This window comes from Heterodontus francisci, chromosome 16 (genome assembly GCF_036365525.1).
Source record: "Heterodontus francisci isolate sHetFra1 chromosome 16, sHetFra1.hap1, whole genome shotgun sequence".
Lineage (NCBI taxonomy): Eukaryota > Metazoa > Chordata > Chondrichthyes > Heterodontiformes > Heterodontidae > Heterodontus > Heterodontus francisci.
In genome coordinates this window covers 78563130-78707308 of record NC_090386.1, presented here as the reverse complement: position 1 = coordinate 78707308, position 144179 = coordinate 78563130, and the positions used below count along the sequence as shown (strand labels likewise).

Sequence of the window (144179 nt, the reverse complement as noted above, 5' to 3'; positions counted from 1 at the left end):
CAATCTGACCCACAAAATCATTGAGAGCACCCTAATACTAATTGAAGAGTAAAGCATAAAATTGACTGGTTTTAACTTTGAAACTAACAAGCTGAAGATAACTAGATATAAATTTTTGTATCAGAAACATTAAAATACTATTAACAACTTATATTTATATAGCACTCTTAACATAATAAAATGCCCCAAGGCACTTCACAGGAACATGAAGAAACAAAATATGACAGTGACCCACAAAAGGAGATATTAGGGTCAGATGACCAAAAGCTTGGTCAAAGAGGTAGGTTTTAAGGAGTGTCTTAAAGGAGGGAAGCGAGGTAGAGAGGTGGTGAGGTTTAGGGTGGGAATTCCAGAGCTTAAAGTCTAGACAACTGAAGTCGCAGCCACCAATGGTGGAGCGATTAAAATTGGGGTTGTTCAAGAGATTCAATGTTAGATGAGCACAAATATCTCGGAGGGTTGTGGGGCTGGAGGAGATTATAGAGATAGGGAGGGACGTGGCTGCTGAGGGATTTGAAAACAAAGATGATATCAAGATGTTGCTAGACCAGGAGCCAATACAGGTCAACGAGCACATTAAGGCTGGGATTTAATGCGGAGGCGGTGGCTTCTCCCACTGGCTGGAAAGTGAGGGTGAGCCCATTTCTGCCGGCCCGGGAAGCCATGATGCAATTTTGCATGGCGCAGGCAATCAATGTGCTCATGGCTTCTGCCCCATGAGGCTGGATGTCCCACCTCCAAGAGCTGCCAGCTAATCAGAGGGCCGGCATCTCTTCAATCCCAGCAGTGACCACCAGGAATGGTCTGAGAGCAGAAGTATTAGCTTTGTAATAACTAGGATTTTTAAAAAAACTATATATTTATCACTCAAGTTGCAGAAAGAAAGAAATAGTTCTATCATGTTTGGCCTTCAAATGTAAATTTGCCAAAATAGGTCGCTCACCTTAAGCTAAGAGAGTTTTGTGGAAGAGGAGATAAAACAAATACTCCACTTGCATATTAATTAAGGAAGGTAGCCCCTGAAACTTAATTACTGCTGTAGACACTACTACTGGTGATATTGCCACAATTAAGAGATTAATTAATCCTGGAAGATATACAACCACATAACATTATTTATAAAGGTATCTGATAATGAGGGTGAAAGAGTGAATATTTTAATAGGAATAATTAGGTCAGGTGAGACAACTTAAATATCTGGGTAATATAATGATCGAAGGTGGCAGATGTACCAAGGATGTGAGAGCTAGAATTACAATGGGGATAGTTGTATTTAATAGAAGGAGTAGGATATTATTGACTGTACAATTGAATAGAGTATTGAAGAAAAGATTAGCAAGAGTTTGCTATGGAGTTTGGTGCTGAAACATGGACTTGAGGAAGCAAGAGTTAAGACAGCTTAGAGATGTAGCTTTGGAAATGCATGGAGAAAGTAAAACGGATAGACAAGTAAGGATGAGATGTTGGCAATGGTACAAGAAGAACATACTTTGATGTTATCAGGACAAGGCAAATTAATTGAATTGAGCACATGCTGAGAGGGACTGGGATGTAGGAAGAATTCGAAGAGCAGAGGGAAGGAAAAAGACTAACAAGGAGGAAAAGAAGGATGCTTCTGGACTACCTGAAGAGTGGGAGATTGCAAGGACAGTTGAAGAGAGAAGCACAAGACAGAGTGGTTTGGAGAAGGGCAAACTGAGCCAGAACCAGCTTGAGGCAGAAGACTGATGATGATAATAAGTTCAGTGTCAGTACAACATAGTTGTAGCTTTGCACCAATGCTAAACTTGTGCAGTGTAAATCTGGTGTTATGGCTCTGTCTGACTCCGGAGTGACACCTAGTGAGAATCTCTACTCTGAGAAGTCTTACTTTGCTTTGTTCAATGTTGAATTAGAACCCCAGGTAGCTGGTAATATCCAGGGATCCCACTCTGAATTCAGTAGAAACTGGCCAGAGCTTGCACCACACATTTTTCCAGCTCTACAGCTGCCTAACCAGTAGTACTCAAAGGGATTGCTGGAGGCCACCACAAAAAGGTAGGTGACCTTTCTATACTTTTGCATCTGCACTGTCAGGAGGATCAGGAGAGCCCCCAGTGCCTGTAGCACCATTCCCATCACCACCACCCCTCGCGCCGATCCTTTTATATTCCTCCTTTTCAAATGCTTATCCCAGTGCCTTTAAATAATTTTCTAATCTCTGCCTCAGTAGCCACTTCTGGTGAAACATTCCATGTTCTGAAAGCCATCAGTTCTAAAACCTTGATTCTCTCTTCCTCTTTGATTCTTCCAGCCAGAATCCCCAGTCTCCATCCTCTTACTCCCCATTCACTCACCAGTAGAAACAATCTTTCATTATTTACCCACTGTAAGATCCTTAGGTTTCATTGAACCCTTTAAAAGCTGCTTCTTCCTTGGTGGAGCTCCCACTTACCATGTTACCGCTGCTGCTCCCAACTCTGCAGGAAACGCTGGTCCGCACAGTCTGTCTCCACCCCATCCCATCCCCAATATTCCCCCCAGGTTCCAGTTCCCATTCTTTCACTTTCCCACTATCTATGCCCTAATTTCCTCACAGCCCCCATACATAACTTGGAGCAAAGACATAAGCTGCTTTATATCATTTAGGATAACGAATTCAGCTAGGGTTTACTTACAGAAGAAAAGAATAAGGAAAACTACAACTATCTGAGGAAAGGCACTGGGAGTTAAAGCTGCTAACTGGGTTTTTACACAAAGATTAGTCACTTGGGCAAGATGAGAGTGTAGGTTTTCTTCTAATTGTTGAAAGTGTCAAGCAGATAATCTCAGTTACATGTGTTTTGGTAACAACCATAAATGATTGACTAATTGAAATCCATTAGACTGAATTTTGTTCTATTGTCAGAGGCAGGTTCATTGTGGGGGGGCTGGGGAATTGCTGCGGAGCTGTCTGCCACAGAACTGGGCACCGTAGCACTGTTTACTGGTTTTGTCGGAGGCAGGGAAGTACTGTGGCGGCATTGACCCCCGAGGTGACGGCATCATCATTTAAATGTTATAGATATTGCTTTAAATAAATTTGAATCTCATTCCCCACGATCCAACAAAGGGTTCTCAATTTTGTGCATGACATGTGGGACTCATGTGCCTTCAGTTTCTTGAGTTCAAAAGCTGGCACAACCAAGGTGAGAGTCCTTGGTGCTGCGAAAGAGAAGGTAACCTCACCAGAGTTTTTTAGGGGAAGTGGTCCTTGCATTGGCCGCACCCACTAATCTGTGTCTGCAAGGGGCTTGTGTGTGAATGGAGGAGAGTTCTGCAAGGGGCTTACTCATGAATGGGGGAGAGAGGCCACCCTTGCTCTGACTTCTGACATGATCAGAATGATGCTCAGAGAGTTGCTTGCTGAGTGACAAATTTATTGCAAATTACAGAGGTGTTCATTTAATCAGCTGCTGCTCAATGCTGGGAGATACTAAATGCAGGGCTGGCAGCCTCTAAATGATGGTGCCAGCACCTGCTCCAACATCAGGTGACGCCGTGAATGGCATCTCCATTGCTGCCCCGCCATGTGACTGGGAAGGATGGCGCCTCCATTATGCAAAATGGCCGCCCACTCCGTAATCATGGCTGTGAGGCCACTGATGTCACAGGCGGGTCTGTGCCAATTTGACACCCGTCGCTGCTCCCAGTGGTGGGATCATAAAATCCAGCCCATTGTATGTAAAAGGTACACCTGAACACTACTTCACTAGTTAATATTATAATTCTTTCTAGCTGAATTTAAGTAAGCTCAATAAAATAGGAAAGAATTGGACCTTGCTGGCTTCAATTCTGGTTAGCGAGTCTCAAATAAGGTGGAAAATACCCAGTCATCTGTAGTGGATTGAGTTACCTGTTAATGGATAGTCACTCTATATTGGAAAGTTTGGTTCATCTTTTGGAGATACTGGAGTTTTTCAGAATGTTCATCGGGTTTGGCAAAAGATATTTGCATGATAACATCAGCTCAAATCCTATCTTTAAAATTCAATAGAATATTGTTTTGAAAGATCAATCAATGATCCTTGAAGGAGGCTGATGCACCAGAATATTTTTGCTTAGTAATTTCATTTGTATTTATGAGAATATTGTTGAAGCTGTCTGTCATGATAAACAAGATATTGAAACTGGGGAACACAAAATGAAATAGTATTTTAAAAAGAGCCAAGTTTATTACAGTTAAATTTTTGAATTTTGCATTCATAACATGCATCAGAGTTGAGCAGCCAAACTAGATGTTAAATTTATGCTGAAAACATCACCCATAGAAGCGAAAAATGGATTAATTAAAAAGCTTTATTTACTTGGTGATAACTGTTTTCTAAACCACAACTAAATTGATTTTTTAATTGTACATTATGTTCCAAGTTTGCATGAGAGAATCCATATAAGAAAATATAGAAAACATAGAAAATAGGAGCAGGAGTAGCCCATTCGGCCCTTTGAGCCTGCTCCGCCATTCAAAAAAGATCATGGCTGATCGTCTAATTCAGTACCCTGTTCACGCTTTCTCCACATATCCCTTGATCCCTTTGGCATGAAGAAATATATCTATCTCCTTCTTAAATATATTTAATGACTTGGCCTCCACTGCCTTCTGTGGTAGAGAATTCTAAAGGTTCACCGCCCTCTGAGTGAAGAAATTTTTCCTCATCTCAGTTCTAAATGGCATACCCCATATCCTGAGACTGTGACCCCTGGTTCTAAACTCCCCAGCCATCGGGAACATCCTTCCTGCATCTAGCCTGTCTAGTCCTGTTAGAATTTTATAGGTTTCTATGAGAACCCCTCTCATTCTTCTAAACTCTATTGAATATAGGCCTAGTCGACCCAATCTCTTCTCATACGTCAATCCTGCCATCCCAGGAATCAGCCTAGTAAATCTTCTTTGCACTCCTTCCATGACAAGAACATCCTTCCTCAGATAAGGAGAACAAAACTGCACACAATACTCCAGATGTGGTCTGACCAAGGCCCTGTATAACAGCAGTAAGTCATTCTTGCTCCTGTACTCAAATCCTCTGCAATGAAGGCCAACTTCCCATTCGCCTTCCTAACTGCTTGCTGCACCTGAATGCTTGCTTTCAGCAACTGGTGTATAAGGACACTCAGGTCTTGTTGCACCTCCCCCTTTCCCAATCTATCACCATTCAGATAATAATCTGCCTTTCTGCTTTTACAACCAAAGTGGATAAACTCACATTTATCCACATTATACTGCATCTGCCATGCATTTGCCCACTCACCCAACGTGTCCAAATCACATTGGAGCCTCTTTGCATCCTCCTCACAGCTCACAGTACCCACTCCCCCCACCCCCACCCCCACCCCCACCCCCACCACCAACACCCCGACCAGTTTTGTGTTGTGTGCAAACTTGGAAATGTTACATTTAGTTCCCTTACCCAAGTCATTAATATATATTCTGAATAGCTGGGGCCCAAGCACTGATCCCTGAGGTACCCCACTAGTCACTGCCTGCAACCTGGAAAAAGACCCGTTTATACCTACTCTCTGTTTCCTGTCTGTCAACCAATTCTCAATTTATGCCAGTATATTACCCCCAATCCCACGTGCTTTAATTTTGCTCACTAACCTTTTATGTGGGACTTTATCAAAAGCCTTCTGAAAATCCAAATACACCACATCAACTGGTTCTCCCTTATCTATACTACTAGTTACATCCTCAAAAAACTTCAGTAGATTTGTTAAACATGCTTTTCCTTTCGTAAACCCATGTTGTCCAATATAAAAACAAAAAATGCTGGAAATACTCTGCAGGTCTGGCAGCATCTGTGGAGAGAGAAGCAAAGTTAACATTTCCGGTCAATGACCCTTCATCGGAACTGGCAGAGCCAGAAATGCAATAGGTTTTAAGCAAGTAAGGTGGGGGTGGGGCAAGAGATAACAAAAGAGAAGGTGTTGATAGGACAAGTTCATAGAACATAACTGACCAGAAGGTCATGGAGCAAAGGTAAACGGTATGCTAATGGTGTGGCGAAAGACTAAACATTAGTACAGAGAAGGTGTTAATTGACCGAAAACTGGACAGCCTGGCCCCAAGCACACACATGTAAAAAACAGTGGGTAGGCACAGTAGAAACAAACTAAACAAACTAAAATAAAATAAACACATAAAAAATAAAAAATAAAAATGAAAAAATAACTAAAAATAAAATGGGGGGCCCGTCATGCTCTGAAATTATTGAATTCAATGTTTAGTCCGGCAGGCTGTAGTGTGCCTAATCGGTAAATGAGATGCTGTTCCTTGAGCTTGTGTTTATGTTCACTGGAACACTGCAGCAATCCCAGGACAGAGATGTGAGCATGGCAGCAGGGGGAGTGTTGAAATGACCAGCAACCGGAAGCTAGGGGTCATGCTTTCAGACTGAGCGGAGGTGTTCCGCAAAGCGGTCACCCAGTCTGCGTTTGGTCTCAAATGTAGAGGAGACCACATTATGAGCAGTGAATACAGTATGCTAAATTGAAAGAAGTACAAGTAAATTGCTGCTTCACCTGAAAGGAGTGCTTGGGGCCTTGGATAGTGAGGAAAGAGGAGGTAAATGGGCAGGTATTACACCTCCTGCGATTGCAGGGGAAGGTGCCGTGGGAAGGGGATGAGGTGGTGGGAGTAATGGAGCAGTGGACCAGGGTGTTGCGGAGGGAACGATCCCTTTGGAATGCTGACAGGGGAGGGGAAGATGCGTTTGGTAGTGGCACCACACTGGAAGTAGCGGAAATGGCGCAGGATGATCCTTTGGATGTGGAGGCTGGTGGGGCGGAAAGGGAGGACAAGGGGAACCCTGTCGCAGTTCTGGGAGGGAGGGGAAGGGGTGAGGGTAGAGGTGTGGGAAATGGGCCGGACACGGTTGAGGGCCCTGTCAATCAAAGTGGGGGGGAATCCTGGTTGAGGAAAAAGGAAGACATATCAGAAGCGCTGTCATGGAAGGTTGCATCATCAGAGCAGATGCATCGGAGACGGAGAAACAGGGAGAATGCTTTGACTTTGTCCAATCCCGTTTATGCTTTCCAGGTGTTCTGCTATCATATCCTTTATAATAGACTCTAGCATTTTCCCCACTACTGATGTAAGGCTAACTGGTCTGTAATTCCCTGTTTTTTCTCTCCCTCCTTTTTTAAATAGTGGGGTTACATTTGCCACCCTCCAATCTGTAGGAACTGCTCCAGAGTCTATAGAATTTGGAAGATGACCACCAATGCATCCATTAATTCCAGGGCCACTTCCTTTAGTACTCTGGGATGTAGATTATCAGGCCCTGGGGATTTGTCAGCCTTTAACCCCATTAATTTCCCTAGCATTATTTTTTTACTAATACTGATTTCCTTCAGTTCCTTCCTCTCATTAGACCCTTGGTTCCCTAACATTTCTGGGAGGTTATTTGTATCCTCCTTTGTGAAGACAGGATCAAAGTATCTGTTTAATTGGTCTGCCATTTCTTTGTTCCCCATTATAATTTCCCCCGTTTCTGACTGTAAGGGACCTACATTTGTCTTCACTAATCTTTTTCTCTTCACATATTTATCGAAGCTTTTACAGTCAGTTTTTATGTTCCCTGCAAGTTTACTCTCATACTCTATTTTCCCCCGCTTAATGAACCTCTTTGTCCTCCTTTGCTGAATTCTAAACGGCTCCCAATCCTCAGACCCGCTGCTTTTTCTGGCAATTTTACATGCCTCCTCCGTGGATCTAATACTATCCCTAATTTCTTTTGTAAGCCATGGTTGAGCCACCTTTCTGGTTTTTTTGCGCCAGACAGGAATGAATAATTGTTGTAATTCATGTACACGTTCTTTAAATATTATCCATTGCCTATCCACCATCAACTCTTTTAGTAAAGTCCCCTAATCTACCATAGCCAACCCGTGCCTCATAACTTCGTAGTTTCCTTTATTTAGATTCAGGACCCTAGTTTCGGATTCAACTACTTCACGCTCCATCTTAATGAAGAATTCTATCATGTTATGGTCACTCCTCCCCAAGGGACCCCCCACAACAAGATTGCTAATTAATCTTTTCTCGTTGCACAATACCCAGTCTAGGATAACCTGTTCTCTACTTGGTTCCTCAACGTATTGGTCTAAAAAACTGTCACGTACACATTCCAGGAAATCCTCCTCCACAGTATTATTGCTAATTTGGTTTGACCAATCTATATGTAAGACATTCATGATTACATTATTGTATGTGTCTCTAATTTCCCGTTTAATGCCATCCCTTACATCTCCACTACTGTTTGGGAGCCTAAAGACAACCTCCACCAACATTTTCTGCCCCTTGGTGTTTTTTAGCTCCACCCATACAGATTCCACTTCATGATTTTCTGAGCCAATATCCTTCCTCACTATTACATTGATTTCCTCTTTTACTAACAACACTACGCCACCTCCTTTCCCTTTTTGCCTGTCCTTTCTAAATATTGAATACCCCTGGATGTTCAGTTCCCATCCTTGGTCGCCCTGCACCCATTTGTTTCTCGCCCTTGTTTTCTCTACCTTCCACTTTTGCTTCTTACCTTTCTGTCTTTCATTTTAATCCTTGTTTCCCCCTCCTTTGTCTCCCTGTTCAGATTCCCATCCCCCTGCCATTCTAGTTTAAACCCTCCCCGACAGCACTAGCAAACACCCCCATGAGTAAATTGGTTCTGGTCCTGCCCAGATGCAACCCATCCAGCTTGTGCTGGTCCCACCTCCCCCAGAACCGGTCCCAATGTCACAGGACTCTGAATCCCTCCCCCCTACACCATTTCTCCAGCCACATATTAATTTGATATATCCTGCTATTTCTGCTCTCGCTAGCTGATGGCACTGGTACTAATCCTGAGATTACTACCTTTGAGGTCCTACTTTTTAATTTATATCCTAACTCCCTATATTCAGCTTGTAGGACCTCATCCCTTTTTTTACCTATGTCGTTGGTACCGATATGTACCACACAACTGGCTGCTCACCCTCCCCCCCTCAGAATGCCCTGCAGCCGCTCAGAGACATCCTGAACCCTAGCACCAGGGAGGCAACATACCGTCCTGGAGTCTCTTTTGCGGCCGCAGAAATGCCTCTCTGTTCCCCTTACGATTGAATCCCCTATCACTATAACCTTGCCACTCTTCTTCCTTTCCTCCTGTGCAGCAGAGCCACCCATGGTGCCATGAACTTGGTTCTTGCTGCTTTCCCTTGAGCCATCTCCCCCAAAAATATCCAAAGCAGTATATCTGTTAGAGAGGGGGATGGCCACAGGGTACTCCTGCACTACCTGCCTTCCTCTACTCTGCCTGGTGGTCACCCATTCCCTTTCTGCCTTTGCAGCATTTGCCTGTAGTGTGACCACCTTGCTAAACATGCTATCCATGATGATCTCAGCTTCGTGGATGCTCCACAGTGAATCTTGGCTATTTTAAAGAATGATCTGCTACACGATTTTTCTTTTTTCTTCCTCAGACTTTTTTCTTTTTCTTTGATAACACAAGGGAAAGCTATAAGTTAAAATTATAATATTAATCCTGGCGTCCACAAAATACTCCAGTCCTTGCGATGCTCACTGGTCGTGGAAGGCCTCAATTGTACTGGTGAGCAACACATGCTCCTTCTACAAGGGCAGCCGGGTACTGAGACGACTGCAGAAGTGAGACAGTAAGCCAGAGCAATCAGTACTTCTCCCACCAGCCCCACCACCACCCTCTCTCTGGGCCACATCTATTCTCGTACATCTTGATTGTTCTTATTCCTTGGGTGAAACACCTTATTTAATGCCTCAGCAATACAATTTTAATTTTGTTTAACCATCCTAAAGATAAATACTGGGTTGATTTTCCACGGCTTGTTCAAGTGGTAAAGAGCCTCAGAGAGAGCGAAATGAGGTGAAACACCAGTTTAGTCCATGTTTAGCGCAAGACATGATCTTGGTAAAAGAGTTTAAGCTTGTGCTAGGAATGGACGCCCGGAGGCTCATTAAGGGCCTGATTGACACTTAAATTGCGCTCATTAAAGCAGTTGCTCAGCATTTTGGTGGCAAGTGCTTGCCTTAACATCCAATCTTAACATCAACTAGCTGTTAGGCAGTAAACAAGTTATTGCAGAGGATTTCGAATGCGACTTAAATGTATATGACCTTTCTTTCACTGTTCACATGCTGGTGGAGCCTTGATCAGGACTTCTGAAACTGATTGGGTGACTTTCTGCAATAATTTGTTAAATCCTCCCTAACACTCTGTCAACATTTATTCCTGAAATTCTCTGAAGACTTCACCTAAGTGCTGTGCTGCACTACTCAACCTTATTGAACTCCAGATAAGAGTCACCAGGAGAAAGGGAGTTCTTGCTCATGGGTATCTTGCTGGTGTTCTCCCTTGGTCTGCAGATGGAACATGAGAAGGACATGAGGCCAGGCAGAGCAGCATCAGCTGCTGGAGGAGAGAGTGGCAGGAGCGTGAAGTGGATTCCCTCTCCCTTTCTCCAGGTTCCAGGATATCCCTCCTCTTCTGGATCTCCTCTACTAAGACCTCCAGTGCCATATCCCAGCAACTATGCACCCTCTTCCTCAGTCCCTGAGCCATCGTGAAACCTGCTGTGTCAATCTGCCCACTCCACATCTTCAGTGGAAGTGGGTGCACGGAGCCTACATATACCACTCCAGGAAATTGCATCGAATCAGCACTCGCTTGCCAAACCTGCAGGTGGTACCTACATAGCACCAACAGGCAAGTTCAAATTGTGGCAATCAGCAATTAGGACCAAAATTGCTAAATCCAGACTGCCAAACAGGCGTGACTTATTAACACAACACATATTTAGTGCCTGATTTCACCTGTTGGCCAAAATAACCCCCACTATCTTTTAAAAGGTGATCTATTGTATTTCATCATCAAATTCTTGTACCAACTGAAATATTGTGGTCAAGACTGGAAAGCAATACAGTAAACAGCAGCATCCACTGCACTTGCAGATAAAATTCAGTTGAGCCAAACGTCTGCAGAAATTTACATTCTGTGCTTTCAAATAGAGGTCTGAGGCACTTTTAAATAAACTTCACCATTGAATACTAGCATGGTTATTTATCACATTTTTTATCTCAAGGAGCAAGTCAAGTAAGAGGAATGTGTTGTTCTGATGTTATATCATTGTTTGGTTTCCTAATAATCTTTCAAAATTTAAAGAAAAATATGCCAATCCTTTTAAATAAAAGCAGAAAATGCTGGGAACTCTCAGATGAAGAGACAGCATTCAGAGAGAGAACAGATAAATCAATAGATTTCAAGTGTGCAGACCCTTTGCGAAAACTGAAAGATATTGCTGACATTTAACAAGGAATGGAACAAGGGGACGGGGAGGGAAAAACACATAACAAGCATAAAAAGAATCCAGTTTTCATGCTTTCCTTTCCACCTTTCTATCTACCACCTCTTTAAAATATTCAGACACCCTGGGTGTGAAATTAGTCTCTGGTGGTTAGCAGATAGCAAATCGGCAGCCTACTTTACATTGCCTTATTTATCATTATGTTTAGTGCTACCACCGAAAACTAATATCACCATCTTAATCTTGTAGATGTCTTTTATATGTCTTTTATTCCCTCATTATGTCTCCTATTGTCTCGTGCTTATGACACTCCAGTCATTTAACTACCTCCTGTTCTCTAAAGCACTTTACAAGTAATTCTATTTCTTGTGTGTATGTGTGTGTATTTTGCCTGTCTTTCGCCCTTGTTCTGCTTCTTTTCCAGCAGGTTGTTACTTAGTTGAACATTAATAGTTAAAAGGAATATATATGAGTGCTCATACACAAACCACACCAAACTGAAATGACACTGTGCAAAATTAAAAAACGTTCATACATACTATGGGTTAGTAATTAGGTTTCATACTGTCAGTATTGATTCTTTCATGCCAGCAAGCCATCCAGATTCTTGCTAGCATAAGTGCACGAATATTCTCATCAAAAAGCACTGGAACGTTCCACTTTAAATCACATCTGTTAGAAACATCTGCATCTGTTAAAATACAACACAATATAAGTAAACAATATTTGCAGTGGAGAATAATCCAAGTACCAATTTAGTCAGATGATCTACTTCTATTTGCTTGGTGAAACCCTTGCCTTTTCTATCATTTCAATAATAAAGAGTGTAAACTCAGAATCAGTGCTGCTCAGCCTAAGGGGGAAGGTGGAAGAGATAGCTCTGTTGTAGGGCTAACACTCATGTGCACAAGGGTTCAATGGCCTCCTTCAGTACTGAATATTCAATGATTTCTATTTTTTAGGTAAACTATTGTAAAAGAATGACAAAACCCCCAGCTTACCAAGCCTTTCTTCAGATTTGTATTTCCTCACACCAGACACCATCCCAGACACGATGGGCTGAAGTGCCTGTTTCTGTGCTGTATAACTCCATGACTCTACGACAATCTGCATTAAATCCCCTCTGAAACCTCAATATCCTTCCTATGATGTGGAGCCTAATTGCGCACAAAGCACTGTAACTAACGTCTTATTAATGTTCTATATAGGCTCATCATTACCTCTTGTCTTTTATATTCTATATCTCTTGAGATAAAACATAGAATTAGTTTTTTTTGTGCAGCCTTATCAGCCTGAGGTGCTGCCTTTAATGTTCTTTGAAGCTAGAACCCCAAGTCCCCCTGCTCTTCCACAGCACTAAGCCTACTTACATTCAAAGCATAATTACTGATGTTATTTCTTTAATGAAAATTCGTCACCTCACATTTATTGAATTCCATCAGCCACTTTTTAGACCATTTCCTCATCTTATCAATATGCTCTTACAATTTTCTTTAGTCTTCTAAAGAATAACCTCAGTGACTACACTTCAAAAATACTCCATTGCCTGTTAAGAGCTTTGGGATGTCCTGAGGTTGCGAAGACGCTTTATAAATGCAAGATTTTTTGTCTTTTAACAGTACATTCTGTTTGGTATCAGATGTTATCACACTCTTGCCCACCCTGCTCTTCCTGCACTTCTTGTTGCCTGGGTGATGTTAAGGGCTGGTCGCTAATTATCATGTAGCACATAACCACAAATTTAGAAACATATCTGGGCTGTACTGCAGAGCTCCTCCTAAATGAATTGGATATCAGAAACACACTGATGGTCCACTCGATGACATTTCTGCTGGTATTGTGGTTCTCATTGTGGGCCAGTTCTGGATCTCTGCTTGGGTTCCTGACAGGAGTCATGAGCCAATTCTGAGGGGGCTAGCCCTTGTTGCCAAGTAGCCAGCCTCAAAGTCCTCCAGCCCCGAAGGCAGGCATACCAGATCATCCACGTCTACAACAAAATTTATTTGAAGGCAGATGAAAGTAATCCAGTGTCAGAAAAATGTTGTTAGCAGAAATCACAAATTAGTTGCAGGAATCAGTTAAAAAAACACCCAGAAGTTAGCCATTAGCCTAAAAAGACAAAGGAGCAACTGATCTGTAAGGATAAACCCTTTAAATAGCACTGCTATTCCTGTCTGTTTTGCTTTTTTCCACATTTATGAAGGAAACTTTCTATCTAAACTTGTCACATTTCAATTATATCCTCAACCCAATGGGAATTTTACTGTACCAGTATTGTTAAGTGGATGTAATTACATAATGGCAAGTTTACATGGATAGTTTCCTTTATAAATGCAGGCATAGGAATTTACTATGAAAATATAAAAATAAATGCAGAATATATGACTTTAAATGGGGATTGAATTACATCTGTATGCCCCGGTCCACTTATCCCTGCCCTTTCACACAACTACACCTGAGGACTACCTGTGTTTATGTGCATCGCCATGGGAACTCAACTAGTGTAATTTTTTACAAAAGTTTGTAAGTAGACTATTACTGTAACTATTTAAAAACTTTTTCTGTGATTATTTTCTTGGAGATTCTACTCCCCTTGTGAATAGCGGATAGACAACTTGTCTGATTTTGACATTGTACAGCATCATCTGCCATTTGTTTGCAACTTTAACTGTAAACAGCTCCTCACCATAGCCTAATTGGCATGCCAGGCACCTTAGACATGTGATGTTTTAATATCTGTAAAGTTTCCAGTGTACAGGAGATATTTTTTTGTTATTCCTAATAGTAAAACTATCAAAAATCTATGTGTTCATCATGTCAAAATTTGATCTCTTTGTTAAAACAAATGCAGTGTTTTAACACCAAGAAAGATAGTATGCGAAGCTATCATTCATCATTGTGTTTTTGCTCTGATTTTTGTTTAATATTATATAGTCAGAAACTGTCTCAATCAGGAAATTCAATAATTCATTGCTGCCTGCTGCTCTATTGATTTTGCTTGTGCTCACTGCTCCATGACTTTATTGATTCAATGATGTCCACTACTCCATTCATTTATTGAGGTATCCACTGGTCCATTTATTTATTTATGCTATCCGCTTCTACATTAAATTAATTGGTTCCTGCTCCTATATTTTTTATTAATGGACTTGTACCCATTGCTGTCTTAAATTTTCCTTAGTTCTAGTTTTCACAAAGTTCTGTCTGATGTACAGATGCAGGGGTTTATATTTTTGGCAGGTTGAGATTGATTTTTAGTTTATTGAAGAATTAAACCATTGACTGGGAAATGGTTGTGTCAAGGTTAAAAAACATAGAAAATCTTGGCACTGTCACACAGTTGAAGAGCTTTGTCAAGCCCTAAGATGTACAGCTGTCATGCCTATGAAACAGTGTGTTAAGATTTATATGGTAACATCCATTTTTTAAAGCTCATATATTTTGAAAATAACAATTGATCATTATTTTTCACTCTCAAATGCGAATGTGTTAAGTAATAGTGATAGACCTCATAATTAATCCTTGTATGCACTGCACGCAAATTGTAGGCCCTTTATGTTCATGAAACTAATTCAGTTAGTGTGCAGTATCATCTAAATTAAATGACCACTGCATCCAAAGATTAATGAAGGCACCAAATGAAGTGTAACTTGGCTATCCAGATCAGTGAGTTGGTAAATTATATTCTCAATGCTGGAACAAGCAAAGCAAGAAAACCGCTCTTTGAATTTCTTTTGCTTTATACTCTGAAGATGATACAATGCGAACAAGCACCTCTGATTAAAATGTTTTCTGAAGTCCGATTTTCCATTAATTAGGACTTGACTTTTTCTATTGATCTTTTACTTCACCAATTCTACACTGTGCAGGTGGAAGGCTTTGAAGGAAAGAAGAAAGAAAGAACTTGCATTTATATAGTGCCTTTCATGGTTTCAGTACATCCCTTTGCATCCAATGAACTGCTTTCAATATGAAGTCACTGTTGTAAAGTAAGAAGGTTGTTGTAAGCACAGAGGGTGACAGGGTCATTGTTCTCAGTTGTTTTTTTGTAAAAAGGTCACAAAATAACTTTAGCATTTTCTGGAATTATTACTACCAAATGCAAAGTTTTCTTTGTCATTTTTACCATTCTGATCTCTTGGCTATAGCAGTTGTAAAAAGGCAGTGCAGTGTAGTTAATAGAATACCACATTTTGTTCATATCATGCCAACAGAATAAAATAACATTTGAGTCTTTTTAAGAACACAGAAAGACCAATAAGCCATTTTTCGTAGATCAACTCTCCCTAACCAAATATGGAAACCAAACATCTAATTTTACCTATAATGAGCCTAGATGGAGTGGGAAGGAAGGACCTATTTCCTTTAACAGAGGATACAATGGACCTGATGGCCTCCTTCTGTGCTGTAAATTTATAGTATTTGTGGGGGGATGGATTTTATGTGGGCGATGAGGGTCTCAGCCACCGGCTGAAGTGACGGCGAGAGCCCTGCATTGCCTGCTCTGGGGAAGGGCCACTGCATTATGTAACAATTAGGCACTTAAGTGGACAGCAGCTGGCCTTCCCAGGGATTAAGGACCCTGATGACGGAAATTGCGCCTGCTGAGAGTTGCTGGCCAATCAGAGGCCAGGAGCTCTTCAACTGAGCAGCGCCACTGCAGAGGCAGTGGCTGCTGCCGGTAATGGACCCATGTGTGGCGGGTGACCCAGGCCATCAGTGAGATAGGGCAGGAATGATTTTGTGGGGTGGGGGTCATGGGGATGGGGATGTTGGGGGTTGGGCAGCAAGGGTAGGACGGTGGGTCACAGTGGGGTCCCCTTCCCGATGGCGGGTACTTCAATCATGCAATAAGTGCCTTTACACAAGGGACCCTACCCCCCCACCCCCCACACCCCCAGAGCTGATAAGCAACCCACATGGGTTTGCTTGGTGTGGTTGCCGTGTGGCGACAGGTCTGCTGGCCGTTGGATTAATACCAGTGACGGCAGGATGAGGCTCTTAATTGGGCATTAATTACCCACTTAGGGCCTCAATTGGCAATTGGGGCGCCATGGACGACATTGGGGTGGAGGCGGGAAGGTGGTGGGGATCCCACCACCCCCTCGCCACCATCCCCCCCCCCCCCCCCCCCACCCCGCAATTAAATGCTCTCCTCACCTCCAAACGCGCCGCGGGAGAGAGCATAAAATTTCCCTCTATGATTCTATATATTGACAAATGTCAAAATTCCAGATAATTTGCACATTAAGGGAGCGGTGACAGGCATAAGAAATGGCGGCCAGCACGCAAGTGCCGCATGTTGCCCCGCCACCGTGATCATGAGCCCGGCAGCTCATTATAAAATGCAGGGCAGCTGCCCCCTCAATACCGTGGCGGGGGTGGCCTCGGCGATGCCGTGAACGGCATCAACTGTCTCTGCGCAGGCGCTGGTGCCATTTTTAAAGGGCTGCCAGCCTTGCTCAGAGAATGCAGAGTTGCCCTCATTCCCCCAACCAATACGCTGAAAATAAATGTTAGCCCCGTCCCCCACCACTACACTAAAATTGCAGAGTTGACCCCTTTCCCCCCCAACAACTGCACAATGCGTAGAGTTCACCCCGTCCCGTTCCCCCTACAGTAAAATTGCAGAGTTCACCCTGTTCCCCCTACCCCCGCTCTCTATTGTACAGATGCTGGGTTCCCCCCTTCCCCACCTCGGTGGCACCAGCTTCCCTTGGACGGCAAAGTAAAGGCACATGAGTGCCGCCTGTCCACTGAAGATTCCGATCCAATGGTAAGATCGTGGCGAATTAAATTTAAATGAATGCAGAGAGTTAATTTAAATATTTAAACCAGGGTCCTGTTGCAGAGCAGCGGAAGGTTCCGCCATGGAGCCTCCCCCTGGCCAGGAGGATCAGGCCCGGCAATCCCGGTGTTGGGTTCCATGGTGGGCCGCTGCCACTCTGATCTTCCAGCCCCCCCACGCCGCCAACCAGCCCGCCAAGGAGCCCGACATCAGGAGCAGAACAAAATTCAGCCCAAAGGTTATAAAATACTACATGCCTTTTGTTGTTAGAATAGAACTAGCCAAAGAAGCAAGCGTTATCAAATTTATGTAAATGTAATTATTGAAGCAGACCAACTATCTAAAGTAAAAAAGGAAACAGCTCTTTGACGTTATGTATGTGCCTGGGCATGTACCCAATGCATCTTTCTGAGAAATCGTTCAATAAAAGTTCCCATCTTAAAAAGGCAAGTGGCAGCATTTTCCTTGATTTGTATAACCTGTACTGCTTACAACAATATTATCTGTGTTATTTTATTATTATTGACATTTTACTTTAATACATTTTAGTAATAAATCTTTCAAGGTATTCACATAGGACTCATTTTTTATAATGCTTGGAATGGCTGTCAACACTGATAATGGTACATTGTATTTGCATGGACAAACTCAATGGATCAGCTGGTCTTTCCAGTCCATCATTTTCATTTGTAAATCAGGGCAGAATTAAAATAATCTAAGTACTACAACCGTCAATATTTCAAGATTATTGACTATTTGACTAAGGAGGAATTTCAGGTAAATTAGAGTAAAATGTTGCTTTGAGTAAAATTTAGTTCACCAGGGATCACATTCACAAATAACCGCTTCTGGCAATGCAATTTAGAATTCAGTTGAAATGTCTGTGTGAAGTGTACTGTTCACATACAGCACCAGTTTTAGACAATGGAGATTCATTACCGATATCCTATGAATACTGACACATAGGCTGGGATTTTACGGGCCCCTGAGGTGGGATCGGATGCGGTGTGGGGTGGGGTGGGGTGGGGAGTGCGCATGGAGTATCGCGACGGGTGGCAAGAGGGCGGCGGGGTGGAGGGCCGTCATCGCCCTGTTGCCCAGTGATCCTCCCGGGGGCGGGAAAGGCCAACGATGGGCTTCCCTCCGAGATGCCTTTTGAGGCCTTTAAGTGGCCTATTAACAAAATCTTACAGGGGTGGGGGTGGCCTCCGCTGTGCCTGGAGGACACCTAGTAAAATGAGGTGCCCTCCCTGCGGGCTTGAGGGGGGCTCCCTCATCCGTGTGCAATTTGTGGCCCACAGAGGACCAGCACCTGGAACAACCTTTCCCTCTGGGACTCCGCACCCCCTGGACTGAACGACCGCCACTGCCGCCACACCCACCACCCCCCCCACCACCCCGCCTTGCCAGGGTCTCCCACCTCACCTACCTCTGTTTTGGGATTCCACCTCTAGGCCTGGGTCAGAGGCCTCTGCAGTACCGGCCGGCAGCTCTTGGAGGTGGAATCCCTGTCCCTTTAAAACCTTTAAAGGGACGGGGATCCCGCCTCCTGAAACTTTGGATCAAAAAGACCAGATGATCGTTCCGGGGAGGGGGGAGGAGGGCACGAAAAGGCAAAGGCAGGGTTTCCCCCAGTGCCAGGAGTCCTGCCACCAGCACAAAATCTAGCCCTAATACGGTGGAAAGATTTTATTCATACGGACTCAGTGGGAGGGGTGGATGCCCTGAGTACATACCTAGCGTGGGCGGTAGCTGGTTTAATTGACAGCTTAACTTGCCAATCATTAAGCATGGCCAGCTGGGAGAGATGGGTCAAATCTTTGGCTTCCTGTTCATCTAGGAGTGGAGAGAGGGCTTTGCATAGATCTGGTGAAAAATCCCATCTTTAAGTGTAGTGCCAACTAGATCTAGAGAAATCATTAGTCATGAAAGTATATTTGGTTTACTAACAGGAGTAATGTGCAATGTGTTATTATTTTCTATGATATGCAGGGCATAGGAACTTGGGGACAGGAAAATGCTTACTTTTTGCCATTAACTCATTTTTAGCTGTATTAATCCAACTGCACCAAGTTACTCCTGTTAAATATATCAAAGAATATATTTAGCCCCTCGAGCCAGTTGGTTCTGCCATTCAATTAGATCATTGCTGATCTGCAACCTAACTCCATACCTTTGCACCATATCCCTTAATACCTTTGGTTAACAAATATCTATCATTATCAGTATATTATGAAATAAATTGAAAGTCACAGTTAATTTTATTGTTTGTTTAGACATTTTATGTAAAAAAAAAATCAGCTTGTTGCTTTATAGTTAGCCCTGTCTTGTTAAAGTATTTATCAGCCCACTTTCTGTAAAATAGGAGAAATGTATGTGGAGGCACTGGCAAGATTATGATATCCAATTCATGTGACATAGGATTTCCTTATAATTTCCCTCGGCCACACTTCTGTATGCCTAAATAATCAGCAATAAAGATCAGCACCTGCGGGTAGAGCTTTTGTTTGGTTGTGCTGGATTTTTTGGTACAATTCTCCAAAACCAGTTTAACCTTGCAAAAGACTGTGGAATTTTGAGCATCAATTATATCTAGCGTAAGTTTCCGTGACGTTTTGCACTAGTCTATAAAGCATCGCATGAGAAGCTGTCCTACGCACAATACTGGTCATGTCCCAGGGTGAATTAATCGCTCATTTGCAGGCCTTTGAGGAGGCTCTAAAAATTAAGCTGGTTCTTTTGGGTGCAAGGACATGATTAGGCATGTTTGAACGCTTTTAAATGTGATTTTTTTTTTAATTATTAAGGAACTGACTGTACCCCATTCTAACTAGAAAATAGTTCCATACATTTTAAAAAATTATTTTCGCTTATGTAAAATCGGGTTACTCACAGACGAAGGATTGAACGTGTGATTAAAAATGCTTTTTTGTGATAAACCCATTTTTAGCTGTAGTAATCAGACTTCACCAAGTTACTTAAATATACAAAGGAACATTTTTAAAGCAAAATATATTTTCCAAAAAATTATATTTTAAAATGCTGCCCGATTGTTCTTGTCCACAGTAGATTTTGCGTTTGACGATGTGCAAATGAGTTTGAACAGTAACTCAAGAAAAAAAAAATTCTCAAAGCGAGTGCAATTTTGGGTGCCATTTGCTCTCAGATCACCATCTTGTGTAGTACTGTATACTTGAAATTAGACCCTATTCTTTCTAAATAAGCTGTGTCAATCCCTTTTTCCTTTCTCCTGCTAAACTGCATCATGAGTTATACTTTAGAACTGGGATATAATCTACAAACATAGGAACAAGAGTAGGCCATTCAGCCCCTTTAACCTGTTTCACCATTCAATTAGATCATGGCTGATCTGTTTCTTAACTCCATCTATCTGGCTTTAGTCTGTAAATTTTAATATCCTTGTCTAGCAAAAATCTATCCATCTCAGTTTTGAAATTTTGAATTGACTGAGTCTCATCAGCTTTTTTGGGTGGGGGTGGGGGTTAGATTTCCAGGTTTCCACTATCCTTTATGTGAAGAAGTGCTTTTTGACATCATCATTGCCTAACTCTAATTTTAATTTTATGCACTCTTTTTAGAGACTGTACCACTCGAGGAAATAGTTTTCCTGGGCTGAGTTTTACAGACCTCCCGACCTCAGGGGTCATGGTCAGTGGAACAGAAAATGCCTCCGGGAAAGCCCACCACAGACCCCAACGTTGGGAAGGCCCGGCCCAATATTGCCCGAATTTTTATTAAATTTTTCTTTGAATATGAAATTGAAAGTTAGGTCTCGAAGCCCTTTAAAAATGGTGTCAGCGCCTGCGCACAGGCAGCTGGCGCCATTGCCGGGGATGGACAGCCCACCCCCTCCACATCATTGGGGGGCAGGGGCTGTCTGCCTCGGATATTTAAATGAGCTGCCATTGCTTGCACCCGCCTCCGATCTATAAATTTCAGCCCTTTCTATCTATTCTAACAAATCCTTTAATCTAATTCTAATGCTTCATCTAATTCTTCTCTAGCAAAACTATGGAATGAATTGCTGCAAACAAAGTGACACTGCAGTGATAATCTAAAATGTTATTTCAGAATGATTATCTTATTGATTTTTGGAATTGTACATTATGCATGGGAAGCCTTGCACACTGGATTCTCATATTGAAAATCACACTAATAGTTTTAGCAAATGAATCCTTTCGGATACAAACACAAAAATTCAATCTTCATAGCAGTACAGATGAAAGAGATAGGATAGACAACCCCCATTGTCATAAAGCAATTAGGAAACTATTTGAAACTTCTCACCTTCATCTTTAAGTTTTCCCTTTCAGGTACAAGTGGGTTGTTTCCCTAATAGGGTACTCTTAACATAAAGTGATTTACAGCATTGAAGAACCTTTGAAGTGTAGGTACTGCTGTAATGTAGGAAGTGTGGCAGCCAATTTACACTTAGCAAAATCCCATGAATAGCAATGAGATCTTCTTCTTTGGCCTCCTTGTCTCGGGAGACAATGGGTCAGCGCCTGGAGTGGTCAGTGGTTTGTGGAGCAGCACCTGGAGTGGCTATGAAGGCCAATTCTAGAGTGACAGACTCTTCCACAGGTGCTGCAGATAAAATTGGTTGTCAGGGCTGTTTCGCAGTTGGCTCTCCCCTTGCACATCTGTCTTTTTTCCTGCCAACTACTAAGTCTCTTTGACTCGCCACATTTTAGCCCCGCCTTTATGGCTGCCTGCCAGCTCTGGCAATCGCTGGCAACTGACTCCCACGACTTGTGATCAATGTCACAGGACTTCATGTCGCGTTTGCAGACGTCTTTAAAGCGGAGACATGGACGGCCGGTGGGTCTGATACCAGTGGCGAGCTCGCTGTACAATGTGTCCTTGGGGATCCTGCCATCTTCCATGCGGCTCACATGGCCAAGCCATCTCAAGTGCCGCTGACTCAGTAGGGTGTATAAGCTGGGGATGTTGGCCGCCTCAAGGACTTCTGTGTTGGAAATACGGTCCTGCCACCTGATGCCAAGGATCCTCTGGAGGCAGCGAAGATGGAATGAATTGAGACGTCGCTCTTGGCTCCTGGCAATGAGATAATGGCTAAATATTCTGTTTTTTGTGTTAGTTGAGGGATAAATATTGGCGAGTCACATACTCTGTCCAAAATCTAAAATATTGAATACTGGAGCTCCTATTTTATTGACACTGTTGTACAGAAGAAATTTATTATTCAGAAATAAAAATATAGATCTTGGTAATATACCACTGGATAATTGTATTTATTGTAATAATAGCTGTCAATCATCCAACATTTTGAATATTTCCTTGATGAAGTAGTAGAAAGGATTGATGATGGTAGCATGATTGATGTTGTGCACGTTGACTTTCAGAATGTGCTTGATAAAGTGCCACATAATAGACGTGTAGCAAAATTGAGGACCATGGCATTGTGGGATCACTTTAAAAGATTGAAGGCTAAGTGAAGGTCAGTGGAGGAAGTGATGGCATGTCACACATAACCAGGGAGTTGTGGGTGACAGAGTGAGATGTGTGTTGGTGTGTTCCTGTAGTAGCTGCGTATATTCTAGTTTAAGTTATAATAAAAGCCCATGTATTCTCTGGATATTACTTGGAGTCCTGTGAATCTTATTTAGTTCACATTCTAAAGGAACAAGTAATGTTATATGATGGCAGCACTGGGATATACTTTTCTGAGGACCACCAAATATTACATTAATTATTTTTTTCTGAAGAACATACTAAGAGAGAAAAAGGAACAGTCGATTTCCTACCTGGAGTAGCAGAAGATCCTGCAGGAGTGCAGCTGGCAGGAGACCCCACAACAGTGCAGTGAGCTAGGACTCCAGACAGGACCGGGAGATGTTAAAACTCTATGAGTACAGTAGGAAAGTTGTCAGGAGATCAGACCTTTCAACTAATCTGGCAGTATGTTGAAAGATTTGAAAAGATGTAGCTAGAGCCATAACTGCTTTAGTTTGCCCAGGTTTTTGCTTTATGCATGGGGCCTAAGCCAGAACGAGCAGAAAGAGCTCAACAGCACCACTGGAGGTCCAGCACAAGGTAAAAGGCTGATTATGGCAGCAGCCAGCACTGCAAGCTGCAGCTCTCTGCAGGGAGAAAAATACTGCTCTCTCAGCTTAAAAAAACAGCCTGTGTAAGCAAAGAAAGCTGATGTTTCACAGTTAAAAAACAATGAGCTGTGTAAACAAAAAAAAATAGTTGTCATCTCTCACTCCTAAAGGGGCGGGCCTGCAGGAAATGAATCTGCCTATTGTCATGATAGACCCCACCTGCCAGGAATGAGACACATCAATTTTGTCATGAACATTGATTTTTAATTACTGTTGGAGCAAGGAAATGACTTGTTAAACAGATCAGCTATGGCTGGAAAAGAACATTTACATACTAACAGACATCGTAGGTGAGGAAGTGCATTCCAGGGCCTGCTAAGGAGGATAGAATCCACAAGGGCCAGGACTGGTTAGGCCAGCTGGTCACATGACAATCCAGCTGTTCCAGGGGTTTCTTTTGAACTGGCCACAAAGAGTTTGAACTGAGAGAGAGAGTGTCTGTTTGCACTTGGACTGAGAAGATCTCTCCTGTCTGCTCCAATCCCTTTCTTACAAGCCTCTGAATCCACTGAAGGCACATGAACCCCAAAAGAGAAAAGTCTCCTACAGTGAACAAGGTTTAAGAAGAATACTGGGCCCCAATGAAAAGCAAGATCTACCTACAATCAAGGACTCTACAGTGAGCTCGCAGAACTATAACAACTATAATATCTTCAGATATTGCTTCAAACTTCTCCACTTTATTTTTCTTCTGTTCTTTTCTGTCTCTATTTGCATGTGTGTATCGCATATGCCTGCTAGCGTGGGCGCATCGTGAATCCGTAGGCGTTAACCGAATTAGCGTTCAAGTTTAATAATTTTCAACTTTTCTTCTTTAAACCTAAGAAAGCCTGTTTGTGTTGGTTTCTTTGCCTTATAATTGGAAAGTGGTGAACAAGGATTCACCTAGCGGCAGCTAAAAACATGGTGTGTTTAAAATTAAGCCATGTTACGCTAAGACCAGGTGAAGGCTGAGAGGGATCCCCTAGACACCTTTCTCACTTGGTCATAACACTATCTAAGAAAAAAAACTGTGCCTGTAAAGCAGAGAGCCCATAAAAGGAGTGTGCCTGTGAAAAAGAAAACCTGTGAAAAACCCTATGTTTATCGAGAAGCAGGATCATTAAGAAAATGGCATTCAAGTATCCAACTAGGATTGGAAGGTGTCAGCCATTACATCTAAATTTAAACTGTTTCGACAGTTTCCTGGACCAAGAAGTGAGCAACCCAGAGAAACAAGTTGTAGAAAGTAAGATCGCACTGGGCAATGAGGGCCTGAAATGGATCAACAAATCAGGATTGTCAGCTGAGGATCAGAAGGATCCTAGCAAGATATGGACATTCCTGGAGGTGCAATTCAAGGTAAAGATCAATTTCCGAGTACATAGGCTTGAGCTTAAGATACACTGGCAAAGGCAAGATGAGTCTATTGACCAGTTTGTTGCAAGGTGCCGAGACAAACCTCAAGAATGCGACTTCAGAGATACTGAATTGTCAGAACGGGTTATAGAACTAGTAATTGTGTCTATCCAATAGAGACCTTTCAAAAGCCCTGCTAAAAAAGAAGAGAGGGCACACCATAGATGCACTACTTAATGATGGAAGGAAATTTGAAACCATCATGGCTGGGCACCAACAGTTATAAGTGTTGGGGGTGGCTCCGACAATTGGTGTGGTAACCAAGGCTCAGAAGTCCACTAAGCCTTGTGGCAAATGTGGCCTGACTCACCCAATTCACAGTTGTCTGCCATACCAGGACCAGTGCAAAGCTTGTGGCATGTGAGGACATTGGACAAGGCAGTGCAGAAGGCCGAGCTCAGATACCGCACACAGAAATGGTGGCAGATCACATGCAGAGAAAACGACTGCAAGGCAGGATGGCAAACACAATAAGAGGTACGCCAACATACAACAAAAGCAGAGAGACAGGTTACCAGGAGGACACAAATGAAGAATGCACTTATGTAAACAGCATGCAAGCATCAACGTGTCAATGCTATCATGCAATCTGAGGCATTCACTATGATCGAGATTATATGTCTGTAGAAGAGTGGCAAACATAAGCTCAGAGTGAAAATCAACACTGGAGCAAGTGCAAGTATTCTGCCCATTGTTATGACTGAGGCGGGAGGAGTGCACTGTTAATTCAGTCCCACTTCTCCACAGGTCACAGCATATTATTTAAAATGTTTCTACTTATCGATATGGTTAATCATATACTCTATTTTTCCCAGAAATAGTGCACACTAGCTAGGTTTCTTTACTGAACAACAAAATTATCAGTTTATTATAAAACAAGTCTTAACTACTAAAGAAGTAAAACATAAATACACAGATCGATTTTTTAAAATTCTAACATTAATTTTTTTAAAGTCCCATCTTTACCTTAACCAAATTTTTTAAAGTCCATTTTTACATTAGTCCCTTCACACTCACAGACACACATTTATACCAGTTAACCGAAAAAGGGGATTTTTTGGATCAGAGCTCTGGTACAGACAAAAAGCATTTGGGTTAACTACTTGCTCATTTTGAAGGAAACAGCAGATGTGATTTGGTGTTCCAAACTGACATACAGTCTAACTTCCGGGTACATGTAGACAGGTCACTAGAATCTTCCAGAACAGTTCTTTTCAGGCGACATTGAAAATTATTTTTAGCAGGCTTTCTTCAAATACAGGAAACAAGATGAATCAACACAGTGGACTTCACAGGATCCTTCAGAGATATTGGAAAACGAAGCTGGGTTGTGGTCTTCTCTTCTTTCTTGACTTCTTCTTCAGACCTGACTTCATCTCCTTCCAGAAGGTAAAATACACACACCAAAAAGCTTGTCAGTTATCTCTGTCCTTCCAGGTGCTCTGCTACTACTGGGCTTGTCCAATCAAAGGAGCACTTGTCACTTTTCTGCCATTACCAGGATTTCTTCTCCAAGCCTAACCCGAGCCGTGTGACAACCAGCAACATTGTTGCCAATCCAGCTCCCTCAGTGCCCTTGATGGCTCTGTTTTTTAAAAAAAGTAGCAAAAAAACAATCACTTCATAACATATACTGAAGGGCATGTACTTAAAGAAATGGGAATCTATGGTATGACCACCATGACTAGCTGACTGCTTACAATGGTTCTCCAATCAGGTGCATTGGAACGATAACATTAATACAGCTATGGGAGCTCCGAATAGCTACCACAAATGTTTTGTATTGCAGACACAACACAACCAGCCATTGCAGGATCTTGAATATGCTGAGGTTTACAAATTGTCACAATACATGAAGTCAGACACGCATTGAAGGTAGTACAAAATATCCAGATCAAGTGTATCGGGTCGGTTCATGTAAAGGACGACACAAAGGCAGGGAGTTTTGACACGAAGAGACGATAGGACCAGAAGTATCTCCTTGGGCTTCAGTTTGCTGCAGCAAGTACCTGAAGGCCAGAGGGATTGCTGGTGATAGGTGATGTTGCCAGTCATCATTTTTCTAAGCTTTCCAAACAAATGAAGATGAAGACATCATATGACAGGCAAGCGGGACCAGAATTAGCACGATTGCAAGTAGGACAAAAGATCAGACTCCTCAATCATGCGTCGGGAACTTGGTATCCTGCAGAGGTTGCTAGGATATGTGACCATCCCAGATTGTACAAGGTTCAGACACCCAATGGTGCAATTCTCAGACGGAACAGAAGTCAGAGAGCTGTACGACACATTCAAAGAGAAAGTCTGTAGATGAACGTACACAGGCTATGAGCACAGAGGAAGAACATGCTAACCATAGTTTTGAGTTACCAGAGTCTCAGAGAAGTTGTCAAGACAAGCTCAGCTCTGTAACACGTAAACTGTTACGAGGATTCAGACTTGAATAGAATAAAGAATGACACTGGCAAAGGTATAGGATTACAAAATTCTAGAACTAATTTTATTGAACTATGCTTCAAAATCACAAGGGTATGAATAGCAGACTGACAGCTAATGAACAGGCAGATAACACCATCCAGGACCTAGCAATGGAAAACAAAACTCACAAACTGACCTCTTTCAATGCAGTTGTGTCTTCATTTGATAAATATCCCACAGAGGCTGAATCTTCCCAATCCACAGGACAACTGGTCTGCCTTACTGTAAACTATGAGATCAAAGGTTTACATATCCAGTTATCTGGATGACATCCATAAAGCTAGTCCAAAATTACTCATGGGATTAAAGTGGCAGTGACAGTGTGGATACAAAATTTGCTAAGGGACAGAAAGCAGAGAGAGGTGGTGAAGGGAGGAGGGAGGGGGGATAAGCAGGGATCTAACTCTGCATTCTTAAAGGGAGGGGGGATACACAGGGGTCTAACTCTGCATTCTGGAAGAGAGGAGGGAAGGGGGATATACAGGGGTCTAACTCTGTATTCTTATATGGAGGAGGGAGGGGGGATGCTCAGGGGTCGCACTCTGCATTCTGAAAGGGAGGGGGTCTGGCATTACTGGAGGGAAAACTGTGCTGGCATGAAGGGAAGTACCATGTACCATCCCTCCATTAACAGTGTACGCTCAGTGTTTGTAAGGGGGCAATGGCACACTAGACACCCTGTGTGTGGGGAGGGTGCCAGAAAGGGCAGGAGCATTAAGGTGTTATAGATGGTGGGGGCAATCAATTCAGCTGGTAGGATCTTGATGTGGTCATGTTGTGACACTCTGAGTGTTGGCCAAGATGGGCAATGCCATGGCATGCCACTTAGTTGATCCAGGCATGCAGCTGCATGCCAATCCCTGCCCTGTTAGGAATCTTCGAATACTTGCAGGGTTCAACTTTATTTATCACATGGAAATAGGTATGGCTCATCCTACATTGTGAGATCCTCTGCACGTGAGGATCCGTATGCACCAGAGGCAATATCAACAGGCAGGTACGATCCACATAGAGGCCCCCAGTCTTTAGCAGCAGCCCCCAAGGGGAGCCCACCATTATGGTTGCCGTGTATCTACAGGCCCCACATGACATGCCATCGGATGTCAGAGCACCAGTGTCAGAGGAGATTGCACATGTAGAGAGGGTGGTGACACGTCTCTGTGCCCTGCTCAAGGATGATCTGCAGCCCATGGGCTCCGGTGAACATTTCATGCCTTTGTTCCTCACAGTGGCAGCGGTTCTCAAGCCTGATGCCTCTGCAGCCTTTTAGGGGCCCACCAGAGACCTTTGTGGGGTCACACAGTCAACAGTGCACCGCTGCATCAGGGAGGTCACCAATGCCCCGCACCGGAGGGCCAGTGAGGATGTCCACTTCAGGACGGACTCTCACAGCCAGGCCCAGAGGGCCATTGGTTCTGGCACCATTGCCGGAGAACCATAGGTTGTAATATTCATAGACTGCACTCATGTGGCCATCAGGCCTCCTGCCAGGCTACCACCTGCAGACGTCACCATTAAAGGAGCCCTCTCAATCTAGGTGAAGCTGGTATGTGAACACCACAGATACTTGCAGCAAATGTATGACCACTTCTCAGGCAGCTGCCATGACAGCTGGGTCTTGCACCAAGCCCGGCTGCCACCGCTGTTCACTGAACTGGCTCAGATGGAGGGGTCGTTTCTTGGAGATAAGGGCTATCTTTTGCAGTCACGGCTCCCAACACCAGTGAGAGACTCCACCACTGCTGCAGAGGAGAGATACAATGCCAGCCACTGAGCTACATGAGCCACCATTGAGCAGGAGATCAGCATGCTGAAAGAGCGCCTCCAATGTCTGGATGGATAGGGTGATGCCCTGTACTATGGGCTGAAAAGGCCAGCTCCTTTCTTTGCTGCTCTGCACAACTACACACCCAATAGGCCTGGCATGATGAGGAGAGATGTCAACAGGATTCCTCCTCGGACTATGAGGACTTGAGGACCTACAACATGAAAGATGCACGGGAGGGCAGATGGCACCCAGGCTCTGCACGCAGGGCTAGCAGTGAGCTAGGGACGTCCGGAAGTGGTTTATCAGACAAAGGCTGTCTGCTCCATAGGAACCGATATGAGTTCTGCAAGCCATACATCACCCTTGCTCAACTGCTGTGTACCAATCTGCATCTGCAGCATCCCTGTGTAAACCATCAGAGGCAGCAGCTGAATGAGCCAATGTCCATGCCACTGCATCCGTGGAGACGCTCATGAGTAATTGTGGCATGGTAATGATGTTATTGCATATGTTGGCTCTCCTGAAGGGCCAACGGTGCAAAGGGATGAAACATTGGCGCTACATGCTGGCACACATCATTCGCACAGAGAAATGGACACACATGTTGGTGGGGAACATTTAGTGAAAGATGTATTTACATTGTTGTGACACCCATGTATTCCCATTGGTGTCAGTGTGTTCTCTGTAAACCTCTATAATACCTTTTATGGTCTATTTAAGTCTCATGCCCTGGAATGTGCAAAATTAAGATTATTCATCCCAGGTGCAGCACGCCTACAAGAAGGAATGTTACACTTGAATGGGAGAAGAGGATCGCAACTTCACAGGACACTGGGACACAGCAGGGTAAGTATGTGGCAGAAAAGCGGAAAGTGCTGGGGTCACTCAGCAGGACAGGCAGCATTTGTGGAGAAAGAAGCAGAGTTAACTTTCAGGTCTGTGAACTTGGACAAATTAACTCTGCTTCTCTCTCCACAGATGCTGCCTGACCAGCTGGATTTCTGCAGTACTTTCTGTTTTGCTGCCAGATTGACAGCACCCCCAGTCTTCAGCAGTTAGGTAAGTATTCTTTGACAGCTGTCAGGAAGCAGTAGCTGGAACGCTTAAAATAGGGCCCCAGCACCTGCTGCGCAGCTATCAAACTCTCTCACTGCGCCAAATGTCCTGCCTCTACCCACATAATATGGGGAGGGCGGCTCAGCGCCGTGATTCTAATGAGCCCCTGTGATTAATATCGCGGGGGCTCGGTGGTGGCCGGCGAATGCGGGCGTGCCACTGAGTTCAAAGGGCCAATAAAATTCAGCCCACCGTGTTTTTAGCTCCCCTTTGATGAATCCTTGTTCACTGCTTTGCAACTATGAGGCAAAGAAATCAGCCAAAAAGGATTTCTTAGGTTTAAAGAAGAAAGGTTGAAATTTATTAAACTTAAACTCTAATTCGGTTAACGCCTACGGGTACACAACGCACCGACGCTAGAATGCACACGCGATACACACATGCAGATAGAGACAGAAAAGAGCAGAAGAAATAAAGTGGAAAAGATTGAGGCAACATCTGAAGAGTTTTTGTTACGGTTCTTCGAGCTCACTGTAGAGTCCTTGCTTTTTGTTGGGGCCCAGTATTCTTCTTAAACTTGTTCGATGTAGGAGACTTTCCTCTCTTGAGGTTCACGTGTCTTCAGTGGATCCAGAGGCCTGTGTGAAAGACATGGGAGCAGACAGGAGAGGTCCTTTCAGTCCAGAAGCAAACAGTCTCTCTCAGTTCAAAAACTGTCTATACAATTCAAAACTCCCCAAGTTGGCCAGCAGGTTAGTCATGTGACCAACTGGTGTAATCACTTCTGTGTTTGTGGATTCTCTTGCCCTAGCAGACCCTGGAATGTCTCTTCTTACACACAATACCTGGTGGTCAAAGTCTATTCTAGGATAAGTGGATAAGGGAAGTAACCTCCCTTGTCCCTATTGGTAGGCAAATATCCTCCACCTAAGTGTCTGGCAGCCCTTGTAACAGGCCTTCTTTTCTTTCCAGCAACAATCTAAAATTTACTGTCCATCTGGCGAAATTTATATGCCTCATTCTTGGCAGGTGGGGGCCCAGCATGACAAGAGGAGTGAGACTAATAGGATAACCAAGTGGCCTACTCTTGCTTGTCATTCAGACACAATATAGGCCTAATGGCCTCCTTTTGAGCAGTATCGTTCAATGATTCTATGAAGTGCAAGATTTATTGCACAGAATGGAGATGATCAGGTACTCATGTCATTTGGTTTTAAACATCTATTAATCCCTTGACCATGATTTAAAATGTTAATCTAACTCACTTCCAGATCATTTAAACCAGTCTAGTCTACATTTTGAAATTTAGTAAACAAAAACAGCTTCAATTTTAACTCTAGCAATTTCAAAATTGCATGAAATAAAATATCAAACTCCTATTTTGTCAATCGATTTGAAATGGTTAACCTTCAAAGTACGAGAGTGCTTAATATAAATTAATAAAGCATAGAAGTTGTGGGGCTTGTCTATGTTATATAGAGGCAGATCAAAGAACAATTATTAATTATAAATAACATACTTGGAGTTTGCAGTTCAGCGGTATTTTGAAAAGACTGACAAAAATCAGATGCAACATTTACAGAAGCCATATTTTTAATAGCATCATTGATTTATTCTTAAAGGAAATCAAATGAAACCAATTTTTTTTGGTACCTCACCTTGCATCCTGAATGTTCTCTGTTCCCACATATGAATATTCTACACATGTTCATGTTGATAAGATATGAAATACATTATAAAATTGAAAAGAGGTAAATGACAATATACCCAAAACACTTGAATGCTTTTAAGTGATCATTGAGTTTGTTCTATAAAAGTGAATATACTGCAACAGAGTGGCTCTTCAACCAAACAGATTGAATAATCCTCACTGAGAAATGCGGAGTCTAAACTAAGAAGTATAAACCAGGAAGGATAAATTAGATTAAAATCACATATAGGAAATAAAATCAAGAGAGAGAAAGAAAGATGGGATTAAGAAAGTGATAAAGGAGACAGAAAGAATAATTAAAAACAATTGTTTTTTAAATCTCCAACACTTATTACATTCTAAAGGAATGCAACTCCACACATGGAAAATTAAATTTTCAGGGCTAGAGAGGTTGTTTGACAGTAATTGTTACTGTTGCACAGTTAAAATTTCACTGACACCTGAATGCACCAGCCTTAACTTTTTCTGCCATGTATAGTGAATAACTAGCAGGCAAGTACAGCAAATTCATGCATTTCCTTGCCAAGTCTATCAGTGAGATACTGTTATAGCGCAGCCTGGAAGAGCAGGGAAAATCGGACAGCAACTTCGGGAGTTCCACATCTAGCTGTGCATATGTTGTCCTAGCTTACAGGAAACTTGGAAGTTGGGGTTTACCTGCATACTGTGGGATTTTAAATCCACATTGTGCATGTGATGTCACTGACAAGTTTACTGCTCAGATGTCAGCCTGATTGACAAGCTTGACTTCCAGTCAGGCAGGGAATGCTGGAGAGAGGCTGCAGGCATATGGTGATTGGTTGGGGGTGGGGTCCAATTCTAGGGGAGTCTGATCACTGAACCAGGTTGGGGTGTCCAATCACAGGGAGTTGGCAAGGTAAGGACACTTCCTTTAGCTGTCAAGTTTCCCAAGACCCAGAAACCAGGCTGACCAAAGTTAAATTTGAGATGGTGGATAAATATGAAGCATGCAGCCTAATTATAATGTTTAAATTGCAACCTGCCTCCTGTGAGCTTGTTGATTGTCCATCACCCATCCCACCTCCCTTAAAACCAATAGTGCTTGTGTTGGAGGCAGGTTAGTGTTGGGATTCTGATTTTTAACACTTTAAGCTCCCACCTGACCCAAAGCTATCCATTTTTTGGATTATAATTCCACACCCCCCGCCCCCCCACCCCCCACCTTGGCTCTACAATTTACCAACCAATGCTCCCTGTGAGCACTAGGTATGTTCAATCAGGGCATCAGTCCTAATGGAAATTCAATTACATCACAGGACAGCATTACCAGAATAAACTCTACTAACCTTTTTTTTGTCTTGTTCACTCATTGCATCGAATACAATTATACAATTTATATGAAGTTGATAAATTACCAGAATAAAATTTCACCACATCAAAAACTTTACTCTGTCAGAGTCTAACGATGGAATGTTAGTGCTGTAACGTGAAGGAGTTCTAGTAAACAGACATGCCTCTCAGAATTTATTACATTTCCCTCACAGATTCAAAGGGCTGAATTTTGTTGAGGTCCCGATGCCGGGCTCCCTGGCGGTGGGGGTGGGGGTGGGAGCTGTTGGGGGTGCTGCTGGAAATTCATACTGGCAGCAGTCTGCCATGGAGCCCAATACCGGGAGTGCTGGGCCCAATCTTCCAGGTGGCAGCCAGGCTCTGTGGTGGCCCCGACTGCTGCTGAGCAACGGGACCCGACTAAAAGTATTTAAATAAAGTAAATGAATGCATTTAAATAAAATTGACAGTGATCTTACCAGCTGCCCGGGATCTTACGTGTGGCAGCTGGCACTCATTCCCATCCAGGGAAAGCTGGTGCCACCAAGGTGGAGAAGGGGGGATCTTAGGATTTTTAGTGTAGTGGTGGTGGGGAGAGGGAACGGGGTCAAATCAGCATGTATAGTGGGGGGGAGGGAGGAAGGGGTGACCTCTGCACTTTGAACAGTTGGGGGTGGGATGGTCAAAACTTCCATGTCAGTGTTTTTGGGGGGGCAGGGGGAAAGGGCAACTATTATATGTAAGTGTTATTGGTGGGAGGAAAGGGGTGATTTGTTTTGCGGTGTACTTGGGTGGGTACGGGTTTAAATATTGAAATTTAGCAGCAGGTCTGGCTGCCCTTTTAAAATGGTGCCAGTGCCAGCGCCTGCGCAGAGGAAGTTGACGCTGTGATTGGGGTGGGGGCCCGACCAGCATATTATCTTGATCCACCGCGTGATGCCGGCATTTCCAGCCCAAAGTGTCTCTAAGCTCAAAGTCTCTCATGTCTTCAGTCTGTGATTGAAATGACACTGTCTGCTTATTTTGCAAATATGGTGGTTATTCATAGGGGGCCAGTTGCTTAGCTGGCTAGCTCACTAGAGTGGTGCAGAGTAATACCAACAGTGTGGGTTTAATCCCTCCACCAGCTGGGGCCTCACCTTGCCCCATAGTGATATCACGGCCTCGGCCTTGATTAGCAACCCTTGGTTGATGAGGAGACGACATGGAGAGAGATGGTTATTCAGCAATTTTTTTTCCTGTAGGTGAATTTACTGGTTTTAAAAATTACAATCCAGAAGAATCAATCAGTGCCCAGAGATACATGCTCTATAACTGGAAGCACAAGCTTCTATTGAGCTAGGAGCTCTACTTCACTGCTCTCTGTGGCATTAATAATATATAGACATTCCATTCACTATAACAGGACTCAACTGACTTGCACACCAATCAATTGAATACTTTTGAAAAGGTTTTCTTATAAATGGGGTTCTAATATGATGCACATTTTTTGCTTTTGCATAGAGACAACTAATAGTTAGCCAACTCACAAACTGACTTTTCAATTTCTGATACGACAAAAATGACTTGGATAAATTAAATTTCTTTGATAAATTATGCTGGGGTGCTAAATAGAAAGTCAAAAATATGCAACTACTCTAGCTTAGGAAATGATGACATTCTGTGCATTTCAAGGTCTATTCTTAAGTGTCCCAGGCAACGTGCAGATGTGTGTAATGTTAGCAAAGTAGACTTTATGGACTGATAAAGAATGTTAAGTTATAGAAGCTCCGGTCATCCTGTCATGAGTGTGGAAGCCTGACTTTAGTACCAGAAACATTTCTGGTTATGCTATAAAAGCATTTGTTTGTTCTATTGGGCGAAGGCTACAAAAGTGGAATAAACAGAACTTGAAGACAGTAGACAATTGAATACGGCCAGGTGAGGAGGGGGTCTCGGGCTCTTTCTCGCCCTTCCTCTTATTTGACTGCAACAGGGTTTATTCCTTTTTTAAACAGTGGTTGTGCTTATCACCTCAGTGAGCGTTTTACCTTTTACCTTTAATGTGATCGTGAAAGAACCAATCAGACAGGTTTTCTTGAGTTTAAGCAAGAAAGAAGTGAGTTGATTATTCTTAACAATCTGAACCTGATCTAAAAATAAATGCTAATGAATATGCTACACATTCATGCACACATTCATAAAAGAATCACACACACACAAATAGATTACAGAGTGAAAGTAAATTTTGTGGTTGGATTAGATTCCAGAATTCTTCTTCTTCTTCTTCTTTGGCCTCCTTGTCTCGAGAGACAATGGGTAAGCACCTGGAGGTGGTCAGTGGTTTGTGGAGCAGCACCTGGAGTGGCTATGAAGGCCAATTCTAGAGTGACAGACTCTTCCACAGGTGCTGCAGATAAAATTGGTTGTCAGGGCTGTTACACAGTTGGCTCTCCCCTTGGGCTTCTGTCTTTTTTTCTGCCAACTGCTAAGTCTCTTCGACTCGCCACACTTTAGCCCCGCCTTTATGGCTGCCCGCCAGCTCTGGCGATCGCTGGCAAATGACTCCCACGACTTGTGATCAATGTCACAGGACTTCATGTCGCGTTTGCAGACGTCTTTAAAGCAGAGACATGGACGGCTGGTGGGTCTGATACCAGTGGTGAGCTCGCTGTACAATGTGTCTTTGGGGATCTAGCCATCTTCCATGCGGCTCACATGGCCAAGCCATCTCAAGCGCCGCTGGCTCAGTGGGGTTTATAAGCTGGGGATGTTGGCCGCCTCAAGGACTTCTGTGTTGGAGATACGGTCCTGCCACCTGATGCCAAGGATTCTCTGAAGGCAGCGAAGAACGAATAAATTGAGACGTCGCTCTTGGCTGACATACGTTGTCCAGGCCTCGCTGCCGTAGAACAAGGTACTGAGGACACAGGCTTGATACACTCGGACTTTTGTGTTCCGTGTCAGTGCGCCATTTTCCCATACTCTCTTGGCCAGTCTGGACATAGCAGTGGAAGCCTTTCCCATGCGCTTGTTGATTTCTTCATCGAGACACAGGTTACTGGTGATAGTTGAGCCTAGGTAGGTGAACTCTTGATTCCAGAATAAATTAAAATTAAATACATAGTCTGTGAGGTTGGATGATTCGGTTTTTCGGCTAAAGGTATATTCTTGAAGTCTTTGGCTGGCCAAAGTGCACTTTGTGGCTGATCCGCTTGGCTCAGGATTTTCTTGAAGGCAGACTTGTAGGTGGCTCTCTTCACCTGGTCACTGTAGCAATCTGTAGGGTTGGAAGGTCCACAGTTGCAGACGGTTTTCAGACTTTTCGTGTTATCTGGAGAGAGATAAAGAGAGAGAGAGAGAAAGAGTGAGGGAGCCACACAGCCTTCCTGCTTGTTCACAGTCTGAGTTATTGGCTTGACCATTTGTTCAAGTAAACTCCCAGCTTTCACAGAGATGGACAGATGGTCACATGACTGCCTCAGTGTATTCTCTGGAACCTCTGAGATTCAAGGTTCCCCAGGCCCCAGGATGCCAATATTTACAATTGGAGGGTTTGCTTTTTCAAAGTCAAAGTGTTAGGATTGCCTTAAATGCCATGCTAATGAAGAAATCTTAGGTAATTCAATCATTCAAAGCAAGCCATTGTTCTGAGTCCATGCTCCTCAGACCCCTGTCCCCAGTTGGAGCCTTGGAATATGAAAAGGTGCTTCAGTTGTAAATTATGGTAGCCATCTTGGCTGCTAGTTTTTTAAAAAGTTTACTGCAGGATTTTTTTCTTTAAAAGTTTGATTTAAGTTTCCAACTGATGAATTAATATTCTTTATTTGGCATATCTTCTACCTTTTAAATCTGACCGTCCCCCCACCACCAACTGCACAAAATTTAAAGCTCCCCCTTCCCATCATCCCCTACACCCAATACGTTTATTTGACCTCATTCCCCCCTGCATTGAAAATCTTACCTCCTCACCCACTCCTCACCAGTGTCACGCCAGCTTTCCTCAGCCGGAGTGCCAGCCACCCATACTGAAGATCAAATCCGGCCTGGCAGATTGAAAGTAAGTTAATTTAAATTTATGCATGCCATTAATTTAAATATTGAAATCCAGGTCTCATCGTCCAGTTACGGGGGTGGAGGGGTGGTGCCACCACTGAGTCTCGCTGTCTCCGGTGGATCAGGCCGGGTCCTTCTGCGTCGGCCTCCAGGGCGGAACACTGCTGGCCCCATCTTTTGGCTCCCTCCACTATGGAGCCTGATGTCGAGGGCTTGATAAAATCCAGGCCATCATGACGTCTGGACTAGTCCTGGGGAAGGCATATTGAAAGGCTAATCAGCCCATTCATGCTAAATGGCTCCTATCACCAATAATTAGGTTGACAAAGGCCCTCGCAGACAGAGAGACTCTGGATTCAAAGCCAAAATAATAGGTGGGACGTAACATCATTTTATCAAGATAAGCCACATTCAAACCCCATTGTGTAACAATGGCCACATGTTCAAAGACATTTTATGAACACACCATGGGACAGCATCTATGGTCACCTGACAGAAACCAAGCCTGATAAGGTTTTTTCTTTAAAAAGAGCTCTCTGAAGGACAGAAACAGAAAGGCAACCAACCAGAAAGCTGTGAGATTCACTCCAGCCAAGAAGAAGAGCCTGCCTGTAACATCTTTAAACCACAGAGGCAGAAGTAGTGAAAGGTGACCTTGGAAACTCCTGACCTGAGAAATCGTAACAGGATTCTTGCCACTGACTTTGACTGAATCTTAACCAACTGACTCTGCAATACTTCAGTGAACCAAAAAAAGGAACACCATGCCTGCACCACAGTTAAAAAAAAATCCTCCTGGGAAACCAAGAAGATTTCAAAGTGAACTCTTTTTTTTTACAACAATCAGACTTAAATGCATGCTATCCTCTAATTGCTATCTCTTCTTGTGTATGTGCATGTGTGAGTGGGTGTGGTAATGAATATTTTTGGGTCTTTTTTAATAAATAATTTACCTTTATTTTACTCGTACAATAAAACCTGTTGTTTGTCTGTTTATCTGACCACTAAACACTCATGGACTAAAACAATTTATTTTTACTGTCTACGGTCAGTTGAGAGGTGAAAAGTGGAATTCATCCATACCATCTCCCCCCTGTCTGTAACAGTATCTACATTGCAACTATAGCATGGGTGTGAAGTTGTTTTGCTTTGTACTGGTGCTACAGCTATGGTGAGAGAGGTGGAAAGGCTGAGAGGTTTTGATAAGGAAATCTAGAGCTTAGGCTGAAGGCAGGGTCACCATCAGTGGGGTGAGAGGACTGAGGGATACACAAGAGGCCAGAGGTAGAGGAGCACAGAATTCTTGAAGGGTTGTAGGGCTAGAGGAGGTTGCAGGGAGGGATCTGAACATGAGGATGGAAATGTTAAAATTAATGGGAGCTAATGTAGGTCAGTGAGCTCAGGGGTAATGAGTAAACAGGTACGAGATAAGGAAATAAACTCCAGTACTTCCATTGAAGAGCCAATCTACTATGATCATTTTTCTCAATGTCTTTTTGACAATTTAAAAACACAGTTTGTTGAAAGAAACAATCTTCCACCAAGTCAACAGTTAGTTACAAAGATTAACACAAATCTCAGATTAATCCCTTGCAGTCCAAGGAACAGTTATTTTGTTCTTAGTTATGCTTCAATGTCCAACTACCTTTCAAACTACAGCAAAAATAGGATTGATTAAATTAATTAATAATAACTCAAAGTTATTACTGAAATGCAATGCTACAAAAATCTGACAGAATTGAACACCTTTGTATGGAAATTATAACACAGGTGCTGGACTGTTAATATGTGGTTACAGCACATCATGAGAATGATTTTTTTTTAATTGGATAACTCACAGACAGAATTTGGCTAATTTGATTTTCTTCAATGAAAATATTTTGAAGATGGGGTCTTTGTAATATTACTTCTTCCTTTGGTATGTGAACTATTGTAAGATTCACAGGACTCCAAACAATATCCAAAGAAAACATGGGTTTTTATTATAACTTAAATAGAAAATATATATACCTACAGCTACTGCAGAATCACACCAATACATTTCTCCCCCTGTTGGGCTACACCTACAACTCCCTGGTCATGTGTGATGCAACATCACTTCCTCCGGTGACCTTCACTTTCAGCTTCTTAAGGTGGTCCTCTTAAGGTCGTCTCTAAACTGTCTTCACAGTTTTCAGAACCATCTCATTATCTACTAGATATGCCAACCAAAATGACAGTTTCAAATTGTAGGTTACATTAATGGAGTCCTTTAAATACAGAGAAGGGCAGAAATGGGAATTAAAAGTGAAATAGGTCGATAATGCATGACAAGCCCACATGATTTGAATAACATTTCTCATTCTATTTAAATTTTTGTTCTGATTCTTCCCCTGCCAATTTTTTTCCCTAGGAACTTCTTGCCTGGGTACAGTTCTGTAAGACTAGTTGCCCTCTGGTACCTTACCTGTGCAGTCATTTTTCATGCAGGAATCAAGACCATAAGAGTTAAAAGCCTTCTTAACGCATGAAATCAGCCTGATCCTGAACTCATCTGATGTCCAACCATTGCATACTGATGTACAGGAGAAAGCCCAAATAATGTTCCCCTCATTATACCACAGCAATGTTAGCATCCTAACTGCTGCCATAAGCTAACTCAACACAAATTAGGAGTCAAACCTAGGACCATGGCCATATGTATATCATCTAAAACATTTGGGAGGCATTAAAAATGTCTGGTTATGAGCTATTATAAGTCTATTTAGGTAATTTCCACTATTACAATATGAGAGCAAAGAACATTTTTCACAGTATTCAAACTCTGCTCTTCCAGGTTGCTCATTCCATTCCAATACTCATAGCTGGATGCTTCCGGCTATGTTATCAGTCCAAAATTTGCAGGCTTTTACATCTGGTGCTTCAGGTTTCTTAGCAACAATATTGAAGGACTCCCTATCGGATACTCCTGGCTACCTACACAATAAACATTTCCTTCAGTGGATATTGTGGTTTGCCTGAATTACTAAAGTAAATGAGAATGTCACGGAGATAATCTCAAGAAATCTGGGGGAAAAAATTGCATGAATTTCTTTCCCATTTTAGAACCAAGCTTCTAAATACAAATAACGCTGGCCAATTCTTGCCAAACCGCACAAATTCAATATTTTTTCCCCATCTTCAGCTTCATCCAAAATAAATGGATTAACACAGAATCAGATGGTCGAATTTATATTTTCATTTTGGGTTGTAATGTGAGTTTTGCTCTTCCTCTCATGAAATAAAAATTTAAATTACATTGACTTTCAGTTCTATTTAATCTGGAGGTTTTAGTCAATGCTTGCACCTTAAACAAAGCCTAGGGCTGAATTTTAAGACTCCGCCGTCGAAGTAGGCAGCTGACATTTAAAAAATGCAACCCATGCACCTAGGCACCACGTTAGGGGGCCACCACAATTTCAAACGTGGTGGCTCATTTGCATTGCCGCGGCACACGCTCCCTGCGATGACGTGGAGGGGGCAGGCGAGCCTTCACTGGCAACTACATCCGGTGCCAATGAGCAGGCGCCGATGCCATTTTTAAAAGGTTGACAGCCTTGAATGAACATTTAAAATTTAATTGGCCAGTTAAGTGACAGTTTTGCTCAAATCAATGCAATGACCTTTCCAGGCGTTCTCCCACCCCGCCCCTCCCGAACGCGGATTCTAAGGCATGGCATTGCCAGCGGCAAGAATGAAGATGGCAACGTGATGGCAGAATCGCTGCGGGCTGCATGGTAAGTAGCATATGGCATTTCCATATCTTAATGTGGGTCCCATCGCCAAGCAGCGGGGCGGCCGCAACGAGGCCTCACCACCACCGCCAAGATCGGTGCAGGGCCTGCCGCCACCTGGGTCGGTGGCAGGCCTCCTCTGTACCGATCTTCATTGCACCCTCGCCAATGGTAGAGGGGCTTTAAAATCCAGCCCCTTAATTGCTAACTTGACAGAGAAACAAAATATCAATCTTCAGATGGATAGTTAAGATTTATCTTCTATTATTATATATATTCCTAATTTCTGTATCTATATAAATGTAACTAGTTGTATAAACATGAGACAGATCAATCTTTTTACCATTCACCAAATATGTCCCATTTTATATAGCATAAATACATATAAATATAAGTTGTTATTTTTGTCAATATTTTTGACGTCACCATGTAATGGCGCTGGTATAATTCCATTCCAAAGAATTCCAAGTAACAATTTGAAGAAGTTATTTTGGTATTTGTTTAAACAGATCAATTAATTGGTACTCAAACTTGCATAATGAGAAAATCGACTGGTGAAAATGCATTTTCAGCAACTCAGCCCATTTTGTGGTCCAGTAAGAACTGTGCAGATAGTTGCTCCTATCTGGGGCTGTATTAAATAAATTCATAACTTCCTGAGAAAACGTTGTAATCAAGTAGTTTGATAAAGTCTTTTTCAAACCTACTTTATAATATTTAGTGTTTGACATTTTCTAAAAGAACAATTAGCCTGATAAAGAATAACTGTGAAACATGGATATAAATAAATGTAATACAAAACAAGGAATTATTTCAATTGTGGTTTAATTTATTTTTTTAATCTCGAAGAAATAACTTTAGGTCATTTGACTAGAAATGGCTTGTTGTTTTGGAAATCTGTTATAAAATGTGAATCAATAGAATATATGTCCAAGAAAAAAGAAAATCATACCACAAGTAGTTCAGTGTATTATTTAATAAGGAAAGCAGACCAATGCTTTTGCAATAAACTGAGGCAGTTTCTATTGTATGCTAAATGAAGACTGACAGACATTTTTATTGACAATCTAAACAGGCTATATTAAAATGTCATGGTGTAAATAAATTATCTATAGCAGAAAAATAAACTGTATCACTGAAAATAGAAACTTTACAACAAAACAAAATCCACGATTTTGCACTGCTCTTCCATCAAAGGCTCAAATTGGGTATGAGTTCAAGGACACCAACAATACTTGACATGCAGAGGGATCTGGGCGTACCAGTGCATAAATCGCAAAAGGTTAGTCTGCAGGTACAGCAAGTAATTAGGAAAGCTAATAGAATGTTATCATTTATTGCGAGGGGAATTGAATACAAAAGTAGGGCGGCTATGCTTCAGCTATACAGGGCACTGGTGAGACCACATCTAGGATGTAAATGCGTTAGAAGCAGTTCAGAGAAGGTTTACTGGACTAATACTTGGAATGGGTGGGTTGTCTTATGAGGAAAGGTTGAACAGGCTAGGCTTGTATCCGCTGGAGTTTAGAAGAGTAAGAGACTACTTGATTGAAACATATATGATTCTGAGGGGTCTTGACAGGGTGGATGTGGAAAGGATGTTTCCAATTGTGGGAGAATCTACCGTTTAAAAATAAGCGCTCACCCATTTAAGACAGAGAAAAGGAGAAATTTTTCTCTCAGGATCGTGAGTCTTTGGAATGCTCTTCCTCAAAAGGTGGTCAAAGCAGAGTCTTTGAATATTTTTAAGGCAGAGGTAAATAGATTCTTGATAAGCAAGGGAGTGAAAGGTTATCAGGGGTAGGCGAGAATGTGGAGTTGAGGTTACAATCAGATCAGCCATGATCTTATTGAATGGCAGAGCAGGCTTGAGGGGCCGAGTGGCCTACTCCTGCTCCTAATTTTAATGCTCGTATGTAATATTTCACCAAATAACTATTCATCCTCTGTGAGACTAGAGAATAAGTGTTGGAAACCTATTTGACCTTAGAAGGGTCTTACAGCCATTTTCAATCCAGCCCACACCCAGGGATGAATTTTATGCCGCCCCAGCGGGTTGGATGGTGGCGTGGGGGCAGATGGGGGTGGCGTAAAATTGAGCGGGAGGCTCCAGGAGGCCTTACCGCCCCACTCCTGCCTCCGCCCAACTTTACGCCTGTCGGGCAGCGGGGAGGGGGTGGAAATGGCCTGCCCGACCAAGGCCAGTCCAGGCCCTTAAGTGGCCACTTAAGAGCCCTCACCTGTCTCCACAAGTATTTTACTCATGGCAAGTGGGCGTGCTGAGCACGTGAAAGGCTGCCCAGTGATAGCTGCCGGCCTTTCCGCGCGCCGGGGGAGTGCCATGGTAGTTGGGCACAGGGTGCCCAATTGAGGGCCGCCCCTGCCTCCCAACCCATCCCCAGGACCCAAGACACCCTCCCCTCCCCCCAAACACCCACCTTAGCCTCACCAGGGCACAACTGATACCCCTGGTGAGGCATGCCCAACTTACCTTCACTCCTGGCTCCATGTCGTCAGCTGGGCTGTGGCCCCAGCAGTGGCCACTGTTCCTGGTGGTGCTGCTGGGACTAAGAGAGCTGCTGGCCCGCTGATTGGCCGGCAGCTCACTGAGGTGGAACCTTCTCCCTCAAGGGTGTGGAAGTCCTACCTCGGGAGAATTAAAGCCCGGGGACCTGTAAAATACGGGACGGATCCCTGGGCTAGGTGAAAGCAGGTCCGCCACCGACTTTTACATCGGTGACGAATTCCCGTCCACCTAAGGTAAAGTCCAGTACCCAATGTTCACATGTTCATACTTTCAAACATGACTTGTTGAATAGTGATCAGCTGTGGGAACCCAAGCTGATTTTCTTCTCCTTTTGAAAGCAGTGGTATTGAAATCAACCGCAGTGTCCATATTTCAGGGCTGCATTCAAACATAGAGAATTGAGCAGACACATCCTGTGATACATTGTGGTCCTTCCCCCAGCATCCCCCAATGAATGCATTATCCTACCTTTCCTGTGATTAGCTAACCCAGCTCAGACCACCGATTCAAGGTGGGATCTTCATGAACTGTGTGGCTCAATTCCACACCAGGTGGTGCTTTGGCCCACTGACCATTTGGAGGAGCTGGAAATGGGCATAGGGAAGAAAAACATTCATAGCCTGGAAATCAAATAGATTAACTGCTTGATTACATAGGTTAGTACATTGAATTTTACAACACAGAGATAGGCCATTTGGCCCAATAGGTCTATTTCGGAGTTTATGCTCCACACCAACCTCCTCTCACCTTACTTCATCTCACCCTATCAACACATCCTTCTATTCCTTTCACCCACTTGTACTTAGCTCACTTTCCTTAAAGGCACCTATGCTATTTGCCTCAACCACTCCATGTGTCTGTGACTTCTACCTTCTCACCATTCTTAGTAAAAAAAAGCTTCTCCTGAATTTCTTATTGGATTTATTAGTGATTATCTTGTATTAATGGTCCTTAGTTTTAGATTACCCCATAAATAGAAACAGCTTAACTATGTATATACCATCCAGCAGCTTTATAATTTTAAAGATCCCTGTCAGGTCACCCCGCAGTTATTTTTCTGATGAAAAGAGCCCCACACTGTTTAGTCTTTCCTGGTAATTATAATCTCTCAGTTTTGACATCATCCTCAGTAAAACAGACGGCATGTGTGTAAAGTGTTCATATGATATTTGATAACTTCGTTATTTTCCAGCCCTATTTGCTTCCAAAAAGATTGGTTTAATTAAAATTGTATCTTGAAAACTGCCGTGCTTGGATTAATATTTCCAGCAAAATAACATTCCTTGTGAAAAATCGAGTTTATTGTTCGGGAGAGGTGGCCAATTTACAACATTCGCTGAAGATCTGGTTAAATCCATCACAACGGGGACCATAATAAAGGAAAAAGGCAGCCACCGACCTCTTGCAACAATTCAAAACTTCAACTATCTTTACATTTTCTTTTGTTAAAACGTGCAGCAATTATTGAATTAAGTGACCTCGTACGACGCTACTTCCCATTTAACACATTTAGAATTGAATAGTCTCAGAACATTGGGTTCGTTCTAAATTCAACAGATCGTAGAATAATCCAAAAATTTAGCTTAAGTAAGAAAATAAAAAATGCTCTTTGATTCCATTCTGGTCGATGGAAATTTGAAAACGTTGCTTGTTAATTCATTGCCCTTTAGGCCAAATGACAGCCCCCCCCCCCCCCCCCCCCACCAAACAAAAAGTAAAAAAAAATGTTTTGCTTTCTTGGATAACACTAGCTACATTCAGGGAGATTAAATCATTACATTTGGTCCAAACTATGACATGTGCCCATGTTCAAACAAATATAAATCTGTGGTTTGATCTGTGGAATTATATGTTTCAAAATTTGTGATGCAAACACATTACATCACAAGATCGGTCCCTAAGTATTTTAAGGCAGTAAAGTCGTTCAATACCAAAGAAACACAGAGTGTATAGGTATCGCAGCCTTCAATTCCAGATGCCATTTATTTTCAAACTGCTGTGCACTTTGTTACATCTTCTTGGTTGATCACAAGCAGAATACAGTTCGGAGACAAGTACTGGCGGGACGAGTCTCACTGCGTAAAATCTATCTCCCGTTGGCTGGTTTCACAACCATACTGGCAGAAGCCAGGAGAGAGTCTGCTGGGCAAAAATTACACCCCAGATCAGAAGATGTAAGTGATGTTTGTCCGATTGCAAGGATTATTTACTGGTTTCTTACCCACGCTTACAGAGCGAGAAATAAAATCTGAGGGCGGATCATTTATTTTGTTGGGGCTGAATAGGTTACCTGAAGCAGTCAAGTGCAGAACAACACTCAAAAAGACATTCCCGGCACATCCATGCGAAACAGTTTCAAAATACAGTAACTGATTGGCACTTAGGAACGATTGCATTAATCGCCTATCGTTGGACAGAGGGCTGGATCAAGGGGGCGGCGGTTGCTTTTTTCTGAAAGGTGATGCAGATGTCATTAGATTTTATCGGGTCTCAGTGTAAGGAAAGCTGGCTACACCTCCCAAATAATAAACTTGACGTTTCAGCATGTATACATTTCACAAGAACCTCATCTGAAAGTCAGACCCGATAGTATCCAGCAGCATCTGACCTCTCAGTTGGATTCCAAAACGTGCAACAAGTGAATTAACGGAGATGAAGACTGGTCCATCCGAGTCCACACTGGGAAGTTTAGGGTGCAATTTCTGAAGTTGTCAGAACCTCCATACATAATCCATAACGCCATTCATTCTGGTAAAATGGCAAAAACAATGCATATTAAGATCTCCCCCGATGTCTTTCCGGCCAGGCAGTGAATTCTCTTTCAAAATACAGCGAATGCTGGAAATTTGAAAGAAAAACAGAAAATGCTGGAAATGCTCAACGGGTCTGGCAGCATCTGTGCAGAAACAGAGTTACCGTTTCAGGTCGATGACCTTTCTCTTACATTGTCTAATGCTGCCAAATGAACGGAAAGTGATGCCTGGACACACACTGAGGATCCTCTCGCCCGGGTTTAGGAGCTGCTGACTGAAGCTGTCTTACTAAGAAAGCCCAGAGCTAGATCATGATCTCTTCACGCCGGGTAAAGCAAAGTCTAAATGGTTAATCGCTAAAATAAAAGCAAAATACTGCGGATGCTGGAAATCTGAAATAAAAACAAGAAATGCTGGAACCACTCAGCAGGTCTGGCAGCATCCGTGGAGAGAGAAGCAGAGTTAACGTTTCGGGTCAGCGACCCTTCTTCGGTTCCAAAGAAGGGTCACTGACCCGAAACGTTTACTCTGCTTCTCTTTCCACAGATGCTGCCATAAATGGTTAATCGCCCTTAGGTAAAACGAATAATGACAGATTTCCCTTACAGAACGTGTCTTGTAGTTGCGAGTCTTTCTCCCATCGAATTGTGTTATCGTGTGCAACCAATATGAATTTCAGTATCTTGATGGTTTGAAAAAAAGGTAAATCTTTATCAATCTGCCCATTTATTCTGGTCCAGCCCTCCCCGCTCACTGCGTCCAGGGAAAAGGTACTTTGGGGGCGGGGGTGGGTGTAATTCAGATATAAACAGCGCTGTTGCATTTGACAGCAGCCAGTGCATCCCAGCGACTGGGGCCGCACTGAACGCTCAGTCTTGCCCAAGATTTCTCCCCGAGCCATCGGAAAGTAAATCACACACAGACACACACATAGGAAAATGAGCCTTATCTTGAACTCCAGTTTGGAGAGGCGCGATGCTTTGAATGGGCTGTTTGGTGACAATCTACAATCGGATGAATCTCCAGCCAACAGTAGCACGGATGTGGTCCCAGAAACCGATCAAAGTGATCTGGATGTGAACACCGATGTTTATTCCAAAGTGATTGTCACTCTGATCTACATCGTCCTCTTTCTGCTCGGCTCCCTGGGGAACTTCATCACCATGCACACCCTGGTGAAGAAGAAGACTTTGCAGAACTTGCAGAGCACTGTGCATTACCACCTGGCCAGCCTGGCTTTCTCCGACCTGCTGATCCTCCTCCTGTGCATGCCGATCGAGCTGTATAACTTCATTTGGGTGCACCACCCCTGGGCGTTCGGGGACACCGTGTGCCGGGGCTACTATTTCCTCCGAGACGCCTGCACCTACGCCACGGCTCTGAACATCGCCAGCCTGAGCATCGAGCGCTACATGGCCATCTGCCATCCCTTCAAAGCCAAGAGTTTAATGTCAACCAGTCGCACCAAGAAGCTCATCTCCTTCATCTGGATCCTGTCATTCCTGCTGGCCATTCCAATGATATTTACCATGGGAGAAACCTATGCCAATACTGTCCCTCATCCGGATGATTTGATCTGCACCACTATAGTCGAGGAATCGACTGTCAAAACAGTCATCCAGGTCAGTAACTCACTATATCCATGTCTGTGCTGGAGGCCAGGAAGGGTTCGAGCTCTCCAGTTTAACTTGTGTCCAAACCAGGAATAGAGGTTCAGGGAATTCTCGATGTGATCTTTCTCAACTTCTCGGTTTTGTCCCCTGACCATTTGTCTAGAGTTAGTTTCCGAATTGTTTCTTTTTTGATGTCGTGGCTTTCTTACAGACACACTCATGGAAAGCAGAAGTAAACGACAGCTTTCAAAGTAGCACCTGGGCCCTCCCCGAGCATGCAGAGTTACATTGTGGGGGTTGAGGTGAGGTGGGCGCGTTGGGACATGGGACTCGGGGGGTCGGGATGGGGCCGAGGAAGGAGGATACCGAGCGGGCAGAGAAGGATTTGGAATGGAAGAAAGGAGACTCGGTACCAAAAAAAAGTAGGAGAACAAAGGCATAACTGGATGCATAAAGGTGGATCTGGGGAAAATGAGAATCAGAGGCACTGAGGAATGCATTAGATGACATTGGACGCATGAATATCATGGGAAGTGCAGAGTGAGGGAGAGGAAAGTGGACGCAGAAATACCGAAAGGAAGGAATCGGTGGCGGGGAGTGACCTGGGACGATGTGGAGTATGAACACCACAGCTCCTGCAACAGGATGTCATCCTTGCCTCCTGGGCTCTAATTGAATATTTTTAAAAAACGATATATGTTGAAGGCGACCTGAGAGATAATTGGCACAAAGAAATGAAAACGCTTGACTACTTTTGGTGCCAGTATCAGCCTCAAGTACCCCGAGTCCGGTAAAAACCCTCAGCTCGAGACAATCTCCACCAATTCTGAACAATATACTTTCGCCCCCATTCCGCAACAGTATTCTGTTGTGACATGCCCGTTATTCACATGGCTGACCCTTATGATTTCTATGAATGGGAGGTAATTTCGTACAAATATGTGCCAAATTTTCGTTAGTTTTATACTTTCAAATTTTCTAAATAAATTAGTGAAATTATGAACAAGTTACTTAAAAATTGTAAGTAAAGTTTGAAAATTCTCCAAATGGTTCACCCTCAGGCTTCAAATGTAAGAAAAGCAGACTCTTGCAAGTTCTTAAACGCTGGAAATGTCACTAACATTCAGACTGGAATGAAGGCTTTGCATGAGTTTAAGTGCACACACACAGAACTGTTATATCTGAGCAGAGTAAGGCCAGAAGGACAGAATCAGGTTGATTGGAGCTAAGAAACACTAGAGGTAGCATTACACTACTGGATGTATTCTATAGGCCATCAACTAGTGAGAAACATTTAGGGAACAAATTTGCACAGAAATTTCAGAGAGATGCAAAAACCATCATGTAGTTATAATGATGGACTTTAATTGTCCTAATATAAATTGGGATAGTGTAAAGGGCAGAGGGGAGAAGAATTTCTGAAGTGTATTCAGGAGAATTTTCTAGATCAGTATGTTTCTGGTCCAAGGAGGAAGGAGGCATTGCTGCATCTGGTTTTGGGGAAATGAAGTAAACATAAGAACATACAAAATAGAAGCAGGAGTAGACCATTTAGCCCCTTGAGCCTGCTCCACCATTCAATACAGATATGGCTGATCTTCTACCTCACCCCCACTTTCCTGCCCACTTCCCATATCCCTTCATTCCCTGAGAGAGCAAAAATCTATCTCATTATTGAATATAGTCAACAATGGAGGATTCATAACCCTCTGGGGTAGTTAATTCCAAAGATTCACAATCATTTGAGTGAAGAAATGGCTCCTCATCTCAGTCCTAAATGATAGACCGCTTATCCTGAGGCTGTGCCCGTGTTCTGGATTTCCCAGCAAGGGGAAACAACCTCTCAGTGTTTATGTTGTCATACCCCTTCAGAATCTGTTCTGATGAACCAGTTCTGGTGAAAGGTCACTGACCTGAAACGTTAATTCTGCTTCTCTCTCCACAGATGCTGCCAGACCTGCTGAGTATTTCCAGCATTTCTTGTTTTTATCCCTTCAGAATCTTGTATGTTTCACAAGGTGGATCTGGTGGATCAAATGTCAGTAGGAGAACATTTAGCAGACAGTGATCCAAATATCATAAGGTTTAGGTTAGCTATGGAAAAGAACAAGGAGCCATCCAGTGTTATGATCAGGTGAGGAGGGGTCGAAAGGCTCCCCTCTTGTCCCTCTCCTCCTCTGACCACAACAGGGTTTATTTCTTTTAAACAGTGGATGTGCTTACTAATTCAGTGAGTGTTTAACCCTTGATATGCTATGTTCATAAAATAACCAATTGGACAGGTTTTCTTGAGGTTAACTAAGAGGTTAGTTTATTGTGCTTAAAATCAAACCCAACCTAAGTAAAAATAATAAACTACACTCCAACTTTCACAGACACACACACACACACGCACACACGAGAATCACACACACACAAATAGGTTACAGAGTGATGAAGAATAGATTGGTTGGATTAGAGTCCAGAACAAATAAAATGATATGCAGTCTGTGGAGTCTGGTAATTCAGTTGTCTTCCAGATGAATTCATGGTCCTGAAAGCTCCTGGCTGGTAGAAGTGACCAACTGGTTCAGCGTTTTCTTGGAGACAGTGATGTGGATGGCTTTCTCCCCAGAACCTCTGTCTACAGCAATGAATAAACTTGGATGTTTTGCAGTCCACAGACAGGGTTCGAAACTTGCAGTATTATCCAGAGAGAAAGAGAGAGAGAGATAACCCCCATTGGGGTCCTACACTGATTAGCACTCAAACTTGTCTCCTGTGTCCCAAAGAAGCTCCAAGTTTTCACAGATATGGGCAAACTGTCACGTGATTGTCTCAGTATTTTCTCCTTTTCAGTTTAATGATATCCAAGTCGAAGAATTTCAATCTCTCTCAAGTCTTCTTGTTTCAATTATTACCAGGAGGTTCATCTCCACTAGGGTGATGTTCCAAGATGGCTTTTGACTTGCGAATGTGGGAAATACTAGATATTTCATTCCACTGCTCATGCCATTACTCTGGATGAGGGCTTGTTCTGACATGTGTCTCCACCTCAATCCCTTGGAATGTGAGGTATTACAATGCAAATTGCTGTGGTCATCTCAGCTGCTGTCTTTCTAAAAGTTGAATTTCAGCTTTCCTTTTTAAAAGTTTAATGTAGATTTCCAGCTGATGAATTAAAAATCATCATTCAGCCTTGCACCATGACACCAGAGTAAAATAATCATTTGGGGGTGGGCCAATTGCATTGGGGTGAGAAGGGATCTGTCCCAGGTAATTCTGAATCAAAGAATGGCAAGCAAAATTATAACAATGGGCTGCCTTTAAAGAGGAGATGATTCGGGTACCGTCACGGTACATTCCAATGAGAGACAAGGTAGGACAAACAAAGCCAGAGCTCCCTGGATGACAAAAGAGATAGAGTTTAAGATGAAGCAGAAAAAGTAGTACATGCGGCAGATGTCAAGTTGATAATACAAGTGAGAACCAGGCGGAATATAAAAAGTTCAGAGGGGAAATGAGAAAAGTAATAGGAGAAACAAAGAGACAGTATGAGAAAAGACTGGCAGTCAGCATAAAAAAGAAACCAAAAGTCTTCTGTAGACAAAAAGGTAGTAAAAGTAAGAGTGGCACTGATTAGGAGCCAAAAAGGGGATTTATGCATGGAGGACGAGGGCTTGGCTGAGGTAATATCTGAGCACTTTGCGTCTGTTTTTACCAAGGAAAAAGGTGCTGCCAAAGTCATAGTGAAAGAGAAGGTAGTTGAGACACAAGGTGGGCTCAAAATTGATAATGAGGAGGTATTATAAAGGCTGGTTGTTCTTAAAGTTGATAAGTCACCAGGACTGGCTGAGATGTATTCAAGGATATTGATGGAAGTAAAGGTGGAAATTGCAAAGGCACTGGCATGATCTTCCAATCCTCCTTAGATACAGGGTGGTGTCAGAGGACTGAAGAATTGCAACTGTTAAACCCTGTTCAAAAAAGAGTGTAAGGATAAGTCCAGCAACTAGAGGCCAATCAGTTTAACCTCGGTGGTGGGCAAGCTTTTAGAAACAATAATCCGGGATAAAGTTAATACCCACTTGGAGAAATGTGAATTAATTAAGGAAAGCCAGCATGGACTAGTTAAAGACAAATCGTGGTTAACTAATTAATTCAGTATTTGATGAGGTAACAGAGAGAGTTGATGAGGGTAATGCAGTTGAAGTGATGTACATAGACTTCCAAAAGGCATCTGATAAAGTGTCACATAATAGGCTTGGCAACAAATTTAAAGCCCATGGAATAAAAGGGACAATGGCAGCATGGATACAAAATTGACTGAGTGACAGGAAACAGAGTAATGGTGAACAATTGTTTTTCGGACTGGTGGAAGATATACAGTGGGGTTCCCCAGGGGTCGGTACTAAGACCACTGATCCATATGATGACCTAGATTTGGGTGTGCAGGGCAAAATTTCAAGATTTGCAGATGACAGAAAACTTGGAAGTATTGTGAGCTGTAAGGAGGATGGTAATCGACTTCAAGAGGACATGGACAGGTTGGTGGAATGAGCAACCATAGCAGATGAAATTTAATGCAGAGAAGTGTGGAGCGATACATTTTGATAGGAAGAACTAGGAGAGACAATATAAAATAAAGGATACAGTTCTAAAAGCGGCTCAGGAGCAGAGGGACCTGGGGAGATAAGTGCATAAATTGTTGAAGGTGGCCGGGCAGGTTGAGAAAGTGATTAATAAAGCAGACGGGATCCTGGGCGTTCTAAATAGAGGCATAGGGTACATGAGCAAGGAAGTTATGGTAAACCTTTATAGAACCCTGGTTCACCCTCAACTGGAGTATTGTGTCCAATTTAAGGGAACCTACTTTAGGAAGGATGCGAAGGCATTAGAGAGGATGCAGAAAAAATTTACGTGAATGGTTCCAGGGATGAGGGACTTCAGTAATGTGGTTAGATTGGAGAAACGGGGCTGTTCTTCTTAGAGGAGACATTGAGAGGACATTTGATAGAGGTGTTCAAAATCATGAGGGGTCTGGACAGAGTAGATAGAGAGAAACTGTTCCTATTGGCTGAAGGGTCAAAGGCAAAAGAACCAAAGGGTATATGAGGAAAATCTTTTTACGCAACGTGTGGTTAGGATCTGGAATGCACTGCTTGACAGGCAGATTCAGTTGTGACTTTCAAAAGAGATTGGATTATTATCTGAAGAGAAAAAAAATTGTCGGGCTATGGGGAAAGGGCAGAGGAGTGGTGCAAGTGGACTTGCTCTTGCAGAAAGCTGGCATGGAAACCAACTGCCAAATGGCCTCCTTCTCTGCTGCAACCATTCCATGATTCTAAGTAAAATTCGTTGCTTTCTGTCCACATGGCTTTCAAAGCATGTTCTTGTCTCAATCATTTTTAAATGCCAACTACTTATAACAATTCAGTCATTTTGTGCCAAAAATGGAATTGTCCAATAATTTGAATTAAGAAACATAAAAACCTTAGCAAGGTGGGAATTTGGTGCTGAAAATTTGAATTATTAGATAATTTGAATTAAGCAACTTCAAAATGAGAGGATCTGATTTGGAGTGTGACCCGGTTAAGGTTTATCCCTGATTGTGTTGTGTTCTGTTTGTCATGCATATCGGAATTCGATGATACAACATCCATGGACTAACTCTGAAGAGTTATAAAAAAATGAACTTTATCTTTAAAAAAATGAACTGGTACCTTTAAAAAAGTGAACAATGGTCCAAAATGGCCACTGGAAAAATGGAGATTAGCCTTTTGTGTTTTCAAACTATCTGAGAAAGACAAAGGACAAATCTTCAAAGACAAAGGCGCTAAAAAACATTCCAAAATTGAATGTCTTCTTATAAAACAAAGGAGATGTGAAGCAGCCATGTCTTGGGCCATTGTGTGATCACCATGGATAAGAAACCAGAGTGTCTCCCAACAAGAGGTGAGAAGTGACAGTTCAATCTTTAAAAATAGACAGTCAGAAGAGACACAGAGAGAGAGAGAGACACTGTCCCAGAAGGTGAAGCTACTTGTAACAGCTGGCATTTCAACAAGCCGGAAAGTACATGCCCTGCTGAAAAAATCCAACATCTACATTATACAGCAGAGAGAGCTAGAAGTCACCCACCATCTTCAACAGAACCGTCAATCAAGAGAGAAATCTACAATCCTCTCAGGCCTGCAACTATCTAGAATTTGAATTTTAAGAGAATTCAACAGATTTATTGTAACGCTTCTCCTCCACGAAAACCCACCCACCTTCTCTATTTCTTTTTGTGTGTGTTAGTGTGAGCAGATGCCTGAGTGGATGAGGTTATGACAATTGCGGAATAAGGCACATTGATCAATAAACAATTGACTTTCTGTTTTTAAAACCTACCAGAAAACGTGTCGCTGTCTGTTTATTTGAAAAACAAAACCCCAAGCGGCTAAACTGTTAATACAAATAACCTTGCTGTGGTCAGGTGGGGAGTTAAATAGTAGGGAACCACCCATGTCACACCACGTGGCTGTATCATGTTTAAAATGAATTTGAGCTTCCTTCACACACTCAGCAACAGGAATAAATCATATTATTTCATAATATAATGTGTCTGTGAGGAGTTGGCATCAAAATACGTCCTTTTATTTCTACCAAAGAATCTTTCATAAAATGTACTCATAAATTATGCTGTTCTGTAGTGATTACTTCAAGTTTTCTTTCCTCTATTGAAATTGAATGTTTAATTAATAGAACTTGCTGAATCCTCAATATCTCTTTAGCAATATAATCTGCACAGCAAATTATGAAGATTGGTGAGGAACATGAATAACTGAAGAGTTTTCTCCATTATACCTTTATAGTGTGTTGGTCTTTGATGCTTAAACATGAAATGGAATGAAAAGCAGGCAGGTTCTATAAAGGGCAGGCAATCCACGCCACCAGGTGAACCAATGTGAACCTCAAAACCCTCCATTTGATTTTGTGTAGGTCCTTCATTCTGGAGAAAAAAGGCAAATACAGTAGATTCTATAATTTCATTTTACTTGGTGTCAAAGGAAATTCTACAATTACATAACTGGTGTTTTTAACAAGTATCCATCAAGCTGCCAGTGCAGTGCAACCTGGGTCTCAGGAGAGTGGGATAACTGATTAACCTTTCAGCGTATAGTTACGGAAGGTACCAGCTGGTTGTCTTGTAAGGATTGCACTGGGGAGCTGGACATTCCATGCGTGTGTGGGTTGGCCATGCCATTTGGCCAGTGCTCATGATGTCATTATGGAGATAGCTGAGATGTTCATGCCTGATGTCATGATGCCCTCACCAAAACATGGAGAGGGCAGAAATGGACTCAGTAGTGCCTGCTGTTTGGGCACTTTGAGGCCCTTTAAGGTTCCAAAACGCCATCTGCAGCAAGTGTGTACACATCTGACGCAAAGTGCACCTAAAGTCCACCAGAAATAAGCAGAAGCCACACTCCAGCCTGCGCTCTCTCTAGACCCTCTACAGCTAACGTGTTCAACGGCATGAAGGACCAACTCTGCCCCCTCAACCCCCCCTCCCCCCCCCTCACACCACAACCGGCTTTATTTAAATGGATTATCAACTATATACAGGTTAGTTGCTAGATTTTGGCTGTTACTGCAATCCTACCTGCTTTGGGTGCTTTTCCATTGTTAAAAGTTTCAATAGTCGACAAGGAGAGGTCTGAAATACGTTTTTGGTAACTTAAAGGTTTGTACACAGTTAGTTGCTTCCAGATATCAGTGGCCTAGTAGGCTTTCCCCCTGGAGTTGAGCATGACTGGGAGAACGAACAGAGGTCACACAGAGCAGGACAAGCTGCTTGAAGAGGGAGGAGGAGGAGGGAAAGAAGGGCTCACAGAAGGATGCCATATCCACCCAGGGTGTTCAGGGCACGATTTTCCTACCTGAACTTCAGGGACATCCAATGTTTGAGATGTCTGCACTTCAATTAAGGAGGTCATCACTGAAATATGCCAACTGTTCAAAGCTCAAAGAAGGGCAAGGACCGGACTTCTAGTGGCTGTAAAGGTGACCATGGCTAAGAAATTTCATGTGTCTGCCTCTTTCCAGGCTGCTGCTGGAGATATTAGCAACGTCTCACAGTTTTCAGTGCACTACGGTTTAAGGGAGGTCACAGAGGCTCTCTATGCGAAGAGAAATAACTTCACATCATTCCCTCTTGTCAGAGAGAAGCAAGCGGAGCAAGCATAAGAGTTTGCTTCCGCATGGTGTAGGATGCCATTGGCTGCAAGCACATTGCTTTGCATATGCCTCATGTCAACTCTGCCATGTTTCTGAACCAATAGGGGATTCCATTCCCTCAACATTCAGCTTGGTCAATGCCCTGGATCTTGGCAGCAGTCAGGAGGCATTCATCAGAACATAAGAACTGGGAGCAGGAGTAGGCAATTCAGTCCCTCGAGCCTGCTCCTCCATTCAATACAATCATGGCTGATCTCAGCTCGCCCTCAACTGCACGTCCCTGCCCATTCTCCATAACCTTTCAACCCATTACTAATTAAAAATCTGTCTATCTCCTCCTTAAATTTACTTAATGTCCTGGCATCCACCACACTCTGGGGTAGTGAATTCTACAGACTCATGACCCTTTGAGAGAAGTAATTTCGCCTCATCTCTGTTTTAAATCTGCTAACCCTTAGCCTAAAACTGTGACCTCTTGTTCTAGAATGCCCCACCAGAGGAAACATCCTCGCTACGTCTACTTTGTCAATCCCCTTAATCATCTTATATACCTCAATTAGATCTCTCATTCTTCTAAATTCTAGACAAACCCCTCATCTCTGGAATCAATCAAGTGAACCTCCTCTGACCTGCCTCCAATGCAACTACATCCCTCAAGTAAGGGAACCAAAACTGTATGCAATATTCCAGGTGCGGTCTCACTAATGCTTTGTACAGTTGCAGCAACACTTCCCTACTTTTATACTCTATTCCTTTAGCAACAAATGCCAAAATTCCATTTGCCTTCCATATTACCTGCTGCACCTGCATACTAGTTTTCTGCGATTCATGCACGAGGACACCCAGATCCCTTTGCACTGAAGCACTCAAGTTTCTCTCCATTTAGATAATAATTTGCCTTTCTATTCTTCCGAATAGAACCTCACACTTATCCACGTTAAACTCCATCTGCCAAATTTTGGCCCATTCACCTAACCGATCCATATCCATTTGTAAATTTCTTATTTCTTTATTGCAACTTACTATCCCACCTATTTTAGTGTCATCTGCAAATTTGCCTACAGTACCTTCTATCCTTGCATCCAAGTCATTAATATAGATTGTAAATAGTTGGGGCCCGAGGACAGAACCCTGTAGCACCCCACTAATTACATCTTGCCAACCAGAAAAAGACCCATTTATCCTGACTTTCTGTTTTCTGTTGATTAGCCATTCCTCTATCCAAGCTAATAAATGGCCCCTAAACCCATGTGATCTTACCTTGTGTATTAACCTTTTGTGTGGCACCTTATCAAATGCCTTCTGGAAGTCCAGATACACTACATCTACAGGATCCCCATTATCCACTTTACTTGTTACATCTTTGAAGAACTCTAGCAAATTAGTCAAACACGATTTACCCTTCATAAAACCATGCTAACTCTGATGGATTGCGTTTTGACTTTCTAAATATCCTGTTATTACTTCCTTAATACTGGATTCTAACAGTTTCCCAATGACAGATGTTAAACTAACTGGTCTATAGTTTCCTACTTTCTGCCTCCCTCCTTTTTTGAATAAGGGCGTTATATTTGCATTTTTCTAATCCACTGGAACCTTTCCCGCATCCAGGGAATTTTGGAATATTATAACCAATGGATCCACTATCTCCGCTGCCACTTCCTTTAAGACCCTAGGATGTAGGCCATTTGGCCCTGGAGACTTGTCTGCCTTAAAACGTAAATAGTTTGCTCAGCACTTTTTCCCTATTGATGATGATTGTTCTAAGTTTCTCCCTTTCTATAACCTCTGCATTACTTGTTACTATTGGGATGGTTCTAGTGTCCTCTAGTGAGGTAAAAGACTGGTTTAGTGTCTCCGCCATTTCTGTGTTCCCTTCTATTAACTCCCCCGCCTCATCCTCCAAGGGACCAACATTCACTTTAGCTGCTCTCTTCCCTTTTATATACTATAGAAGCTTTTGCTATCCGTTTTTATATTTTGTAATTTACCTTTGCTCTTTTTATTACTTTTTTAGTAACCTTTTGTTGATCTTTAATAGTTTCCCAATCTTCCAGCCTGCCACTAGCCTTTACAATATGGTATGCCTTTATTCTTGTCCTTATGTTATCCTTAACTTCCTTGCTTAGGCAGTCCTCTGTGCCTGCTGCATTTCAACTGCTATGGAGTCATAGCATCATTACAGCACAGAAGGAGGTCTTTCGGCTCATCAATTCCATGCTGGCTTTCTGTAGAGTAATCCAGTCTGCCCCATTCCCTCCTCTTTCCTCGTAGCCCTGCAAGTTTATTTCCCTTAAGTGCCTATCCAATTATCTTTTGAAATCATCTCTGCTTCCACCACCCTCATAGGTAGCTAGTTCCGGGTCATTACCACTCGCTGCGTAAAAATTCTCTTCCTCACATGCCCATTGTATCTCTTTCCATAATCCTTAAATCTGTGTCCCCGACTCCTTGTACCATCATCTAATGGGAACAGGTTTTCTTTGTCTACCTTCTCTAAACCTGTCATAATCTTGTACACCTCTTTCAAATCTCCCCTCAATCTCCTTTGCTCCAAGGAGAACAACCCCAGCTTCTCCAACCTAACCTTGTAGCTGAAATCTTTCATCCCTGGAAGCATTCTGGTAAATCTCCTCTGCACCCTCTCAAGGACTCTCACATCCTTCCTAAAGTGTGGTGATCAGAAATGGATGCCTAACCAGAGCTTTATAAATGTTCAGTATAACTTTCCTGCTTTTTGTACTTAATACCTCTATTTATGAAGCCCAAGTTCCCATATGCTTCACCAACTCTCTCAATATGTCCTGCCACCTTCAAAGATTAATACAGATGAACCCAAATGTTCCTCTGTTCCTCCACACGCTTTAGAACTGTGCCATAAATCTATATTGCTTCTCCCTATCCCTTCTGCCAAAATGCATCACTGCACACTTCTCTGCGTTAAATTCCATTTGCCACTTACCACTTGTCTTCCCATTCTGCTAGCCTATCTATGTCCTGTTGCAGTCGATTTGTATCATCATCACTGTTTGCCACACCTCTAAGGTTGGTATCATTGGAAAATTTTGAGATTCTACTCTGGGGTCGGAGTTTTTTGCATGGCGGATGGGAGCCATCTACCAACTGAAAAGTCGGTGGCAATCCCGCCTCTGCCGGGCCCAGGGATCCAGCCTGAAGTTTACGGTCTTCAGGCCCTTTATTGGTCTTAGGCGCGATTTCCACCTCATTGAGGCAGGACGTCCCGCCTAATGGAGCTGCCAGGCTGGCAGCTCTTAGTCCCAGCAGTGCCACCTGGAGCGGTGGCCACTGCTGGGGCTGCAACTCCGCTGCCACATGAAGAGGAAGCACAGCCCTGGAAAAAGGCAGGTGTTTGAGTGATCGGTTGGGCCCTGGCAAGGTAAGGAGGGTCGATTGTGGTGGGGGGGGGGGGGGGGGGGGGCGGCAGGAGGCTTTTTGAGCATTGAGGGTGGTTGGTGCATCAGGAGCAACCCTCCATCAGGCACAGGGTGCCCGATCAGGAGGGCCCTTCCAGGCCATCAGAAAGCAGCCTACTTTTGTCATGTGGCTTTTCTCAGGCCTGCGCCACCTGCCTGCCAACGGTAAAATCCCCATGGCAGCAGGCAGAGGCCCTTAAGTGGCCATTAATTGGCCACAAGGGCCTTGTTTGGCCTGGGGTGGGCGGGCCGTTTCCCGCCCCTGCCGTCCCGCGTAAAACGGCGGTGGAGGTGGGAGCAGGGCGAAAGGGCCCCCCGAGCCTCCCACTCCATTTTACACCCACCCACCCCCACCCCCCACGTCCTCCAACCAGCCCGTCCTTTGGGGGGGCATAAAATTCCAGCCCATACTCCAATATCCAAGTCATTTATATATATCAAAAAAGCAGTGGTCCTAGCATTGAACCTTGGGGAACACTAATGTCTACCATAATCCAGTTACCATAACTCACTGTTTTCTATATTTAAGCCAATTTTTTATTCAAACAGATACTGACCCTCCTGTTCATGAGCCTCAATGTTGTTAACCAGCCTTTTCTGTGGCACTTTTTCAAATGCTTTCTTAAAATCCATATAGACAATATCCATTGCATTCCCTTCATCTACCTTCTCTGATACTTCATCAAAAAATTCAATTAGATTAGTTAAGCACGATCTGCCTTTTGCAATCTGTGGTGGCTCTCCTTAATTAACTCAAACCTCTCCAAGAGTCTGTCAACTGCTTTACCCTCATCAACACATCTAGTCACCTCTTTGAAAAATTCAATCAAGTTTGTTAGACATGATCTCCCCCTGATAAAGCCATGCTAACTATCCCTGATTAATCTCTACCTCTCCAAGTGGAGATTAATCGTGTCCCTTAGAATTTTTTCCAATAGTTTCCCTACCACTGATGTTAGACTCATTGGCCTGTAATTACCTGGTTTATCCCTGCTACCCTTCTTGAATAATGGTATCACATTCACTATCCTCCAGTCCTCTGGTACCTCTCCTGTGGCCAGAGAGGATTTGAAAATTTGTGTCAGAGCTCCTTGCCTCACATAACAGCCTGGGATACATCTCATCTGGGCCTGGGGATTTATCCACTTTTAAGCCCGCTAAAACAGCTAATCCTTCCTCCCTTTCAATGTTAATTTGTTCAAGTATATCACAATCCCCCTCCCTGTTCTCTAAACCTACATCATCTTTCTCCAGAGTGAACACAGATGAAAAAAAGTAATCATTTAAAACCTCACCTATGTCCTCCAGCTCCACACACAGATTGCCACTTTGATCCCTAATGGGCCCTAATCTTTCCCTGGTTATCCTCTTGCCCTTAACATACTTATAAAATGCCTTGGGATTTTCGTTTATCTTGCCCGCCATTGTTTTTTCATATCCCCTCTTTGCTCTCCTAATTATTTTTTTAGGTACCCACCTACGCTTTCTATAGTCCTGTAGGGCCTCCACTGTTTTCAGTGCTCTGAATCTGCCATAAGCCTCCTTTTTTTTTTCCTGATCCAATCCTCTATATCCCTTGACATCCAGGGTTCCCTGGACTTGTTGGCCCTACCCTTCACCTTTACGGGAACATGTTGGCTCTGAACTCTCACTATTTCCTTTTTGAATGACTCCCACTGGTCTGATGTAGACTTTCCTACAAGTAGCTGCTCCCAGTCCATTTTGGCCAAATCCTGTTGAAATCGGCCTTCCCCCAATTCAGTACCTTTATTTCCAGTCCATTTTTGTCCTTTTCCATAACTACCTTAAATCTTACAGAGTTATGATCACTATCCCTGAAATGCTCCCCCACTGATACTTCTACTACCTGTCCGGCTTCATTCCCTAGGATTAGGTCCAGTACCGCCCCTTCTCTTGAAGGACTTTTACATGCTAGCTCAAAAAGCTGTCCTGTGTGCACTTTAAGAATTCCACCCCCTTTAAGCTTTTTGCACTAAGACTATCCCATTTTATATTCGGGAAGTTGAAATCTCCTACTATTACTACCCTATTATTTTTACACCTCTCTGAGATTTGCTTACGTATCTGCTCCTCTATCTCTCCCTGACTGTTTGGAAGCCTGTAGTACATTCCCAGCCAAGTGATTGCCCCCTTTTTGTTTTTAAGTTCTACTCATATGGCCTCATTGGAGGAATCTCTGTGATTTCCCTACAGATTTGCTCCTAAAGCTCTCTCTCACTATTTGGTGGCCTATAGAATACTCAACTCTCACCAAATGGATTCTGTCCTTGCCTACTCAAGAATATCCTCTCTTTCAACATTACAATGTCTTCCCTAATCAATACTGCCACCCCCACATCCCATTTTCCATTCTTATCTTTTCTAAACACTTTGTATCCCTGAATATTATGTGCCCGGTCCTCACCATTTTTAAGACATGTTTCCATTATTGCCAGTAGATCATTTTCCCACAAGGCTATTTGTGGTTGTAGCTCACCAACCTTATTCACCACACTTTGTGCATTTAGATATATGCATTCCAAAACTGACGTGTACCACAACTTCTGGTTCACTCCCTTCCCCTGCAGAATATTATGCACCCTCTCTGTGATGTTCTTTACCCTGGCACCAGGGAAGCACCATACCATGTGGGACTCACAATGACAGCAACAGAAACACCTGTCTGTCACCTTAACTATGGAATTTCCTATAACGACTGTATTCTTTGTAGTCCTTTTTAATCTGCTTCTATCTAATATGGTACTACTCCCTTCTCGAGTACTAACACTCTTACTTCTTTATGCATCTTAGTCCTCATTTCTACTGCTACAAGTTGGTGATCATCTCTCTGCTAATTTAGTTTAAACCCTCCCCAATCATACGAGTGAACCTCTGTGCAAAGACATTGGTCCCATACCTGTTGAAGTGCAACCTGTCCCTTTTGAATAGGTGCCTCCTACCCAGAACTGGTCCCAATGCCCCAAGATCGTGGAGCCCTCCCTTCTGCACCATTTTTCAAGCCACGCATCTTCCTATTTCTAGTCTCACTAGCACATGGCCCTGGGAATAATTCAGAGATTATTATCTTCGTGGTCCTACCTTTTTACTTCCTCCCAGCTCCTGAAAGTCTGATCCAGGAGCTCAATGCCTGCCCTCTCTATTTCATTGCTGACGTGTACCACAACTTCTGGTTCACTCCCTTCCCCTGCAGAATATTATGCACCCTCTCTGTGATGTTCTTTACCCTGGCACCAGGGAAGCACCATACCATGTGGGACTCACAATGACAGTAACAGAAACACCTGTCTGTCATCTTAACTATGGAATTTCCTATAACGACTGCATTTTGTGTGCAATCCCTTGCCCATTGTGTCATGGTCTGGACTGCAGTCCTTCAAGGTGTCGTCACTCCCAGCAGTCTCCAGTACTGAGTATGGGTTTGAGAGTGGCACACACCTTGAAGACTCGTATACTTCCTGCCTCTTCCTACTCTTCCAGATGGCCACCCATCTACTATCCTGAATTCTCACTGCCTGTGGGGTGACCACCTCCTGGAACATACAATCCAAGAAACTCTCATCCTCCCTGATGCTCTACAGTGACTCCAGCTGCCCCTCAAGCTTGGAAATCTTGAACTCGAGCTCAAGGAACTGGAGACACTTGCTACACATGTGGTCCCCCAAGAGACATGGGGATAAATTTTATTCAGGCGCCGCGCTGTGTGGCGGCGCCCTTTAAACTCAGCGGGGTGCCCGCATTCAATGGCCGCCGAGAAGCCCCCATGATATTTTGCACGGGGGCTCATTTAAATAGCGGAGGCGGAGTGGCCACCCCGATTACGTCATTGGGGGCGGCCACCGCGTCCCTGGCAATGATGTTCGGCGCCACTATGCAGGCGCCGGTGCCATTTTTAAAGGGCTTTAAGCCCTGAGCAGCAATTTCAATTTTTAAAGGGACCAGAAATGTAATTTTTAATAAAAACAGTAAATTACATATGTCATGGTCCTGTAGTTTTTTTTCTCCGGAGAATATGCAGTTTGCCTTTAAGGCTGGCAAAGGATCAGTACTGCTTTAAGAACCAGCAAGCCTGAGGAGTTAGAGAAAATGCATTTTTGGTTGCCGTTGGATATAACCATTCAGAGACTGCCATTCAAAGGGTGCATTCTCGTTACCATGAATATAGCCACTGGGACTGAGCATCGAGCGATACTTTTGTTTCAATTCAATTTTGAACTGGCTTTTTAGTTGAAGACAGTCTGTTCTAACAGAACACAGACAGACAGCTGGTGTTAGCACCTGAAAAAGAGCTCTCAGCCATTTAAACTAAAGGAAGAAAATTTAGTCGGTTTAATTATTATCTCTCAAAATTCTAAAAAAAATCAAGCCAAAATAAAGATCTCTGGTAATTTAAAGTGAAGGAAGAGAAGTTAGACTGTGACAATCTTTTATCCCTTAAAAAAAACTTTAAAGTCAGATTGATTTTATTGAAAGGGTTTTCAAATTGTTAATTGCTGAAAAGGAGAAGGAAAGCATCACATACTGCTGGACTTAGACTACAGACTGTTCTACTGTTGAAGAACCTTTTATTTCCCATCGGATGGCTATGAGGACTTCAAGCAACAATGGACTGTAAATTTGCAAGGACTGTAATTTTTTCTATTTTAAATGTTGTTTATATCTTCATAGTGTTTAAGAATTTAGTTTTGTTTTAATTAAACAGTTAATTTGTTGACTTAAAGACACCTGGTTTGGTTAGCCTTATTCAGGGGTTAATAGATAGTATAATTTGGCTGGGTCTTTCTTTAATTTAGAAAATTTAAAATGATATGTTAGGCGATCTGTGGAGGAACGGGATTGAATTATCAGTGCGCTTCTCGCAACACAATAAGAATCGTATATTTTGATTGAGGGCTTTGACTGGAGCGGTTGGTCATAACACATATAAAAGCCCCACTTCCACCCCCCAATGATCACACAATAGATTTATTTCCCTCTCCCCGCCAAAAACCATTATTGACAGTCCTGAACCTTAAACCCCAAACTTTGCACTCTTTGCCCTTCAACCCCTTGCAACCATCCCCACAGCCAATGAAAATTGTTATCCCCGCTCCTCCACCCCTCCTGCCCTGAAATTATCATCACTCCTCCCTCCCCACCAGATTCTTGCCTTGGAACTCATGTGGAGTTCCGAAGGCGCGCGACAGCCAAACGGAGGCCGTAAAATCAGCATGGGACAGCCGTCGCCTGTAGGTAAGTTAATTTACATTTCATTCAGGTTCATTTTAATATGGAGATGAAGGGTCCGCTGCCTGGCAGCGGAGGCGCCGCACCGAGGTCCCCCTGCCACCGGCAATATGCGGCGAGCCCTTCTCGACGTCGCGGGTCGAGGCAGGCCTCTCCCTGTATAATTTTACCGGGCCCTGTGCCATGACTCGTGGCATCCAGGAGCAGGTAAAATTCAGCACCTGAAGTGTCCTGAAGCTGCCTCATGGCACAGGAATTGCAAGCAATAGATCGCAGCTGTCCATCCATGACTTAAGAAAAATAAATCTGTATTCCCTCTTTTAGAATCTGGCAGTTCCTTGTATAAATATCAGTTTTAATTAATGCCTCGAGACATGCTCTGTGCTAATTGTCATTAATTCACTTACTGTTACACTTATCCGGATTGAAATTTTTAATTTCCCAGCTCCTAGTTTAAATGAATGACCTAGTTTAGAGAGAAGAAGTGAAATACTCATTAACCAATCACTTACCTGCTGTTCTGTGACTTCACAGTTTGATTTTTTTTCCTTTTTTCAACCGCACTCTCTCTCTCTGACATCCCGCTATCGCTTTTAACTCTCGTACTGTTCTCGTAACGTCTCGCACTGTTCTCTCTCAGGCTCACTCTCTTACTCTGACTCCTGCTGACACCATGGCAAATGAAAGGTATTGGGCAACAATGATTCTCCTCTGTCAACATGGTTCATGACTTCTGACAACACCCCATACATGCAGGCTTTCTGCAGGCTTCCCACTACACCAAGCATTTTGGTGTGTGCACCCATTGGTCTTTTTCTGTAGCTTGGCCCATCAAAATCCACATCTGAGTCTTCTGCAGCAGAATTCGTGTATGACCTTGCCCTCCAGTGAGCTAGCACCTGCACTCCACTAACCCCCCTCCCCCCCCACTCTGGCTGCAGCACACATGTGCCTAGTGTCTTACCACATGCAGATCCCGCCCTGTATGCTATCCTCTAAATTACCCACAGTGTCAGTATCTTGAGCTGGTGGCTGAGAATGTGAAGACAGTGTGTCTTCATCTTTATTGTCTCCCTGCTCTTCCACCACTGCCTGTGCAGGTTGCAGTTCATGGGTATCTGAAGTGAAAAAGAGATAAGATGGGTTGTGGTGAGGGAAGAAGAGAAAGCAAGAAGTGCATACTTACACTATCTGCTTGGTAGAGGCATTGCCATGGAGAATGCACCAGTTTACAGTGACTGACAGTTAACTGCCAAACTTTGTTTGAAATTTAAACCAGGCACCTTGACTCTGATTGCCAGTGTGATGCTAGGTATATAGGCTGTACGTTCCAAAGACTGGCAGATTGTATCAAACAACAGGTCCCTTCCACTGTTCACAATGGGCGAGGTACAGGCCATACCCAACCAGCCCGTGCTTGCAAAACTCAAAACACAGTGCCCAACATTAGATGTGATTCTGCGATTGGACAATATTTGCTAAATAATCCACAGTGTGCTAAGAATTACGCTGACAACCAATTTAAGATTGTCAGTAGGGCTCGCAGTGTAGTACATTTGCGGGTACTGGTAGCTACATATATTAGTACACAGGGCCCTGTTCTTTGCAGACAGAAAGAATATGTACAAACATTGCGCCTGTTTCAGCTAAACAAAATAAGTGACAACCATTCGCTGGTTCATTCCTCAGACCAATCAGAACTCGTGCAAATATCCTCGCAGTCCGAATCCTGAAGGATATGTACTGTTGGAAATTAATGATACAATCGACAACTCCAGAGTTAACTGCATACAATGGGTTACCCATTCCTTGCAGTGGCACACTAACAATGCAATGTAGCTATGACAAGTCGGCATGGAAACCATAAATATTTTACCTGGAAGACACAAGTAGATCAGCAATGGCAGGACTAGCAGCGTGTAAGGACCTCAACATTGTGACTATCCACGAGATTACCAAGGTACCCATTACAGCAGAAGACACAAAGGGTACCCGCATTGAGTCATCCATGACCAACAACAAATGTACCCAGACTGGCTCGACGCCATAGGAGATTTCAAAGGTGATGCCATAATGCACCTCAGAGCGGATACAATTCCGTTAATCGATCCTCCCAGAAAGTGTAGCGTGCCCACACAAGAAAAGCTTAAGCGAAGGTTGGATGACATGGAATGCAATGGCATTATTCATAGTGTGCATCATCACACAGGCTGGTGCAGCTCAATTACGTGTGTACTGAAGAAGGATGGAGCAATCGGGATATGTCTAGATCTGAGGCGTCATCTAAATCTCTTCTGAAAGAGATGCCCCACAAGGTTCCAACACTAGAGGAATTGAATCTCAAGTTCACAGGAGCCAAATTCTTCTCCAAGTTGGATGCTAAACATGGATATTGGTCGGTACACCTTGCTAAGGAATCTCAGGAAGTCACCACCTTCAGAACACCATTTGGAAGATATTGCTTCCAGAGACTACCCTTCGGTTTATCTGTCAGTCAAGATCTGTTTCAGCAGCATATGGACAGAATTATAGAAAACATGCCTGAATGAATATGCATTGCTGACGATATTGCGATAATGGGCAAAACCAAAGAAGAGCATGATTGAAATCTTCATCCACTGACGGCACTAGCTCATTGTGAAAGGCTCGTTTTTAACAGCAAGTGCCAGGTTAATGTAAGTCAGATCAATTTCTTTGGCTCCACCTAGTCGGGTTGTGGAATCCGTCCTGACCCAGGCAAAGTTGAAGATGTAAGGCATATGCCTACTCCACAAGACAAGGAAGATCTACAGAGATGTCTTGGATTTTTCAACTTATTGGCATCATACATTCCAAACTTTTCGGACAAAGCATCATCATTGAGAGAGCTGTTAAAGAAAGGCATACCATATGTATGGCAGGAAGTCCATTAGTATGTGTTTGAGTCTCTCAAACAAGAATTCTCAGCAGAAACTTATACCCTGCAGTATAATGATCTAAGGAAGAAGACAATCTTGGAAGTCAATACCTCACAGAAAGGGCTAGGAGCATGCATCCTGCAACATGGCAAACGAATTGCATTTGGATCCAAATGTTTATCCTCAACACAATCTAATTACTCAAACATAGAACGTGAAACACTTGCTCTGGTGTTTGGGATCACAAGATTCCACACCTACCTGTTCAGTAAGCAGTTTACTGTGGAAACTGACCACAAACCACTGGAGGTGATTTGGCGCAAACCATTGACAGGCACACCACCTCGACTACAGCGACTCTTCATGAAAGTACAAGGATACAACTTCGACATCTGCTACAAACTGGGTGCGAAAATGGTCACCTCGGAAATGCTGAGCAGATTGCCAAACATTAACAAGAATGAAGAAGTTCCACTGGATCTACAAGTAGACAACATGGACACCAAGGTGGAAGATGTGCTCAAAATCGATTTATTGCATTTTGGTCAGCATAAATGTGACCAATTGCAACCAGAAACAGCCAATGACCCACTACTGAAGGCATTGTGGAGAGTCATCATAGAAGGATGGCCTGATATGGTAAAAGAGGTGCCAGAAACCCTCAGATGCTTTTGGTCCTATGGAGATGAACTTGGAATCTTGAGAAGCGTCAACTTCAAAGGAAAACGAGTGATTGTGCCCAAAGCTCTCCGACAGGACATCTTGTCACAACTTCACCAAGTCATATGGGCATAGAGTGAACAAGACGACTGGCATTAGAAACTGTTTATTGGCTAGGGATCAACAATAACATTGAAAAGTTAATGAGGATGCGCGAGGCATATCAGAGCCACCAGCCGCAACAACATAAAGAACCTCTACACCCTCACGAGATTCCGTCAGTCCCTTGGTCCAAAATCTCCATTGATCTACTTACTGTGAAGGGAGACAACTTTATCTTAGTCACTGATTATTTCTCCAAATTTCCAATTGTCAGACAGGTCAAAGACACTTCAAGCATGGTCGTTGCAGTCACATTAAGTGCCATATTCAGTCTGTTCGGTGCACCTGAAGAAATTATTTCTGACAATGGGCCACAGTATACGGGCAGACCTTTCAGGAATATATGTGCCAAATGGGGCATAAACCATGTGACATCCTCACCACATTACCCGAGATCTAATGGTCTTACCAAGCGAATGGTTCGCACAGTTAAATCACTTACCCTGAAATGTAGGACAACAAAACAAAATTTTCATGTTGCCATGTTACACCTCAGAGCTACACCTATGGATATGAGCTTACTGTCACCAGCAGAAATAATTTTTTGCAGATGAGTGAGAACGATTTTTCCAAGCCATTATCTGTCCAAATTCTTTGAGATGCAGGAGATACTGCTTGAAAAAAAAGGGAGAATGAAGATGGTGCATGACCGACATGGAGGGGCGGAACTACCTTAGCTACACATAGGACAATGAGAACATGGTTACATGCAGAGGTATCCAAACTATGCAGTGAGCCTAGGTCCTCCGAGGTTACAACATCTAGCGGAGCAGTGTTGAGGAGGAATCAAAGCCAATTAAGAGAAGTGTGCAATGCTCCCATTGTGCATAACGGGCTTGAAAGAACACACAGCTAAATCCCCGGAAGGTTATACCACAACAAGATCCGGAAGAGTTGTCAAACCACTGAAACGATGTATGGACTCTTAAGCTTCTGCACTTCTAAATTTCACAATCCCTATCTTTATATTTGTAAATTTTGTAATCTCTATCCCATGTAATTAATTTTGATATTATCCAACTTTATGTGTTTTTACTTGTAGCATATGAGACTTAATTTCAGAAAGAAAGAGAATGTTGTATGATCACTTTAAGAGTGATGTCCCTTTAAGAACTCAGTATGCTAATGAGCTAAGTACCAGGATGTAGTCATGTGACTAGATGCCATTGTCACTCTGCAACTGTAACACCCTACACAAAGGTTGTGTATATAGTTTGCTCTGTATTATATATACTAGTTTAACTGGTGGGCGGCACAGTGGCGCAGTGGTTAGCACCACAGCCTCACAGCTCCAGTGATCGGGTTCAGTTCTGGGTACTGCCTGTGCGGAGTTTGCAAGTTCTCCCTGTGTCTGCGTGGGTTTCTGCCGGGTGCTCCGGTTTCCTCTCACAGCCAAAAGACTTGCAGGTTGATAGATAAATTGGCCATTAGCAATTGCCCCTAGTATAGGTAGGTGGTAGGAGAATGGTGGGAATATGGTAGAGAATATGAGGTTAATGTAGGATTAGTATAAATGGGTGGTTGTTGGTCGGCACAGACTCGGTGGGCCGAAGGGCCTGTTTCAGTGCTGTATCTCCAAATAAATAAATAAATAACTGTTAATAAACCTGCTAGAGATCGTCAACAAACTGGAATCCACGTACCACATTGTGTTGCTTAAGATAACTCAAAGAACTCATGACAGTTCCTATCGGTGCCAGTTGTAACACTGGGTGGACGATGTGTAGGGTGCACCTTTCAGCCACACGTTGCTGCTGCCATGAGCCAGGAGGCATTTTGTTGTTGCCCCTTAGCTGTGATCCTAGGATGGTACTGATGTTTATGTTGGGGAGCATCTGAGCAATAGTAATCATTAAGTCTTTGTGTTTCCGTTGGTTCAGCAAATTTCTGATACAGTTAATTTAGTGTACTGGATTTCAGGTGGATTCTGTTTAGTAGGATGAGGGAATATTTAGGAAAGATAGATTGGGATGTGCTGCTAAGTAGAAACAACAGATACAGAAGAAAAAGTGAGTTTATTTAAAATTTATTATATGTTCCTCTGCTATACTTGAAGACATTGTTAAATGGCTCAGCAGGGAGTTTGTTAGGAAAATTCATCGAAGAAATATAGATTTACTAGTATAAGAAATGGCTGGGCATAATCAAAGCCCCTATCATATATACTAAAACGGCATTAGATAGGCAGTTACCTTAGAGTGCAGAATAAAATGGGAAATAGAAGGTGTATTATGCAAATTATGGGCTGAATTTTTTTCTTCCCGCTGACTGGAGCGGCGGTGGGCATAGAAAATGGTGGCCTGCATGCACGGGCCGTGTGCCTCCACGCCCCTGCAATCTAGTGCTCGGCGGCTCAGTTAGATATGCAGGACAGGCCTCCCCCAACCCCGCCCCCACCTCGCAATGACGTGGCGGTGTCAGGCTCTGCGACCTCGTAAATGGACTCAGCTACATATGCACAGGCACTGGTGCCATTTTTAAAGGCTTTCCAGACCTGCGCAGTTGAACACCGTACACTCCCACGCACTCACTGTAAATAAGGTTAAGACCCGTACCCCCCCAGTACAGTGAAAATAAAAGGTCACCCCGTACCCCCCCTCAAAAAACACTTACATTGAACATTTGAGCTCTCCCCCACCCCCCCCACAACTGCACAAAGTCACCCCATCTCCCCCCACCTACACTAGAAATGCAGAGTTGACCCCCTACCCCCACTTCACTAAATATCCTAAGTTCCTCCCTTCCCTGCCTCGGTGGTGCCAGCTTTGCCTGGACGGGGAAGTGAAGGACCGTGAGTGCTGCCCATCACAGGGAAGATCCCAGACAGCCAGCAAGATCGCAGGCAATTGTAGGTAAACGTATTCATGAGGTTTATTTAAGTATTTAAAGTCAGGTCCTGTCACCGACTGGCGGGGCAGCCAGCACGGAGCCTTGTTGCTGCCGGGAAGATCGGGCCCAACAATCCCAGCGTGGGCTCCGTGGCAGGCGGCTGCCGCTGTGATCTTCCGGCCCTTTCCCTGCCACGGAGCCTGACATCGGAAGCTCAACAAAATTCAGCCCGATATATTCAGGAGCTCTTTGAGGCTTATAATACTTGGACTGGATGGAGGCTCATCTGGTCCAATGTTAAAGAATCTGAAGTAATCTGGCACACGTTACATTCACTTGGGACACAAGCTCGGTGACGTGTTGAAAGTTGCTGGACCTTTACTTCGAGATGTGTGTCGCAATTCCGCTGCTATCCAGTTGGAATCGCATTGTTCCAAAACTTGTATTGAGGGGGAAACAAGCAAGAAAATCCAAGGAATCTCCAGAAGTCAGCGCTGTATGTTCCACATGAATACAAGAGTATGGTGAAATGGGGCTGAGTGATATCGACAAGAACAGGATGCTGCTGACCCAGCAAGCGCCGTTGCCATTTTTAAAGGGGTAACAGCCCTCAATGTACATGTAAAATTTAAAGCGCAAATTAAATTAAAATTCTGCAAAAATCAATAAAATTACCTTTCAATGCACTCTCCCACCCCCAATGGCATATCACAACATTCCTGCCCTTCACCCCCCCAAATTTCAGAACCTTTGTTCTTTGCCCCTTCCCATCAACCCCCTGACCAATCCACAGCATTGTAACCCCGCCCCCCCCCCCCTCACCCCGCACAGAGGAAATCACCTCCTCCTCCCTACCCACATGTTTCCCCGAACGGGAATTCAAAGGCACGGCATTGCCAGCTGTCAGAATAAAGATTGCAATGTGGTGGCTCAATTGCTGTGGCCTGCATGGTAAGTAGGCATTAACATACTTTGCCAGGAGGCCTCGCCGCTGCCGCCGAAATCGGTATGGAGCCTGCCGCAGTCAGGGTCGGTGGCGGGCCTCCACCGTACCAATCTTCATTGCCCCTCCGCCCCTGTTCCCGGTGGTGGAGGGGCTTTAAAGTCCAGCCCGATGTAACAGATAGCTTTAATAAACCTCAATCTATGATGAACTGTCAATGATTCCTTAACAAAATCCATGCTGCATTTACAGTTTTAGAAACTGTCAGGGAAGACAAGGTAAAAAGTTCATTATGATTCAATGACCATGTTGGAAACAGTTATTGAAGGATTTTTCTCTTTTGCTGCTGATTGAATTAAAGGACAAGTTTTACAGGTACGTCAAAGATCAGTAACTGTAATATGCGTCATTTACTATCTGGTTTGAGTGGCCAATCTCATTATTTGTAATTGTGTTTATCTAATTTTGTCACTGGCTTTGGTGAGTAAATGACATTTTGTCCATGAGAAATGCTGTTGTCTCTGTATCTTAGAATCCAGGACCTAGTTTAATAGCCTGTCAAGATGAATAAACTAGTCTGGCTACCTACCATTAATCTTTCTGTCCTTTCCTGTCCCACTCTACTTTTCTGTTTTACATGACTCTACTGAAGTACTATCTGCTCCATCCTATAAGATTCTCCTGATTTGGAGATCACTGCCCTTTTGTTGGCTTCCCTGTCTTCAGACACATATGACAAGCAGGTGGAGAAGTTACACAAACAGAGACCATCGTGGGTTAAATTGTCTTGTGACAACAGCAGTGTGAGAAATGATCCGTCTTCCTATTGCTGATTTTTCTACTGCCTCACCTCAGTAACCACAATAACAATCCTCTTCTTGGGTTTCATGGTTGATTGGATGAATTTGCAGTCCTGACACAGTGTGAATCCACAAAGGTCATCTGATAAGGTCCATCTATTACCCTGTGATATGGTGTAGCTAGCTCTATTCTGTCAACAAAAGTAATTCACAGTGGCATTGCATACTATTTTGCTTGCTAGATAGCTAATACAGTTGTTCTGCTCTCCATTGATGTTTGCATGCTTAGCTACTCTATTTAAAGGGAGAAATGTGTTTTAAATTGGATTGTGTTTATATTCAGATTAATTGCCCCATGACCGTGGCTTAGTCAATAATTTTGTCAAATGTTTGTGGTGCAACATGTTGGTGCCTATCCCTGCTCCCTTCCACTAGCCCACCTGGCCAAACTTTGTCTAATGCTCCCCCGCCCTGGCCCTGAACTGGCATCATTCTCTAGTTTCTCTTCTATCTCCCCTCATGCCCATTCTGAGCTCATCTTGTCGATGAGACCCATCCCCTGTTTCCTCATTCCTATTCCCACTAAACAGCTGACCACACAATCTTCCTTCCTGGTCCTCATGTTAGCCGATATTGTAAATGGTTCTCTCTCTTCAGGTGCTGTCCCTCCCTCCTTTAAATCTGTCATCATCACCCCTCTCTTCAAATAAAGCCCTTGACCCCACCGTCCTTGCAAACTACCATCCTATCTCCAACCTCCTTTATATCTCCAAAGTAATTGAATGTCTCCCAAATCCATTCCCATCTTTCCCAGAACTCCATGTTTGTATCTCTCTAATCAGGTTTCTGCCCCTGCCACAGTACCGAAACAGCTCTTAGTCAAAGTCACAAATAACATCCTCTCTGACTGTGCCCAAGATAAACTTTCCCTCCTCATCATTCTTGACCTGTTTACAGCCTTTGACAAGGTTGACCACACCATCCTCCTCCAATACCTCTCCACTGTCATCCAGCTGGCTGGGACTGCTTTCACCTGGTTCCATTCTTATCTATCTAATTGTAGCCAGTCACTTGCAATGGCTTCTCTTACTGCTCCCACACCATTGCTTCCAGTGTCTCCCAAGGATCTATCCTTGGCCCCCTTCTATTTCTCATCTGCATGCTGTCCCTCACTGACATCATCCTGGGCACAGTGTTAGTTTTCACATGTACGCTGATGACACCCAGCTCTACCTCACCACCAGCTGTTTCAATTCCTCTACTGTTGCTAAACTATCAGATTGTTTACCTGGCATCCAGTACTGGATGAGCAGAAATTTCCTCTAAATAAATATTGGGAAGATGGAAGCCATCGTTTTCAGTCCTCGCTCCAAACTCCGTTCCCTAGCTACTGACTCCATTCCTCTCTTTGGAAACAGGCAGAGATTAAGGCAGTCTGTTTGCAATCTTGGTATCACATTGGACCCCGAAATGAGCTTCTGAGCTCATATCCACGCCATGACGAAGACTGCTTATTTCCACCTCCGTAACATCACCTGAGTTCACCCGTGTCTCAGCTCATCTGCTGCAGAAACCCTCATTCATGCCTTTGTTACCACTAGACCTGACACTCCTGGCTGGTCTCCTACACTCTACCCTCTTGGTCAAACTTGAGTTCATCCAAAACTCTGCTGCCCATGTCTTAGCTCACACCAAGTCCAGTTCACCTATCACCCCTGAGCTCACTGACCTACATTGGCTCCCGTTCAAGCAATGTCTTGATTTTAAACTTCACATTCTTGTTTTCAAGTCCCTCCATGGCCTCACCCCTCCCTATTTCTGTAATCTCTTCTAGCTCCACAACTATACAAGGAAAGTATAGGTGGTCTGATTAGCAAGTTTGCAGATGACACTAAGATTGGTGGAGTAGCAGATAGTGAAGGGGACTGTCAGAGAATACAGCAGAATATAGATAGATTGGAGAGTTGGGCAGAGAAATGGCAGATGGAGTTCAATAAGGGCAAATGCGACGTGATGCATTTTGGAAGATCCAATTCAAGAGTGAACTATACAATAAATGGAAAGGTCCCGGGGAAAATTGATGTACAGAGAGATTTGGGTGTTCAGGTCCATTGTTCCCTGAAGGTGGCAATGCAGGTCAATAGAGTGGTCAAAAAGGCATACGGCATGCTTTCCTTCATCGGACAGGCTATTGAGTACAAGGGTTGGCAGGTCATGTTACAGTTGTATGAGACTTTGGTTCGGCCACATTTGGAATACTGCGTGCAGTTCTGGTCGCCACATTACCAAAAGGATGTAGATGCTTTGGAGAGGGTGCAGAGGAGGTTCACCAGGATGTTGCCTGGTATGGAGGACGCTAGCTATGAAGAGAGGTTGAGTAGATTAGGATTATTTTCATTAGAAAGATGGAGGTTGAGGGGGGACCTGATTGAGGTGTACAAAATCATGAGAGGTATAGACAGGGTGGATAGCAAGAAGCTTTTTCCCAGAGTGGGGGATTCAATTACTAGGGGTCACGAGTTCAAAGTGAGAGGGGAAAAGTTTAGGGGGGATATGCGTGGAAAGTTCTTTACGCAGAGGGTGGTGGGTGCCTGGAACGCGTTGCCAGCGGAGGTGATAGACGCGGGCACGATAGCGTCTTTTAAGATGTATCTAGACAGATACATGAATGGGCAGGAAGCAAAGAGATACAGACCCTTAGAAAATAGGCGACATGTTTAGACAGAGGATCTGGATCGGCGCAGGCTTGGAGGGCCGAAGGGCCTGTTCCTGTGCTGTAATTTTCTTTGTTCTTTGTTCTAACCCTCCAAGATATCTCCGTTCCTCTAATTCTGGCCTCTCAATTTTAATCACTCCATCATTGGTACCTGTGCCTTCAGTTGCCTAGGCCCTATGTTCGGGAATACCCTCCCATCACCTCTCTGCCTCTCTACCTTGCTTTCTTCCTGTAATACACTCCTTAAAACCTGCCTCCAAGCTTTTAATATCCTAATATCGCCTTATGTGGCTCCGTGTCATCCGTTGTTTAATAACGCTCCTGTGAAGCCCCTTGGGACATTTTATTACATTAAAGGTGATATATAAATATAAGTTGCTGTTGTTGTTGTAAGGAGCTAGCTGTTAGGGGCAGATCACAAATGAAGTTCCACATCATTGTTGTTCATCACTTTCATTAATGAATTGGATGAGACATTGGAATCATTCACAAGTTTGCAGATAATTGCAAAAATGTACACAAGTCTTGTGATATGGACCAAATCAATGGATTGTTTAGGGGATTTGGCCTATTTGTGTTTGACATCCTTCAATGTAGACAATTACACTGTAATGCATTTACATTTATGAAATTCCAGGCATAATTATACCATGTAAGATTAACTGCTGAAACTTTGCATCATTTTGATATCCTCTCCGATATTTTTTCCAGGGCTTGCTCTTCATGGGAACCACAGATCAAAAGAGGGAGCTGGGTCATAATTAGGAAACCATTAAAAGTCCACAAGCATTTTGACAAGGCCATTGAGAAGGCCTATAAGATATTTATGGAACAATATAATATAGATCTAAAAATATTATACTTAGGCTGCACAAAGGGTTAGCACAGCTGCACTTCAATATTGTGTTCAGTTTAGTCTCCACACATGGCAGGGATTATTGAGGCCCTGGAGAATATGCAAAGGTAAGCAACCAAAATGATCAGTGTAATCTCCAGAAGTTTGGATGAGAAAATCAGGAATAAAGGGGATATGAATGAGATTTTTAAAATAAAGAAGGATTAGATTCTTTCCAATTGCAAATGTTATTTGAGACGGAGTAAGACGACAGGGCACGAGAGTAAAATCATGAGGTTAAGACCTAGGTTAGATGCGAGGAAGCATTTCTTTTAGAGTCATCATCCTTTGGAACAAACTATCAGTACGACATCAGTATGGTTCTATGCAGTCTGTTAAATGAGAGCTAGACAGGGTCTTGAGGGGTAAGACAATTCCAATTGTCGACAGTAATTTGCAGATTGACTGGTCTTAGAAGAAATTATGGATTTGTCACAGCATCCTGGAAATTTGCTTGAATATCTTAGGAAGTTGAAGAGGAATTTCCAAGAGTTTTCCCTAATTTGGCTCTTTTTGTTCCTCTCCCAGTGAGTATAATATTAAAGAAATGACGTACAAGTCTGTACCATGACCGGATGGGGCAGGCTTGATGGATGAGATGGTCCTTTCCCCTCCTTCATTTCCTATCTCTGTATAACTAGCAGTTGTGGGTAATTTCAGAGTCCCTGGATTGATATTTGTTTTTAAGTTTCCAACTTTTCATACTGTGATGTTGAATCAAACTTAATATTTTGTTTGCGGTTAACACAGAAATATTGGCACAAGTCTTGAGGGTGGCATTATGAGTGACTGTTGCATTTCACTGAAAGGGATTTGTTTGTCCAAAGCCTTCCATAATGTCACAGAGACCTTACACTTTGGCTTATAGGAAAACCAAAATCTGTAAGTGCATTAAATTGTGAAATACTGAGGTTATTTGTTAACTAGCAAACCAAAAGAAGGTTTGGCCTGAACACTTCAGCCCTGCACAATACCAACTCTATCATCTTTACAGTACATCGCCTGGCTGTTTTTTAAATGATTCCAATATCATGACCTCAACAAGTCTTCCAGGCAACATCACCCTCTGTGTAAAGAAATACTTTCTGATTTCCACTGTAAAATTGGCCTTAACAATCCCTGCCCCCTCTTCCTGTTGCCTTGGGTCTGATTCTGAAAATATTGTTCTCAGTTTACCTTACCTATTCTGTACATTATATACATATTAACTATTTCATATATCTCTCTAAGGTCTTTCCTGAAACATCTAATTTTAAAGCAAAAGAGCTCCATCTTGTTATTATTCCTCATATCTCAAGGCCCCACCACAAGAGATCAACCTTATTGCTCTTCTCTCCACTACCTTTAAAGTATGGGTGTCCCCCTGACGTCATGGCAAACAGAACTGTTTGAAATACTTCGGGAGCAGCTCTGTACACCGTCAGCATCATGTTTGGGGATTTGAACTCAATTGCACTTGCCTGAATAGATGCTGTACCTATAAGCCGTTTAGCTGCTTGTTAATGACTGGAAGAATTAGTAATTGTGCTAAAGTGAATGTATTGAAACTTCAATTAAAAGCAAGAATTTTGGGGAAAGTCAATTTGCTGATGTGACGTGGTTGAATATATAATGGTACTTTATTGAGCATATCATGCTTTGCAAATATGACTGGAATAAGTGTTCAGTGAAACAATTTCTTGGAAATGATTAATTATGTCCCTAGTTAATTAACATTATTACTTGAACAAATTTAGTATGATTATTATTTATGCCCAATAACAACAAGTACAGGACAATGGCTTGGAGTTTGCGGCCAACAGTGAAATGACAGCGCTCGCTGCTGACCTTGAAGAAAGTTGCCGACAAAGATCTAGTGATTTCTGTGGTATGAATTTCACCTTTCTTAACGTTAATTTGATTCTGGCGCCAACAATAGGGGAATCTCCACCGTCCGGCAAGAGAAATGTCATCAGCAGGCTAAGTAACCAATCACATAAAAGATTTCTCACGGACAGTATACCAGGAAGTAAAATGTACTGATTATCCTTCACATTTTAATCATTTTACAGAGAGCAAAATAAAGATTGGGGCATAAACATAGGATTAAGATAGAAGCTGAAATATCATAAACAAATTCTAAGAAAATAATATTTATTATATTAAAAAGCTATGGAATTTTTACCATAACGGAAAATTTTGACAATCCACAAATACAAATCAGCTTTTCAGGTACAGAGAGGTTGTTCAGCCATAATTATGACTCAGTACACTATTAAAAACCCAGTCACACTTTGATCAATAAGGCCGAAATTTTTTGGTGAAGTTTTGTAGCAGGGTTAGAGTGTACAAAGTGGAAGAATATGTTAATTCAAGTGATTGCTAAAGATTTCCATCTGCAGGGACCTCAAAAGCATACCCTGTGGATGAGCAGGGAATTAATGACAGCAATTTCTGGATTTTCCCATTTAGCTGTTTGTGTGCGGACAACAGAAGTTGCTATCAGTTTCACAGTTATAATGATAGCGAAAGTTAACAATTTCACCATCCTAACAACTGCAAAATCCAGGCCATTATTTGGTGTCTACTTGGTTATTTGGTTGCTGACTGTGAAGTTGAAATAGCATACATGTTTTTGTACTGACACTAGTTAAATTTATTGGTTTAATTTCTAAGCCCTTTCACTACGAGTCCTTGACACACAGCTTTGAATAAATCACCAAAATGGTGGATGAGGGAAGCCCAGTAGACACTGTCTCTACTTCCAAAAAGCCTTTGATAAGTTACCTCTACAAGATTGAAGCCTCTGGTATTAATGGTAATTGGTTGACCTATAGTGGACTTCTGGAACAGGCTGCCATCTTGTGAGGTGGACACCAATTCACTGAGTTCCTTCAAGCGAGAGCTGGGCCTGTTTCTGGCTGGGGATTGCAAGAAATTCAGGGCCAGAGTGATCTCTTGGGCTAGTTTTGATCACCGAGATGGGTCTGAGAGGAATTTCCCAGATTTTTTCCCCCAACATTGGCTTGCATTTTTATTTGTTCTGTCGGTTCTCCCAGGAATTCACATGGCTTCGGGTGGGGCGGAGAATATATATAATATATAAGGTATTACAATTGTGTGGGACAGGCTGGATGGTGCAGAGGGTCATTATCTGTCCATCATTGTTCATATATGTAACTTTAAATATTCTGTTTGTGATGCTGTACAGCATAACTACTTGCTTCTAGGTGAATGGAATATTTAATATATAATGAAAGCTATCCTAGCAGTAAAAGCAATCGAGCATTTGATGTGTGTTGCACCTTATCTTGCTGCAATAAATCCCTGTGTACTTTAAAAGCCATTCACCCGAGCATATAGAATAATATTTGGGTTTGCGAGTATCACAACGCTGTAATGAAATTTGAGATGGAGTGTGTTACAAGATTATCACTCTATATGACAGATTGGGTAATATCATAAAGCATGGCAATAGCACTTGAGTGGGTTGTGGACATAATTTGAATCTTGCAGTAATTGTTGCTGTAATGTTTCTAACTTATTCCAATCTGAGTATTTTACATAGTGCTCAGGTTCTTTTTATACATAGGCATTGTTTGATCAGTGACTCCTGACAACACAGAGCATGCGCAGAATGATCGCGTACATCATCAATGTGTTCAAACATTTGCCAGCCTGCCAATATGAATGCGTACATGACGTCACCACGCAATGACATCACCACCCCTCAAAAGCTGTCTCCATTCATCCGGATCCAATCTCCCAAACAGTACCCCCTCCCCCCAACCACTTCCCCCCCCCAAACTACTCGCTGCCGCCCCACTAGCCACTCTACCCCTCAGCCACTCACTCCAGACCTCCACGCTTCCCGCTTCCCCCCTCTCAGCCAATCGCTCCCCCCTCCTCCCCACCGGCCGCTTCCCCCACCTTAGCCAGACCTCACCACTCTCCCCGACCCCCACTCCCCCCCCCCACTCCTCTGGGCCAACCGTTCCCTGCTCCTCGCACCCTCCCCCACCCCGCTCTCCAATCACTCGCTTCCCCGCCCCTTCCACGCCCTCCAGCTGCTAGCTCCAGGCCGCGCTGCTTCCCTCCTCTCAACCACTCGCTCCTACATCGCCCTGTCACCCCTCATGGCCCGCCTTGCTTCTTCAGGCTGCGTGGCGGAAAACAATCGAATGTGGGAGTGAGTGGCTGAGAGGAGGGAAGTAACGCAGCCTGGAGTTAGCAGCTGGGGTGGAGAGGGGGTGGGAAGCAGGGAGCGAGCGAGAGGGCGGAGGGCGGGGTGGGGGGAAGCGAGGAGCGGAGTAGGATTGGCTGAGGGGAGGGGTTTGAGCAGTGGCGAGGTCTGGAGCGAGCGGCTGAAGGAAGTGCAGGAAGTGGGGAGTGAGTGGCCGGAGATCGGGGTGGGGAAAGCATGGAGCGAGTGGCTAAGGGAAGGCAGCGGGGAGTGAGTGGCGAGAAGATGGGTGCAGGAGGGAGTGACAAAGAGGAGCACAATGGCATGAGGGAGTGGGGGACTGTTGGGGGTGGGATGGAGGCAGCAATGGCAGCCATCGAGGGGATTTTCGGGTTGAATTTGTTTTTGTGATAAGTTGAGCAGTGCCATCTTTAATCCTGGCAGCTGCCTAAAACATCGCAGACAGTGATATTTCAGTGGAAGAGGCTGTATTTGCGTATGTGCTAGGACTGCGCCACCTAGCGGTTGCATTGTCAGCAAACGCAGCCTTATTTGCTATAGCAGTGATTTTTGTACTTATATGTTTGCTTTGCAATATTGCTTGTTGTAGCATTGCAGACGGATACTTGAAGGTTAAATAGCAAAATACTGCATATGCTGGAAATCTGAAATAGAAACAGAATGTGCTGGAAATACACAGCAGGTCTGTGGAGAGAGAAACAGAGTTAACGTTTCAGGTCTGTGACCTTTCATCAGAACTAGAAAAAGTTAGAGATGTAACAGGTTTTGAGCAAGTACAGAGGCAGGGAAAGGGGGAGGCTAGGAAAGAACAAAAGGGAAGGTCTGTAATAGGGTGGAAGGCAATAGAGATTAAATGATAAAAGGGATCATCATGCAAGGCAAAAGGAGATGGTAATGGGACAATCAATGGGTCTCGTGGAGGTGTAAATGGAACTTCGACATAAAATGTATACCTGAAGGTTCATTTGTTTTTTTAAATTCTGATTAACAAAACAACAGTTTTCATACGTGGAATTCAGTTCTCAATTTGGGCAAATTCCTTTATCAAGCCATCTGCTCTGTTTACTACCTTCATCATACACTTTAGACGTAGCTATTTTAATCAATTTCCAATTGGCCTCTTTTTAGCTTTATAGCATTCCAGAGGCAGACCAATAAACGGAATTAAATAAAATCCATTAAACTAAAAGGCTGAGTTTAGTGGTCTATTAGGTTTCCACTAGAATGGGTACAGATACCAATAACAACAGTACTTTATTCCAACTGAGGTTTCGACCTAATCTCCAAGCCTTTTCTAGCCCAGTATGTTTTTTTCATGATTGGTATATACTGATTCCTATTCTATCTACACTGACTCAGTGCTCCTCTTCCCAAACTTTTGGTTCATTACGTATCACAGACTTATAAGACTGCTGCTGCAATGTGTCTTAGTTGTACATTAGCACAGGGCACAGAATTCAGGTTACAATATTATAAACTGTGAGCAATGTTATGAATGTTTAATAAGCTCATGCAAAATTCCTGTCACCAACATTTTAATGGAGTCATTAGTTCATTTAAAATAATTAGATTAACACTGCTGTTAAAATAACGGGGACAGGAATTTGTTATCAATATGTGTTTCTACGATAAAATTACTCAAGCTAATTTCTGGCTGTTTAGACTCAATCAGTGTGCAGGCTGAGCAGGAATCCATAGTGAGCTGTTCTTATATCTCATTTTGAATTTAGAACTCTGTCATAAATATGCAAATAATACCTTTAATTCATTCCAGCAGCAGAGTAATTGATGACAACAGTACTGAGTAGATTTGTGATCACATCCTTACCACCAGATGGCATTATTTAAAATGACATAGCTTACGACTTGATTAATACAAGCAAAATACTGCGGATGCTGGAAATCTGAAATAAAAACAAGAAATGCTGGAATCACTCAGCAGGTCTGGCAGCATCTGTGGAAAGAGAAGCAGAGTTAACGTTTCGGGTCAGTGACCCTTCTTCGGAACTGACAAATATTAGAAAAGTCACAGATTATAAGCAAGTGAGGTGGAGGTGGGGCAAGAGATAACAAAGGAGAAGGTGTAGATTGGACCAGGCCACATAGCTGACCAAAAGGTCACGGAGCAAAGGCAAACAATATGTTAATGGTGTGTTGAAAGACAAAGCATTAGTACAGATTAGGTGTACATACATTGAATATTGAACAGCAGCAAGTGCAAACCTGAAAAAAAACCTGAAAAAAACAGTGGATAAGCAAACTGAACAAACTAAGATGAAATGAAATAAATGCAAAAAAAAGATTGTAAAAAATGTAAAAAAGAATGTAAAAACAAGGAAGAAAAAATAACTAAAAATGAAAGTAAAATAGGGGGCTGTCATGCTCTGAAATTATTGAACTCAATGTTCAGTCCGGCAGGCTGTAGTGTGCCTAATCGGTAGATGAGATGCTGTTCCTCGAGCTTGCGTTGATGTTCACTGGAACACTGCAGCAATCCCAGGACAGAGATGTGAGCATGAGAGCAGGGGGGAGTGTTGAAATGGCAAGCAACCGGAAGCTCAGTGTCCTGCTTGCGGACTGAGCGGAGATGTTCCGCAAAGCGGTCACCCAGTCTGCGCTTGGTCTCCCCAATGTAGAGGAGACCACACTGTGAGCAGCGAATACAGTATACTACATTGAAAGAAGTACAAGTAAATCGCTGCTTCACCTGAAAGGAGTGTTTGGGGCCTGGGATAGTGAGGCGAGAGGAGGTAAATGGGCAGGTATTACACCTCCTGCGATTGCAGGGGAAGGTGCCCTGGGACGGGGACGAGGTGGTGGGGGTAATGGAGGAGTGGACCAGGGTGTCGCGGAGGGAACGATCCCTTCGGAATGCTGACAGGGGAAGGGAGGGGAAGATGCGACTGGTAGTGGCATCATGCTGGAGGTGGCGAAAATGGCGGAGGATGATCCTTTGGATATGGTGGGATGAAAAGTGAGGACAAGGGGAACCCTGTCACGGTTCTGGGAGGGAGGGGAAGGGGTGAGGGTAGAGATGCGGGGAATGGGTCGGACACGGTTGAGGGCCCTGTCAACCACAGTGGGGGGAAATCCTCGGTTGAGGAAAAAGGCCTGGCCCAATTGGCCTGGTCCAATCTACACCTTCTCCTTTGTTATCTCTTGCCCCACCCCCATCTCACTTGCTTATAATCTGTGACTTTTCTAATATTTGTCAGTTCCGAAGAAGGGTCACTGACCCGAAACGTTAACTCTGCTTCTCTTTCCACAGATGCTGCCAGACCTGCTGAGTGATTCCAGCATTTCTTGTTTTTAGACTCGATTAATACCTTTGCTAAAATCAGGAAGATGCTCAATTGCAGGCACTGCACTGGGAATTAACTTACATTTCCAGAAAGGCGTTTAGAATTACAGTTCATATAAGCTTTGATTTTCGGATAGGTTTTTTTAGTATTTTTCTCCAGAAAGAGGTATATGTGTGTATATATATATATATATATATATATAAATAAAAGAGTTTAAAACATAGAAACAGAAAATTTACAGCACTGATAGAAGACATTCAGCCCATCATGTCTGTACCAGCCGAAAAGAGCTATCCAGCCTAATCCCACTTTCCAGCTCTTCGTCTGTAGAATTGTAACATAGCCCTGTAGGTTATGGCACTTCAAGTGCATGTTCAAGTATTTTTTAAATGTTTCTGCCTCTTCCATTCTTTCAGACCATGGTCTCAGATCCCGCCACCTTCGGGTGAAGAATATTTTCTTCAATTCCCCTTTCATCCTTCTGCCAACTATTTTAAATCTATGCCCCTTGTTCATTGACCTTTCTGCTAAGGGAATAGGTCCTTCCAAGCCACTCTATCTAGACCCCTCATAATTTTATACACCTCAATTAGATCTCCCTTCCACCTCCTCTAAGAAAACAAACCACAGCCTATTCAATTTTTCCTCATACCTAAAATTCTCCATTCCTGCAACATCTTCATAAATCTCCTATACCCTGTGCAGTGCAATCACATCTTTCCTGTAATGCGCTGACGTTGTATTCCAGCTGTCGCCTAACTAGTTTTTCATGCAGTTCTAGCATAACCTCCCTGCTCTTATATTCTATGGCACAACTAGTAAAGGAAAAGTATCAGGCATGCCTTCTTAAACACCTTATCTACCTTTTCTGCTACCGTCAGGGATCTGTGGACATGACTCCAAGGTCCTTCTGGTCCTCTACACTTCTCTGTTTCCTACCATTTATTTTACGTCCCCTTGCCTTGCTTGCAATCGCCAAATGCAATATCTCACACGTCTATGGAGTGAATTCCATTTGGAACTTACCTGCCCTCCTGACCAGACCATTGATATCTTGTTGCAGTCGACAGCTTTCTGCCTCACGATCAACCAAATTGCCATTTCTTAAATTATTTGCAAATTTCTTAAACATGCCCCCTACATTTAAGTTTAAATGGTTGATCTATACCGTGATAAGCAAGAGACCCAGCATTGCAATCCACTGGAAACAGCTTTCCAGTCACAAAAAGACAGGTTGACCACTACCCTTTACTTCCTGCCTCTGAACCAATTTTGGGTCCAACTTGCCAATTTTCCTTGGATCCCATGGGTTTTTATTTTTTTGACCAGTCTATCATGTGGGACCTTGTCAAAAGCCTTGCTAAAATCTATGTAGACTACATCAAACATACTACTCTCATAGACTCTCCTTGTTACCTCCTCAAAGAATTCAATCATGTCAGTCAAACACGACCTTCCCTTAACAAATCCATGCTGACTACCTTTGATTAATCTATGTCTTTCTAAATGATGGTGTATACTCAACGTCAGAATTTTTCCAACAATTTGCCTACACCAAGATTAGGCTAACTGGCCTGTAATTACTCAATCTATCCCTTTCTCCCTTTTTAAACATCAGAACACTGTTAGCCGTCTTTTAGTCCTCTAGCGCCACGTCCGGAGCCAGAGAGAATTGGAAAATGATGGTCAGAACCTCTGCTATTTCCTCCCTTATTTCTCTGAGCAACCTGCAATACATTTTATCAGTGATTGGCAATTTATCCACTGTCAAAGATGCAACACCCCATGATATTTCCTCTCTCGCTATGTTTATCCCATCCAATATCACACTCCTCCTCCTTAACTGCAATATTTGCATCGTCCCCCTTTTTTGTGAAGATAGACACACAACAAGTTCGTTTAAAACCAACCCCATATCTTCCTCTACCACACACAGATTACAGCCCACCCATTTTCTTAATGAGAACATATTTGTTCTGTACCCTCTTTATCTCCTTCTTGAATGCCTCCCACTACTCCAACACTGTTTTACCTTCAAGCAGCTGTTTCCAGTCCACCTTTGCCAAATCACATTACAGGTTAGTGAAATTGGCACTGTGACCCTCCTCCTCTGGAACGCGACACCATTTTTAAAAGGACGCTGGCATCGAGGGAACGGGTTGTGCGCAAGCCTCCAATTAATTGCCTGTTGAGGTCATTGAAGAGCTCATTAACAGGCTGTCAGCAGCAGTTTTTAATTTTTAAAGGCTGGGAACATGGAGGACGCCATGGGGGAAACACGACAGGGTGCTCAAGACATGAACACTGCTGGGTGTCACAGGGGCTTTGGTTACAAAACTGCAGAGGCCCAAAATAAAGCTCAGCTGCTTCAAAAGTGCCACAGTGTGGCCATTGGTGCATTTTTCTCAGGGGTGAGTGGCAGGAAACCGGAGATGAATGTGAGGCTGCTGGCATCACTTGGGCAGCTGGGATTGGCAAGGGAAGGCTTGGTGAAGTGAACTCACAAAGCCCAGCTGAGGGCGTTTAAATGGGAACAGGCTACTCTGACATTGGGCAGAGCAGCCAGAATGAGCTGCAGCAGATGCACTCTCCTGGACAGATGGAGGCCAGAGGAACACAGAAGGGGGCTGCTAAGGGAGGAAGGTGCTACCCAAGATATTGAGTGCAGAGCCCATGAGTCAGCTGCCTGCAAATGACAGAGGGCCAGTGCCATAGGAGGCTGCGCCTATCCAGGCAGATGGTCTCGGTCCTGTGTGCTCTGATCCATCATGACCTGAGGCCTAATGGCCCCCATGGCAGGCCACTATCTCAAGTACTCTGTCGCCCTAAACTTCTGTGTGACCGTGCGTTCCATGGATCAGCTGTGAGCCTAGGTGGCATCTTGCAGTCAGCAACTATCAGGCCATAAATGCCACTTATACTAGGGCAGGGACTACACCCACTTTGACACTGATTGGCCTGCACAGGGACAGGGGGTATTGTGTTCAGAGTCCATTGCTGGATTCACCCAGGTTCAGGGCATCATTGCTGTGCCCATGTGACCATCAAGGCACCTAGCGACTGGCCCATGAGATCACTAACAGGAAGGGCTTCCACTGCTTCAACGTCCAACTGGTTCGTGACCACAACAAGAGCTTCCTCCATGCGTGCGCTTGCTTTCCTGGCAGCTGCCATTTCTCCTTCATCCGCCAGTCCAGGCTACGGGAGCCCCAGACAGAGGCATAAAGGCGAAACAGTCAATGTCACCGGCTCATTAGGCCAACCATTGAGCAGGCCATTGGGTTTTCGAAGATGCGATTCCAGGGCCTGGATCGGTTAGGTGGCACTCTCCAATATCCTCCTGCAAGTGTCTGGCTCTTTGTGCTGCACTCTCCATAACATGGCCCTCCAGAAGGTGTGGACCTTGAGGAGAGTGAGGCCCTGGAAGGAGACAGCTTATGTGGGAAGGAGCAGGAGGTAAGAGAGGAGGAGGAAGAGGGGACGCAGGGAGATAATACTGATTAGAGAGGTGCGCCTCCTGCTGCCACACTGTAGAAGGAGGATCTCCCTCTTCTCCCCCATGTCCTCAAGCATTAGTTCTAGGTTCCTGGCCTCCAGCTCCCCTGTGACATCTCGCCTCCCTCTGGTGCTGTGGAAGGCAGATCTCTCCCTCAGGCCAACTAGTAGCTTCAGTGATGTATGCCATGAGAAACTACATGAGCCTCACACTTAATCTGATATGCCAGAGTGGGCTCTGGACACACATTTGATCCTGACATTGGGACTCACAGCGTGGCGGTAAAATTCCAGCCAATGGTTTCTTATGTTATTTTTGCATTGAAAACTGAATTTTCTTTCATCCTTATTTTTCAGTACATTTAATATAATTGATTACTCATTTATTTCAGGATATTGCTGGATCAATATTGATGGTAAAATCTCACCAAATTCATTTATTTGGTGGATGGTGTATTAATTTTTGTCTTATGCACTTATGTAATATACCTATTACAACACTTAAAACAGTGCTTTACAATCCCGGCTTTTCCCCAACACTTTCAATTCATCTTTTCAGCAGAAACAATGTTTCTATCAACTGAAAATTGTATCCATGTTGGTGATATGAATGTCAGAACCTCACAGGCTGCTCAATACACTCGCCTAGCTATTCCAAAAGCCAGTACATACCACACTGTCAGAGAATTATATACAGGCTAAACTTGAAAGTTTAAATCAGTTACAAGTCAGATTATTATACACAAGCAGAGAAACCACAGCATGATACTGATAAGATAGACATTCATAAAACATTAAATAAGATTGAATCGGTCCCCCAAAATTTAAATAGTTTCTAGCTATTTAAATTACACAAATTCAGTTATCTGCAATACATTTCGAGGACACAGACTTTCATAAATTTCCAGATATAATATTCTTGCTTTCCAATGATTTTGGTCATCAGCTTCAGCCACAATTGAAATAGAAAAAAAACTACAGGAAAAGGCTCCTTTTTTTAATTTGATTGACAGTGATTATGATTTGGGGCGGCACAGTGGCGCAGTGGTTAGCACCGCAGCCTCACAGCTCTAGCGACCCAGGTTCGATTCTGGGTCCTGCCTGTGTGGAGTTTGCAAGTTCTCCCTGTGACCACGTGGGTTTTCGCTGGGTGCTCCGGTTTCCTCCCACAGCCAAAGACTTGCAGGTTGATAGGTAAATTGGCCATTATAAATTGCCCCTAGTATAGGTAGGGGAATTAAGGGAAGGTGGGGATGTGGTCGGAACATGGGATTAATGCAGGATTAGTATAAATGGGTGGTTGATGGTCAGCACAGACTCAGTGGGCCAAAGGGCCTGTTTCAGTGCTGTATCTCTAAAATAAAAAAAAATATGAGATGTGGGCATTGCTGGCAAGGCCAGCATTTATTACCCATTCCTATTTGCCCGTGAGAAGGTGGTGGTGAGCCGCCTTCTTGAACCGCTGCAGTCCATGGGGTGCAGGTACACCCACAGTGCTGTCAGGGAGGGAGTTCCAGGATTTTGACCCAGTGACAGTGAATGAGCAGTGATATAGTTCCAAGCCAGGATGATGTGTGACTTGGAGGGCAACTTGCAGGTGGTGGTGTTCCCATGCGTCTGCTGCCCTTGTCCTTCTAGTTGGTAGAGGTCACATGTTTGTCTGTTATTAAATCATATAATTCTACAACACAGAAGGAGGCCTCTTGGCCCATTGTGCGTGCTATTGACTCTTTGACACAGCCATTCACCGAATCCCTTTTTTCTGCCTTTCCTCGTAGCCTTTAAGTATGTCTTTTTCAAATATTTATCCAGTTCCCTTTTAAAAGCTATTATGTATTCTACCTGCATCACTGTTTTTGGTAAGGCATTCTATGTCCCAATAAAAATTCTCCCAACCTTCTCCTTCATTCTTTGGTGAGGATAATGAACTTATGCCCCCTAGTTACAGATTTACTGATCAGTGGAAATACTTTTTTTTCCCTATTTATCTTATAAAAATTCATTTTCTTTTTCCTCTCTATTTGCATAGACATAATCAGGTCATGCAAAGCATTGGTACCCATCTGACTCAGAGATGGGCTTTAAGCCCCACAAGCTATCCATCACAAGACTGCTCATTTCCACCTCTTCAACATTGCCTGCCTATACCCCATCTCATCCCCAGAGATACTGAAACCCTTATCCACAGTCTTGTCGCTCCAGATTTGATTTCTCCTTAATTTTTCTTGGCATCCTCCAAACCCCCTTCCTCTTTTAAAATGCAACGCACTTAAAACTCAACTTCCCGCATCTTGTCCTGCTCACCAGCAACCCTGTCTACAGTGATCTACATTAGTTTGCTGTTCCCAACACACTGGGCTGAATTTTACTAGCTTACCGCCAAGATGGGTGGCGAGCTTCAAAGATGGCGTGACCTTACATGTCATTCCTGCTCTCTCCCCAACCCAAAATACTTACCTTCAATACCTGACCTTCCTCGCCCCCTCGACCAATCATGTAAGTTCAGAAACTTTTACTTTTACCCCTTCTCATCGCCCCCTCGACCAATCGTGTAAGTTTGACCCTGCTCCCCCCTCCCACACTGAAATACTTACCTCCTTCCCCCCTCCTCACCAGTGTCCCACATCAGATCTCCGGTCGTGGATCCGACGGCGTGGGAGTACGGGCCACTGACCGTAATATCGGAGCGGGACGAGTTAAGTAATTATTCAATCATTTTAATATTTTAATATATTCAAATAGATGTCCTGTCGCCAAACGGCAGGGGGAGGCCACCATGAGACCTCGCTGTCGGCGGTAATATGGGGTGGGGCCTTCCCAGCATCGAGGCCTGTGGTGGGCCACTCCTGGAGGCATTTTCTGGACCTCCCCACCACAACCCCCGACATCAGGGGGGGCCGGTAAAATTCAGCCCACTGAATTTAAAATTCTCATTCTCATCTTCAAATCCCGATATGGCTTTGTGCCACCCAACCTTTGTGACCTCTTTGGGACTTATATGCCCTGCACTCTTTGGTTCTCTAATTGGCCTTCTTTGCATCCCCCCCATTTGTCCCCACTACTAGAGGGAAAATCTTTAAACACCACCGTCCTACTTTCTGGAATTCTCCTCTTTTCTGTTCCCAACTTTGAAATCCTTCTTCAAACTTCTCTATTTAATCACATTTTCAGTGACTTCTGCAAGTTCTACTACCCTGGTTTACATTTTTCCTCTGTTTATAAAGAGCCTTTAGACATTTTTCTATTTTAAAAGTGCTATATCAGTGTAAGTTGTTGCTTATTATGGTTAATGTTGACGGTGGCGATGAGCGGCCACTACTGCAGAAAGGCAATTTCCAAGGGCAGATTGAATCATTTATCATCTGTGCCTTTATACAATCCATAAGTCAAATATTGTGCTACAAAACGAACAATGACACTTTAAATATAATATAATACTCTGGATATTATCTTGAATGTCCTAAAGGCCTGCTACCTGACCCCAACCCGACGGGACCTGACGACATGTGTCGGGTTCGGGTCGGGTCGGTTCGCTCTTCTGGGTCCGGCTTTCGGGATTGGGTCGGGTTGGGCCAGGTCCGGTTCAGGCCGGGTCCAGGTCAGGGTCGGACACATGCAGTACTCCACAGACTGAGCGAGTGAGCAATTCTAAGACGTTGTCGTGCTCATGCTGCAGCTTCCTTCCATTCCATCCATGCAAAAGTAGTAAATACGGTGAGTGCACTATGGTCGGGTCAGGCTCGAGTTGGGTCAGGCGCGCGAAAAAATGGAAGGACTCGGGCTGGGTTGGGCTCGTTTACAATGTGGTTCTGTTGGGTTCGGGTTGGGTTTTTTTTTCCAGACCCGAGCAGGCCTTTAGAATGTCCCACACATTCTACTGTTTTCCCTGTAAAACAGTAAGTACCACATATGCAGGTCATTACACTCAGGCAAAAGTATTTGTGAAGTATTTGTTTAAAGTAAGGTAATTTACAGAAGCAGTCTTCTTCTCCTTCTTTGGCCTCCTTATCTCGAGAGACATTGGGTAAGTGCCTGGAGGTGGTCAGTGGTGTGTGGAGCAGCGCCTGGAGTGGCTATAAAGGCCAATTCTAGAGTGACAGGCTCTTCCACAGGTGCTGCAGAAAAATTTGTTTGTCGGGGCTGTTACACAGTTGGCTCTCCCCTTGCGCTTCTGTCTTTTTTCCTGCCATCTGCTAAGTCTCTTCGACTCGCCACACTTTAGCCCTGCCTTTATGGCTGCCCGCCAGCTCTGGCGAACGCTGGCAACTGACTCCCACAACATGTGATCAATGTCACAGGACTTCATGTCGCGTTTGCAGACGTCTTTAAAGCGGAGACATGGACGGCCGGTGGGTCTGTTACCAGTGGTGAGCTCGCTGTACATTGTGTCTTTGGGGATCCTGCCATCTTCCATGCGGCTCACATGGCCAAGCCATCTCAAGCTCCGCTGACTCAGTAGTGTGTATAAACTGGGGATGTTGGCCTTCTCGATAACTTCTGTGTTGGAGATGCGGTCCTGCCACCTGATGCCAAGTATACTCCGGAGGCAGCGAAAATGGAATGAATTGAGACGTCGCTCTTGGCTGACATACGTTGTCCAGGCCTCGCTGCCTTCGAGCAAGGTACTGAGGACACAGGCTTGATACACTCGGACTTTTGTGTTCTGTGTCAGTGCGCCATTTTCCCACACTCTCTTGGCCAGTCTGGACATAGCAGTGGAAGCCTTTCCCATGCGCTTGTTGATTTCTGCATCTAGGGACAGGTTACTGGTGATAGTTGAGCCTAGGTAGGTGAACTCTTGAACCACTTCCAGAGCGTGATCGCCAATATTGATGGATGGAGCATTTCTGACGTCCTGTCCCATGATGTTCGTTTTCATGAGGCTGATGGTTAGGCCAAATTCGTTGCAGGCAGCCGCAAACCTGTCGATGAGACTCTGCAGGCACTCTTCAGTGTGAGATGTTAAAGCAGCACCGTCAGCAAAGAGGAGTTCCCTGATGAGGACTTTCCGTACTTTGGACTTCGTTCTTAGATGGGCAAGGTTGAACAACTTGCCCCCTGATCTTGTGTGGAGGAAAATTCCTTCTTCTGAAGACTTGAACGCATGTGAGAGCAGCAGGGAGAAGAAAATCCCAAAAAGTGTGGGTGCGAGAACACAGCCCTGTTTCACGCCACTCAGGATAGGAAAGGGGTCTGATGAGGCGCCGCTATGTTGAATTGTGCCTTTCATATTGTCATGGAATGAGGTGATGATACTTAGTAGCTTTGGTAGACATCCAATCTTTTCTAGTAGTCTGAAGAGACCACGTCTTCTGACGAGGTCAAAGGCTTTGGTGAGATCAATGAAAGCAATGTAGAGGGGCAGTAAGGCACATGATAACATGCGCAGGCCATTCAACCGTGCAGAGACAATAGGCTGAATTTAATGCGGCTGTTTGCAGCTGGAATTGTGGCGTGGAGGGAGATGGCAAATTGCACCGCAAATGTCCGCTCGGAAATCCGGCATCGTAACGTCAGTTCTGGATTTAGTCAGTGGTGGGAAAGCGCCAAGGCGGCATGGCCGCCCCATTGCAATGTGAATTTATTTTAAATTGTAGAGCACTTAATTTTAATACATTTGCATCTAATTCATTGCGATTCAGTGTGGGGCTTGGGATTAAGTGGACGGCAGGAGGTCCTCACGTGCCTTTGGATTCCCGACCATTAAAAGTTGGCAGCACCACAACAGGTAGGTAGCCATGTCCAGTACTGCACAGGGGAAGTGGGGAGTGCGGAGACCATTGTCGGCCTACATTTCTGTGCACTCTGCAAGGCGGGTTGGGTTCTCAGGGTCTCTGCAAGTGGGGGGGGCGGTGGGTTCTCAGGTGCTCTGCAAGAGTGGTCAGGTTCTCGGGTGCTCTGCTAGGGGGGGCTGAGGTCTCGGGTGGAAGTGCCGGCTGAGCAGAGTCTCGGGTGGTCTGCAAGGCGGGGGCATGGGTTTGGGTGGCTTTATTGGATGAAAAAACTGTTGGGTGAGATGTTTGGTTGCCAATACTGCTAAATCAGAGGGTTTGCTATCAGCAAGGGTGGGCACTGAGGGCCATCAGGGATTCTGGCAGGAGGAGTAGCAAAATCTCAGCTGTCAAGGCAGGATCTTCTCTGCATTGACAGCGCTCTGCAGGCCCACTGGTCATCTTGCAAGGGCCTCATACACCCTGTCCTTTTGGACCTCCATGGCATGATGCAGCGCCTCCAGCTCCGCCTGCCCATGAAGCACCACGATGAGAGCAGCAGCAGTCGGCCAGCTAAGAAGGGCCCACCTGTGCCAGAGAGTGTACCAGACTCAAATCAGCTTTCTCCAAATCTCCAAGTGGCATTGTCAGCAAAGACTACGCCTCTCCAGGGAGTCCGTCACTGACTTACGTGCCCTGCTGCAGGTCGAGTTGCGACCTTTGGGATTTGGGGGTCCCTCTATGTCAATGGCCCTGAAGAGCAGAGTGGCACTAAACTTTTATGCATCTGCATCATTCCAAGGACATGTGTGGGGTCCCCAGGCAGCACCTCCTCAATATTTGCTCCAGATTGAACTAGATCTTCATAAATCTCTATTGTAAATTATCAATGCAGCAATGACAATCAATGAAAAGAACAGTTTCTGAATTACAGTCTGAACTCTGGCTATGGTGTGATGCAAATGCTGGCTATGTGAGCAGCTCTTTAATTACATTGTGTATTTGATGCACACAAATGTACTTACTCACCTGTCTATGGATATAATCACCCATTCAATTAACTTCATATGAAATGACACTTCAGGGAGCATTATCTTGCCTCAATACAATTTTGCTGTGGCCTAATGTTTGCTGTCAACTCCTTTACAATTACATCTGTCGGGGGCATAGAGAAATTCTGAATTTCTGCTTCTGCTGCAATGCTGCTTGTGTGACTGACTAAAATGGATGTTACTAGCCCTCTAGTGACAGGCTTGGAGGTAGCAGGATTGTGATGTAGAGTCAGGAGGAAAGGCGGGGTGGGGGGGTTGCAGCGGGCAGGGGAGTGTGGATGGAGTGCCCATCACCTTCCTGAATTCCTCTGATTCAGTCAGTTGCGGGGAATGTCGAGGGCGGCCTTCCCACCCAGAGGCCAATTGACGGCCACTTAAGGGCTTCATCCCTGCTGTCGCTGGTATTTTACCTCCACCACATGGGGAGGCCGCCCAGTAAAAGCTGGTGGCATCCCTGCGGGCTTGGGGGGGATCCCTCCTGATCAGACACCCTGTGGCTCAAGGAGGACCCCACTGCCGGAGTCAAGGGCCACCCCCTCGGGAAGACCAACCTGCCCTCACGACTGACACCCCCTCCCCACCATAGGGGCCTGCCTGACTGCCCCACCCCCAAACCTACCTTCATTCCAGGGCTTCCTCTATGTTGGCTGGGTACAGCCTGCTGCATTCCCAGCGGTGGCCAGCACTCCCTGTGACATTGCTGAGAGTGAAGAGCTGCCGGCCCTCTGATTGGCCGGCAGCTCTTGGAGGCGCCTCCCGTCTTTTAAAGGAACTGGAGTCCCAAAGCCAGGAAGCTAATTGCCTGAGCACCAAAAATTGCGATGGGGGAAATCCTCTGAATGGGTTTCCCCTGGCCTTCCGGCCCAGTATCTGGACCCTGCCACAGGCACAAAATTGAGCCCATTGAGTCTGCCACACTAATGTAGCTGGTGCTGAGTTATGTTCAGTTTTGTGCTACAGTCTTATAATTATCTTACTGGGTTTAAGGACTGAGAAATGTATTTTATTTAGCCGCCAGGTTATGTGGGGAGGAGTTTCATGTCATCCGAAAAAGATGGATTTGAATCTAGATTTCTGTTGGATAGGTAGGCAGGATTTAGTAATGTTGATGGCACTGGGGGAGCAGCTTGCGGGTGTTCAGGATAGTTTAAAAAAACATTTAAGAAAAGATACATGGGTAGTAAATGAAATTAAGATATTAGATATTAGCCGTTTAGAAAAAAGAAAATCACCTTATTTTTACTTTTCTTTATAGGTTGCAAGCCTGCAATGTTAGAACATTATACATATGATAGTTGGTCCAGAGGTTGGAGGTTCTATTTTGCAGAGCTGGTAAATGCCTAGAGGGGGTGGAGAAGGTTTGAGGAGAATGACTATAAATCAAGTGGAGTACTTGCAATCATTTGATCCTGAGCATCTCTAGCTGTATGCTGGTGTCTTTGTTCTTCGTCTTCTGCTCCTTCCTTGCCTTCTTCTGAGTCTTCCTTATCTGTGGTCCTTTTGTTGTTCTTCCTCTATGTGCAGCGAAGTTATGCAAGATGCAGCACACAACCATGCACACAGGAGACTGTATGTACTGTCAAGCAGTAAGCCACTGCAGCAATCCCCCAAACCTATCCAGACATTGAAATTGTTGCTTGAGGAGCCCAGCTGTGTGTGCTTGATGATCATCCTGGTAGTCCTTGTCTCATCATAGCCATCATTAGCAGAAAAGATTGTTAATCCTGAAACAATAATCTCCGTGTGACTCAGACCTGAGTGGTTTTAAACGACTTTAATATACATTAAGTAGGAATAAATGGGACATATTCAAGCTGGCAGGCTGTAACTCATGGGGTAATGCAAGGATCAGTACTTGGGCCTCAGCTACTTGCAACCTATATTAATGACTTAAGTGAGGGAACTGAGTGTATCTTATCTATGTTTGCTGATGGTATGAAGTTAAGTGGGAAAGTAAGCAGTGAGGAGGATGCAAAGAGGCTGCAGAGGGATATAAACAGATTGGGTGAGTGGGCAAGAGCAAGGCAGATGGAATACAAGGTGTCAAGTTATCCCTTTTGGTAAGAAAAATAAAAAAGCAGAATATTTTTTGAATGTTGAGAAACTGAAAAATATTTGTATTCAGAGGAACCTGAATGCCCTTGTACATGAATCACAGAAAGTTAGCATGCAGGTACAGCAAACAATAGGAAGGCAAATGGTATATTAACTTTTGTTACAAAGGGATTGGAGTAAAAGAATAAAAAAGTCTTACTAAAATTATACAGGGCATTGGTGAGGCCATAGCTGGAGTACTGTGTGCAGTTATGGTCTCCTTACCTAAGGAAGGACATACTTGCCTTCGAGGGAATGCAATGAAGGTTCACTAGACTGGTTCCTAGGATGAGGGGATTGTCCTAGGAGGAGAGATTGTGTAGACCAGGCCTATATTCGCTGGAGTTTGGAAGAGTGAGAGGTGCTATAAAAGTATAAAATTCTGGGTAGATGCTGGGAAAATGTTTTCCTTGGTTAGGGAATCTAGAACACAGGGTTACAGTCTCAAAATAAGGAGTCAGTCATTTAGGACTGAAAGGAGGAGAAATTTCTTCACTCAAAAGATTATGAATTTTTGGAATTCTCTACCCCAGAGAGCTGTGCATGCTCACTTGTTGAGTATATTCAAGAAAGAGGTCGATAGATTTTTTGGGTACTAAGGGAATTGAGTAATATAGGGATAGTGCAGGAAGGTGTTGAATGACACAGCAGGCTAGAAAGGCCAAAAGGCCTTCTCCAGTTCCTATTTCATATGTTCTTATATTGACTAGTAACAATATTGATTTTATACAATGGTTCTACAGTACTACATTCATACTGCCCAATAATTTTAGAGGGAACAAGTTATATTCTTATACTATTTAGCTACCTTGGCCTGTTTATATTCATATCAATATTCCAAAAAGCTGACACCCGGCTGAGCTGTTTACACAATGTCCGAATTGTTATTGTTCTTTCCTTTTATCTGTAAGTGTTTGATTCTTTACTTGTTATCAAAATCCCAGCCCACATGACCTTGCATGTTAGGTGTGGGTCTCCTAGCAACCACTCCCTTATCCAGGTATCCTTTTGAAATTCCAGCAATTTCTCCACATTCGCTCTCCGGCCAGAAATGAAAAGCAAAGTGTGCTGGGATTGTTTGGCCATTTAAACTACTTTAAAATATTTTAACAGCCATGTTCTGAGACCGACAAAATAATGAGGAAATTGTTCATTGGTGAAGAATGAAAACTGCCTGGAATCCTGGGAACAGACCTGCATGATTCCACGACGGTAGTTACCAACTGGCTGGACATAGATTGAATGATGAACTTTCAACGACAGCTGCTGATTGATTGTCAGGCGCTCTGATGGCTGTGGGTTTCCAACACTCTCTATTCCTGGCAAGCTAACCTCTGGAGCAATTCCCACAGCCATTTCTAGCTGATTGCTGCTGTGACTTGGGAAACATGAAGTCATTGGGCCTAGAAAAGAGAGCATTAGTGAACAGTTTGATGCATTTATGGGCTGCAGATTGACTGATGTGAGAAACATCAGCTGTTGCTTGGAAGGGACCTGAGGCAAAGAGACTTTCACGGCTGCAGGCAAAGCATGGCCACATGGCCCTGTAGGTCTTGCTGTATAGGTCTGTGACAGCCTGTATGGAGAAGCACAATCTCCTCATGCACTATTCCTCAGACTGTTCCAGGAAAATGACTCTCGGCTCCCTCCTACCCTGACATCTGTGGTCTTCTAAAAGGCCCAGCTGTTCTCCTGTTGTTCCTCTGTTTCCTCTCCATGTAACCAAACTAAAGTGCCAAAAAATTCTGTGCTTAATGAGGATTTAGAGCAGGATATATATAGAAAAAATATCCAAGGCAAACTCTCCTGTGGAAATCAGAAAACATTACCAATAATTTGAATGCTTGCAGGCGAGTGCCCCTTTAAATATCACTTGCATTTATCACCCTGTTCCTGCTTGACTCTGGTCTACTGCCATGATAACGGTACAGTTTTTTAGACATCCAACATGCCAGCTTAGCCTCATTACTACATGCAATGTGATGGACCCCAAGGCAACTTAGGCAGAAGTCCTGCCCAGCACTGACCCACTGAGTAAACCGGAGCAAGATTCTTTCTGAAGGGCAATTAGAAGCGATATTTAAAGGGGCACTCATCTGCTGAAAGAGATAACAGTGTACCTGCTCCCAGAACACGCCAATCAAGGGAAGGGGCCTAGACCTCAAAGACCATGTCTGTCCTTTCATAAAACAATATTTGGATCAGCCGCTTACACCAGATCGAAGAGAGGAGCTGCATGTGCTTTTGAGACAGAGGGGATGGGTGCTGTGCATCTCCTCAGAAAACAGGCAGGGGTTGAAGATGCATCCCATTGGCAAATGAGGCACCGCTGGACATAATCTCAGTGTAACTGCAAGGAGCACAACCCATGGATTTTCAGGGTCATTATGCAACTATGTTGGTGATAATTACAACCATTTTTCTATTTTCTAATTATACCTATTTGTCTTATTTATAGGTGAATGCATTTCTGTCCTTTGTTATACCCATGGTAATAATTTCAGTCTTGAATACAATCATCGCCAATCAGCTAATATCGATGTTCAGGCAAGCAGCTCAAGACAGTCGGGTATGCACTGTTGAGGGACAGCAGACCACGCTTAGCATTTCAGTGGAGCCAAGCCGTGTCCAGTCTCTCCGACATGGAGTCAAAGTTCTCAGTATGTATCACCTTTTTCATTATTTATTTATTTACAGGAAAAGGCATCCTTTAGAAAAGACCCTGAATGCGTGTCCGTGAAGCCAGGCACCCTTCCCCTATACAGCTCTAACTGTATGTGACAAACAGGGAGTGTGTTTATATCTAGTTAGTGTGAGCAGTGTACCACACATACAAATGCCACCAGCAATTTCCTAGGGATGTTTTCCTGATCGACCACTCTACTTTCAATGGAGGTAGATGGAACCCGCAGATATATGCATAAATCCGGGTTACACCACATAAACAGGTTTCCACTGATCTTCACCGAAATGATGACACATGAATTTTGAAAGCATCAAAAAAGGCGTGGTGCATGGGCGACTTGTGCGCCGCTGAGCCACCATAATATTTCGTGTGGCAGCTCATTTAAATGGAGGGGGCGGAACGACTGCCCCCGATTACATAGAGGGGGTGGTCACTCCATCCCCGGCAACAGCGTCCAGCACCACCGCGCAGGAACTGGCCCCATTTTTAAGTGGCTTCAAGCCCTTCATTGACATTTAAATTTCTAAAGGTCCCGGTCTCCAGGAAATAAAAATAAAATTTCAATACATCTTTGAAACCCGTCTCCCACGCCCCCAGTGCGTGATCCATGTATAAATTGCCCTCTGCCCCCAGAAAAAACTTTTATTCATATCCCGAACTTTCACCCCCACCCCCGAACTTTATTCCCTTTGACCCGCAACCCCTCCCCACCATCCCCGTAACCAATTGCGTTTGTTTTTGCCGCTCATCCCCCCACCCTGAATAATGCATGAGAACCTGCCAGCAATGAATTTATGGCAACCCACTATGGCATTTATAATTAAATGAGCAGGTAGACTAAACAGCTGGCTGATGAGGGACCAGATATACCTAATGTAGCTCTGGATGATGGCATAATTGATAACCTAGAGTAATACAGATACAACGGGCAGAATTTTACCACCTTAGTTTTTAGTGGAGCAATGGGTCCATTTGGGATCGTGAACCTGCATGTAAGAATAACAAGCCTCCGTTTGCAATTTCCAGAAGACGAACAATTTCCCTCACAATTTTGGATTGCAGGCAGGATGGTGCGTTGGAAGCTCAATTTCTCGATTTAGTGAGTTGGATTTAGAGGTCCATTGGCAGCCTTCACAATGGCAGCACAGAGAGTTGTGTAGTGCTGACACTTAAGCACTAGTTCAGAGGAAGATGGAAGGGAGACAGGGAAGAGTTGCTCCCCACTTCATGGACGCTTCCTTGGAGGTCATTTTGGAAGCAGAGAGGCAGGAGTTGTTCCCTGAGGAAAGCAGGAGGAGCCCAGCCAGTTTCCCGAGACATGGATCCAAAGGCGTGTCAGTGCCGGGCCGCCAGGATGAAGATAGCAAAGGGCGCTCAAGATTGGGAGTGAGTACATCTAAATGTGCTAAGTTAATTAATTTTAATATGCTTATTACAGTCCCGTCGCCAAGCAGAGGGGGTGCTGCCACTAGGCCTCGCCGCCACCGGCAAGACCGGGCTGGGCCCTGTCAGCATCGAGGTTCGTGGTGGGCCTCATCCGGGGCCATCTTCATGTGCCCCCCCCACCCCCATCATGGATCCCGACGTCGAGGCCTCTATAAAATCCAGGCCCCCATGACATGCACTGAGGCTGCCTGGTGGGATGAGGAGTTGGGGCACATAAGATAGCCTCAGTATGAAATCTTCATGGCAGCTCCCCAGGATCATGGCACACATGTGCATGATTCTTTCGCACTGGTCACAAACCAGCTGCATGTTCAATGCGTGGAATTTCTTCCTGTTGACAAATACACCTGGCTGCTCCAAGGGTGTCTTGATCGCTACGTGGGTACAGTCTATCATGCCCTGCACCTGAAGGAATCATGCCAGGGAGGCGATGCTGACAGCTCTCTGGCGTTGACTGGCAGCATTCGTCCACCACCCTCACATACAAGGTATGCGTCACCTGTCTGATGCAGTTATGGGGTGCAGATTGCGAAATCCTGCAAATCTAAGCCACAGGCCCCTTGAATGATCCAGAAGCGTAATAATTCAGTGCCACAATCATATTGACCACCACTAGCTAAGAGTGGTCACCTAGTCCTACTGCTCTCAGGTCTTCCTCCAAGATGGTGCAGAGGCCTGCGACCACCTCCCTTGAGAGCTGCAGCCTACAGGCACTGCTGCTCGAAGATGTCTAAGAAGCTGACCTTGGGCCTGTAGACCCTGTGCTGAGGGTAGCACCTTCTTCTATGTCCTGCCCTGCAGCCATCTCCTCTGTTGCATCCAGCAGCATTTGGCAGCATTGCTCGTTGCAGCTGCTGCTTCTCTTGCAGTTGCTGGCCCTCCCCCATGGCAGCTGAGGTTCATGACGCTGCAGCTCCTCCTCTGTAGCCCATCGTACCTCAGAATAGGTGGACCCCATGTCTCTGTGCTCGCTCATAGGCACTGAGGTCAGGTACGAAAGCCTCCTGAAGTAGAGGACACCAGGCTGCTTACCCTGACCATGATCAGTAATATCAGCCTCAAGGACCTACTCCTGTCAACACAAACCTCTGCCTAAGGCTGACCTCAGGCTTGCCACTTTCCCCCTTTACACTGCTGAGTTTTTGTCAGTTTCAGGCTTCAATGACTTCCTGCTGTGCACTCACCTCCTATAAGCTGACGAGTTGCAGATACAGCATGTGATCCGTGCACCACCAGTAAAGTGCCACTGCATGTGCAAAATAGATCTTAAGTGCCGATTAACTACTTTAATGCCCTTCCCGCCTCAGGCGCAGGGGATCCCAACTTCACTCCCAACCCACCCCTGGCAAAGGTGAAAGGAGGCGGGAACAAGTTGGTATACTGACCTGATGACATTTTTTGTAATTATTTCGACCTCCGTTCCCCCCCACCCCACTCCCCCCACCAGCCTTGGAAAACTCCCCCCCCCCCCCCGTGAAGCTCATGTTTCCCCCTAAAGTCTGGTGGAACATAGAACTAACATGCTCAAGCACAGATTCTGATATTTGGACAGATGTGGGAGTGCGGGACTGCTCTATAGCCCTGACAACATGTCTAAAATGATCTATGTTGCTGTATATTGTGTAAAGTTGAGCCCGTACCTCAAAAGCTGTGGTAACATTCATGAGAGAAGCTGTGTCTAGCTTTAGACTGTTGCCCTGGGAAGCTCCTCTGCAGATGGCTCTGATTTGTGGACTACGGATTGCCTAATTATTTTTACATTACTACATTCGTGTCAAAGCAGCACTTTTACAGCCTTTGACATATTATGCAGGGACTTCGTAAGATTCCCAAAGCATTGCATGAAGCACTTCTACACATTAATGAAATTCATTCTTTAGGCAGCCTTTAAAGTAGGATCTAAGTGTACTGCAGCAGAGGGAATACTGGCTCCAATCCATTCATACACATTGTTGCTGCTCTTTTGCTTCCACCTGAACTTGCTTCTCTTCACATGTGCTTCAACACTGAGGCAGACGTGTCCGAGCTTCTTACCACTTAGTCAAGAATGTGTGACAGATGCTTGTGTGATGGCCAGCTTTCTTCTCATCTCTAATGGCAATCATTTAATCCACGGAACCCCTTAAATAAAAAGAAATGGAACATGTTCAATGCTTGAAACTGTTCTGCATATTGTGTCAATGCCAGTCCATTAAGTGCCACCCTACTACAGGGCAGATGTGCCTTTGGGTTGCCAAGTGAATGATTTTGAAGGGGAAGTAATAGAAGAAGTAAATGAGGATACTTGCCTTATTGAGCTGTTACTGCACTGTTCTGCTTTCCTTGACTCTTACCCACTATTGCGATCAAAACTATCTGAAGGGCTATCTCCCTCGTGGCAGTTCAAAATTCAGAGATTGGCAGCATGTCACCAGTACAGCTTCTTTCTCTGCAGTTGTGTGAACCCTTCTCCTTTAAAATGGGAAAAAAACATGCATTTCATCAATTGGAAATAATATAATGCAGCACTCCAGTGCTCAATCTACACCCTGCCTTGCATAAATGAATGCTTACACAGAAGGTAATTTCAGATGGCATTTCAACTTGACGCCACAGCATGTAACAGTTATGTCTGACATTGAGAACATTTTTCTGTGCCAGTCACAAAGTTCAAGCTAAACAATTACAGACAGGAAGTTTTGATGTGCAAGGTTTAGGGAGTTATGTTTGTGCTCCCATCTCCATTACAGGATGATTGAGCTACAGTTCTTGTGTCTTAATACTATGAGCATAGAGTTAAATTGAGTTGTCTACCTCAACACTACCTCCTCTTTAGACCCCTCCAATGTCTCAAAATTGTCACATTGCTTGTCCAACATCTATTACTGGATGTTTAGAACTTTTCTCTAACTACATTTTGGGAAGACTGAAGCTATTGTTTTCAATCCCTGTCACAAACTCTGTTCCCAAACCATTGACTCCGTCCTTCTCCCTGACAACTGTCTGAGGCAGAACCAGACTTTCACAACCTTCTTGTCATACTTGATATTGAGGTGAGCTTCCGACCACATATCCATGCCATCATTCAGACCATCTATTTGCACCTCCGTGACATTGCCTGACTACAGTGCCTCAGCTCATCTGCTGCTGAAATCCTCATCCATGCTTTTGTTACCTCTAGACTTGATTATTCCAATGTATTTCTGTGCGGCCTCCCATTTTCTACCCTCAGTAAACTTGAGGTCATCCAAAATTCTGCTGCCCATGTCCTAACTCGCATTAGGTCCCGTTCACCATCATCCTTGTAGTCACTGACCTACGTTGGCTCTTGGTTAAGCAATGAGTCAATTATACAATTCTCATCTTTCTTTTCAAACCTCTTCATGGCCTTAGTGCTCCCAATTACTGTAATTGCCTCCAGCCCTACCCTCCGAGCTATCTATATTCCTCGAATTCTAGTCTCTTGAACATCCCAGTTTTAATTGCTCCACCATTGGTGGCCGTGCCTTCAGCTGCCAAGGCCCTAAGCTCTGGAATTCCCTCCCTAAACCTCTCTACTTCTCTTTCTTCCTTTTAGATACTCCTTAAAATCTACCTCTTTGACCAAGAGATTGGTCATCCACCCTAATATTTCCTTATGCCATGCTCGTTAGTGTCATCTTCTTCCCAGAAGGTTAACTGTCATGGATCTCCACCTCTGTCTGTCTTGTGCTGTCCTTACACATTCTGCATTGGAAAACTGCATCACTCCATTACATCCATCATCCATTTTCTCCTCTGCTTCCTTCTCCTACATTTTCTGATGATCTTTCCTTCCAATAATTCTCTCTGTCTATCTTCTGTTCTGATGATGAGATCGAAATATTGCATCATTCTCTCTTTGATCTTATGCACTAATTTTCTCTTTTCTCCAGCCATTTCCAGCACTTCCTCATTTGTTGTTCTGTCTGTGTAGGATGTGTGGAATATCCTCCTATATGTCCACATAGAACCATAGAAAACATACAGCACAGAAGGAGGCCATTCAGCCCATCATGTCTGCGCCGGCCGAAAAAACTAGCCACCAAACCTAATCCCACCTTCCAGCACCTGGTCTGTAGCCTGGCAAGTTACAGCACTTCAGGTACATGTCCAGGTACCTTTTACAAGAGTTGAGGGTTTCTGCTTCCACCACCATTCCTGGCAGTGAATTCCAGACACCCACCATTCTCTGGGTGAAAAAGTTTTTCCTCATGTCCCCTCTAATCCTTCTACCAATCACCTTAAATCTGTGCCCCCTGGTAATTGACCTCTCCACTCAGGGAAACAGATCCTTGCTGTCTACTTAATCTAGGCCCCTCATAATTTTGTATACCTCAATTAAGTCACCCCTCAGCTGCCTCTGTTCTAAGGAAAACAATCTTTCCTCATAGCTGCAACTTTCAAACCCTGGCAACATTCTTGTAAATCTCCATCTCAAATGCATTCAGCTTATCAATAGTCTCTTTGTTGTCAAGGTCTCTGAGGCATATAACATAGTTGACAAAATGTAACACTTCAGGATTCTTTTCCTAAGATTCAGGTTCAGTTTCTTTGATGTTAACACATCCTTCATTCTGACAATTCTCCTTTAGATCTCACAATCACATCTCCCATCATCTGTGATAACCTGCCCAAGGTATGTAAACCTTTTCACTGTTCCAGGACTTGTCCATTTACTTCAATTTTCAATACTGGGGTTCGGTCTCTGCTTATCACCATTGTCTTGGTTTTCTTCACATTCATTCTTAATCCATATTCCACACTCCTTGCATTCATTTTGTTCACAATTTCCTGTAGTGCCTCTTCTGACTCTTCAATCAGTGTCGTGTCATCTACATATCTCAAGTTGTTGAAGTTCAATCCAACAATGTTGCAACCTGGTAGGTCTTCTATGTCTCTGAAGATAGCTTCAGTGTACAGATTGAACACATCCCTGGCACGCTGCTCTTTTGATTGGGAAGCTGTTTGACAAGCCACCATCAAGTGTCATCATTGCTGATCGATTCCAATATAGATTCAAAATTATCCTTTTATCATTTCTGTCAATTTCTAGTTTGTTTAAGCACTCCATTATTTTCTGATGGTAAATTCTATCAGATGCCTTCTCATAGTCTATAAATCATACATACACAGGTTTTTGCATTTCCAGGTATCTTTCAATGACTACTCTCAAGTTAAAGATGCCCTCTCTTGTTCCTTTCCTTAGGCGACTGGTGGCAAATTTTGTTTGATAATGCTCATACATGCATTGGGACATTCTACTGTATTAAAGGTGCTATATAAATAAAGGTTGTTAATTTTTCTGTTGTCATTTTGCTGTTGTCATTGTTGTCAATTTGTGGCCAATCTTACCTTGACACTCTTCCCAGATTTAAACTTTTTTTTGCCATCTGCTTCCCTGACCTATGGATGCAGGAGATGGCATTCCTTCTGTTTGCCACTACCTGCTATACTCGCTGCCTTATGGCTTATTAGCGACCTTTTAGAAGGTAACTCCCTCATTCTCTCCCTTACACTTCTCGTCTCTTCTCTCCTGTGATATTGAATAATGCTTGAGTGTGGTTGCATAGACAGTGGGCTTTTTCCATCACCTCACCCAAGTGTCCATTCTTCAAGGATAAGCTTAGACAATGAATATCAATAAACTGTTAAGATGGGAATATGTTGCGTTCAAGCCATTCTCTTTCTAGCTGTAGACAAACTATTAATCAGGACCAGCAGTGCTGGGTTTTCTTTTGCCTCCCCTAGCCCAGAATTGCTAAAACTAATTATAATGCTGCTATTGCCACCCTAAAAGGGGAGAAAGAGAGAGAGAAAGAGAGAGTGTGTGTGAGAGAGAGATATGAAAATAATCAAACTGAAGAGATGTTGGAAGGTTATGCATGCTATTACATGTGACTTTCCATTTGGTTGCTGTGAGTGGGATGTTTGAAATTCCAAATAAGGACTGACTGCATCAGAAGTGGGGAGGGGGGATAAGGAATGTTGATAGCCATGGTGTGCGAGAATAGTCTGACATTAATTTCTCTAATTATTTGTGTACATGATTCAGATGAGAAGAAAGGGCACATCATAATACCACTTGCATTGTCACATTCTGCCTTGATCTAAATTCAAAGTGGATTAAAACTGAAGAGTTTTTAGATACTTTAGCCATGGGAATCCTTTCATCCTGTAGCTTTCCGGACTGTTAGTAACTGTTGCTTTGCATTAACAAAATAGAGCAAAGACAAAGGGTGGTGATCACAAGTGTAGGCCAAGTCTTTGAAAGCTAAATAAATCATGCATTATTGATGGATGAAACTACTGCCAGACATGAATGACTTTTAGACTACCCCTGCCATCTTGTCTGGATGGATTGAACAATATTAGCTCTGATATGTGGTTTTATCCTGACTGTAGCTGATAGTTTTTAAAAATAGTTAGCATATCTCCTGTAGTGTTCCTCACAGTAAGTGACAGGATATGCAATTTCACAATGACAGAAGCATCATGGCATGTAATGTACGATATATAGTGCAAGGAGCATTTTAATTTAAGTAGCTGCTGCAAATATGTTATTTTGCATCTTTCAGTCTTTCTATGGTTTTACACTTCCCAGGTCTCTGCAGTGTCACTCAATAGTCATTAGGACACACAAGGCAGCAGCCTGGAGCCCTCTCATTTTAGTTCTCTCTCTGTGAGGAATGACTAGCCCATGTTTATTACCATCCGTGGTAACATATGTTGTGGAGAAAATAACTTGTCTCAAGTCCACGGGATTAAAGTAAATAAAGGTTTATTCAAACACCGACGTAAGGGCGAAGTGTCTGGTGAAACATCCAGAGGCTTCTCAATGAAACAGAGTCTGAGAGTCTGTAGTACAAATTTATAGAATACAATAACCATTACTCATTTGTCCACACTACCCCACCCCAACACATTCCAAAGCTGCAGCTTGATCAATAAACTGAAGTGTATTGTCTCACTAATCATCCCCCGTTATCTCCTCCCCATTCTTGAGGCTTGGTGTTTCATAGTCTATAATATCCTGTGTCTCCTGCCTTATATCAAGGACAGCATGTTTACACAGATGTAAAGGCAATTAGACTTCTGAGTTGTACAGCTTCCCATAACTGTTGCCACGCATCCCATCATGCCCTGTTCCCCACAACTACAGTGCTTCCATCTTCTTTCTAAAACTGTTAACGTATCCTATTGCTAAGCAATCTACTAATATTGTCCCACTGGTCCCACTTCACACAGTTGAAAGCTGAATCTCACCATGTAGGGATTTGAGAATGTTAAGCTTCATATAATGACACTGTTGGGAGTTCAAGCACCCCCATTCCATAAAACTTAAGAGCACATTCACATGTCTGGATTGCAAATGTTTGAAATATTTATCTTGTTACTAAATTAGATTTTATTTCAAAGGTCTACAATTAATTGAATTTGTGTCCTCCTGGCCCATCTGTTTTCAAGCAGACAAAAGATTTTATTTATACCTGCCATTGAACTGGAGAATGCACCATCATGCTTCAAAGATCAGGATTTGATATTTATCCTGACTGGAGCTTATATTTAGGTTGTATCAATTTACATTGCTAGATTTTCTCTAGTAGTTAATGATGTATCATAGGAATGTATGGGGCCAGAAGAGATCGTTGTGATCATCTAACTGGACCCTGCTCCATCCAATTGCTTGCTTTGACAAATATATCCAGTAACTCTAATGCTAACATTATCAGCCTGTGCTGCCTCCCTAAGCAGTCTGTTCCATTTTGTTAAAGTAATCAAATTTGAAGTTGCTTACAATGTTATGATTTCAGTGTTACCTGATTAAACTTTATTGGAACAGTTACAGGTTATCTACAGTTTAGGGGGGATATGCGTGGAAAGTTCTTTACGCAGAGGGTGGTGGGCACCTGGAACGCATTGCCAGCGGAGGTGGTAGATGCGGGCACGATGGATTCTTTTAAGATGTATCTAGACAGATACATGAATGGGCAGGAAGAAAAGAGATACAGAACCTTAGAAAATAGGCGACATGTTTAGAGAGAGGATCTGGATCGGCGCAGGCTTGGAGGGCCGAAGGGCCTGTTCCTGTGCTGTAATTATCTTTGTTCTTTGTTCTTTGTTCTATCCTCTGTAAGGAAGTACTACAATATTAGATCACTAGGTGGCCATCTACATCTTTACAAGTTTGTGACTGTTAAATTCTGACACTCCAAGAATAGACAGCTCATTGGCATTTGGCTCTGTAGCAAGACTTTTCACTTTAGGGCAAAGTACAAGTTGCAGTATCAGTCTTACTCACCCTGATGCAATAGCCCTCTTGGTTGACACTGTTGGCAGTGTTAGCTGTGGAGAATCATACACCCACACATTCCATCCAGCCTTTTACCTGAAGGAAGAGATGTAAGGACAGCGGGAAGTACTGGATGAAATAATTATTTTTTATAAGTTGAGAGCCTTAACTCATTGTAAGTGATGGCTTTCTGAAAAGAAAAATTAATCCTTCAGACCTTTGTTAGAGATAGAATTTTGAAATTCTAGATCCAATCTTAACAGCAAGCCAGGGTGTAGGGAAGCCTGTAGTCAGGTGAAGAACCTGACAAAGCTGTAGATGTGGAAGCCCTTTCGATCTTAATGGCAGGGCCTTATTTGGATATCATTGGGCCACCTCCCACCCGGCAGCTGGCCCAGCTGATAGCCTGTCGGGCAGGTGGAAGAGGAAACTAGCAGCAGCCGGCAGCTGGCTGCAGCCAGGGATCTGTGGGAACTGTCGCTGGCATTCAGAAGGGAGGTTCTGGGGCTGAAAATTATGGCTGGAGGAGGCTGAAGGTTTCCTTGTGAGGCCTGGCGGGAGCATTCCTGCTCCTCCTGGGCCCACAAGGAGTGCTAAAAGAACAGATCTTTAGCAGTTGCATTCAGGAGTTGGCATCTGCAATTTCAGTTCAATTGCCAGGCAACCGAAAGCTTGGCCCTCCCCCGACTGCCAATTAAATTTAAGTTGCAGGCCATTAAATGTCATCAGGCCATGACATTGCAATGTTAATTAGGGCCCTGCCTGCCTTTTGCAGGAACCTAGTCAAAGGCCTGATTTCTGTATATTCAAATTTATAGGGTCAGGTTGCTCGATCGTGATATTTTAACCCACCCCCTGCCAACCCTTGTCCTACCATCCCTCCCTGGCAGGGAGTGGGACAGGTAAATTGAGATCTAAGCATCTATTCAGAATCCTTGCCATACTTTTCTTTGTCTCTTAGTTCAAAAACAATGTTGTGTTTAAGCAAGTGATCAAGACCAGTAGAAAATTGGAGCACATATTTTTCAGTTTTACCACTGCTCCCAGCTTTGCTCCCATGATAAGATTTATTTTTATTATGGAAGGTATTTGTTTGTTAAAGGCCAATCATGAAAAGCTTTGGTAGAATTTAACAGAGGGGTTAGAAACAGACCCTGACAAACCTACACACTACATTTACCTTCTCAATCTACAACCTGCTGTAGGTCAGCAACAAATCTGCTTCTCTCGTGTTCCTTTTGGGCTGTAACTTAAAATGCGATGAATTTAATCATAAACCTTATTTTTTATTATTTTTTTTAAATCATGCTTTGCTTTCTGTTAGACTCTTAAGTTGTGCATGATCGAGTCGTAACAGCAAAGTGCTTGTCAAGTATAGCACAAAGCAGATCATTTTTGACAGAATACTTAACATTCATTTGAATCACAGCAACAACAATCTTTCTTTATATAGAGCCTTTAATGTAATAAAACATCTCAAGGCACTTCACAGGAGCATTATAAAGGAAATTTTGGCAACGAGCCACATAAGGCAATATTAGGGGAAATGGTTAAAAGCTTGGACAAAGAGATAGGCTTCAAGGAGCATCTTATCGGAGGAAATAGAGATAAAGAGGCAGAGAGGTTTAGGATGGGAATTCCGGAGCCTAGAGCCTAGGCAGCTGAAGGCACCACCATCAGTGGTGTAGCTATTAAAATCAGGGATGATCAAGAGGCCAGATATTAAGCAGTAAATTCACCAATCCCACATTTGTGGCAGGGAATAAGACTCAAGAGGAGGATGATTAAGAGAATCAATACTATACTATTGTAAATCTATCTACAAGCCTACACTGTCTTAAGTATTTTAATGAAATGTTAATAATTGGTAAGTGTATGCAACCATGACAGACAGATAATCAATAAATATTTATATACAATCTACTCTATGCAAAAGAGCTACTGGCTTTTGACATATAATTGGTTTCAGGAGCAATTGAACATCTGTCTCTGTTTTGGTATCCTGTAATATACTTTGTCCATCACAACATGATGGAGACTTAGTGCAAAAGAAGATCTCTCGTGCACCATTTGTGAAATAGGTCCATTGTAATAGAAGTTAATTGTCCTTCGCTGCAAGGAAACCATTGCCTTTTGAAATAGGTGGTTCCACGTTGGTACAGAGTCAGTGCTACATATGGTTCAGTTCCTCTCTTTTTATTCAGACTAATATTAATCTCAATAAGGCAACTGCACCTGGTTTCGTAATTGTAACTGTGCACGATGATCAATTTGGAGACAAAAGCAATGCTGGAAATATGAAATAAAAATTGGAGCTATTTTTCAAAAATACTAAAATATTTATCAGAAATAAAGGCATAAATTAATACTTTCAACATATTATGGATTTTTCTTATCCTAATTGTAAAAAATGCTGCTATCAAATATGCACAGAATGTGATTTTGCATCTAGGAATCATAATCCTTTTCTTAAAATTGTAACTATTAATACTTATTGTTTTGATTTGAAAATATTTTCAATAGAATGAGTGATAGCACCTTTAAAACAAGTTTCTCGTTTTGAATTTTGTACTATACACCCAGAAAATTAGATATTTAATACAGTTAGCAAAGACAAATGGATACAAAATCAAATATCAACCTTTTTTTAAAACAAAGCTGTAGGATGACAGTATAAATATATATTTTTTTGCAATCACTTGTTAGATGATGGCAGCACTACCTAGCACTGCTGTAAAAACACCATAGGACTAAACAGGTTTAAGAAGAAGACCCGCCACTGTCTTTCATAACACTTAGGGATGGCAATAAGTGCAGCCTTTCCGGCACTTCTTGCAGCTCATGAACACACAATGTTTTGTTTGATTTTACATATTATTTTAACATTATAGCAATTTTTCTTTCCATGTTGGAAACATTCCTAAACATATCAGAGCACATTGGGCCAGATTTTATGCCGACGATGGAGGTCACAGTGGTGAGCCAGAAGTTGGGAGGGAGACACTGCCTCGCCCCTCCGTCGGACCCCCATTGCAATTTAAAAGCAGACAGCCAATTAATTGCCCACCATCGGGGACACTGTCCCTTTAAGAGATGAGCTCCAGCCTCCACGGGAGGGCCAACAGCTCTTCAGTACCAGCAGTACCACTGAGAGGGGTGACCACTACCGGTACTGCAGGAGGCCTGCAATGCTGAAGAAGGGGGAGACCCAGGGACACAGGTAAGTGGGGTCGGGAACACTGGGGCCGGACAAGCAGGCCCTGGCAAGGGGGTGGGGGGGGGCGGTGGTTTGTTAGTGAGGGTGGGTGGGGGGGGTGGGGGGGGTGGGGGGCTTGCCAGGAGCCATGGATTGCCCCCAAAGGAGAGAGGCCCTTCACTCTGAACTCGTCACGTGGCCATATGGCGGCAGGCTCCTCCGCCTTCAATAAAATTGGAATGGGGCGGAAAGAGGCCCTTAATTGGTCATTATTTGGCCTTTCTCAGCCTTCCCTGCCCAGACAAAATGGCAGGGGTCCAGGACAGCCTCAGGCACAGCACCCTTTGCCGTTTTGTGAGCCCTCATGCCTCCGTTCCTGTCTTCAAGGGCAGGATCTTTTTCGTTGATAAACAGTTAAAGAGTGGGAATGATGATCATTGCTTTATCCTCAAACTTGTGCTTGCAATTTTCTCAATGTGTGCGAGGTATAGTACAATAATATTATACACAGTGAAAATTAGAGCTTGTGATTTCATGAACTGTCCAAAATGTTCAATCTGATTTAATCTGATAAGTGGACTGTGTCCTGCTGCCTGAGGAACATTTCACCTCACTGGGAGAACACAATTTCTTTGAGATGTGGAATTTAGTTTGGGACAGAGTAAACCTTGTGGGCAAATTGGTATTTTTTACATTTTCATGGGGCCTTTATTTCTTCCTCTGGGAGAATCAAGAACAAAGGGGCATAATCTTAAAATTAGAGTTAGGCCATTCAAGAGTGAAATCAGGAAGTACTTTTTCACACAAAGGGTTGTAGAAATCTGAAACTTTCTCCCTTAAAGGTTGTAGAGGATAGGACGATTGAAGCTTAGGACTGAGCTAAATAGATTTTTATTGGGTTGGGGTATTAAGGAATATGGGGCAAAGGCAGAAAGATGGAGTTGAGATGCTCATCAGCCATGTTCTGATTGAATAGCAGAATTCAAGCGGCTGAATGGCCTACTCCTGTTCCCATGTTCCTATGGATCCTTTAGTGTGAGGTAGCTCAGTTACTTTGGATCAGTTTAATAAATGTGCATTCCCAGTATGGAGACCTGCCTGCCAGGAGCATGCATTAGGAATTCACAGAAACATTGTCCATAATTTTTCATTCATTCAAATGAATACACATAAAATCATGGGAAGCACACCTTTAGGGCTGGACGTTCTGCTGGAGGCGGGGCTCCCAGCGTCAGGCCAAAAAGGTGGGGGGAACCCCGTCTCTGCCTTTTTGCAACCTCCCTGGAGCGATCCTCCGATCTTTTTAAATCAAAGTTTCAGTAAGTGGGATCCCCATCCCTTTAAAGATGGGGATCCCGCACCATTAGCTGCTGGCCAATCAGAGGGCTGCAGCTCTGCAGAATCAGCAGTGCCACTGGGAGCGGTGGCTTCTGCCGGTATTGCAGAGGTCTTGGACCCAGGCCCAGCGCTGGAACCCCGGAGAAGAGGTAGGTGAGATGGGGTCGCCGAGGCCAGTTCGGAAGGCCCCGACATGGGGGGCTGGGGCGTGGTCTTGCAGTCCAGAGGAGGAGGACCCAGGGGGTGAATTGGTTGCCAGTGGGGGTCCTCAGTGGGCCACAAATTGCCCATGGCGGAGGGATCCGCCCCTCAAGCCCACAGGGAGGGCACCTTGTGTTACAAGGCGTCCGCCCTGCTTGGCGGAGGGCCCTTCCCCCCACCTCCCCGCTGCTGGTAAGATCCCAGTGGCAGCAGGACAGGCACTTAATTGGCCGTTAAATTGGTCTCTGGGTGGGAAGGTCATTGTCGGACTATCCCGTCCCCGAGAAGATCACTGGGCAACGGGGAAGCGACGGGCCCTCTGCCCCACCGCCTCCCCCACTACCTGTTGTGATACTCCGTGCCCCCCACCGCCTCTGACCCACCTCATGGGTCCACACAAAACCCAGTCCTTAGTTTCCTGTGGTACACACTCATGGGGACTGGGACTCCACGTTGCAAATTTGCTCTGCTATGCAAGCCTGTTGAGCCAATAGGGAAGATCTCTTTGTCATGATTTTGATTACAAAATACAAGAACAATAGCAACTTTCATTTATATAGCCTTTTTTATGTAGTAAGACGTCCCAAGGCACTTCACAGGAGCCAAGCCTCATGAGGACATATTATAGAAGATGCCCAAAAGCTTGGTCAAATAGGTAAGTTTTAAGGTGTGCTTTAAAGGAGAAAAGAAAGACAGAGATGCAGAGAGGTTTAGGAAGCACATTCCAGAGCTTAGGAACTTGGCAGCTGAAAGCATGAAATTATTAATATCTGCCCTCGTGTTTATCCAGGGCATAGCTGAACCATACAGACTAGGAAGGTTCAAAGTTTGATTCAAATCTTTGCAGTGTTAGCTGATCACATCTGGTCGGGTAGTAGGAGTTCTAACTTTGGTCTTAGCACCTTCGGTCTGTTAAACGGAAATCAGCCACTCTGATTAAAATTAAGTAATACCTACTGGAAGCACATGTGTACAGATATCAGGTAAGGACGCAATTGGGTTCAGCAATAATTTTCCAACTGGTCAAATAGCCTGTTGACACAGACTATCAAAGCTCACAAGTTACTAATGATCATTTGGGTGAGATATCACCTGGGCCGACAGAACCATATCAGAAAAACAGGAGAGAAATGCGCTGAGAAAAACAGTTTAGCGCTGTAACTGCTCTACAGTGAGAGCACACAGGGCAATATTCCTTCTTTATGTAACATTACCTTTCATATTGTATAGAGTTAATGGGCTGAATTTTACTGGCCCCTCAACGCTGCGGGTTAGAGGCCTGTTTTAGGTCGGGAAAAAGAACACGACCTGAACCCGACTGAACCACAGTGGACCCGAGCCCAACCCAGCCTGAGTCCCTCCGATTTTGCCCCGAGACCGACCCAACCCAAACCTGCCACTACTCAACCCGACCCGAGCCTGACCTGACCATCCCTTTACTTACCTTCCTGACACCGAACCTGCAAGAAGCTGCAGCGCATGTGCGGTGACGTCATAGTGATGTCACTCGCTCACTGCACAGACTCAGTTTCGTCCCAGCCTCCCATCTCAGGTAAGTTTTTTATTTTTAATACTTACCAGCAGAGCACTAACACTGTGCGTCCGACCCGACCCGACCTGACTCGACCTGGACTTGGCTCGACCCGACCTGAGCCGAAAGCTGGCCCCGGAAGATGGGCCCGACCCGATCCGAACCCGACACATGCCCTCGGGTCCTGTCGGTTTCGGGTCAGGTAGAAGGCCTCTACTGCAGGTCGCGTTGCGGGGGCCGGTATGTTGGCTGAGGGATAAATATTGGTCAGGACATGAGAGAAAATTCCCTGGTCATCTTTGAAATGGTGCATGGGATCTTTTACATCCATCTTAAAGGGCAAAAAGGGCCTTGGTTTAACATCTGATCCAAAAGATGGACATCTTTCATTTTCAAAAAGTGATAAAAATCTCTCATTTTTGAAGTAATTATAATAATAAAAATCCTCCACTGCTTCAAAAAAGATTCAAGATGTTTAGGTGGATGTAATTAAACTACAATAACATTGGTCACAGGAGCGAACAAAAGAACAGCTGTTTCATATTCAGTGCCAGGTTCAAGATCTCCACCATTGCAAAGATAAGGTCATAAGGCATCTAACATGTCATGTCTTATTGGGATATTGCAGTCAACCAAACTTAAAATCAATAAGATGACCACGCTCTTTTTAAAAACAAGATCAAATGCGAATAGTACCATTAAGATTCAGGTTGTTAATTTGCAAACTAAAAGTCATGCTCAGGATCAAGGATTGTCTGAATGTTCTGGAACATCTGGATTTCAGGAACTAAAATACCTCTTCAGATATGTCCCCATATCGTTTTTCATTTTAACTAATTGAACTATGGTGGCATATATTTTAACTGGTTGTATACTGTGGACCAAGTGCAGTGAACTACAGTGATTGAGTGTGAAGTAAGCAATATAATCAATTGGATTTGTTGTATTTAAAACCATCAACATCTCTTCTGTTTTACAAACTCTAGTGTCTATCTCTCTCAGACCGGGTTGGGTATTATGCTCTCTACTGTGTGTCTTAAGAAAACATGAATCTATTGCCCACGTTACATAAAAGTTCTAAATCCTGCTGAGTTTGGTTGCATAATTTGATCTGTCTCCTACTTTATTATTATCTGAAAAACCTGGAGATTTTACTTACTCAAGTAGGTCATCAATCCATCAATCCATCTTTGGTATTATAAAATCCTTTCATCTAGAACACATTCACAGAATGTGCAAATATTGTCTGTCTCTTTTCAAACTAACACCTGCACCTAATTTGCTCAAACAACCACAATCTGTTAATTTAATCATGTTAATTCACGCAAATATGGACAATTAGAAAAGCTACCAGTCTTGTACAAGCAACCCACACAAAAAATGATTAATCAAGACATTCCAATGTTTTGAAAGTTTCTAATCAGCAGGGATCGACAACGTGTCCATACATGGACACCAGTGCCCACGGTAAAAAAAAATTGAGGTCGGTGACTGGTAATTTCAGGGATGAGAAATTTCCCACTGGCTTCTTCTTTCTGACTAGACTGACTTAAAAAAATTTGCAATTATCAGTTTCACAGCCGAATTGGAATTTCTAAGCTCAGATCTTTATCTAATGCTATTCCATATTCACAACTGATAATTGCTGAGAGCAGGAACAGCAGTTTCCGAACTTCAGACAGACTTGGGGTTTTCTGGTAGGTTCCAATTTTTTTTTTAAAGCCCGCTGGAAAACCACAGATCTGTCTGAAGTTCGGAAACCGCTGTTCCCGCTCTCAGCAACGGGCAGAGAGAGAAAGAAAGAGAAGGGGTCAGAGACAGAGAGAGATTCAGGCAGAAAGAGAGAGGGGGGACAGAGAGAGAGGGGAACAACACAGAGAGGGAGGATGACACATGTGGGTTGGAATGACACAGAGAGGGAGGGAACAATACAGACAGGAGGGCGACACAGACGGGGGTAACCACAGAAGGAGAATACAGAGAAGAGCGGAACACAGGGAAGGGGACACAGAAAGGGAGGGGAACAGAGACAGACAGAGAGAGAGAGGAAGAGGGAAAGAGAAAGATCAAGATTATTCCTGACAGATGGACATCTATCCAGAATACTCCGCATTACTACAGCAAGTGTGCGGACAGACATTGACTATTTGAGCAAGCAAAAAAGAATGCTAGGTATCTCACTAAATCAGTGTCCAAAATAGTAATGAGAAAGGAAGTCAATAAATTAGTCTTCTCATTTAAAGCTTCTTCACAAAAATGCACATTTGTTGTTGTTGTTTTGATTAATAGTAAGATAAATTTTTAATGCCTTTATCTTTCAGAAATTGTCTCATTGGCCCCCTATGTAAAACAAAAGTTGTAATGTGCCCCCCCCCATGACGTGAAAAGGTTGGACACCCCTGCTCCAAGCCATTAACCTCATGTTTTAAAATAACCTAGCAGCTAGGTTATTTTATAAGACAAGTTTAAAGGTTTGTCGTACGTAAACTCATTTTAAAATGGCAAAAGTCACTTAGGGAATGTCTCAATTTCTATGCTCTGGCACACATTACTTTCATGTGGACAAAAACTAAGTAACATGTTGAAAGTTGCTTCTATATAAATGTTGCAATTCTGTTGCTATCCATTTGGAATCACATTGTTCCAAAACTTGTATGAAGAGGAAAACAGGCAATGAAATCCAAGTAATCTCCAGAAGTCAGCACTGTAGGTTCCTCATAAATACAAGAGTACAGTGTAATGGGGTTAAATGATATTGGCAAAAACAGGATGCTGCTGATCCATATGCAATAGTTAGTAAATATAATGTAATGGAAAGCTTTAATAAACCTTAAGCTATGATGAACTGTCTACGATTCCTTAACAAAATCCATGCTGCATTTGTAGTTTTAAAATCTATCAGGGAAGACATAGTAAAACTTTATTATGTTTCAATGACCATATTAGAAACAGTCATTAACTGATTTTTTTTTACTGTGAATTGTTTTAAAGGACAAATTTTACAAGTATGTCAAAGATCAGTAACTGCAATATGCATCGTTTACTATCCTGCTTGGGGACAGATAACCTGAGTGGCCAATGTCATTTGAAAGTTGTCTGTATCGTATAATTACATTACGTTAAAAGTGCACCTTTGCCAACAGGTAAGAGATTTGGCTTGGACATAAATTAGCTAGTCTACAGTACAATCTTACAGGTACTGTCTAAACATTTTGTAACTAAATAATACATGCGGTAACAATCGCTCAACCTTTTGAAGAAAAGCTTGTCATTCATAATTATCGGGCTGAACTTTATTGGCACGCCACAAATCGGGGCGGCACATTTTGAAGACGCCAGCCTTCAGACATGGAAACACCACCACTGAGCCTCCGCGATATTTTGTGCGGGGGCTCATTTAAATGGAGGCGTCGGAGCAGCCAGCCCCAATGATGTAGAGGGGACAGCCACTTTGTCCCCGACAATGGCGTCCGGCGCCACCATGCAGGCGCCAGTGCCATTTTTAAGGCTTCCAGCCCTTAGCATAGATTTGAATTTTTAAAGGTTTAACACTGTTCATTTTATTTTTAAAAAATATTTAAAAATGGAGGCCCTTTTCCAAGCCCCACAATGTTTTTTTTCTTGGTTGTTATGAATAAAATCGAAAATTAAAAACAAAAAGTGCTGGAAATACAAAGCATGTCTGGAAGCATCTGTGGAGAGAAAAACAGAGTTAATGTTTCAGGTCTGTGACCTTTCGCCAGAATGAATAAAATCTAGTTCAGTCCCAACCCGAACTTTCTCCCCAACCTCTTCACTTTTGCCCTTCAACCCCTTCCCACCACCCCCACAGCCAAAAAGATATGTTTTTCCCGCTCCCCGCTGCCCTGATCATTTTAGTCCTCCTCCCTCTCCGCCAAATGGAGTTCTGAAGGTGTGCGAGTTGTGGTTGGCGGCTGTAAAATTGGCGTGGGATGGCCGCCGGGATCAGGTAAGTTAATTAGCATTTTTTTCATTAATTTAGATATGTAAGTGAAGGCCCCGCCGCCAAGCAGTGGGGCGGTGGGGGAGGGGGGGCGCACTGAGGTCTCACCGCTGGTAAAATGCAGCGGGGTCTTCTTGGCTTCAGGGGTCGTGGCGGGCCACTCCCACAAGTATTTATTGGCCCACCTGCCATGACCCCCGACGTCGAGGGGCTGGTAAAATTCAGCCCATCATTCAGAGCTGACTCGGAATTCAACAGTGATAGACTGAGATATAGACATAAGTGAATTTAAGAGAATCACGTTATCGGAGGAACTGAAGGGCACTCTTTATTTGTAATTATGTTTATCTAATTTTATCACTAACTTTGGGGAGTAAATGACATTTTGGCCGGAATTGTGCGCTGGGCGGATGGGAGCCGGACTCAGACATAAATGTCAGTGCCAAATCCGCTTCCGCCCAGCCTGGGGATCCGTCTTGTATTTTACGGATCCCCAGGCTTTAATTGGCCTGAGGCGGGACTTCCACCCACTTGAGGGAGGAGGTCCCGCCTCAGTGAGCTGCCAGCCAATCAGGGGGCCGGCAGCTCTTAGTCTCAGCAGTGCTACCGGGAGCAGTGGCCACCGCTGGGACTGCAGCCCAGCCGACCGAGGAGGATACCAAGGAGCCGGGACTGAAGGTAAGTTTGAGCTGCCTCATCAGGGGAATCGGTCGTGCCCTGGTGAGGCTAGTGTGGTCGTTTAGGGGGAGGGGGACGTCTTGGATCCCGGGGTTGGGTTGGGAGGCGGGGGCGTCCCTCAATCGGGCACCCTGTGCCCAATTGCCAGGCCCCCCCACCGGGGTGCGGAAAGGCCGGCAGCTATAGCTGGGTGGCCTTTCACGTCCCTGGCTTACCCGTTTGCCACGGGTAAAATACCCGTGGAGGCGGGCGAGGGCCCTTAAGTGGCCGTTAAGTGACCCGCTGGGACGGCGTAAAATTCCAGCCTTTGTCCATGAGAGATGCTGTTGTTTCTGTATTTTGGAATACAGCACTTCGTTTAACAGCCTGTCAAGATGAATAAACTAGTCTTAGCTACCTACCGTTAATCTCACTGTCCCTTCCTGTCCTACTCTGCTTTTCTGTTTTACACGACTCTTCTGAAGTACTATCTGCACCATCCTATAAAATTCTCCTGATTTGGAGATCACTGCCCTTTTGTTGGCTGCCCTGTTTTCAGACACATATTACGAGCAGGCGGAGAAGTTTCACAAACATTGACATGGGTTAAATTGTCTTGTGACAACAGCAGTGTGAGAAATCGTTCATCTTCCTATTGCTGATTTTTTTATTGCCTCACCTCAATAATCACAATAATAATCCTCTCCTTGCATTTCCTGGTTTATTGGATGAATTTTCACTCCTGACACAGTGTGAATCTACAGAGGTCATCTGATAAGCTCCATCTACCACCCTGTGACATGGTGTAGCTAGCTCTATTCTGTCAACAAAAGTAATTTGCATTGCATACTATTTTGCTTGCTAGCTAGCTAATACAGTTATGCTGCTCTCCATTGATACTTTGTATGCTTAGCTACTTTATTTATAGGGAGAAATTTATTTTAAATTGGACCCTGGTTTGATGGCATTAGATTAGCCATGCAATGTCCACACAGATCAATTGCCCCCATGACCGTGGATGAGTTAATAATTTTGTCAAATGTCCACAGTGCAATGTGTTGGTGTTAATCAGAAACCAGCATAAATTAATGAGAATACTCAAACATCTTTCCAATTTCCTTTTGATTCCTCATCTAGCTATATACTATATACAATTCTTACCATACAAAACACATAAAAATTTAAGAAGTAAGCATAAAGTCATCAAAATGCTCATCTGCTATTGGAAGTTTATCCAATAAATGTGTCCCAGAGATTTAAACCCTCAGAGAGGCCTGGGATTTGGGTTTTGTTTCTTTCCTAATGTTTGCTTTCTCCAAGCCTCTGAACAATCCAGTCCCTTGTATTTCCTTGTCTGCCCAACTTCTCCCTGGTCTGGTCCTGCCCAGTTTGATCCTGTGTACTCCCTTGGCCATCCCAACCCAGCACTTTCTGGCCCTGCACAAGCCACTCTAACTGCTTCCAAGTCTAACCCAATTCCCCATGTTATTTTCAGCTCAACCCAGCCCTGATCCAAGTGTTTCATCTCTACTTCTATCCTTGACAACAGATCTAACCTGTTGACCTTTCAGCCCTCTGCTGTATTCCTTCCTAATACTAAATGTGGATCCAGCTTTCCTCCTTCCCTGACCAGGTATCTCTGCCTCCGGCATTCCAGCTTAAGAGATGTGCCACAAGGATCCTCTAGTTTTGTGTTGCCAGCCCCCTTCCTCTCAAGAAAATTGTGATTGCAACAGAAATAAAATTTAACCCATATCACACTTTCCCAATAATCTGTCCAAACCTTATATTAATACTACAAAATTAATGAAAGCAAACAGCTGTTTAACAGGTCACTTATTTGAGAACAATTATGGGGAGCAGGCATTATCTTGTAGTATAAAAATTGTCCAGATTTGACATTTATAGCACACGTTTTAACAGCTAGCTTTAAATTTTGTAATACCAACCAATTGCCTTGTAAATTAAAATAATCTGAAGGTTGGACTTAGCTATTTATTTGCAATGTCTGCAGGAAATATTATACCCAGAGCTTTGAAATTAAGTTCCTGTATTTATGATGTCAACTAATTTGTGATAATTATCAATTTACCAACTCTAATATCTCAACAACCTTTAAGGCATTTCTTCCAATTACAGTTCAATCAACTCAACAACTTGTGGCTCATGTATGAATCAGCAGAATATGTAACTTCACAAGGAGTTTTTATTATGGCAGAATTCCTCAATTTTCTTATTTTTTCTCTAAAGGTTAATTCAATGAGCACAGTAATATAACATTTAGGGTAAGAGTTTAAGGTTCTTGTTTTTTTCTTCCAGGGGCCGTGGTCATTGCCTTCGTGGTCTGCTGGCTTCCATATCACATACGCCGACTTATGTTCTGTTATGTCCCCAAACATCTTTGGACAGAGTGAGTAGTTATCGATTGATTAAGAGTTCTAATTAAATTACAATATTTACATTTAATATTGAATAAGGAAAATAAAGGAGTGTTCTATTTATTTTTATATATATTTATTAGAAGAGTTTAGAAGAATGAGGAGTGATCTTGTTGAAATGTACAAGATTCTGAGGGGGCTTGACAGGGTAGATGTTGAGAAGATGTTTCCACTAGCGAGGGAATCTCGAACTAGGGGACATAGTTACAGAATAAGGGGACACACATTTAAAACTGAGATGTGAAGGAATTTCTTCTCTCAGAGGGTAGTGAATGTCTGGAATTCTCTACCCCAGAGAATTGTGGAGGCTAGATCACTAAAAATATTTAAAGAGGAGGTAGATAGATTTTTGAAATATCGGGGTGTTGAGGGCTATGAGGAGCTGGCACGAAATAGGAGTTGAGGTCTTGGGCAGAACAGCTATCATCTTACTGAATGGTGGAGAAGGCTTGAGGGGCCGAATGGCCTACACCTGCTCCTATTTCTTATGTTCTTATTATTATGATTTATACAGCATATTATTCAGTTTATGAATGAACATATTGAGCAAATCAACAGTGGTTTCAATATTGAGTTTATTGACCCAAACTGAGTTAAAGTTCTCAAACCCAAGTTCAGAAGAAATCCTCTTAAATCTAATTTTCCTACATGTAACACGTTGTTCAAAATTAGAAATGTGTCAAGTACCAAAACTGCAAAGCAAAGAGCCAAGACAGATATGGTTGATCAAATGGTCTCCTTCTGTGTTTTACACTTCTGTGGAAACAGACTAATGAATGATTCTGTACCCCAAACCATTGACTGAGCACATCTTATTTCAGCTGCCACTTGTTTTGGCTTTCTTTTCAACTAAACAAGAACATTTGCTTTCAAATAATTTTCATCTATATGGATGCATGAGATGTTGTATGTACCAATTAAAAATATTGCACTTATGATACCACCACGACACATAGCCAACAAACAAATGCTTTTATTAGGTTTGTACTCAGAAATTAAAACCCCAATGATAGCATTGATTCCCATCATGATCAAATGTAAAAGACTTTGATTTACTAATATTGTCTAATGTCTGACTTAATTGAAAATTTGAAAATTTGTAGATTTACAAAACTTAGAACTCCTTGCTTGGTGCCTTCACTTTAATTCACTTAATACATTTATACAACTTGCAGTGAGTTACAAAATATTATGTCAACTCTTCCCAACTGGGTACAAGATTGTCCTTTCCTACTTGAGATTTAGGTGTGACGAATAGGAAGAAAGCTGATATGAAATCAGCTCAGGCCACCTGAAGGTGGTTATTAGTTAATAAGAATCTGCAGCAAAAATCTGCACTGTGCCTGTCTAGAAATGTTTGCAAACTGAAAATATATTCTACTCTTTGGCACTTACCAGATCTGATAATGCTGCTGTGAACGACCTTGGGATGTTTTATGACATTAGAAGTGATTATATAAGCAAAATTTATTGTTGTTGTATAAATACACTTTAAGAGATCAACATATAATTGGATGGTAGGCTGGGAAAGGTAGGGTGCTGAAGAGATGAGCTTCATTGGAGCAAATGGTCTTTTCTCATCCTTGACTGTTCTTACGTGATGTGTGTTGCATCTTGACATGAGTTATTCCAATTTTGATCACTGTGCCCTCTATCCTGTCAAACCTTTTTAGAAGGCCCAGTGGCATTCAGTAGCAATTTCAATTTAGTATTTATTCACATAATTAGACACATTTGTCAATAATCTGGCTAATCTTCTAGCTGTAAATTATTGCAGCACAAGCTTGGGAATCTAAATTTTCCACTTTATAACAGGTGAAAAACCTCTCTGAATTTCTAAGTGATGGTTGACTGTCAAGATTGATGCATTATTTTGCGTCCATTGACAGTTATGATAAATTTTTTTCTTGTGCATAACTGATCATGTTCAGCTTTTGTAACTAGGGACTGAAAGATGAGGGAATCCAGATGAAACACAATACAGGCTTCCTTTTTTATGGGGTTGTTGTGTCGTGAAATGGGAAAAATAACAAATCAAAAGCTAGAGTAAGATTACTAAAATGCTAAACCATGCCAAATTCCAACTATTCTTCAATCTAATAATATTTTTAACTTTGAATCTGAGATAAATGATATTTCAGGCTACAAATTATTGTTGGCTCTGGAAGCAAATGAACACAATGGGCTGGATTTTATCAGCTGCTCCAAGCTTCAAAAATAGCGGCCCACTCATGTGGGCCTCACGCCAAAGAGGCGCCATAAACTCAAGCGCAGCGGCTCATTTAAATAGCCAGGGTGGGCCACACCCCCAATCACTGGAGGAGGTGGGGTGTCCGTCACCGGCAATGGCGTCAGCTGACTGGGCGCAGATGCTGATGCCATTTTTATTTAAATAGCTAAAAAATATTCAATCAAATTACATAAATACATTTGTTTTGCCCCTCACCCCCCCCCCAACGACAACTAAATTAACTATTTGCCCGTCTCCCCCAAAACACTTACTTTTACCATCTGACCTTCTTCCCCCACCCCCCACCAAACTGCACAAAGTGCAACCCTTCCCACCATCCTGTACACTCATGACATTAATTTGACCACGTGTCCCCTGCTGACACCCCCGCCGCACTGGTGAACTTAGCTCCTCCCTGCTCCCCACCAGTGTTACACTCGCTTCCCCGGATGGGGATCCGAAGGAGTGGGAGTGCTGGCTGCCAGGCCGAATTATGCAGTGGGCAACCAAGATTAAGGGCAAGTACATGTAAATGTAATAATGCTATTCATTTACCTATGCTGATTGTGGTCCCGTCACTGAGCGGTGGATGGGCCGCCACGGTGCCTCGCCGCTGCCAGGAGGATCAGGCCAAGCCCTGCTGGTGTCAAGGTCCATGGTGGGCCTCATCCAGGGCCATCTCAAGGCCCCTTCCACTCCCCTCCCGCCACGTGTCCCAACGTTGAGGGCTTCTTAAAATCCAGCCCAATATGCATATTTGATTTTCTTTTGTCCTCTATTTTAACCTGAGCATGAACCCATTTTTCATATGTAGGTTAATACCTCTGCTTAAATAGCAGCAAAATGTCATCACACGTGTTTATTCATAAATATTGGGCTGAATTTTACAAGCCACCGTGATATTCAGCAGGGTGGCACATTTAAATGGCCAGGGCAGACCACAACACCACCACCCCCCGCCCGTGACGTGGAGGGGGCGGGTCGTCCGTCTCTGGCAAATGCGCAGATGCTGATGCCATTTTTAAAGGGCTTCAAGCCCTTCACTTTAGTTTAAATATTTAAAGAGATAGTCATTTAAAATTTATTTTAAAAAATTAAATAAATATATCTAGCCCCTCTCCCACCGCTCAATAATCATACAATTCATTCCTTGCCCTCTCCCCCCACCAAAATACTCACCTTGTGTACCTGACCTTTCGCCCCACCTGGATGTTTATAAACTTTTAACTTCACCTCTTCCCTCCACCAATCTGATCTGTTTGACATCGCTCCCCCCACCCCCTCCTGCACTCAAATACTTCCCTACTCCCCCCTCCCCACCAGTGTCCCGCTCCGAAGGCACAAGAGTGCCGGCCACTGGCACCAATATCGGAGCGGGATGGACGGTGGGAGCAGGTAAGTGATTAATTCATTTATTGGCATTTTTTACAAATGCAGATTTTGCTCCTGTCGCCGTGAGGGGAGGCTGCCACGAGGCCTCACCATTGCCGGCAATATTGGGCCGGGCCTTCCTGGCATTCAGGTCTGTGGCAGGCCTCTGCCGGAGGCATTTTCCGGCCCCTCCTGCCTTGGCCCCCGATGTCAGGGGGGTTGTAAAATCCAGCCCATTGTCAACAGTAATTTCTAAAATAATCAGTAGTTTCAGACCATAGCTTTATCCTCCATTTCTTTACTGAAAAGGATGATGGTGCTGAGAACTGTTCGAGTCCTGGGAAAGCAGGTATAGTCCCTTCATCAGCACTCAATACATATTTCCAAAATTTCCTTTTCTCATTTCTGTTTTCTTTATCTTTAGTTTTTTTACCCTTTTTTCTTGGATGGGCCTTTCAGTGTGTTAGTTATTTGCAAATTCTTTTCAATCTTTAAGGCCTTGCTGACTGAATATATTTTATATCATCTAATATACTCCTGCTTTACTTTCAAACTGAAAATAACCTGAATTATTCTAAAAATTTGACAGGTACTGTCCAGCACTTTAAATCATTAGGAAGTAGCACGCAAGAAATGAAGCTTTTATTTTATTCATTCATGGGATGCGGGCGTCGCTGGCCAGGCCAGCATTTATTGCCCATCCCTATTTGCCCTTCAGAAGGTGGTGGTGAGCTGCCTTCTTGAACCGCTGCAGTCCATGTGGGGTAGGTACATCCACAGTGCTGTTAGGAAGGGAGTTCCAGGATTTTGACCCAGCGACAGTGAAGGAACGGCGATATAGTTCCAAGTCAGGATGGTGTGTGACTTGGAGGGGAACTTGCAGGTGGTGGTGTTCCCATGTATGTGCTGCCCTTGTCCTTCTAGTTGGTAGAGGTCGCGGGTTTGGAAGGTGCTGTCTAAGGAACCTTGGTGCATTGCTGCAGTGCATCTTGTAGATGGTGCACACTGCTGCCACTGTGCGTCAGTGGTGGAGGGAGTGAATGTTTGTAGATGGGATGCCAATCAAGCGGGTTGATGTGTCCTGGATGGTGTCGAGCTTCTTGAGTGTTGTTGGAGCTGCACCCATCCAGGCAAGTGGAGAGTATTCCATCACACTCCTGACTTGTGCCTTGTAGATGGTGGACAGGCTCTGGGGAGTCAGGAGGTGAGTTTGTCGCCTCAGGATTCCTAGCCTCTGACCTGCTCTTGTAGCCACGATATTTATATGGCTACTCCAGTTCAGTTTCTGGTCAATGGTAGCCCCAAGGATGTTGATAGTCGAGGATTCAGCGATGGTAATGCCGTTGAATGTCAAGGGGAGATGGTTAGATTCTCGCTTGTTGGAGATGGTCATTGCCTGGCACTTGTGTGGCACGAATGTTACTTGCCACTTATCAGCCTAATCATCTTCCTTTGCACTAGGTATGATTCAACCAGCAGAGAGTTTTCCCCCTGATTCCCATTGACTCCAATTTTGCTAGGGCTCCTTGATGCCATACTTGGTCAAATGCTGCCTTGATGTCAAGGGCAGTCACTCTCAGCTCACCTCTTGAGTTCAGCTCTTTTGTCCATGTTTGAACCAAGGCTGTAATGAGGTCAGGAGCTGAGTGGCCCTGGCGGAACCCAGATTGAGTGTCACTGAGCAGGTTATTGCTAAGCAAGTGCCGCTTGATTGCACTGTTGATGATACCTTCCATCACTTTACTGATGATTGAGAGTAGGCTTGATCCTAAACTTCCTCTGTTCCTTTGACTTTGAACATCATATTCCAGGTGAATGAGGACCTGGGTACGCCAAGTGCCCTTCTCTTTATCTGCCTGTCAGAATTTCTGGTCATTAATGGGAGCAGATGGATTATGGCAACATGGGAATGGATGAATTGTAACATAATTTGCTCCTTTTGCACTCTAACACTGCTTAGTGCAAGGGATAATTGTGAATTCCTGGCATCCAGTGATGCTAAAAGCAGCCGGGGCAATATATGGTGGCTGAGAATGAGAAAGCTCTTACCTTTAAGCAAATTGTAACATATTGCTGTGACTTACATTCTTCAAAGTATTTCTGCATTTCCATGGAGTTTTGATGAGTAGAAGCATTTCTTCACTTTGTTATTTAACATTTTAAATTGATGACCCATTGTTACTGATACACCAGAGAAAATATTCTTTTATTATTCACACTATCAAGTCCCTTCATAATTTAAAAGCCTTTTAAGTCTATTCCTAGTCTTATCGGATCCAGTGGAAATAGTCCTACTATCCTCATAATCCTATTTTCCCAACTCTGGCATCATCCTGATGAAGCCATGCTGAATGCTGTCTATGATTTTAATATTCTTTCTATAATGGGGTACCCAGAACTGCACACAGTGCAGTGGCCTAACCAATAAGTTTTTGTATAATTCATCATTCTGTCTTACTCTTGTAGTCCATGTCCCTATTTGCCAAAATCCTATTCTTCTTCTTATGGTTATATATGCCTTCTCTCATACTTTCAGGAAACTTAACATTTGAACCATTAAGTCTCGCTGGTCATCCATACCCTTCAGTATCATTCCTTGTTTATTTCTCCCAAAGATGTATTACTTCACACTTATCAATATTAAATTGCATCTGCCACCTTGTCTGTTTTCCTGAAGTCTTTTGCAGTCCTCCTCAATGTTTTCCCTACTTTTATGTCATCAATAAATTTTGAGATTGTATTCCTTATGTCCATCTATCTATACATAAATGAAAGGTGAAATGATTAAAATCAGGGATTCTCAAGAGGCCGGAATTAAGGGAGTGCAGATATCGCAAACAGTTGTCGGGTTAAAGGAAATTACAGAATAAGGAGGGATGAAGGCATGGAGGAATTTGAAAACAAAGAGTAGAATTTTAAAATTGAGTCGTTGCTTAATTCGGAGGCAATGTAGATCAGTGAGACCAGGGGTCATGGGTGAATGGGACATGGACAGCATATTTTGGATGACCTCAAGTTCACAGGGAATAGAATGTGACAGACCAAAAGTGCATTGGAATAGTCAAGGTAAAAAAGGAATGGATGAGGGTTTCAGCAGCAGATGAGCTGAGGCATGGACAGAGTCGGGCAATGTTACAGATGTGGAAATTGTTTTAACGATGGCATGGATATGTGGTCAGAAGCTTATCCTGGCATCAAATATGACATCGAGGTTGTGAACAGTCTGGTTCAGCCTCAGAGAGTTGGTGGCTGGGGGAGGGACGGAGTCGGTGGCTATGGAAAGGAATTTGTGCTGAGGGGGCCTTCCCAATATTTAATTGGAGGAAATTTCTTCTCAGTACTGGATGTCAGACAAGCAGTCTGACAATTCAGAGACAGTGGAGGGGTCGAGAGCGGTAGCGGTGAGGCAGAGCTAAGTGTTTTCAGCGTGCATGTAGAAACTGATGGGGCTGGATTTTAAGAGTCCTCTGTCATTCCTGGCGACGAGCTCAAAAAAGGGCTGCACGCTGAAGAGCCACTGCAATTTTCTGCGTGGCGGCTCATTTAAAGAGCCGGTTGCCCCCCCCCCCCCCCCCCCAATCACGTGGAGGGAGCAGGCTGTCCGTCACCGGCAATGGCGTCAGCTGTCTGTACGCAGTCACTGGCGCCATTTTTAAAGGGCAGTTGGCCCTGCCGGCAAATTAGAACTTTTAAAACGAACCACCCCATAATTTACTAAATAAAATTGTAACGCCCCTTTCCAACCCCCAGTAACAATTACAGTAAGTTTTTGCCCTTCCCTCCAAAAATACTTTGAATTCTGACCTTCTGTCCCAGAGACTGCAGAAAGTTGAATGTGTGCCCTTCTCACAATCCCCTACACTGATACCCCCCACCCTGCATTAAAAATTTTAGCTCATCCCCCCTCTCCACCAGTGTCACGCCTGCTTTCCCCAGACGGGAGTGCCGGCTGCCGCGCCGAAGATCGCGTTGGACCCGGAAGATTCAAGGTAAGTTGATTTAAATTTATACATGTCATTAATTTAAATATTCAAATTGAGGTCCCGTTGCCCAGCCATGGGTGGGGGGTGGGGGGCCACCATGGAGCCTTGCCACTTCCAGGAGGATCGTGCCAGGCCCTCCTGGCCACAACCATCTTCTGGCCTGCCCCTGCCACGGAGCCCGATGTTGTGGGCTTGGGAAAATACAGCCCATGGTTTGTTTTTCAATGATGTTGCCTAGGGGTATGTGGATGAGAAATAGGAGGGAGCCAAGGATAGACATTGGGGGACACCAGAGGTAACTGTGTAAAATAGGAAGAGAAGCCATTGCAGCTGATTCTCTGGCTACGACTGGAAAGATAAGAATGGAACCAGACGAGTGCAGTCCTTCCCAGCTGGACAATGGTGGCGAGGCATTGGAGGAGGATGTTATGGTCAACCATGTCAAAGGCTGCAAACAGGTCGAGAAGGATGAGGAGGAATTGTTTACCTTTGTCACAGTCACATAGGATGCCATTTGTGATAGATAAGAGCTGGTTTGGTACTGTATAGGAGCAAAAACCTGATTGGAGGGGTTCAAACATGGAATTCCGGGAAAGGTGGACACAGATTTGGGTTGTGACAACATGTTCAAGGAATTTAGAGGGCAAAGGGAAGTTGGAGATGTGCCAGTAGTTTGCAAGGAAAGAGGGTCAAGGGTTGATTTTTTGAATAGAGGGGCGATGATGGCAGATTGGAAGGAGAGGAGGCAGTACCTGAGGAGAGAGAACTGTTAACAATATCAGCTAACATGGGAGCCAAGAAAGGAAGTTGACTGGTCAGTACTTTAGTGGGAATAGGGTCAGGGGAGCGGCAGGTAGGTCTCATGGACAAGATTAGCTTGGAGAGGGAGTGAGGGGAGATAGACTAGAGAAAGATGCGAGTGCAGGGCTAGGGCAGGGGTGGAGCCTTGGAGGAAGTTTGGCCTGGTGGGTTAGGGGAAGAGAGGGACGTGGCAGAGACAGCTGGCCGGATGGTCTCAATCTTAGTGTCAAAGAAATCCATGAACTCCTCGTACTTATTCAACCTCAATGCAAGTCTTTAAATGCAGAAGAGCATTAATAATGTACATATAAACAATGGTTGTAATGTTGGAAGATAAATAGAATTATTAAGCTTCAGCTGAAACTTTTCCCAGCATGCAGGCAAAACTCTACTTTGCAATTTCTATTTATTTTTATGAGGATTCAAAAATTTACCCCTCCCCTGACTCATAGTATGGATAATAAAGTATCACAAACTAATTAATACACATCAGTTCTATTAGAAAGGAGCTGGGCAAATGTTTGGATAAATGTAGGAATCTTGGTTTCATAAGTAAGCAGAGATCATCAAGTACTCTGTAGGACACGATAGCTGAAGTAGCATTTAAATTACAAAGATGTAACCTTTCTGGGTCGACTAATGATAGATTGGAATCCTGCCATCTTTTGAATCTCTCAAGGGCCATGATAAGAGTTTTCTGCTCTTCATGGTTTGTCTGTGGTTAGTCACCTGACCCACAAGTTAAGCTTGGAGAAGGGAGTCACAAGACCTAATAATTATTTAATATATTTCCTTAATAAGATGATCCTATAATGTTTATGCAGTTTGACAGTTTGCAGTTGATATGTGAGGGATAACTACAATTTCAGATGGACTTTGTATATCATAAATTTGAGAAATTCTCTTGAAACTGTCTTTAGTAAGAACAAATCTTGCATCCACAAAATGATAGACAGTACATTTTTAAGATATGTTGCCTTGCCTGCTAACTATTTCCTGCATTTTCTGTCAATCTATATTTGTTATTAATTTTGCTGCAAATCGTAATCTTAATCATTAATATTACTTCTTCCAGCTTTCTCTACGATTTCTATCATTACTTCTACATGGTGACAAATGTCCTCTTCTACGTCAGCTCCACTATCAACCCGATCCTGTACAACCTGGTCTCTGCAAACTTCAGGCAGGACTTCTTCTCAACGCTTAGCTCTTTCTGTCTTCTCAGGAGACAAAAGGCAAAGACACCTGCACTTAGCAGAAAATCAAACAGCATTTCCAGCAACCATACGTGCTCCAGTAATGTCACCAGGGAAACCATGTACTAGCAGATTCTAATTGGGGTCAAATAGTTGGAAGAAGAATGGGGGAGAAGGTAACAAGCTTAATAATTACCATCATGAATTTTGGGGACAATTGCAATAGTGAGAAGTTTATTGACTCAATGAAAATTTCTAAAAAATGAGCTCTTGGAGGAGCTTTGTAAGAATTGAAAGATGGTGGCCTGGAGTTTCCGTTAGGTTGCTCTGTTTTTTTTCAGCACAAGTGAGCCAATGCAAAGGATTACTGGATTTCAGGTGCAAATTACATTCAGCGCAAATTGAGTTTCTGTGATCTTTTGTTCTCATTTATAAAATATCACACTAGAAGCCACCTACCCCCCCTCACCCCAACAAAACTGGCCTTACCACCAGCTCGAATAAATCACCATTGGGAGTTTCCGCTAATTGCACCCATTTGCGGGCCTCCAAGGTGCCTCTTAAAATTAGCTTTTTTTGGACACACGGACACTAATAGGCCCATTTTAAAAGCCGCTGTATATAATGTTTTATTTATTAAGTAGCTGACTACCGTACACCATTATAACAAGCAAATGGTTCTGTATAGTTATTTAATATCATTTTCAGTTATTTAAAATCAGGTTACTCAGACAGTGGACAAGATACTGAGTAAAATGCTTACTTTATTGTGATAAACCCATTTTCAGATGTATGAATCAAACTGCACCAAGTTACCACTCTCAAATATATTAAGAAATATTGTTTAAAGCCCAGTTCTGATGGTTCATGGCAGATTTTACATTTAACAATGTGCAAATAAGTTTGAGTAGGCACTTGAGATAAAAAAAACACTTCTTTAAACTAGTGCAATTTGGACCCAGATCACCAATTACATCCAAAGCAGAAACCCTAACCCACGAGTATCTTTCATATCTTTGCTTTGCTGTTAGGATGGAGATACTCAGAATGTAACCAAAAGATTGGCCATATTTGCTTCATTTTGCACTTTCATAGTAACTTCTTAGTAAAGGCAAATAAATCTCTGGCCATTGTTAAATGGATCCAAGCCAAACAGTGAAGGATGAAACTAGAAGTGGGGACTGAATTTTACTGGCCCCTCGATGCCACGGGGTGGGGTGGGGGGTGTGGGGGGAGCTGGTAAAATTCTGCGGGGAGAGGCTGACCTTGACCCACGATGTCGAGGAGAGCCCGCCACAAATTACTGGCGGCGGGGGGACCTTGGTGCGGGCCCACCAACCCCCGCCGCTCAGCAGCAGCACCCCAATTAGAATATGTAAAACGGTATTTACCTCTGCCGATTATGCAGCCCGCCGCCTCTCCATGCATACTTCCAGATTTTATGCAGAACGGGCGGCCGTCACGTACCGTCCTGTTCATGATTCGAAAAGCCAGCGGGTCATCAGCAGCAGAAGGTTTTGCTACGGAAGATAAGTTCTGATATTCAGGGGTCTCACTCATTCTGTTAGGGAGAAGGGAGGGAGAGATTACAGGGGTCTCACTCTGCACACTGGAAGGAAGCAGGGAGGGGGGATATTCAAGGATCTCACTCTGCATACTGGAAGGAAGGAGGGAAGGGGTTTGGGATTATTGGAGGGAAAGCTTTGCAAGCATGAAGGGAGGTACCATGTACCCTCCCTCCGTAAACAGTGTACGCTCTGCGTTTGTTTGTGTTTGTGAAGGAGCAATGGCACTCTAGTCACCCAGTGTGTGGGGAGGATGCCAGCAAGGGTAGGAGCATTAAGGTATATGGATGGTGGGGGCAATCGATGCAGCTGGTAGGATCTTGATGTGGTCATGCTGTTCCACTCTGAATGTTCACCAAGATGGGCAATGCCATGCCACACCACACCACATAGTTGATCCATGAAAGTACCTGATGTACCAGTCAACACCAGTCCCTGCCCTGTTAGGAACCGTCGAATACATGAAGGGTTCAACTTTATTTATCACATGGAAATAGGTATGGCTCATCCTACATTGTGGGATCCTCTGCATGTGAGGATCCGTATGTGCCAGAGGCAATACCAACAGGCAGGTGCGGTCCACGTAGAGGCCCCTGGTCGTGAGCAGCAGCCCCCAAGGGGAGCTCACCATTACGGTCGCTGTGTATCTGCAAGCCTCACATGACATGCCATCGCATGTCAAGAGGCGATTGCGCATGTAGGGAGGGTGGTGACACATCTCTGTGCCCAGCTCAAAGATGATCTGCAGCCCATGGGCTTCGGTGGACATCCTATGCCTTTGGTCCTCATAGTGGCAGCGATTCTCAAGCTTGATGCCTATGCAGCTTTTCCGGGGCCCACCAGAGACCTTTGTGGGGTCACACAGTCAGCAGTGCACCGCTGCATCAGGGAAGTCACCGATGCCCTGCATCGGAGGGCCAGTGAGTATGTCCGCTTCAGGACGGACTCTCACAGCCAGGCCCAGTGGACCATTGGTTCTGGCACCGTTGCCGGAGAACCATAGGTTGTGATGATCATAGACTGCACCCACGTGGCCAACAGGCCTACTGCCAGACTACCACCTGCAGACGTCACCATTAAAGGAATCCTCTCAATCTAGCTGCAGCTGGTATTTGATCACTGGGGATGCTTCTCGTAAATTTGCGCCCGCTTCTCAGTCAGCTGCCTTGACACCTGGGTCCTGCACCAGTTCCAGCTGCCACCTCTGTTCACTGAACTGGTTCAGATGGAGGGGTGGCTTCTTGCAGACAAGGCCTATCCCTTGCAGACATGACTCTCGACACCAGTGAGAGACCCCACCTTGGCTGCAGAGGAGAGATACAAGAGTCACCACTGAGCAGGCGATTGGCATGCTGAAAAAGCACTTCCAATGCCTGGATAGATCAGATACTATGGGCCAAAAAGGCCAGCTTCTTTCTTTGCTGCTTGCTGTGCTCTGCACAACTATGCACCCAAAAGGAGCCAGGCCTGTCATGATGAGGAGCGACGTCAACAGGATTGTACCTCAGACTATGAGGACGCTGAGGATGTACAACATGAAAGGCGCATGGGAGGGCAGATGGTACCCAGGCTCTGCATGCGGGGCTAGCAGTGAGCTAGAGATGTATGGAAGTGGCTTATCAGACAAAGGCTGTCTGCTCCTTAGGAACCGGCATGAGCTCTGCAAGCCACACATCACCCTCGCTCACCTGCTATGCACCAGTCCACATCAGCAGCATCCCTGTGTAAACCATTAGAGGCAGCAGCTGACTGAGCCAATGTCCATGTTACTGCATCTGTGGAGACGCTCATGAGTAATAGCGACATGGCAATGATGTTATTGCATATGTTGGCTCTCCTGAAGAGTCAAAGGTGCAAAGGGATGTGACATTGGAACTACATACTGGCACATATCATTTACACAGAGAAAAGGACACACATGTTGGTGAGGAACATTTAGTGAAAGATGTATTTACATTGCTGTGACTTGTGCATTCCCATTTGTGTCAGTATGTTCTCTGTAAACGCTTGCAACTGCCCCTTCTTGGTGCAACCTCTGCGTGAGCAGCCTGACTGGAGGAAGGCTGCTGATCTGATTGCCCTTTGGCTGTGGATGACTTTGGTGCTCGTACCCTGTGCGCACAAGGCCGAACGGACCCCAGCTGGCTGGGAGAGTGCGAGTTCATCCCCTTCCCACATTGGACCCTTTGACACCTGATGGCCCCATGGCTACTCACCTCCTCTGCCATCTCCAGCCAGGCTGCCTTGTTCAGGCAGGAGGGCCTCCTTACCATTGCTGGAGAAATGACCTCCTGCCTTGCCTGCACAGCCTGGAGGAGACTGAGCAGAGAGGCTTTGCTGCACTGTGGGACCACCCTACAGTACCCCTCTGCCTCCTTTTGGTGTGATCCTTTAAATGCAAATGTGACTCCACCGTTTAACCTCTCTAACTTCTGGCTGTGATCCTTTAAATGCAAATGTGACTCCACTGTTTAACCTCCCTAACTTCTGGCTGCAAGGTTTGTCTTGCACATGTTTGAAAACCAATGCAGGACTAGTGAGAGAATCTGTTCTGTTGTCATGGTTTTTCATCTATTACACATCGACACATGTTCACGAACACTTTGCTTCTGCAGCAGCTGATCATATTTATTGGTGTAATATTTCTAGTTGGCAATGCAGCTAGAATATGAACATATTTCCTGTTTTTTAACAAAGATCATTTAATTTCAGTTACATGTAGTTTCACATAACAGTTGGCAGAGAAATGAATACAGATTCCAAATGCATATTAATCTGCGGCCTTTCACAGACAGATGATTAGAAGCCCATAGTATGTAAATATTCTTCAATTATGGTTTTATTTATGTTGTGTATTTGCCTTTTATGGTGCATTTATGTCTAAAATTTTATGTGCTAAAATTAAGATTATTCACCCAGGTGCGGCACGCCTACAAGAAGGAATGTTACGCTTGAGTGGAAGAAGAGGATAGCAACTTTACAGGACACTGGGACACAGTAAGGTAAGTATGTGGCAGCAAAGCAAAAAGTGCTGGGGAAACTCAGCAGGTCAGGCAGCATCTGTGGAGACAGAAGCAGAGTTAACTTTCAGGTCTGTGAACTTGGTCACAGACCTGAAGGTTAACTCAACTTCTCTCTCCATAGATGCTGCCTGACCTGCTGAGTATTTCCAGCACTTTCTGCTTTGCTGCCAGATAGATAGCAGCCCCACTCTTCAGTATTGAGGTAAGTATTTCTTTGACAGCTGTCAGGAAGCAGGTGCTGGGGTGCTTTAAACAGGGCCGTAGCACCTGCTGCACAGCTGTCAAATGGTTCCTCACTGCACTGGATGTCCCACCTCTGGCTCAGCGCAGTGATGCTAATGAACCTCCGCGCATAACATCGCAGGGGCTCGGCGGCGACTGCTGAATGCAGGCACCCCGTTGAGTTCATAGGCTGCTGCCACACAGTGCGGTGCCTGAATAAAATTCAGCTCCAGTTCCTTTTCTTGACAGTTTATTCACAGAATGCAGAATTTCACATCTCTATCTTTTGTTCACCAACCCCCCTGTGTCCAGCAGGCTCTCTTTTATATTCACTTCAAATCCTAAATTGAACAGTGCCCTTCAGCTGTTTACCTTTAACAATATAATTAACCATTAACAGCCATGAATCAAATATTACCAATTGGTTGAGGCGTTTTGTGTGTGTGATGCGGGATGCCTAAGAATCTGAAACAAAATCAATATTTTGTTTTAACAAAAGTGAATAAAATCCCTTTTGATGTTTAAGTAGGAGATAACAAATGGCAATGTGTGTAAATATTACACTCCTTGGGATGCACACGTATCTTCAAAATTCCTGTTAGCGATCTCTGAAAGATTCAGTTGTTTAAATGGCAGCATTGGAATTGCTGAAACTATTTGTTAGAAACCACGATGAGTAGAATGGTAAAAGTTTCATAACTATCAAGTTCAATTGTAGTACTGCAGCATTTCCTTAAATAATATTAAAGGTTGGCATTGTCGAACCCTGACTTTTTGTCACATATGATTTCACTGATCTGGATCCATTATTAGCATAGTAAAGCACAATCTTTGTTCACAGACCACAAGGTGATTTAAACCTAATATAGTATTTTGAAAAATAACTACAAATGGTTTTTAAAAAATTGAAGGTGTGAAGTGAAATTGTTTCCTTGATACAAATTACATTGTGCATTATTCCAGTTTGATCGGGGTTTTTTCCTAAGGACTAAAAAGAGTCAAAATTGTTACTGAAATAAGTTCTATTTGTTCCTCCTACACAGTTGAAAAGGATAATGCCAGAGCTGATAGGAAACATGTTTAAATGAAAAAAATGGACCAGGGTGTATTTTCATTTATTTTTACAGAGCCATTATTTTTGCAAAAATGTAATACATTTCATGAAATTTTTTATTAGCTGGTCTGTTGAAAGTAGGCAATCACAACAACTAATAACAACCCTTTTACACTTCTCAAGTTGCTAAGCAGCCACTTACTTGGTAAAATTGAAGAAGCGCACAGTAATGTAGCTCAGCACTTGTGCATAATGGTTGCATTATAGGATTTATGGCAGAAAACAGCTTGAAAATATAAAACCTGTATCCTAGGGGAAAATTGCTTAGCAAAAATTTACATTTACACATCACCAGGAATCAATAGAGTACTCTAAAGAGGAAAAATTCTCGCATCTACCCATAAATATATCTCTAATGTGAATACTATAGCTTCTCCATATTATGGTTATCGATGGGCTCTGATTCTCATATATCCAGGATTTACCTTTTAAAAGAAAACATGTTGCCTTTTTATTTTGCAAAAAGAATTATTTAAATATTGGTAATGTAAATAACTTACATCAAGATTCATAGTCATTGTGAATACCTCTCTCAGAATTAGCACAAGCCTGGTCTCCTTCAATTGTTTTGATCTGAGGGATTCAAGCCAGTTGGACTCCAATTTTAACTGAGAGTTATGGTTGGTGAATTCTGTTTTCAGTTCAAAACTCACTCACTTGGGGAAAAAAAAGAGGCCTTTAACTCCAGGGCCTCATTTAAAGGCCGACTCCCCACTCATTCCGGGGAGGGAGTTTGGGCAAAGTTGCACAGCTGAAGGTTGCTTTCCTGGGTAGATGGGTCTGTGGGATTGGCTGCTAGACCATCTAGCTGGGGTATCTACAATTGTTGGCGCTTGGGTGGGGGGCGAAGGTGAGATCACTACAGAGATGGCCTCCGATTTCCTGTTGGGCATGGTGGAATACACCTGCTCATCTTTGACCCTCAAGGAACATACACACATACGAACTAGGAGCAGGAGTAGGCTATTTGGCCCCTCAGGCCTTCTCCACCATTCTATAAGATCATGGCTGTTCTGTTTGTGGACACAACTCCACTTTCCAGCCAACCCCCAATACCCTTTGACTCCCTTGTTTGTTAAAAATCTGTCTACCTCTGCCTTAAAAACATTCAATGACCCTGCCTCCACCGCTCTCCGGGGAAGAGAGTTCCACAGACTCTCGACCCTCTGAGAGAAAATAAATTCTCCTCATCTCTGTCTTAAATGGGAAACCCCTTATTTCTAAACTGAAACAAAGGCATTTTTACAAACCTGCCTTCACCGGCCTCGTCTGTACCTGAGCCATTCCTGTGCTGGATGGGCCTGGTAGGAAACTGGTGTTAAGTAATGCAGTTGGGCCTCAAAGCATCATCTGAGCCCTGAAAAGGGCCCAGCCAGCTTTGGTCTTGTATCCTCGCCAATTGCTCGGGAGAGCAGGTTAAAATTGAAACTTGTCAGGCCCTGGTGGCTTCAGAATGGGTAAATAACTTGGACGATTTTAACTGCCCATATTCCCAGTTTCAGGCAGGTGGGTGGTTAAAATCACCTCCTTCATCCCAGGTGCAATATATATGATGTGCATTGCTCATGGAAACTAGATTTATCTATTAATAATTGTAACAAGTCTGTGGCTGTGCTTCATGTTATTCATTGTCCATGAAAAATGGGTTATACCTCAGAGCTGGACATTGCTAGAGTGATATGTTGAAACCTTGTACTTAGGCCGGAAATTTTAATTGGGCGGGAGGCCCCATCCACCAGCCATAAAGTCGGTGGCGAGCCCGCCTCCACCGGACCTGGGGAGCCAGACATTGCAAGCAAGATGAAGGACTCCCCGCAACTAAGCTAAGTTTTTAGGGCCTCACCAGGGACAATCGGTTAGACCCCAGCAAGGCAAAGTAGATCGGGTGGGGCGACAGAGGGAGTGTTGTGCATTGCAGGCGGTTGGGGCTACGGGGGCGGCCCTCTGTGGGGCACAGGGTTCCTGATCAGGCGGGCCCCCCACCAGACGGGGTTTTTGAGGCCTCAGTTGCCTGCCATCGAAAGGTAAAATACCTGCAGCGGCTGGCGGAATCCCTTCAGTGCCAGTTAATTGGCCACTTAAGGGCTTTGTTTGGCCTGGGGTGGGCGGGCTGTTTCTTGCTGCTGCCGATCCGCATAAAATTGCAGCGGGGGCAGGAGGGGGTTGGGAACGGACCCCCAGCCTCCCACTCAATTTTACGCCTCCCTTCCGCCACCAGCCCACTCATTTGGAGGTGTAAAATTCCATCCTTAGGCCGGGATTACACATTGGGTAGACGGGTGCCGGCCACCGACTGAAAACTTGGTAGCAAACCCGCTTCCGCCTAGCCTGGGAATCCGACCCGCATTTTACAGATCGCCAGGCTTTAATTGTTCCGAGGCGGGACTTCCACCTGCTTGAGGGAGGAAGTTCTGCCTCATTGAGCTGCCAGCCAATCAGCGGGCCAGCAGCTCTTAGTCCCAGCAGCGCCACCGGGAGCAGTGGCCACTGCTGGGATTGCAGCCCAGCCGACCACAGAGGAAAACATGGAGCCGTGGATCCAGGTAAGTTTTGGTTGCCTCGCCAGGGGTAATTGGTTGGGCCCCGGCGAGGCAAGGATGGTTGTTTGGGAGGAAGCGGGGCGTGTTGGGTCTTGGGGGGGGGGGTGATTGTGCCCCATAAGCAGCCCCCCGCCTCCCCCCCACCGAGACAATCAGAAACCGCCTGTTTTTCCCAGACGGCTTTTCACGGCTACAGGACACCCGCTTGTCATGCGTAAAATTCGCGTGGAGGCGGGCAATGGTCCTTAAGTGGCCATTAAGTGGCCTTAAGGGCCTTGATTGCCCTGGGGTAGGCTGGCTGTTTCTCGCACCCACCCACCTCCCCCCCGCCTCCCCCTCCCCCCGTCCTATGTAAAGGGGGGCGGAGGCGGATGCGGGTTGGAAAGTCTCCCAGAGCCTCCCGCTCCATTTTACACCACCCCCTGCCACCATCCGGCTTGTTGGGGTGCCTTAAAATTCCGGCCTTTGTCTTTACTGCACTACCTCCAGGTCTCGCGTGAAATTCAGAACTTGCTTCTGTTTCTAATTCCCTCACCCTTACCTGTACCACCCATTCCCAGCTCCCATGCAATTCTGCTCATGATTAGCCTTGAAATTCATTAACAAATATTTGCAAAATATTGCTTGCTCGTGCATATTAGAGCCTCACAGCTCCAGCGACCCGGGTTCAGTTCTGGGTACTGCCTGTGCGGAGTTTGCAAGTTCTCCCTGTGACCGCGTGGGTTTCCGCCGGGTGCTCTGGTTTCCTCCCACAGCCAAAGACTTGCAGGTTGATAGGTGAATTGGCCATTGCAAATTGCTCCTAGTGTAGGTAGGTGGTAGGAGAATAGTGGGTATGTGGTAGGGAATATGGGATTAATGTAGGATTAGTATAAATGGGTGGTTGTTGGTCGGCACAGACTTGGTGGGCCGAAGGGCCTGTTTCAATGCTGTATCTCTAAATAAATAAATAAGCAAGACTCAAGGCAGTGGCACAGTCCAGCAAAAAGACTGCTATTAATTTTTTTCAGTTTGTTTCTTTACTCACATCTATCTTTCTGTTAAATTTATAACATAGTGTAAGATATGGTGTGGGTTCTCATATTTTGAACTAAAATGATTAAGCACTGGCTTAGGGTTTGTCAGATGAGGACCTACTGTACTTCCTTGGATTTTACATGACCTCATTGTGTGTCGATGCAAATAAAGATGAAATTATATGATTCAGACCATTGGGTAAAATAGAAATGTCATCAAAACATCGCTCAAAAATGAAATACAAAAAAAATCAAATGAGGCCAGAAAATCACAAATGAGAACAAAATCTGGAATCTCCTCTTTCTGTCCCCAGGTACACAAGTGCATTCAAGCATGTAGATACACATGTATGTACACATGTGCATACTCAAATGTGTACACACATACGCACACGGGAGTGAATTCACAATTTGCAGCTCCCAAGCGGAGCATCTTAAGTAATCACAGTTATGCAGCTAGCAATTAAAATGAATAGAAGGAATGCCAGCGATTTCATGCAGTTCATTCACTATGATTGCTGCTGTTCACTGGGAGTGTTAGATCACCCAAATCACCCCGACTGTGTGAAAAGAATATAGGTAGAAAGCACTAGGTCCACAAAGCAAAGGCAATTATTGGTCTGTGATAAATTTTACATTTTGCACTGTAACCTCATTCCAATATAGATTTGTTGAACCCTTTGATATTCCAACATTCAACACAAATCAAAAAGGTGTAATATTGTATGTCTATTTTCTGAATGTAATTTTCAATAATTCTATGTACTGACATTAATATTTAACTCGTCAGCAAGAGCAACATGTGCAGACTTCCTGCATTATTGGATAGATTGTTGCATGCAGCCAACTGTATAACTCAAGTCTGCTGACTGCACATTGCACCGAACAAATAGCAGCCTGAGTGGAATCTGTATTAAATGGCATCCTTACTTCTTACATCTGTGTAAATGATCATAAAAGTGTATATTATTCAATAATTTGTACAAATGATGCAGTGACATTCCTGAGGCAGTTTCTGAAAAGAATAATATTGTTGCATTGCAAATAATATCCTTGCATTGCTTTGCTGAATAACATTTATGTAAAGCTATCCCAGTGATTTTGTTGCATTGGAAGTACCCCTTTAAAGCTGTATGATAAATATCTGTTATGTATAGCAGACCCTCTTCATAAATCTTTTTTTGGGGGCGATTAAAAAAGTATTTTGTAAAGAGGGTGTTTACATTTACCGGTTGCATGTACATTTTCTTATGCATACAAAGACATTTTTGATTAGCGAAGTGAATATTAGTTTTCAAATGCGGAGAGTTCTCTAAACAGTGTCTGTTGTGTTAGAGTTCCTGTTACTATATCAGAGTGCTATATATTGTGCATTATAAGTATTACATAACTTTAACATTGAAAACATTCTGTGTTCAATAATGTTCAGTACACTGAATGTGCTATCGTACAGCTGTTGTTCAGTCTAACAAATTAAGTTATGTCTGTATTTTTTTTCAGATTGACGTTTATCTGATAATATCTAAGTTTGCTATTAGCATATGATGGTAGTCATTATTCAACTTTTAATGTTGTGTGAAGATTTTTGCCAATGTGTTTATGACTATCCATATGGTAGATTTCTGCTCTCTGTATACACAGAGGACTCATTTTGACCCTTTAAATTCACAAGATATTCTGTCTGATCAGTTACTAAGAACTAACTATACAAAATTCTGGCGCATAAGTTGCTTACTTGTAATACTGGTTACCAATAATGAGTTTCAAGTTTGTAATACGTTTTGAAGAGAAGATTTACAACTGCAAATTAAGAAATTCATTTGGTTTAATTCAGAGGCCAAAAATCTCTGGTGATTATTTTCTGTCAAATGCTGAGAACCTTGTGGATTAAAAGGTTTAAATTACGCACAACTAATGTAATTGCTGCTTATACATCAGTATCTCTGTTCTCAAGTGCTTTGTTCTGTCTGGATATTTCTATTAATCCTTTGGGTACTGAAATATAGTTATAGCTTTCAAAATGTACAACTGTTTCTCTCATACCTCTGAAAAGTGAAGTTTTTATTGCTCAACAAGAATAATGAGCACAATTAGAGAATGCACAGATTCAAAGAACATTACTAAATGTACAGTTTTGTGGAATAAACCTACTGATTTCATCATTACTTCATTGTTTTAATTCACTATGATGCTGGAGTAATACTCAGATTACCAGGCAATATTGCAATAAATACTGTTGTGTGACATGACCAATTATTTTAGGAGGCAGTTTGATGAGAACAGGAATTTAGGCTTTATATTTTGCATGTACTAAATGCATCAGCAAAAAGACACCTATATAGTCCTAATATTTGCAAGCTTACTTATAGTGACTAACAAATGAGTTGAGTATAATACCATGCAGAAAATTTAATCTTAGCTGATTTGTACTCGCTCAGTGTGGCAAACTGACATCAGAGTCATGATCTTAGTTTAAAAGGTCAGCTGTCTGGCTCCTACATTGGCCTGGATTTTGGGGTAGTAATGATGGCAAAACTGTCAGCATTTGCTGTCATTGCTCTTCTGCAACTGACAGCAACTTCTGGAGTCCTAAAAAGTGCAATTAAATGCGGAGATACAGAAGTTGTTGTCTGTGATTCTACACTTCCCCATAGGGTTCATTGTTGAAACTCCCCCAGACTGCAATCAATCAGAAATCACTGAACTGAGGAGAACTTGCCCTTTTACGTTATTTGTCCTGCTGTAAACCCTTTGAAAAATTTACATTTTGCTGAATATGGTGTAATTCTGTTTCCAATGGCATTCTAAGTTCATAATTACAGCTGAGTGGCCTCACTGGCCCTGAAAAACTTATATTTGTGGAATGTCAAATTTCTCCATTATGATATAAAATTCCATGTGTTTTTTTCCCAAGTTTGTTAATATTTAAGCTTCTACCTTAGTTCCAATCATTTATTTTGCTCTCTGTAAAATTTAAATTAAAAGTGAAAAATTCATTACATTTTACTTGCTGATATGTTGTCTATGAGAACATTTTAATATGATTGGCTGCTTACTTGATTATAGCACTATTATTAGATTCCTGGAGGTTTCCTTGACT

The 144179-nt window shown here is 43.6% G+C and overlaps 1 protein-coding gene across 1 annotated transcript; it reads left to right on the top strand.

The window, feature by feature from the left end:
* The first annotated feature begins 46977 nt into the window (after positions 1–46977).
* On the top strand, positions 46978–131728 carry ntsr1 (neurotensin receptor 1 (high affinity)). Its single transcript, XM_068048833.1, has 4 exons — positions 46978–47661; positions 98730–98931; positions 121900–121990; positions 131479–131728. The coding sequence occupies exons 1-4, from the start codon at positions 46978–46980 to the stop codon at positions 131726–131728; spliced, it is 1227 nt and encodes a 408-aa protein (XP_067904934.1).
* The last annotated feature ends 12451 nt before the right edge of the window (positions 131729–144179 follow it).

Coding starts and splice junctions, on each gene's coding strand:
- ntsr1 (XM_068048833.1), top strand. CDS start 46,978: ATGAGCCTTATCTTGAACTCCAGTTTGGAGAGGCGCGATGCTTTGAAT. Junction 47,662..98,729: donor CTGTCAAAACAGTCATCCAG/GTCAGTAACTCA, acceptor TCTTATTTATAG/GTGAATGCATTTCTGTCCTT. Junction 121,991..131,478: donor CCCAAACATCTTTGGACAGA/GTGAGTAGTTAT, acceptor TACTTCTTCCAG/CTTTCTCTACGATTTCTATC.